General features: G+C 45.6%; 1 protein-coding gene across 1 annotated transcript; it reads right to left on the bottom strand.

Moving 5' to 3' along the window:
* Positions 1-54,500: 54,500 nt before the first annotated feature.
* On the bottom strand, positions 54,501-119,067 carry LOC147672003 (nmrA-like family domain-containing protein 1). Its single transcript, XM_086948061.1, has 5 exons — positions 118,907-119,067; positions 88,001-88,239; positions 87,512-87,761; positions 86,939-87,129; positions 54,501-55,300 (listed from the first exon to the last, which is right to left on the bottom strand). The coding sequence occupies exons 1-5, from the start codon at positions 118,941-118,943 to the stop codon at positions 55,121-55,123; spliced, it is 897 nt and encodes a 298-aa protein (XP_086804187.1). The 5' UTR covers positions 118,944-119,067; the 3' UTR covers positions 54,501-55,120.
* Positions 119,068-144,179: the final 25,112 nt, after the last annotated feature.

The following is a 144,179-nucleotide window of genomic DNA, read 5'->3' as shown; positions in this document are numbered from 1 at the left end:
AGAATTCACGGACCCTTGTCTGAATGGTCTGCCAGTGTCAGTTTTCAATGAGTTGCAAACTGAAGAGCAAGCAGGAAGGACGCTCCAGTAGGACCCTCTACAATACAAGTTCTGAAGATTTATCAAACATCTAAAGACAAGAGCCTCAAATGTTTTTAAAAAGAGACTCATGGTGAAGGTCCAATTTTAAGGCATAACAGAAAAAACCTTTTAAAGTACAGCGCCCTCCCAAATATAACTCTATAGATGAAGAGCTGAAAATTATGAACTGCCGACACAAGAAATAAGAAAAAGGGTACAAAGAAGAAACCCAAGACAGCAATGCCATATTACACACTGGGAAATACAGTGTAGCAGAAGTTTAAGTGATCGACCAGTGAGATCACCGAGTCCTAATGAATAGTGGACGTAGAAGAGAAGATTGATTAAATAGACTAGAAATTGGAGAAACCTGGTTAATATAAACCCTGAGAATGATGAGAGGAATCAGATAAATGTGTAATAATCAATGTCCTGAAGAAGGTGAAACTATTTTAGAACACCGAAACGCTGCGTCGACAATTCTGTTCAAATCTGATTATTGTTTTTTATAAATTTTTTATTAAATATTTTTATGTGAAATTAAATGTATACATGTTTTTATATAAATTGTGTGATTAGTGTGGTTTTAACAATGAAATAAGGATGTTTTTAATGTAATGGCAAATGAAGAAATAAAAAAAGAGAAATAACAAATCCCGCTGTTTGAGTTTAAAGGAGATCCCTCAATGTTTGAATCAGTAGTTTTGTAAATTTGGTAACTTGTGCAAGTGTTTCCCTCTTTTGTGTAAACAAAGATAGACGCTAATCTTCTTCCTTTTAATAGTAAATTGGAAAAGGTTTCTTTTGTGTTGTCGCAACTTATCTACCCCTTCCTTTTCCAAAAAAAAAGGGTACCTCCCATTAGATTTTAGTAGTTTTCAATGCCAACCACTAACTAATGGTGAGAAACCTTAAAAAAAAGACCTGCTACATCAACAGTGTGGACCTGGAGTCATGGCAAGGGTCACTCCTCTATGCAATCCACTAAAAAGTCTGCAAATTTGATCCCTCAAGGACGGATTTACATCTTGTTCTAGAGTTTGACAAACAGGTTACTCTATCACAAACGTGTTGTATCTCCTACCCGCCGTATTACAATTGCATTATATCCGATGGCACTTGTAATGCCGCAAATGGGATATCCGTCATGTTTGTGATGGAGTACTCATCTGCAAACCCTAAATCAGACCCTTAGCTCTTCTCGACATTGACTCCAAGTAATATGCAAGTTTGTTACACTGGGTAACAGAATACAAACTACTTACCTGGGCTCGGACTAACTTTATGGCAATCTGGCCATGTCTTTAATTGTAAAAAAAATAATTGCAATTGTGCCTCTATGTTTGCTTTATTGATTTTCAAAAAGCGTATAATAGTATGGCCTTAGATAAAAAGTTTAATTTGCTTGTGACATATGGAGTTTCATACACACACTGCAAAATATATATTTTTTATGACAGAGATTGAGAGTAATAAGAGGAGAAGAGAATAATAATAATTGTCTCTCTTTTTTATCACCCTTTGCCTTTTGGGTAAGTAGTAGTGTAATCAATACATTTCAGGGCAGCGCCGCTATATTTCTTACCTTTCTAGTCACTGAAGCAAGCAAGCATTGTGTGTTTGTGTTTTCTATTCATAATGAGCAAAGAAGGTTAAAAACCCAAGGGCATACTTATGGGATTTGTGACACAGTGCATTGAAGCAAGCCACCTTACTGCTCTGCACTGCGCGACAGGGAAAGGGCAGGAATGCACCGCCTTTAAAAGAATATAGTGCATTCCTGACTTTTTTCCATGTGCTGGCACTGTTTTGACTGGCTAGCTCCAGTGCAGTGCAAGGGTGCCTGTGCTGCATGCAAGATTGTTTTTGCACAAAAACAATCTTGAGAGGAATTTTCCTCTATCTTTCTGTGTGTGCTGCAGAATGCAGCACACCTAGAAAGAGGAAGTAAAAAGGAGAAATATAGCTATTTCTCATTGTTACGCCTGTCCTGGGAAAGCATATCTTTTTGGTGCATTCCTGGGTTTACCAGTTCTGGTAAATCTGAGAGTGCATCAAAAACAATGGGAGTTGCGTGGGCACACCCATGCAGGCCCATGGAATGCCTCCCTAGAGCAGAGTAATGCAATTCAGTGATTTGCGCTGCGTTGCTTTACTCAAGATTTAGGAAGCCCCTCAGCGTCACACAAAGTGGACATATATACCTTCACAAATAAAATTTTTCAGAAGAGGCCATGTTAATTTGGTGGTCCATTTCTTCTTGAAAGTTGTGTTTGGAGATGTTGGGGTTGTTGGATAGGGAGAGGATGAGTTGGATGTCGTCTGCGTAGGATACAATGTTGAGTCTGTGGGATCTGACGATGGTTGCGAGCGGGCCATGTAGAAGTGGAACAGGGTGGGACTGATGGAGGGTGGGAGGATGGGAGTCTGACCCGCTGCATTCTGCCGGGTAGGAATGAGCGGTCTAGTCTAAGGCCTTGTCCCGGTTTTCTGCATTGTGAAGTCTGCGGGCTAGGGTGTGGTGAAAGAGTGTATTGAGGGCTGCGGAGAACGAGGGTCACAGTCTCTCTTCTGTCAATATCACTTAACCACACAGACACACCACCATCAGTAACTTTGAATACCCTAACCTCATCTTCTTTCCACCAAGTAGGTTCCTTGACACGTAAAGAATCTTTTACAGACTAAATAAACAATCTGCTGTCCCATTTTAATCAGTACTACAGGACACAGAAAAATGATAATCCTGCACAGCATCAATCTTCATGAGCAAGAAGAAAATGATCAACCCTTTCTTGCCAAAAGCCTCTTGAAGAGGCTTGTGATCAGTCTGAATTAAAAACTTTATACACTATAAAAATAGTTTTAACTTCCTTACTGCCCAATGCCTTTCCAAAGCCTTATTCTCAATGGTGGAGTACTGAACCTCTGCTCCTTTCAAAGATCTCGAGGCGAACGCAATTGTAACTTCAATACCATCACGTATCTGCCTCAGGACAGCACCCAAACCTTTCTCGCTCATATCCGTCACAAGAATAGAAGGCACTCCAAGAACAAAGCTCTTCAAAGAATATGCAGAAGCGAAACTAGTTTTGACAGAAAACCCTTCTTGGCGTTTTTTGGCGCAATTGTACTGGGCACCTTTTCTGAGCACCTGCAGAATAGCACAAGTTGAACTAGCAAAATTAGGAATGATCTTGCTATGAAGACATATCCCCAAAAAACCTTGTATGTCACCTTTCTTGGTGGGCTGTGGCAAATCTGCAATGGTCCTGATAAAATCATTTCTAGGTTTAATACTTTCAGCCGTGATGATATGATCCAAGTAAAATGAGAGCAGAAAAGCAGTTCTCAAAGAAAAGGCTGAGGCGGTTTATTTTGAAGTATACAAAACATTAGTGGGTGGAATGTTTGAATTAATCTCAGCCACTGGAAATTACTCATCTAGACATTCCTTTACCACGCATGCCTTTACAACGATTTCTGTCGTAAAGGTGGTAAAGGCATATGCATGGTAAGGGCAGTCAATGCTCTAGATTGTAGGTAAATGGGCGGGTGGTGGCGGGTGTTGAAGACTTGAATGGATTTCCTGCCCGCAGAACAGAAGGAATGGGAAGGATTGTATTTATAGGGCTGTGGTAGGGGCACTTTTAAGAACTGTGGGCCAGGTTTTAGGGCTCAGTGGGGTGGGTAGTTTTTAGGGCTGGGGGACGGATTTCGGGTTCAGTGCGGGGGGGGGGGGGTTCTGGGTAGTTTTTAGGGCTCGGTGCCAGAATTAGGGTCTCAGGGCGGAGGGCTGTGATGTTTTTAGCGTGGGGGTCAAGGTAGTTTTTTAGGGCTAGGTGCCAGTTTCAGGGCTCAGGGTTGTAGCCTTTACTACACATATACCTTTACTAACCATGCCTTTACAATGAAATTTGTTGTAGAGGCATGTGTGGTAAAGGCATGCATGGTAAAGACAGAGTCGTCGTAAAGACCGGGCTGTTAAGGCATGCAATGTAATTGCATGCGTGGTTCCATCATACAACCTTAGAATCAATTTCCAAAAAAAGAAAACCATTTATGAAGCTACAAAAATGAAAAAAATAAATGTATTATTGAGCTGCCAAGATGTATATAAGCAAGCTTATTAGCTAATGTGACTAGGTCTGAAGACAGAGTCATAAAGGAAAATCTCATTAAACAACTTAAGATTAATCAGACACATTATTGTAGTCTGAAAAGCAATTAAAACAGAAGAGGGTATCTCAAAAAGGACTACAGATTTGTGCTTTTGGGGCACAATTACATTTAGGCTGTAACTGTGGTGTTAGCATCAGTTACTAAACTCTATATCCAACTCAAATGCTGTATTTATTTGGTCGCGATATTCTTATGCAGCTCAGGTGTCAGAATTTCGTGTTGTTTCCAAGCTGAGTGGCGTTTTCCATACTGTCAAAATGTATTATGATCCAATGTTTTCAAAAAGGACTCTCCAATAATAGGCCAGGTTGTCCCGCACTACTACTGCTGTTTTTCAATGGGCTGCTTCTAAACATTTTGGGCAGGTCCAGCGACAGCCCAGACCTTGACCATCAGGTCAAGCCTACAGTAGGAGCAACCCCAATGAGAAGGCATACCATTTTACAGAGCACTCAAGACTGAGCCCTGTTTAGCAGGTGTCTGCCTCCAGAAACAATCAAAAGTCCAGCAAGCAGCAGCCCCAGACCAAAGCATGCAGTGAATGTGAAAGGGAGGAGGGAGATTCATGGAAGAAGGTGATGGTTCAAGTGTAAATAATGGTCCCGGTGAATCTTTCAATATCAGGCACATTCCTAAGCAGTGTCGAACTAGCAATCTGAAGCAGACTAGCCAAAGAGACGTACCGAAGGTGTTGTGGCCTGTGGAGAACAAAGGTAAAAATGAGGATGATCTGCCCAAAGAATCAAGGTCTGCATCTTTCAATCGCAATATTGGAGGTCTGCGGGTTAATCTAGAGAAGTGGATCATAACTGTAAATTATAGTGATAGTCATTCAATTACTCAAAAGCTCCTTTGGAAAAGGACTGGATGGCTTCGTGAGAAGTCTGTACTGCAACTGAAAAATTAAAAGGAATCTACATGCTTGTGAGAATTAACTGAGCCCTTCCCCAGAAACAGGATATTAGGGATAGCAGCAGATCAGCAGAAACACCAAATACATTATTATTATTATTATTATTAAAGGGGTTTGTAAAGCGCCTGGTGACGCCTCCCGGCGTGTCCCCGCGCTGTGGAGAGAGAGTCATAGGAGGGCGGAGAAAAAAGGCTGCTAGAGAGTGAAAAGATAAGTTTTCAACAATTTTCTGAAAGAGGATTCATTCTTATCTAATCTGATGTTGGTGGGGAGGGTGTTCCATTTGTTGGCTGCAAGAGAGCGGAAGTCAGCTGCTGCTAATGAATAGCGAAGAAATGGCCATCTGTACAAGCTAACAATATTCTTTAATTAGCCTAATAGCAGATCTTACCCACAAAAGAGATGAGGTGTGTGTGTTAGAACCCAAATTGAGGTCATAAACCTCTTCATTTCTAAACAGAGGAGGCACATTGTGTTTGAAGCTGCAAACAAAGGCCAAGTGACATTACAGGTCTCATTAGTTTGTAGTAGTCAATACAATGGATGTTATTGGACAGAACATTATCAGCAGAGGTAGACTTTGTATGGATCTTCAACCTTCTTATATGGGGAAATGTCAACTAAGTTTGGATCGCAACTATCTTTTGTCAGACACTGAATGCACATGCAAAGCCCTGTGTTGGGTTCATGTGCTTATCAAAGCATTGCCTGAAAAAAATAACTGTTCCATCAAAAATATGCCTTGTATGTAGATGAGAAACAATCAGTGCTCATAAGTGTTTGACAGCAAAACACACAAGATGATGGACGGAATGTTGCACATTGGCAAAACATTCACCCCCAGTCACAGATCTGGGTTTAATCCATTGTTATTTTGCTCACCACGCCACCCCAGTTCAGACATGGCCATATGCAAATCAGCCTTGACCCTGTGCCTCATGGGAACAGTCCAGCCCGAAACGCCAAGCCATGTCTTCCCTGGACCGGAATCAAGCATCCTAGGAACTGTTTTTGGCTATCAGCAGTTATCAGCCAGGATAGCTTGACTACAATGGCGTAGTGAGCCCGGGACCCACGTCTGGGCATACCCTTCCCACATAGGGCGAACAGCAAAACACACAAGATGATGGACAGAATGTTCCACATTGGCAAAACATTCACCCCCAGTCACAGATCTGGGTTTAATCCATCGTTATTTTGCTCACCACGCCACCCCAGTTCAGACATGGCCATATGCAAAACAGTCTTGACCCTGTGCCTCATGGGAACAGTCCAGCCCGAACTGCCAAGCCATGTCTTCCCTGGACGTAATCAAGCATCCTAGGACCGATTTCTGGCAATACAGCCGTCATTAGCCAGGTTAGCTTGACTCCATAAGTCTTTAACAACACACAATTTTTTCACAGACTCAATATGGGCCTACACTGATCTCTCGATGGATATAAGTCAGATGGCTGCGGGACAACAGCCAAAAAGAGGAGCTATTCTATTCAGAACATTCAATCAATTAACCAAGAGTTGAGCGGCTCGGTGTAATCTCATCTTTACTAAACCTACATCTCCATCCGATCAAGTTATGCTTTGATTCATTCTATAGAAGATCCAGTCACTACATTGCTAGACCTATCAGATAGAAAAATATGTTGTCTCCTCTTGTAGTCCAAAAAATTATCTACCATATTCCCAGGGCCTTGAACTCCTCTATAGTAAGAAATATATGGTCATCTTAAGTGCGCAAGAAGGGCAGCACCAGAGACGAAGAAGAGAAATATATCCGTAGCTCCCTTTCCTATGAGATGTGTCTTCTCCAGGCAAGGTGGGCTGTAGGAATCTCATGATATCTCATGATATCTTTCCATGACGGATTAGGCAGCATCTGATTTGATGGCAGAGAAATATTTTGGCTTTTATTTAGCAACCCATTGATAGTCTTAATTTGACCCAATTGAGTCCACAGGACTAATGCACCTGCAGCAGCGATTCCCACGTTAAAAGTCAAGAATGGGAAACAGCATCCCACCTACTGAGATCTCCTAGGTAGTAATTGATTTATCTAAAATACTTCAGTAGCACAGACCTAGACGCCAGGCAATGAGGCACTTTACAGATACCAAGTGAACTACAGGCATTTACAGAAAACAAGTTAACTATTGACAGGTACAAAGAAAACGGTAAGGAATGTGCGTGCCAATCAGTTGTCAAAGTTGAGCCTGAAGAGTTATGTCTTTCTTGAAACCAAGGAGATCCGAATTTAGTCTTGTGTAGTACGGTACAGATTTCCACAATCTAGTGGCTAGGTATGCAAATACTTGCTTTGTTATTTAGGTTACCTTGGTTTTAGGAATTTCTAGAATTAAATGATTTTCCCTCTTGTTTTTTTTGTCCAGATCAGGAAACAGAATGATGTGGACCCCTTTATGAGTGATGCCTGCAATCTTGAAGTCATCTCTTGCTCCAAACAGTTGCAAGGGAAGAAACTTTAGGATCGGCATGGGATCAGATTTCTTTGGTCCAGTAACAAGTTGGGCAGATGTGTGCAGTACAGCTGGAAGGAGTGTGGTGGTAGATTCGGGAAGGCCTGCTAAGATAGTGTTTCCTCCATCACCATGGGAGAGTGGAAGGGCTTGTGCTGTGGATCTGAAGTCTGGAGAAGGGAGGGTGGTTTGAATTACCTGAGCAGGTAGAGTTGATAAGATACCACTTTTGTTAGATTAGTGATGTAGTCATATAGGCAGAGTCACTGTTTAATATTTAGCCAAGCGTCTTTGCAGGAGAAACAAAAGATGATGATACCCAATTGATAAACAGCAGCCAGCCAATTTTCAACTGCTGTTGGTTTTCAGTTTAGAACAGTGGAAGGCATTTCTGGCCAAATGGACTACATCTGCAGTAGCAAACCATCTGATTCAGAAAAAATCAAGCAACTGCAAAATCTCTTTTGCTGGAGTACGAATCCCATTTTGAGATTCAAAACTGTTTTTCCGAATCCAGTGGTGGCTGGCAGGGAACATGGGTGGCGGGCGGTGGGGGGGAGCATTGAGGAGGGAAGGGGTGGGTAAAAAATAAAAGACTATTAAAAATGAAACCACTTACCTTCTGACGCCCACTTTTACTCCTCTTCTTGGCGAGTCCTAGAAGGAGGAAGCACCCAGCCTCCCCGAATCCCCTAAGCCAATCACACCGCTGCAATGCAGCATTGTGATTGGTCTGAGCGCTCTGGTTTGGTGCTCATACAGGGGCGGGAGGCTGTGCATATTCCCCACCAGGCTGCACATTATAGCCTGATGGGGAACATGCAAAGTACGCTGTAGGAGAGTAGGGTCTGCTTCCTATGGTTACCCACGCTTTTTGATGTGATTCTCTGGTTTTTCGACTTTAGTGTGGCTGTGGGCCTGCCAATCAGACCCACAGCCCAGATGTTCTCTCTCTAAATTGAAACCATGTACTTTAGGTACATACCAGATTGGTTACTGGGTCACCCTTGTATAGTGTACCATAGGTACCCAGGGCATAGGTGCACCTTAAGCCTACCAGGGGCTGAAGCATGTATTGTGCCACCCCTAGTTTTCCTTCCAAACTGACACCACAGGTCTGTTTACACAGCCTGGGTAAGGTGGTGTAATCACCCCTTACTTAGATATAGTATACCTATACCTATATCTATATATACATATAGACACTGCCTGGGGCACAGAAGGTGCTCCATGCATAGCCCAGTTCAAACCAGTTGCTGGGGTACTCAGCCCCAGCTCTGGTGCGAAACTGGGCAAAGGGAAGGGGGTGTAAGCACCCCCTGCCCAGGTCCACCCATAGGAGGGACCTTTCCAGGTAGCCCCGCCCACAACATTAGTATAAGTATGGGAGGTGTGTCCCTAGGCCTTTAGATTACCCTGAATGAAACTTTGATACAGAAATCCTGGACCTTAGACATTCCATTTCGACTGGAAGACGGACGACATCTCCCTTGTGATCAAGGAGTGACCACCCTGTTCAAACAGGCACCAACAGCAACTTTGCTGGTCTGCATTTTGGAGGCTCCCACCTGATCCCGAAGAATCTGCAACACAAGACACAGACTTCCAGACATCTCTGATACTGACCCAAACCCACAGCAAAGCTGAGACATGTGGCGGACACGAGAGACGTGGGACCGGAACTCCTGGACATCCTGCATTTTGCAAGCTGCACTCCTTCTACGAGATATCTCAAAGTTGTGCTTTGGGGTGCTTGAAGCCCCAGCCCGAGCACCATTTGCACTGAAGCCCAGGCCCCCACACTCCGCGAGTGTCCCATAGGCCCCGCTTTTGCATTTGAGCTTGATACGTTTTCCTGGTTCCTTGCCCGTTGGCTAGTGAGCCCCTTGAAGACTTTTCTTTGATCTTAACTTGCTTTCCTGGTTGCTCCAGGCTTACTCCAGCTTCCCTGCAAGGGAGAAGTGCCACAGACCTTGCTGGTCTGCAACAGAGCCAATCTTGACATCCTGCATGAGTTGCGGTTACCAAGGCTTGTTGGGTCCAATCCGGATACCGACACCGCAGTCAACTAGATCCGCTGTGGGATAGCTCAAATCCAGCTCCTGGTCATTGTCGATGCCTCCTTGATCTCGTGGCTGAAGAGACAAACTCGACTTCATCACCTGAAATCACCCAACATCGCCTGGTTCCTTCCTGGTTCCTTCTTGGTCACTGGCTAGTGACCCAGACTCTGTCCCTTCTGCTTTCAGGTTCTTCAGATCTTCAATCCACCCTTGGATCCACCTGTACACCTTTCCTCTGGTCGCCTGCAGCACTTCTTTGCAGCTCTCCATTGAAAACAACGACGAAACCCAACACGAAAAGACACATATGCACCGGCTTCCCTGGGTGAGGTAACACGAGAACTCCGGTGCCCCCGAGGGTCTTGACTCTCGAAGTGTCCTAGTTTGAAAGGATCCATCCTAGTCCATCCGGAAGTGTCCTTAAATTGTATATTTGTAACTTTTACGTTTCTTATAGAAAGTCAATGGTAACCCGCGCCTGTGTTTAGACTCTGCACGCGTCTCCCGTGGGCCTCCTACTTCCTAACCCTTGGTTGATTAGAGTAGCCCCAGCGATTCCACAGGCCCCAGGCCTGCTTTTTTGCCTCCAGGCCCATAGGAATGAATGGGAGATACCGAATCGGAGATTACCGAATCGGTAAAATCTGATCTCGAAAATTCGAATAGAAGACATGTGAGCCAGTCAACCAATCAGGGACACCCACCACACTCCACAACAAAGCAACTGAGAAATCAACTAATCAGATGCAAGTACCACATTCCAGTACCTGGAGGTGGCCACACCCATGCAGGTGCAGAGCCACAGAACTGTTTGGAGAGCTGGAGGGGAGACAGAGGAGCAGGCTGCACTGAGCCCAGCAGAGCATCACCATGGAGTCCCAGGAAAGTCAGAAGGATGGAGGTGACAGAAAAAAGAAGCTAACATTCAGCACAACTGAGCTCCAGGTGCTGGTGGAGGAGGTAGTGCAGCATTACAACCAGCTTTTTGGGAGACAGTCCCTGCAAGTAGCAGAGTCTGTCAAAAGAAACACCTGGCTGGTGATCCAGAGCAAAGTAAATGCCCTAGGGGTCACACATCGTGAAACTGAAGACATCAAAAAAAGGTGGTATGATCTGAGGATCACCACCAAAAAGAATATTGTAACCCAGAGGAAAGAATCCTCAGCCACAGGTGGAGGGAAGAGCTGTGCACCAAGCCTCACCGAACTGGAGCAGCTGGTGGAATCCACCATGGAGCCGGAATGCATACATGGGATTGGGGATGCTGACAGCTCAGCCAGAGCTGCAAGAAAGAAAGGTAAGATGCATGGACATGAATCCCCACCCATTCCCTGGCCCCTTCCCCAATGTGGGTGACTCAATCACAATCCAGAACACATGTCAGTACTCACCAGCAATGCATCATGGTAGTCGTAGTCATAGGAACATTCATCAAAGCAGCCAACACAGAATTCTGCATGCCATGCCATACTCCCCATACACAAGCAGTTGAGGCTTAGGAAATTGTGTGATAGGAATGTGTGTAATGAATGTAAATGTAAATGTAAATGTATAGGCATTTATATAGCGCACTACTTACCCGGAGGGTCCCAAGGCGCTTCGACCGCTGCGAAACCCTTCCTGGCTTCCCTGAGAGATGGTCCCTTAATGGGTATCTCCAGGGTGAGACCAGGCATCCCCGGCGGTCTGGTGGGGCCGTTAGTGAAGATGAGGCAAGCTGATGCCCAGAGTTGCCGAGTGTGATCGCTGATCAGAGTGGGCACCGAGGCGAGAGAATTATCGAGTCCGCTGACCCTGGTCCGGAAACCTGCCGCGCCGGGAATCGAACCCTGGTCCCGGGCCGTCCTCTGCTCTCGGGTCTGCCGCCTCTAACCAGTAAGCCACACTACTTCACTGAAGAATGAAGACACACAGGTGATCATTGTCCATGTCTGCCCACAGGAGAGTCATCGCGCAGTGCAGCGCAGGGAGGTGAGGCGAGTGCACCAGCAACGGCTGCGAGGGAGAAGCCTTCAGACACATCAGGACCCAGCACTGTCCCTGAGGAGACTTCCATAGCGCAGGCACCCACAGCATTGGAGGAAGGCACCACAGCACAGCCACTGTCACCCCTTCTGTTTGAGACACAGACTCCGGCAGCACCTGCAGGTGCCACAACACCAAGCTCAGGGTCCTCTGTGCATTTGAGGCCAAGGAGGCAGGACGTTCCACCACTCAGGATCCTAGAAAGCTCTGATGAAGAAGAGGTGGAGGTTCACACACCTAGCACTCCACCACTGGCTGGCAACGCAGGGCAATAGGGGTCACCAAGATCTGTGCGTGCAAGTGGCCGTGGTCGTAGGTCACGTGAGCGAGACGAGGGGCATGACATGCAGGGGGTCTTTGCTGGTTTGGAAAGCGCTATGGTGAGGATCCAGCGCATGCAGGCCAAAGGGATCATGGCAGTGCACAGACAGGTGCGCATCCTGAACAGCAGGATGTCAAACATTGATCGGGGGATATGCTCCATGGCCCTAGGAATGGAGTCCATGGCAAAAGGAATGGAGTCCATGGCAGAGGGGGTGAGGGAAATGGGTGTGCGCATGGGTTCCCTCTGTGACAGGCTGGAGAGTGACCAGACAGAAAGGCGCAGGAATAGGCACGAACTTAGGCAGCTGAATAAGTCCATCAACCGTCTGGCGACTGCAACCACCCTGCTATGCCGCCGGTCAGTAAACATGCAGACTGACATTGTGCACTGCTGCAGTGACTTGTCCAGGGGGATGGGGAGAGTGACCTCTGCTATGGAGGTACTGCTGACACAGCAGACAGCAACTGCTGGTAACACATGTGTCGGGGACACAGAGGAGTCCACAAGCAGGGGTGGATCCAGCACACCTGTACAGGATGTTCGTCGGAGCACCAGGCTCCATGCAGATGACCCTGGCACCACTGCGCAAGTTGACCCCCTGCCCCGTAGCTCCCACAACATAATGCGTAAGCGCAAACATTAAAAAATAATCCTGAACACAGGACAGGTCACAGTGATGTGAACTTTGGCCACCCAGTGTAAAAAGCAGATTTTATTTGGTTCAAGTGGTCTGGTATATGTGAAGTGCAGTAGTGCATTTTAAACTGAGTGCTTCAAAAACTAAACATGCCTGTGTCTCCTCATTCTATTAGAAATATCTGGTTGTGATTTCTGCGCGTCTCAGTCTCCCATCTGTTGCTGGCGCTGCACCTGCTGCATTGTGATCGGCTTGTTCTGTCCCATCATCTATGTCCTCATGATATGTGAGTTCTACCTCTGTGCCCTCCTTGGTGGCAAGATTGCGCAGCATGGCGCAGGTCGCAATAATTTTGCAACAGATCATTGGCATGTACTGCCGTGCACCTCCACTCTTATGGAGGCACCTAAATCTGCTTTTAAACAGTCCAAAAATGCGTTCCACCACGCAACGTGTTGTTCTGTGTGCCACGTTGTAACGTCTTTCATTCCTGGTGGATGGATTCAGGTAGGGGGTGAGGACAAATGAACGCAGGGCATATGCACTGTCACCTGGGTGGAAAATGAAATTATGATTAGTCACATACTCATGATTGATCCTTCTGCATTGACTATCAGGGTGTCTCACACTTATTTACCTAGCAGGTATCCATCCCAGAAATCAACAGCCACAAGGTGTCTGTATATCCCACTATTCTGGAAGATGTAGGAGTCGTGGCTACTCCCTGGAAATTTGGCGACAATGTCGGTAATTATGTTGGCAGCGTTGCAGATCACCTGCACATTGATTGAATGCGTAGACTTCCGGTTTCTATAAATGTGTTCTGTTGCTGCAGGTGGGCATAGTGGGATGTGCGTCCCATCGATACAGCCTATGATGTGCGGGAACTGTGCAAGTTGGTAGAAATCGGTTTTGGTCTTTGCTAGTTCAGCAGGTGTGTCAGGGAACTCAATGTAGTGTCCCATCCTCTGCATCATGGCGTCAAGGAATTTCCTGAAGAAACGTGACAGGCAGCTCTGGGACACCCCACTTACCGCAGCAATCACATGCTGGTAGCTCCCAGAAGCAAGAAGGTGTAGGCAGCACAGCACCTGCACGTGGGGTGGGATGGCGTGTGCTCTTGAGGTTGGGTGTTCGATATAGGGGTGGAGGTCCCTGATCAAGTCCAGGATGGTTCTGGGGTGGAGTCTGTACCTTTGCAGGATCTCAGCTTCAGTCAGTTGGAAGAGGGTGATCCTCTGCCTATACACCTGCTCCTCCCTTAGCCAGACCCTCTCTCCTGCTGCCTGTATCAGTAGCCGCCTTGTCATGATGTAGAAAGCCGCCATTGTGGTTGCACTGTTGCATTTTGGGGCCTTCTTTTATATCCTGTACCTGGTTACCACCTGCTTTCAATCCATGGTAAATACTGACTCTTAAATACCGATTTTCATGGTATTCGGTATTTTTTGGGTTTCCTACATCTCGATATGCCATTTTTACCATTTCTCATTTACTGAATCGTTAAATAGGAATTCAGTATGTTCCGATTCGGAAAATTACCATTTCTTATTTACCGACTCGGAAAATAAGAATTCGGTATATTCCGATTTGTGAAATACCGAATCGGTATTTTACCGACTGGTTTTTACCGATTCGGACACTTTTTTTACGCATACATCTCGATACTCTTATTCCGGTCGGTAAGGGCCGAAATTACCGATTTTCGGCCGTTACCGACCGGTATTTGGCTACCTACATAGGGCCCCAAGTGACTTATCTTAGAGGTTAATCATGAATAGTCTTAGTAAACAAGCATAATTCCTGTATGAAATATTTCACAGATTTTCGATGGTTTTGTAAAGATTTACTTCAAGCACCTTCAATATTTCTGTACCTTTGCCCCAGAGTTTGCTAGGCATAGACCTCATGCATACCCAGCTGGTTCTGGGCACAGCCCAGGCCCTTACCCTAGACATAGCCTTAAGGCATGCTTTTCTGGCACGGATTCCAGAGAAAATTAAAGTTCCCAACTTCCAGAAGCCAAGGACACCGACTCTAGCTAGTCCGAGGGTAGGTTTTGAGTCACAACCTTCATGCAGTCAACGGACCCTCAGCTGTGCCCAGTGTATTCCGTGTGAAACATTTTTTGCCTTCGGCGAAAGCCCAGCACCCCAAAGCATGCTTAGCACAGCTGAGCTTATTTCTATGCCTCTATCGACCAATCCTCTTGCGGCCATTATTCTTCTTTCGGCCCTTGCATCATATAAAAAGGAGCCTAAAGAAGCAACTAGTTTCCCTTTCCGCCAACACATGTCCCTAAATTTCTAGGCCTGCCACACATGTGTCATTGCGATACCACTAGTAAAAAAACTAAAATGAAATACGCCATCAAGGGGCACAAGAAAAATATTTACTTAGAAACCAGTCTGGTTTGTTTCAATGCAATAACGTGCTGCAAATCTTCAAACCTTTGAAATTCAGCTCAGATATAAGTTTCATGGCAACCCCACATTGAAAAGTAATTGTGTAGTTTTGTACAGACGATTTTGTTTAGCCTTTGTACATTTGAAATGACGAGAGGCTGAGATCATTAAATGTACTTCTCCCGACTGGTAAACATAAAACTACTACCAACTGTAGTGTCATGTGAGTTAGCGATGGGACCCTTTTGATTCCTGATGGACTCTGTAGAACTGTGACATAAGTGTTGAGGTGATTTAGAATGTTGAGTTCGTAGTTACATGTAGAACAATAAAAACGTGAAAGACCAAGCTCTGTGTGTGGCATGTTCATTTACGAGGACCCAGGCTAAGGAGGATGCTACAACTGGCGTTGAGTTTGGGGATTATGTAAACTCTGCTACCTGAAGAACCGAGAGTGCTCCACCACAGAGTTGGCATATGTGGACTCAAAGCACCACTCCAGCCAACATGAATCTTTTGAAGATAACAAAAGTGTCACTGAGAAGTTTACTCGTCACTGGCCAGAGACCTGCTAATAAGGCAGTAAAAGAGGTACTGCGCCACCATGCAAAACTGAGCTGTCATTCATACAGTACGACAATGCTAAAGGCATTGACAACCAGGTACAGAGAAGAGCCAAAGGCATTGATTGCTGAATGCAGGGAAGCATTAAAAGCAGAAACCATTTCTAATTTCTAATGCAAAGAAATGCTAAAGACGGGAGAAACAAATTACAATGTAAAGAGGCGAGAAGTGTGAAGAATCTGGGCTAGAAACAAAGCCACTACTCACCACACAAGAAGAAGACAGCACCTAATAGCAATGTCCTGCAGGTTCTAATCATCCATTAATCCTGGGGTCATTCATGATGTTCCTGTGTATGTATCTCTGTATGTCTTTGCTTTCTCATGTGAAAAACCAATAAACAGATTTAGAAGAATAAAAAAAGAAGACAGCACTTCACAGCCAGAGAGAAGTGCTCTGCTCTAGACAGCAGAAAGTTCCAAAGGTTATTATGCTGCTGCATTCCTAGAACCACTGCCTCCCTTCGATACCTTTGATACCGTAAAAAAGCACACAACTTGTGACAGATGGACCGGCTGGATAGAAACCTTTGATGATCTCATTGATGCACTAGAAGAAACAGATAAGAAAAAGATTGTCAAATACCTCAAAATTATTGCCAGTGAAGGAATGAAAGAGGTAATAAATAAGTGCCACGAAGTGACAAAGTCACATACTGTCAATCAAAGACGCATTAAATCTCAAGTTCAATCCAATGCTGAATGTCGAATACGAAAGATATATTTTGAGTCAGGAACAACAGAAATCTGGTGAAACAATCAACAAAGTTGTTTAGAGTTGATATGATTGCATATCATTGTAAGTTTAATTAATTAAATTATGAAGAAGCTACACGTCTTCGAGTTATCAACAGATGTCAGCTGGGAGAAACCCTTAGTCTGGAGCGACTTCCCATGGCTGCCAGAGATGAGGAATATGCTGATCGACAAGCTGCTGACATAGAGGCTGTAGGTGCCCAGAATAAGTCAGTCATGAGCATGAAAAGTATGCAGAAACACAAAGCTGAGGAACACAGTGATGTCTCGATGTGCATTTTCATTGACACACAAAGGTAAATGTCCTGCCGTTGGACAAGTATGCAAACGCCGTAGGAAGGAGAACCATTTTGTAATGGTTTGAGTGGCGAAGGAAAAGCTAAGTGCATCACAATGAGAAAACAAAATAGAAATTGGAACTTTCCAGAAGCATTGTTCTATGCACGCCCCAAGTCCAAGTGGCAACGTCACGTGACGCAAATCGACATTGAATGAATTTGATCATCACCTAAATCTTTGTCTTAGAGTTCTTCGGTTTAATTTTCAAATTACAGTGAGGAAGAAGGATGTGCAAAGTTTATGTTTACCTCAGAAAAAAATGCACCTCAGACTGTCCTCATGCAAAGAAAAATACGAGTCAAAGAAAAGATGAAAAGTACAATCACTAAAGTCATTCAAACATTGTCTGAAAATTACACTAAAAGTAAATGTTTGCTCCATACCTTTCATGATTGACAGTGGTGCGTTGATAAACAATATGCCTGAGGAGAAATACAGTGAACTGTCTGCATTGCCCGTTCCACACCGTCGACTACTAAAGTGTATACATGGGCTGCATCAATGCCATTAAAGAGTCAAGGTTCATTCGTAGCAACCAAGAGACACAAAAAGATAAAAGTACAAGTTCCCATTAATGCACTTCAAGGTACTGCGTAAAGTGGCTATGTAACCCAGTTTCAATACTGCTGTTGATATGGGACGGACATCTGTGAACTACAACATGAATGCCCACACAATAGGAAGTCAGTTCATCCTGTTGCTCAAAGACATAGACAAATTGCATTCCATCTACAAGAAGCTGTTAAGAAAGAGCTTGAGGCATTACTAAAGCATGATATCATTGAGTGATATACTGGTCCAACTCCGTGGTTTACGCCCATAGTGGTGGTTCTGAAAAACTACAGTGAAGGAGCTGTACGCATCTGTGTGGATATGTGTCAAGCTAACAAAGCAATTGAAATAGAATGACATCCCGGTCCGGACATTGATGACATGATCACATAGTTAATGGTGCCAAAGTCTTGTCTCGCCTTGATCTGAACAAAGGATATGATCAGTTTGAACTCAAAGAACATTGCAAGTACATTACTACCTTCTCTACACATATGAATTTGTTCAGATATAAACAATTTCATTTCGGTGTGTCATCAGCTACACAACTTTTTCAAGATGCCATTCAAAGTATCATACACCCTGTCATAAATGCTTTCAATTACAGTGATGACATTCATTTTTGGAGCTACACGAAAGGAACATTATAAAGCTCTTACACAAGTGTGTTGCTTAGCTGCTGATGCAAGTCACAAAACAAACCTCAAATTCTTTGTCCATCTGTTTTCTGATATATAACGCCGGATCCAGCTTAAGTACAAGCTTTGTCATCCACCAATCCTCAAGATGTTACCATGTTACATCCATTCCTTGGCATGGCCAGTTACTCTTTCAGATGCACACAAGACTTTGCCACAGTAAGTACTCCCTTAAGAGACTTACCATAAAGAAATGCTCAATTCTACTGGCCACACGAATTGGAACAAAGTTTTAAGAAAATCAAGCATGCAATCGAGAACGTCATTAAAATGGCCTACTTTGATCCAAAGTTTCATACAGTGGTCAGTGGTTGTTGTTGACGAAAGCCCGGTCAGGTTGGGCGCAATCCTTGCCCAACCCAGTGGACACCCAAATGCTCGAAGGCATATTGTGGCATATGGAAGCAGAAGTTTGTCACAAACTGAACGTGCTTTTCACAACATGCGAAGGAAAATGCTACTTACCAGTATGCATCTGTTCTTGGCATGTAGAGCTGCACAGTTACACACTGTGCATAGATCGCCATCTGGTGTTGGGCTCAGATGTTTGCACTTTGTTATTGTCCTGAAAAAGTCTTTGGAAGTCCTGTGGACCATATTGCTCGTGGGCATCGGCTCCATCTTCAGATTGTTTTTCGCCAGTAAGGGAAATGATGTAGTTTTGTGAGAAACAGAAAAAGATGCCCATGTATGCTGTATCTAAATAAAATAATACTGGAACAGATAGAGGTAGCCGGGGAGGCGGGTGGGCGTGTGTAACTCTGCAGCTCTATATGCCAAGAACAGATGCATACTGGTAAGTAGCATTTTCCGTTTGAGGCATATGAGCTGCAGATTACACACTGTGCATAGATTGTATAGCAGTACTCCCCCTTAGCGCCGACCACCAGTATCTGTTGCAGTTGTTTGAAATAATGTTTTGAATACAGCCTGGCCCACACTAGCTTGTTGCTTTGCTTGCACATCTACACAATAATGTTTTGTGAATGTGTGTGGTGTAGACCATGTAGCTGCTTTGCAGATGTCATCTAAAGGAATGTTCCCTAACAAAACCATTGAAGGCCCTATTTTTCTTGTAGAGTGGGCTTTAGGTGGAATAGTTAAGGTACGTTTTGCTTTTTTTTTTTTTTTTGGAAAACCTTTATTGGAAGTTCAAAGCACACAGCTATTCAGCCTTACAACCCTGGGGCTAGGCATCATTATAAGGAACGGATAAACGGTGCGCACAAATCAAATCAAGGAGCACATCAGGTTTAATTTTGTATTATAAACATGAAGAACCTAAAAAACAACAAGAAAGGAACAGTAAAAGAAAGAAGTGGCAAGGTACAACACACAGGCGGCAATGCACGGATCCAGGGGGCGGGCGGGACCAGGTAGCTCACTGTAATAACCATACTGGAAAAGCATACAAAGTGGGGGGGGGGGGAAGAAAAGCAGGATTTCAATGAAGGAAAAAGTTGGGTGGAAGGAAGGGCTAGGGAGAGAGACGAACCTCCAGCGGACCTGCATCGGGAGGCACACAAAGATCACCACTATATTCGTTCCAGGCCCCCCAGACAACTCCCCACCTCCTGGGCTTCCCCCGGGCCACATACACGGTCTTCTCACGGAGCATGCACCAATCCATATTGGTCTTCCACAGCTCCACAGTGGGGGGAGTCTGGGCGCCCCACCTCTGGGCAATATCTCGCTTGGCCACCATATTCCCCAGTGTGACCCACTGGGTTTGGGCATTATTGTAATCAGACGGACCCCACACATTCAGCAAGCAACGCCGAGCTTCCGCAGGCAGATCCACACCAGTAACCTCACGCATAACCGCATGCACCCGTTCCCAATAAGAAGCAATAGAGTGGCACTCCCAGATGGTATGCATGAAAGTGGCCAGTGCACCGCACCCACGCCTACAAAGACCGTCCACGGAAAGCCCCATGTGGATCAGTCTGGGGCCGGTTACATAGACTCTATGGAGTATCTTCAATTGAACTAAGCGAAGCCTAGCCGAAATTGCCACTTCTTTGGGGGAGGACACCGCACACTGCCAGTCCTCATCATCCAACTCAATCCCATCACGCACCCACTGGTCCCTCACATTCAACAACAGGTCCGTCCGAACATTTATCAGCTTTTTGTAGGTCAGGGAAATGGCACTGTCCGGCATGTGGCCGTCCAGCACCCTGTCTTCTAGCGGGGACGATTCGGGGACCTTCGCACCACCTGGCAGAGCCGCCTTAAGGGCATGTCGCAATTGGGCATATCTGAAATACTCTGTGGCACCCAGTTGAAACTCAGTTTTCAGAACATCAAAAGACTTGATCTCCCTCCTGGCCATCACATCAGCCACCTTAGAAATTCCAATGAGGTCCCACCGGTCAAACCCCTTCGTGTGCCACAACCTACCCAACAGGTCAGAATCATAAAGTGGAGTGGCCATAGTAAGTCTACCCTTCCATCCCAGTGCTTTCGTGATGGCCCTCCAAATGTGCACATCAGTCTTGGTGGGGCCAGTCATTTTCCCATCCAGAGATCTTAAGTATAGCTCTCTGTAATACATCCCGTCATTCAAGAGCCAACGATCCATGGTGTACCCCGGACTCTCCGCCGGTCCATAAAAGCCATGATTAAGAGCGGCCAGTTGAGAGGCCCAGTAGTACCGGCGGATGTCAGGCAGGGCAATGCCTCCATCGTACCAGGGGATAGTCAGTTTGACAACAGCGATACGCGGCCTACCCTCCCATAAGAGGGTCCGCTGCAGACCTTCAATTTCTTTGAAGTATTTGGAAGGGACGGGATCCTGTGTGTTTTGGAGCGCGTATAAGAATCTTGGCAGGGACATCATCTTGAACAATGCAGCGTGGCCCAACAGAGACAGCGGCAGCCTTTTCCAGCCCTCCACATCGCATCGGAGGCGCGCAAGAGGGGGAAGCAAGTTGTTAATGTATCGTGCCCGGGCATACGTTGATATATAGATACCCAGGTACTTAAACCCCTGTTGCGCGACCTGTATAGCACAACCCCTAGGAAGACGTGGGGTGTCTCCACTGAGCACGTAGAGGTAGGACTTCGACCAGTTAATAATTAGGCCCGAATATCCTCCAAAAGTACTCAACACGTCAAAAGCCACAATCAAAGACCGACAAGGGGAAGTTAGGTAGAGCAGGATATCGTCCACATATAATGAGACTCGGTCCTCAAAGCCCAGCGACCACTTAATCCCACAGATGTCAGGGTGAGTACGTATCCAGGCAGCGAGCGGCTCAAGCGCTAAAGCAAAAAGGAGCGGCGACAGTGGACAACCCTGTCTGGTGCCCCTGCGCAAGGCAAAGGAGGCCGACACCCGGCCGTTGACCGTTACATTGGCCATCGGGGAGGCGTAGAGAAGCCTGACCCAACCAATAAAGTCGGGGCCGAACCCAAACTTAGACAGCACCGCCCACAAATAATTCCATTCAAGGGAATCAAACGCCATTGTCGCGTCCAGTGAGGCCAGGACGGTCGGCTCGCAGAGTTTATTCACCCGCGCCATGACAGCGTGAAGCCTTCTAAGATTGAGTGTGGTATTGCGATGAGGTATAAAGCCCGACTGGTCCGGGTGGACCAAGTCGGCGATCACACCCACCAGCCGGTTGGCCAGTAACTTAGCCAGAATTTTGGGTTCAGCATTGAGCAGGGAGATCGGGCAGTACGACCTGCAGAGGTCCCTGGGCTTTCCCTCCTTATGAATAACCACAATAGTGGCCAATCGCTGGTCCAGCGGAAGCTCACCAGCTTCACGAGCCTCCAGAAACATACGCCGCAGGGGCGTAGCAATGGCGTCAGCCTTAATCTTATAAAGTTCCACCGGAAGGCCGTTGGGACCGGGAGCCTTGCCAGAACGCAAAGAGCGTATCGCGAGCGCCACCTCGTCAGCCGTAATGCCCCTGTCCATGTCGTCCCGCTCGGTGTCCGACAGGCAAGGGAGCTCAACTCCCTCCAGAAAAGAGGCCGAGTCCGACTCAATCAAAGTGGAGACCGGGGTATAGACCGTCTCAAAATAGTCAGCAAAAGCTGAAACGATTGCGCTGGGGTCAGAAACAACCACCCCGTCCTCACCCAGAACCTCGGGCACCACGCGGGAAGCCATCTCCCTCCTATCCAGCCAGGCAATAAGTTTGCCCGCCTTGTCCCCTGCATCGTAGATCCTCCCTTGCTGTTCTCTACCCATCGCCTTGGCGGCGTCAGTGGCAGTGGCCCGGTACTCCGACTGCTTTAAGGAGAGGGCGTGTAGCAGGTCAGGTGTCGGATCCGAATTCAGTTGAGAATCAAGGTCCTCAATTTCCGACTCCAACCGCACCATGTCCTCATCCCTGAGTCTGCACGCCTCGGCTATTAAGGAGAAAGCTTCTCCTCTCAGGACAGTTTTAAAGGCCTCCCACAGAGACAAGGCCGCCGATACCGAGCCCGTATTCTCGGAGAAGTACAGGTCGATAGCTTTATCTAGGAGGTTACGAGTTTTAGGGTTGCGAAAGTACCAAGGATTGACCGGTGCTACTCTGGAGGCAGCCACAATACCAAAGTCAAACGACACCCAGACCGGGGAATGGTCCGATATGCCTCTGGCCATCAATCGGGCCCCGGATACGGTCGAAGCCTGGACCGCCGGAGCCAAGACATAGTCAACCCTGGAGAGGCTTCCGTGCGCGCCCGAATGAAAGGAATACTGCCGCTGGGCGGGATGGAGAAGTCGCCACAGTCAATAAGACCCATGGTGCTCAAGAAGTTTGGGAGCCATGATTGCGCACTGCGAAAATCTCTGGATGGAAAACGGTCAAGGGTCCCCGACACCACCGCATTGAAGTCCCCACCAACTATGAGCAGTCCCTCCGGCAGGCCCAAAATGGCGCCGCCGAGATCCTGGAAGGTAGTCGTCTGCAAACCGGGGGGGACATAAACAGAAACCAAAACCAGGGTGCGCCCCTCCCATCTACCCACAACTGCAACATAGCGGCCTCTGTCGTCAATCACCCTAGTCTCCACCTCCAAAGGGAGAGACATGCGCACCATAATCCCTACCCCTCAGGACCCCGAAGAGAACCCCGAGTGAGCCACCATCTTAAACCCTTTCTTATTGAGTGCGTGGCACGTATTACCAATGAGATGCGTCTCCTGTAACAAAATAACATCTGGTACACACCGTTTAAACATCTGCAGAACCACCCCACGTTTAATGCGATCCCCCAACCCATTCACATTCCAACTCAATACATTTAGCGTCTTACCCCCATCATCAAAGCACCGCCCCACCCGCCACCCCATGAAAACAGCTACAGCAACATAGTAAACAGGAGAGTAGTCACCTTGCCATAAGAGAAGAGAAAAAGGAAAAACACAAGCGAAACACTCGAACCAACCACCCCCCACCCTGCACCCCTGCATTAGACTAAAAAGCCCCCCCAACCAGCAGTGTGCCTGTCGCCCCCAAGAAACTAATCTACAGAAAGCCCCCCCGAGGAGAAAGGAGACGTCCTATCACCCCCCGTTATCCCCCAGTCTTGAAAAAGCAACGCTAGAAAAAGAAAAACAATAGTCCGTGACTGATTGCATTCACAGGGCCCTCCACCGAAAGAAGTCCGAGGAAACATTGTTCATTCCTGAAGATCAGGGCCACCCGACACCCCTTCCGATTGATCCTCAGGGGAACTCCGGCATTGAGGCAAGGTGTCCAACCAGTCCCCAGCAGCCTCAGGCAAGTCAAAGAACACCACCCGGGCACCGTGCTCTATCCGAAGCGTAGCCGGGAATAGCATAGAGTACTTCATCCCCATCTCCCTCAGCCTACGCTTGACGCCCATGAAACTTTGTCGGCGTTTCTGAACCGCCTGAGTGAAGTCGGGGAAAAAGTTCACGTCGGCATTCTGGAACTTCAACGGACCACCTCTTCTCGATGCCTGCAGGATCGCATCCCGGTCCCTGAAGTTAAAAAGTCTAGCAATGATGGGGCGCGGAGATGCTCCCAGTTTCGGTTGGCCACCAGGTAGTCTGTGCGCTCGCTCCACCGAGAAGAACTTGCTGAGTCCACCGGGAGCCAGGTGCTTCAACACTAGGTTCTCAACAAAGAGATCGGCAGCGTCTTCTTCGGCGCCCTCCGGCACACCGATAATGCGGACGTTCTGGCGTCTTGCCCGTCCTTCAAAATCGTCGAGCCTGCGGGCAAGCAGCGTGTTCGTGGCCTTCAGGTCCCGAACCTCCGACTGCAGGTCGGACACATCAGTAGTCAAACTCGACGTCTTAATGTCGAGCGACTTGACTCTGTCGTTCGTCTTTCCGAGGTCGGCCCTGATGAGGTTGACTTCAATTGCCATCGTGTCGACCTTGTGCGACATCACTTCGTGCTGCTTATGCATTTCGGCCTTGATGCCCGCAATGGCTCCCATAACATCCCGGAGGGTGGGTTCAGAATCGTCTGGTGAAACATCGCGCTGCGGGTCTTTAGTACGACCTGAAGCACCAGGTGAACCCTTTGGAAGGGAGAAACGTTCAGAGGTGGTGGTCTGCGAGAGGGAAGGTTTCCTGCTAACTCTCGGGGGCTTCCCTTTGTCCGGGTCACCTCTGCCCGCCATTATGGGCGACGGGGGTCTCACAGTCCAAAGAAGGATCTACCCGGCACTGCCGCTTCCAGGCGGCATGAATCAGTAATCACCGCCACCGCCTCACCGGCACATCAAGCCGCTGGACAATCTGATCTGGCCACCAGCGCAGTACGGGGCAGCTCCGACACCCTCGGATTGCCACTGCGTAGAAGCACCGCCGTCACCCCGTAGTGCCAGGCTGTGATGGCGTCGTTGTCTCCAATCTTCAACACGGTGTAACTCCGCACCGGAAACCCGGATCTTCAAGCGGAGAACGGGCCCCGTCTCAGCAACAGCACCGCAACAGATTCCCACTAAGGTGGGACAGGATAGATAGCAGGATCAATGCGGAGGATCGGAGGGTCTTCGGAGCTCCGAGCTCACGCGGCCATCTTTGTTGCCCGCGAAGCTCCTCCGCCTACGTTTTGCTTTTTGATAGCAAATTTGAATGCATTTTACAATCCACCTTGCAAGTCCAGATTTTGATATAGGATTGCCTTTATGTGGTGGAGAGAAGGATACAAAAAGTTGTTTAGTTTTACGAAAAGGTTTTGTTCTGTCAATATAGTACAAGAGTGCTCTTTTAACATCTAGGGTATGAAGAGCCCTTTCTGCGACTGTTTGTTGTTGCGAGAAAAATATTGGCAACTCTACAGACTGGTTGAGATGAAAAGGAGAAATTACTTTTAGTAGGAATTTTGGGTTTGTCCTAAGAACCATTTTAGCATGATGTATTTGTAAAAATGGTTCTTGAATGGTAAGTGCTTGAAGCACACTGACTCTTTTAAGCGAAGTAATGGCTACTAGGACAGCGACTTTCCATGTAAGGAATTGTAATTCACATTTGTGCATAGGTTTGAACGGTGGACCCATGAGTCTTATGAGGACAATATTGAAGTTCCACACAGGTGAGGGTGGTACCCTTTGTGGAATGATTCTTTTGAGTCCTTCCATGAAGGCTTTGATGGCAGGTACTCTAAATAATGACAAATGTTGTCTATTTTGCAAGTAAGCTGCTATAGCAGCAAGGTGAAACCTAATAGATGTGTATGCTAGGTTAGACCTTTGGAGATGTAGCAGGTAACATATGATGTGTTGGATTGATACATCTAAGGGATTGATGTTGTTATTGTTACAGTGTATAACAAATCTTTTCCACTTGGTTGCATAGCAAGCTCTAGTGGTTGGGCGTCTAGCTTCTTTGATAATATTCATGCAATCAGGAGGAAGGTTAAGGTAACCAAACTCTAAGATTTCAGGAACCAGATCGCTAGGTAGAGTTGTGCTGGATCTGGATGTCTGATCTCTCCATGGCTCTGGGTTAAGAGGTGTGGAGAGAGGTGTAGTTTTTGGTGAGGGACTACTGAAAGTTCCAGTAATGTGGTGTACCACGGTTGTCTGGCCCATGTTGGAGCAACTAGGATGAGCGTCAGTAAGTGTTGCTGTAATTTGCGCACCACCAGTGGAATGAGTGGTAGAGGCGGAGAAGCGTACGCAAATCTACCTGACCAATTCATCCATATCGCATTGCCTTTGGACAATGGGTGTGGATATCTGGCGGCGAAGTTTGGGCATTTTGAGTTTTCGTGGGTTGCGAAGAGATCTATCTCTGGGAGCCCCCACAGCTGGAAGAATGGATGAAGAAGTTGCTGATGCAGTTCCCATTCGTGAGTCTGATGTGCTTGACAACTCAGCAGGTCTGCTTTGCAGTTTCGGACTCCTGAAACATGTTGGGCTAGGAGAAAAATGTTTTGGGGAAAAGCCCATGTCCATATGCTCTGTGCTAGATGGTAGAGTTGGTGAGAGTGTGTCCCGCCTTGTTTTCGTATGTAGTACATTGCTGTCATATTGTCTGTGCGGACCAGGACAGCTTTGGCCAAAATATGTTTCTGGAAGGATTTAAATGCTAGGAATATTGCTAGCAATTCTAGATGATTCATGTGGAGCAACCTTTGTGGGGGTGTCCACGTGCCCTGTATGGTGTGATGTAACAGATGAGCTCCCCAGCCGGAGAGCGATGCGTCTGCTGTTAGCACTATCTGTGGAACTGGCTCGATGAACGGTTGCCCTTTGGAAAGGTTTTTGGTGTTCCACCACTGCAGAGAGCGATGAGTGTGACCGTCCTCCAACACCAGATCTGTGAGCTGACCTTGAGCCTGGTTCCAGTGTTGTGCTAGACATTCTTGTAGAGGATGCATCTGGAGTCTTACATGAGGGACTATGAAAATGCAAGATGCCATCATCCCTATAAGCTGCATGAACACTCGTGCTGGGAGAGAGTGTTGTGGTTGAAAACTTGTGAGAAGGCTTTGTATGCTTGATATCCAGGCTTGATTGGGATATGGAAGTGCCTTTAAGGTATTTAATGTTGCCCCTAGGTATTTCTGTATGTGGGATGGTTGCAGGTGAGACTTTGGATGGTTTATGGTAAACCCCAGGTTGTGAAGCAGCTGGATTGTAGCATGAGTGTGTTGTACGCACTGGTTGTACGACTTGGCTTTTATGAGCCAGTTGTCTAGGTAGGGCTACACATGAATATGTTGCCTCCTTAGATGAGCTGCAACTACTGCTAGACACTTGGTGAAAACTCTGGGTACTGCGGTGACTCCGAATGAGAGTACCTTGAACTGGTAATGCTGACCGTCCACTACAAACCTGAGATACTTTCTGTGAGAGGTGTGAATGGGAATATGAAAGTAGGCGTCATTGAGTAGCAAAGAAATCTCCTTGTGCCAGTAGAGGGAGAACCTGTTGAAGCGTGACCATGTGAAAGTGGTCTGATTGTATGTATTAGTTTAGGGTTCCTAGGTCTAGGATGGGTCTTAGAGAGCTGTCCTTTTTTGGAATGAGGAAGTACAGGGAGTAAAGCCCTGTGTTTTGTTGGTGCAGTGGTACTGGTTGTATTGCATGTTTTTGTAGAAGGGAGATGACCTCTTGTTTGAGCAATGATAAATGATGTAGTGACATTTGATGCTGCCTGGGTGGTATGTTTGGGGGAGTAGAGGTGAGTTCTAGACAGTAGCCTGATTGAACTATTTGTCTTACCTACCTGTCTGTGGTGGTGTTGTTCCAGACAGGAAGGAACTGTTGTATTCTCCCCAGACAGGATTGGAATGTTCGGGGGGGAGTGGAGGGAAGTCATTGGGTAGGAGTGGAGGCAGACCTGGTGTTGTTGGTTTTGCCTATTCCCTTATTGTTATTGCCTCTATAACCACCTCTTTGGTAACCTCTAGTAAAGGTAGACTGGTTGGGAGCCTTGTAAGAAGTGGTAGGGTTGTCAGAGGAGTAGCCTCTGGAGGTGCCTTTGTAAAAGGAAAAGAACGTCTAGGAGCTTGAGATTGCAAGGCTCCCATAGATTTGGATGTGTCTGTGTCTTTTTCCATTTTTTCTAATGAGGAATCTACAATAGTGCCAAATAAATGCTCTTAGTCGAAAGGTTGATTTAAAACAGCAGTTTGTACCTCTGGTTTAAAACCTGAAATGCGTAGCCACGCATGCCTACGCCAAAGTACACTTGTGTTGACTGCTGTAGAGGCGGTATAAGCTACATCCAAAGCGCAACAAATGGAGGTGTTAGTAATTATTTTACCCTCTTGTATAAGATCATTGCTCCTGTTTTTTTATTTATCTGAGAGGTGTTGTAATAGGGTCTCTAGTTCGTTGTAATGTGCCCTATCATACATGGCCAACAGAGCCTGAGTGTTGGCAATATGCCAAATATTAGCTGCCTGTATTGCTGTTCTTTTGCCTGAGGCGTTTAAGAGCTTGGATTATTTATCAGGGGGTGGAGCATCTTGTGATGTTTGGGAGTTGGCCCTTTTTCTGGCATTAGAGACTACTAGTGAGTCTAATGGTACGGGCCTTTAATATAGGCTGGGTCTATACTTTTTGTCGATCCTGGGGTTAATAACTCTAGCACACCAGGATCTAAAATAGAGGTGGACCTTTGTGAGGTGTTAAAAGTGTGCATAAGAAAATCCTCTTCTACAGCTCTGTGAACTAGCTGGTTAAAAACAGTTATATCCTCTGGAGGGGAAGGCCTAGAGGGGTATATGTCCTCCTGTGGAACATTAGGAACATTGGATGTATTATAATCATCCCAGGGGTCAGGGGAAGAAGGTGGACTATAAACCCCTAGTGGTTCCTCATGTGCCCCGTCTCTTTCATCAGAAAGGTCATCATCATTCCATGGTGAAGAATGATGTGGTGGTGGAGGTGGAGGATAAGGTGGAGGAGGAGGTGGAGGAGGAGGTGAAGGAGGTGGTGGAGGAGGTGGTGAAGGGACCTTGAGGGGAGATGTAGCAATATCCCTCTTTTTTAGGTGGTGAGGTTGGTGCAGGCGTATCCAAAGGTCTATTCCTCGAGCTGAGGGTGAGTTGACCAGTCTTGGGGTCCTTGACAGGAGTCTTTTGTTTTGGATCAGGTATAAAAGCTTGTGTGGCGTAGGCTGCTCTTTCGGCACCAACTTTTTTGGTGCTGTAGACTTACGAGGCACCGGTTCCGCAATGGTTTTGTGGTGCGTTACCGGCTCTGTGGTTGGTTTTGGAGCTGGTTGCTTTTTCGGTACCAATGGTTTTTTCGGCTTCGGAGAACGTGGATCTGAAGTCTTAGGGGTTGGCTTTTTACTCAGCTCCGGGTGTTTCGGAGTAGATGGTACGGTGCCTGTGGGTTTTGGTACCGAATGCTTGGATGGTTCGGTGCCGGTGGATTTCAGTGCAGAGTGCTTGGATGTTGAAGCAGCGATCGACAAGGAGGATGAAGACGGTTTCTTTTTTTTGGTGCCAGTGTTTCGGTACCGACAGCAGGCTGGCCTGAGTCGCCTGAAGGCTTAATAGGCTTCTTTTCCGGGCCCGGGGGCGGGGCATGGGAAGCAGTGTGTCGTGTGCACCTGAGTCCGAAGGAGAAGGTGTGACCGAAGCCTTTTTCGATGTTGTATAGAGAGGGCCGGGGTCGACGATCTTACTTACGACCCGCTGTGCAGGAGTGATTTCTTCAATGTTGAATTCCCCTGCTTTGGATTCGCTGCTGAGGATTTGTTCAACGGTCTCCTATTCCGGTACATCAATGCCCTCCTGGAAGATATAGTCGGGATTGGAGTCAAGGAGCGAGCCATTTTCCTTCGTGCTAGACGATCTCAAATGGTCTTCTTGGAGCGGAAGGAGGCACAAGCTTCACAGTCTCTGGCCTCGTGCTCCGGTGAAAGGCAGAGGTTATACACCTCATGCAGATCGGTGCGGGAAAACTTCGAACCACATTGAGGACACTTCGTGAAAGGAGTCCTTTCCATGAGCCAGATATCGAGGCCCAAGTAGGCCCAAAGGCCCTGGTCGAAGATTGGAATCGAGAACTTCAAATTTGTTGAGATGCGTGTCGACTGAGATCGCGATCGAGACAATACCGTCGAAAGGGTGAAGATTTGCGCGTCGAAAATAGAATCGGTAACGGTTCCGAACAGGAACGCTACAAGTACATCAGAACCCGATGGCGGGAAAAAACAATCTGAAGATGGAGCCGATGCCCATGCGCACTATGGTCCACAGGAGGAGTCACCTATCTCGTGACTTCCAAAGACTTTTCCAGGACAATAACAAAGTGCAAACATCCGAGCCCAACACCAGATGGCGAACTATGCGCGGTGTGTAATCTGCAGCTCATATGCCTCGAATATAAAGTTTAGCAGTGGTTTGGACTTGTGAACATTTCCACAGATTCTTATATGGAAAACCTTTCACTCTTGTAACCGATCATCAAGCATTAATTAACCACGTTGGATTCCAAAAACCAAGATGCCTCCTAGAATTTGAGATAGGGGCATGCAACTACAGGAGTATGACTACACTATTGTGCACCATCCAAGAAAAGGTCAAAACCATGCGGACTACTTTTCACAAGTGCCAGTTCAGTGTCATGATACTCCTTCCAAATCAGTAGAAGCCTACAGTAACTTTGTCGTAAAGTCCAGTACCCTGCTGCTATTTCATTAGAACAAATCATTACTGCAACAAGCAAAGACCTGTTGATAGTAAAAGACATTATTGCACATCAAACCTAGATACAAACTACTCGACATGTCACACGAGTCAGCGAATATCAGTTCAAAAATTACAAAAGATGAACTGTCAGTTACTCAAGAAGGCTTTGTCTTACGAGGTTTGAGAATTGTCATAACTGAAAGCCTGTGACAACAAGTAGTTGTAGTGGCTCATGAAGGAGATTGTGGAATTATTGCCACTAAACAAGGTCTCTGAGACAGAGTTTGGTTTCTTCGTCTTGACAAGAGCGTTAAAGGTCTGTCATTTGTGCAATTGCTTATCTCCCAAAACCACTCAACATACCTTGAACACGTCTGATTTACCAAAACGTGTGTGGGAGAGAATCGCTGTTTATTTCTTTGGTCCTCTCAACAATGGACATCACCGAATGGTGGCAATTGATGAACACTCCTGTTTTCCATTAGTAGATCACTTAAGAAAGAGTCATTGAAAGGTTAGATGGCATTTTTGCAACATGGGGTGTTCCTTCAATTCTAAAGTCTGACAATGGCCCACCATTCAACAGTCGAAAATTCAAAGACTTTCTTGATCATCTCAATGGGAAGCATTAGTAAAAGCACACCTCCTCGGCCACAAGTAAACGGTGTTGTTGAACGCTTTATGAACACACTTAAGACTGCGTAGTGTGCTAATTTGGAGAAGCTTGATCTGACGTCAGCTCTACATGCTGCTCTTCGAGCTTACTTGTCGACTCCTTATTCAACAACAGGTGAAAGTCCTGCCACCCTGATGTGCAGTGTCTCATGAGTTAGCTATGACTGGGCCTTTTTGGTTCCTGATGGACTCCATAGAACTGTGACCTAAGTGTTGAGGTATTGTGAATAGAGTTTATGTTTAGAATGTTAAGTTTGCAGTTACACACACAGCAATAAAGATGTTTAAGACCAAGTTCTGTGTGTGGCATAATCATTTACGAGTACCCAGCCTGGGTAGGGCGCTACCCCTACAAGTCGACGCATGGATCAAGAATAAGCAATCACCATTATTAAACATCAAGAATCTGAGTGACATTTCTCGGATGATGAGGCAAGCGCTGCTAAGAGCGGAATCGAGAGGCAGCAAATCAGAAACTGTATTAGCTTGGTTCCGAAAACAGACTGTGGTATGGTGTTGGGCTATCGAGTGCATGTCCTTGGGGTGAGTGGGTGTAGGTGGAATGTAGAATGCATATTGTGGAATGTGAAAGAAAGTTGTAGGTTACAACTTGGGAAGCTGGAGGGTATGACTGGAAGGAGAAGGACATCAACATAATTTTGAACAAGATTTAAGTCATGGCGTCAGTTTCCAGTCTAGTGATTCTGAGCAAAACACAATCTCCACATGCTTAAAAACGGAAGATTACTGGTGCTCATGTAGAGCGCTCCAATACCTTCGGGTCAGGTCCACTACATAAACCTGCACAAGAAAAGTGTAAATTAACTACACTTGGAGCACCAAACTCATTATGACCATCTTTCTCACGCTATTGCAAGCAGAAGACTGTCTGAATAGAAAAGGCAGAGATTTGGATTTCTTAATAAATGCCAAATATACTTTATAGGAAGCCACTCAGCTGTTTGAGAGACACCACAGCAAAAACACAGAATAAAACCAATATTCATACTTAAACATGTAAAGTGTGGCCACGCATAACATCATCAACCTCCAGTCCGTGCTTTTATGGCAACAGAACTGGGCATGCTGGAACTTGGAAGCTCAAACGTATAACAGCAACAGAGAACGCAAATGTCCAGAATGCAAAATGCTGTTTTGTCACTTGGCGTGGGGCCGCGGGCAGCTAGACCGCGTCCGCTTCACTCGCTTGGAATCTTAATATGCTGAGGGGGCGGGAACTACGTCACCCTCCAACATCTTGCAGGCAGCTTGTTGATTGAATAGTGTGGCGTGTGAGAATTATCGATTGTATCCTTCAGCGTAGTTTAGCAGACGGACATTTGGAAGCACTTGAGTTCAATTATTAAAGCTTTTTATGATATAGCTTGAAAGGGAAACTTGGTGCAAATGGAAGGCCTACTGTTTTCCGGGTGGCTGCTATCGCACTGTGTATCCCATAGGGCACCTGCATGCGCTAAACCCCCCCGCCCTCTAACGTTCATCTTCGGGCTGGTTAGACGGGTTTGACAACTGAGGAGTTTGGGGATTCGGCGCCCTGTGCGCCCATGTGACTGCAGGGTGTCCCCACACTGAATTGAAAAACATTGAGATTTTTTCTGCGTAATCTTTGCCAAGTTTGGATGGCTCATGTGAAAAAGTGATACACCCTTTTTCAGCGCTAGCAGTATGAATAATATAAGTTGGTTTGATTGACCCTAGAAGGATAGAGTATACAAAAAGTGATGAATTCAATGTTTGAATGATTCTCAGCCACTAGTAACTACTGGGGCTGCATCACAGTCCATCGCTATTTTGCACACCATGCCACCTCAGTTTTGACCCAGAAATGTTGGAATCAGTCGAGACCTTGCTGTAACAGTCCAGCCCGCATTGCCTGCCCAAACCTCCCTGAAGTGAAACACAAGCAACCTAGAGCCAGTTTCACCCTGAGTAGGGCTCATAACCTGGGTACAGCTTGCTTCCAATGGAAGTGTGCACGGGATCCACTTCTGGGCATACCAATCCCACTTAGGGCGATACATTGAAGTATACAGAAAGTGATGGATGGAATGCTTGAATTAATCTCAGCCTCTGGTATTTACTTCAGGCTGGCCTGTTCCTGCTGAAGCAGGGTCAAGACTAATTTGTATATGGCTGTGTCCTGTGCTTAATTTGTGGGGGGGAAAAATTAAGTGCCAGGGCCCATATGGAGAGGCCACTGCAGTCTGCACCACCCATTACCCATGTCAGTGCTGCCAATGACAATACCAACTAGTAATAACCATTAGAACCCTGCAAATGGTACTATTCAGCCATTTTTTTGTACATTTAGAATTATTCAACACACATGTTGTGCTCATCTCAAACTTACAATGACAGCGCCACCATGTGGTGGACTGTCACTAGAGCAGGTGCTGACAATTAAGTGCCGGTGCGGAGCACCAGAAACACCAGCTCAAATTAAGCACTGGCTGGGTCGAAGATGAGGTAGCATGGTGGGCAAAAGGATGGGTGCTGCAGTGAGCAATTGGCAGTGGTTATACTTATTGCAAGCATGCGCCTTACATGTTGTGTGCGTTTGTAGCAGGATGAAAAAACAATCTAATGATAAAATAATAATGTATTGTAGAATGGCTAGCTCACTGGCCCATCTTGCCCACATTATTTTCTGGCTAATTGGGATTGCTAGTGTTATGTGGTCTGGTTTTACTTTGCACTGTGCTATGTTAGCATGATCGTGTTAGAAGTTTAAACGCCATTTTCCTTTTCTGCAGCCTCTGCACACAACACATTTTGTTGTTAAAGCCTTTCGCCTAGTTGACTATTATGCTTCACACAAGAATAATATGTTTGCTTATACTTTCAACCTTGCTTGGTAAGCTATGTCTGTACAGTGAGTGCCGAGGCCTTCAAGGTCATTTCAACACAGCGCTTGTTGTTTGGATTGATCAGCGCACTGAGTAGACATAATATATATGCAGCTGTGGCCAACTTTGGGTTTAGGCGCGATTGATAATACACTACAGAGAGCATGAGAAAGACACTTGATGAATATTTCGCATGCAGAGAGTTGGTGCAGAAGATGATGTGATCCATTTCTGCTGAACCCAAAGGTATGGGCCCGCCCTTCTAAATCCCAAAGAGACCTTCTGTAGATATAATATAATATACTAGCTAGTGAGGGTAAACTGAGGTTCTGTTCAGACCTTTTACTTTTAGCATTTGAACATGCTTTCACCCTTTGTATTTTATGGAATAGTAACCATGCTGTTAACCTTGTTCCTTATAATATGTTTGCTTGTAATAGCTAAGATACTGCGCTTGAGAACACTGCATTAGAAATAAACATTTCAACATTGCACGTGTCCTCATTGACTCCTCGTTCTGGACTTGTATGTTAGTATAACAAAAGAGTGTTCATGTGTTCCACGTTACCTGAGGTGTTCTAAGTCCATGTTCTGGGTTGCCTAATCATTGGGGGTGTGTAGGAACCAATGAGACACTGATTGCTAGTCTGGTAAGAGGATTTTGGATACAAAGGTGAGTTTTGGCACAGCCTAATTCACTTAGGTTCCAAGTCTCTATGCACAGTTCTGTGGTAGAGCAGGATCCCTGCGACACTAGGAAGGTAGTTGAATGAATAAGGCTCTTGTGCACTTTCAGTGTAATGCACAGATAAAAAAATGTTATCTTCATAAGTAGGGCTTCACGTGGGGGTGATTTGCGCTAGTGCGCACCTCTGCACTGGTAATTAACAAACATTGGTAAAGCCAATAGGTCTTGCCTATGTGAGATGTCGTGATTCTGCCACGTCAGTTTCCTGGTGAACCTTGTCTGGCACCTGTTTACTGTTTTCTATTGTTTTTACCAATGCTTGCTGTGACTGCCATTTGTCTGTGCCAATGCTTGTTGCAGACTATGATGTTATTCAATGGGGAATTACGCATGTGCATAGACTATCACGCTTTAAACAACATTACGATTAAAAACCGATATCTTTTGCCACTTATCCCCATTCTCTTGGACAAGGTAAGATCAGTAACTATTTCCACCAAGTTGGATCTGAGAGGGGCATACCATTTTGATTGTGTCCTAGCCGGAAACGAGTGGAAGACCGCTTTTCAAACTCGTTTTGGCTTGTTTGAATACTGCGCAATGCCCTTTGGCTTATACAATGCCCCTGCGGCATTTCAATTTTTCATAAATAATGCCTTGCGAGATTTTCTTGACAGGTTCATCATCGCTTACATCAAGGATTTTTTTATCTATTCACAGTATGTCTCGGAACATGAGAAACATGTAAAACTGGTATTAAACACCCTGCGCCAACATAGCCTGTTCTGTAAACTATCGAAGTGTGAACTCCACACCTACAAGGTGGAAATCTTAGGTTTCTTATTGTCATTTCAAGGAATCACAATGGCACCCAGAAAAGTTCAGGTGATATTAGACTGGCCAGAACCAACCTCAGTGAAAGATAGCCAGTGATTTCTAGGATTCGCAAATTTTTATTGTCACTTTATCAAGCAGTTTTCCAGCAAAACAAGTCCTTTAACGAAATTGCTAAGGAAACCTGTTCCGTTCCAATGGAGGCCACAAACTAAATCTGCCTTTCAAACCCTAAAAACTGCATTTACCACAGCCCCTGTTCTAAATCATCCATACATCGATCAGCCTTTCATAATTGAAGCAGATACTTCAGAGACTGCAAGTGGGGCAATTCTATCTCAAAAGGATGAACAAACTAACCAATTACATCCCATTGCATTCCTATCCAAAAAAGTTTTACCGGCTGAGATTAACTATACAGTGGCAGAAAAAGAACTGTTGGCTATTCATCTCACCTTTAAAGAATGGCGCCATTATCTTCTAGGTGCAAAACATACAGTGACTGTCTATACAGACCATCGTAACCTCCAAATTGTACGATGTGCTCGAGCTTTGACACCTCAACAGTTACGCTGGACCTTATTTGTTGCAGAATTTAATTTTGTAATAACATTCAGACCTGGCAAAATAAATAACAAAGCAGATGCTTTATCTCGATAAGAAACAGCAAGAGAAATAACAAAAAAGGCTATTACATCTCCATCCAGAATTCCAAAAGAACAAATTATCGGAGTTGCCATGTCGGAACAATTTTTTCAAGACATAAGAAAAAGCATGCCGTTAAAACAGATCTTAATTTGGCAAAAAAAAGACAAAGATAGAACTATTATTCAAGGATTACCGTTTCAAAAAACACTCCTATACATTCCATCAAAATCATTACAAAAACAAGTCTTACAGTGGTGTCACACAAAACCATTAGCTGGACAACCAGGTGGAGAAGTGTGGCTCAATGGTTAGAGTGGCAGACCCTGATGCAGAGGTCTAGCCCGGGACCATGGTTCAATTCCCCGCCTTGGCGGGTTTTGGGCTCAAAAAAAGATTCCACGGACCTGATAATTCTCGCCTCGGTGCCTATTCCAATCATGGTCCCACTCTGCAACTCTGGGCAATAGCTTGCTTAATCTCCACAACGGACCCCACAACGCTAAGGATGCCTGGCCTCCACCTTTGGGGTGCCAGGAGTGGACGCTTCACAGGGAAAGCCAGGAAGGGTTCCACAGCGGTATTCGTACAAGCGCCTTGAGACCCTTGCGGGTGAGTAGTGCGCTATACAAGTATCAATTAACATTTACATTTTACAACCAGGAATAGCAAAAACCCAAGAGCTGGTCCAAAGACATTTCTGATGGCCAACCTGGAGACAAGATGTTATCCAATATATAACTCAATGTGACGTTTGTGCTCAAGCTAAAGACGATCATATCATCAAAATGGATTATTGCAGCCCCTTTCTACTCCAACGTGAATCTGGGAAGATATATCCATGGACTTTATTATGGATTTACCCAAGGATCAAAGGAAACTCACCATTTTAGTGATGGTCGACAGACTGTCAAAGATGGCTCACTTTATTGCGAAGGAGAAAATGCCAATCTCAACTCAGTTAGTAACCTTACTGGTTCAAAAACATAGTAAGATAGCATGGCTTGCCTCGCACTATTATTTATGATCAAGGGGCACAATTTACATCAAAAATGTGGAAAGCTTGGTGCGACACTTTACAGATAAAAAGAAGCGTGTCCACAAGTTTCCATCCAGATTCGAAGTGAACCAGGTATTAAAATGATATCTATGATGCTATTTATTTAAACCACAAAGCTCATGGGTGAATCTCCTCTGGGAAGCTGAATTCGCCTACGATAATTTAAAGCATGCTCCCACGAACATGTCACCATTCTTCGCGAATCATGGCTGTCATTCACATTACGCTCCGTTGCTGTTAGCGCAACCTCAAACTAATATACCATCTTTGGACTCTGAATTAGGAGGAATGACTGCTATTAAAAAACAGTTGCAAAGAAACGTACAGAAAGCAAAAACAAACTATAAAAGATTTGCTGATAGAAAAAGAAAAATAGGACCAAAGTACAAGACTGGTAACTTCGTTCAAAAAGAAATATAAATTCCATCCACGATTTATTGGACCGTTTGAGATCGAAAAATCTGTAAATCCAGTATCATTTAAATTAAAATTTCCAAGCTCCATGAAAATCTATCCTGCATTTCACACTTAGTTGTTAAAACCAGCAAAGACCAAATGACAAGCTGGTCCAGCACCTCTCCTCATAGGAGATCATGAAGAATATGAAGTACACAGTATAAAGGGTAGTAAACGCATAAAAGGAAAATTGTGGTCTTTGGTTTCATGGAAAGGCTATGGTCCAGACGAAGACTCATGGGAACCATGTGATGCTATTCATGTACCAAGTTTGATACTTAAATTTCACAGACAGCATCCAGAGGCTCCCATATGACAGGCAGTGTGAGCACTTTTGAGGGGGTAGACTGTCATGATTCTGCCACGTCAGTTTCCTGGTGCACCTTGTCTGGCACATGTTTACTGTTTTCTATTGCTTTTACCAATGCTTGTTGTGACTTTGCCATTTGTCTGTGCCAGTGCTTGTTGCAGACTATGATGTTATCAAGGCCTATTGTCTCTTCTCAGCTCTAGTAGTTTACCTGTGAGCTGGAATCTGGAAGCTTCTTCCTGAGCCCTTTAAATAGGGGCCACACCCTGTTCTCATTGCTGGTTATTGAGAACCCTGAGCTTGGACAGCAGCTGTTCCTGTTCTCCGGCTGCTGAAAGAAGATTCCGGTTGCAGCAAGGAGACTTGTTTTCTTTTCCCAGGTTGTAGATCCTGTCTCAGCTACAACCAGGTAGGATCGCTCCTTTTTTAACCCACAGCATCGTGAAAGGTACTACGTGCTATTTTTGTTATTTTGCATTTGAAAGAAAGTTGCATCTCACGCTGAAGCGCTCCTTGAGCTTTTACATGTTTGGTGATTTTGGCACTTTGTACATCGCGCTGAAGCGTTCTTTGGTCATTTACATGTTTGGGGACTTTGGCACTGTTGTACATCGCGCTGAAGTGCTCTTTGGTCAGTTACAGGTTTGCTGATTTTGGCATTTTAGGCAAATCGCGCTGAAGTGCTTTTGGGATTTTGATGGCTGTGGCATTGTGTCACATTGCGCTGAAGCGCTCTTTGAACATTTGCATATTTGGACTCAGTGGATCGTGCTGATGGGCTTCCTGGACTTTTACATTTTTTAACTGATACATAGCGCTGAAGCGCTACCTTGGGCATTTGAATATTAACCTGCCTCATTAACATATGTAATGTGTTGTGTATTGCAAGAAGGTTGTTGGAAGTACCACTGTGATATTTAACAGTGGTTAAAGCACATCATTACGGAAACATTGTGTCTAAACTCAAGTGGCTCTTTAAATGAATTTGTGCTTTAGTTTGAAACATAGTTGTTTAGCCATAACATTGTATCCTTAAGAATTATAGGAACAGAAATCGCCAGTGAAGCTTGAGAAGACGTACACAACGACTGTTCTATGCATAACCTGCTTTTCTTTTACAGGTATGTTGCCACGTTTAACCCATGTTAAATATAGTCACAGAGTTTACCAAGCACAAAAGGAAAGCTAATCAAGGACAATGTCTCGTTTCAGGTCTCCCTCCCCGCAGTACCCTCCCTAATTCCTCCCCCCTGTCTAGCCACTTTGATTCTCAGTGCAGTTAAGCTTGAGTAAAGGCTGCTGGAAGGTGGGCTTCTTGAGGGTACTGCTCCTGAGGAACGCAACGGTTATTTTACCAGTTCTGACATGAGATTTATTGGGTTTGCTAATGTTTTTAGCCAAAATGCAAATGGCTGTAAGTAATGTAAAAACAAGAATTCGGTAGCCAGGCAGAGTTGTCTGTTATAGTGCTTTTTTTCTTTTCTGTTATGCTGCACTGAAGCTAGCGCTGCTGTATAAGATTGCTAAACAACATTGACAAAGCCAATAGATCTCGCTTAGGCGAGACCTATTGGTTATGCCAATGCGTGGTATGGAATGCCATATGGTAAATTATAAGTGTTTATATAATGTTTACAAACGGTGAAAGGCTAATGTTTACAGAATGGAGAATGCCCTTGCCAAGGTGTTAAGTGTCCCCAGATTCAGAAGCATTTTAGGACCATACAAAAACTGAAAATATACCGTATAAATGCGCTGAAAGTAACATACGTTGTAGGTAGACAGAAAAGTCCAATAGGTTACAGATTTTATTTCAGTGATGCTTTAGGCTGGGAATTACTCTGGGTGCAATGATTACAAAACAACCAAAAACAAAGTTTAGTAGTAAAATACAGCAATAATCAGTGTTCAGTGGGTTTCCTAGACCTTTGAGCACCTGTGCCAGTGCACCTGCTGCACAATTCACATCATGGCCCTGGTGCCTGCAAGGTAATTGCACTTGTGACTGCTTGCTCAGTAGTAAAATATAGCAATACTATGTGCTCAGTGGGTTTCCTAGAGCTTTTGGGCCCTATGCCACTGCACCTTTTAAATAATGACCAATCGCCTGCAAGGTAATTGCACTTGTGACTGCTTCTTTAGTAGTAAAATATAGCAAGCAATCGTTGTTCAGCGGCTTTCCTGACCTTTTGGCCACAGTGACATTGCACCTTCTACACCATTCAAATCATGGTCTAGTGCCTGCATGGTAACTGCACTTATTACTGCTTGTTCAATAGTAATATACAGCAATAATAATCTGTGTTCAGTTTGTTTCCCAGATCTTTTGGCATCTATACCTGCTGTACCATTCATATCATGACCCTAGTGCCTGCAAAGTAATTGCACCTGTGACTACTTGTTTAGTAGTAAAATATTGCAATAACCAGTGATCAGTGGGTTTCCCGGACATTTTGAGCCTGTGCCACTGCACCACTCAAATTATGACCCTAGTGTCTGCAAAAACAAATGAGGACATTTTCTTTAAATGTATGTAACTCTCCAAAATAAGTTGCCACAAACGTCATAAATAAAGCATATGCTTTACATATCAATGCAAAAACTAAGCATTGATAAATTGTTACAATTTGCCTAGCACGTTCTGTGAAAAGATCTTATCCTCTGCATGACAGTTAATGGGCCATAAATAGTGAAAATTGCCCAAGATCGCATTATGTAAGGCGGACACTGAGAATAATATGCAGTTTTGTAATTTGTTCCTATAAAAGGCAGTTTCCCAAATTAAATGGACTCAAAGAAGAGGAATTAGGCAAAAAACAGTTTTGTGCTGATGAACAACAAGATACCTTTTAACATGGCTATGTCTAAAATAACATTTTAAAAAAGAGCACAGGCTGGCTCCATGGCGAAAGCATGCTCCAATCCTCTTTCTTATAAATGCTCTCACTTAAAAGTCACCCAGAAGCAAAATAAATGCCAGGCTCCCACAAAAACAGCTCGACATTTCACCTCGGTCTTTGAATGCCCATCAAATTGGATGAGATTAGAACAAGATTTAAAGGCTGGCTTATTACAGAAAAACAAGTTTGTGGAAAGATACAATTAACACAAATTTAGCATGAGAGGTACAAACTCAAGCTGCACAGCTTAAAACAGGGGTCTCCAACCTTTTCTTTAGTCCGAGTTACTTCTGATCTGTGAAAATCATTGTGAGCTACTGAAGGCTAGCCAACTCTTGCATTGTTAGCAGACACCCCCACACCAAGCTTCATTGATCTTAAGCCTAATGGCCATAGAGTCATATACTATGGTTTGAACAAAATACTTTCACCTAAACGAGAGTGGTACAAAGAAGGTCAAATGAGGCCCCAACATGAGTCTCTCTGCTTGTGAACACACAGTAGGAAAGGGGCAATTTACGCGATTTACAGGTGGAAATTAATGTACACCAGCAAATTGCTGGATTTATGGGGACAAATTCACTTTGTAATTCACAAAAAGTGATATTGCACTTAATTCACACACTTGTAATATTCATCCCATTATTGAGTAACATTATACGGGTGTAGTTGGAGGGCGTTTAAACTTTTTCAGTCTATTCTTATGCTTGAGACTGTCAGATATGGGACAGATGTACTTGGTCTGTCCCATGCACAAACCGTATTTTGTAAGTTGCTGACCTATTAGCGAAGCACAAAATATGGTTTACGACTCAGTATTAGGAAACGGTGTGCCAAGGGAGTCCCTTCCTAATGCGAGTCGAACACCAATTTATGATTGTTTTGCGACCCCAAAACAATAAAAGTTTACCACCTACTACAAGTAGGTGGTAAACCACTCACAAACTAGAAGGAATGGGTGTGAAAATATTTTTTAAGGGCAGGCAGTGGTCCCAGTAACCACTGCCTGCCCTTAAAAAATAAAACTGAAAAGTTTCATTTTTCTTTTTTTAAATGTAGCCCGTTTTACTTTAAGGAAAATGGGCTCTATTTAAAAAAAAAACTGCTTTATTGAAAAAGCAGTCACAGACATGGTGGCCCCAGCAGGCCACCATCCCGGTGCGTTCTAGCCATTCCCAATGGGCTGCAAATTGTGCTTGCCTCATGAATAGTGATGAGGCATGCAATTTGGGACCCCATTGGCAGTGTCGTACCTAGGGGGGGGGGGGGGGGGGGGGGGGGGTGTCCGCCCCAGGTGGCACCATTTTTGAGATGGCTGCAGTCACGCCGCACTGGAGGCCCATTACGGCCGCGGAGGCCTTAATTTATTTGGGACACACTGTGTTCTTTCGAATCGTTCCCAAGAATCCCAAATAAATTATTAAGGCGGTAAAAATATGCAATGCAAAGCCGCGCTCCAGCCTGCACTCCTTCTGACGTGACCTGCTTCAGTGGGTAACTGCAGACTGCATGCACAGTACACACAAACACTGGACTTACTTTTGGCAATTTAATTTAAAGTCCCACGTTTGCCGTTGTTTGAAGGGGAATCGGTGTGCCCGGAGTACCTCGAGCTGCCACGCAGCGCTCGACACAATTTCCAGGAATGCCTCCTTAAACAGCTCCACCACAAATTGTCTCACATCGCCACCTTCACAACCTTCGGGAACCCCTAAGATTCTGAGATTTGTCCTTCTCATTCTATTCTCCAATTCAGTCAATTTCCATATTATGTCCTCCTTCTGAGCCCTGATCAAATCATTGGCACTCTTCTGTGCGAAGTGCGTCCTCAAGACTAGAAATCCTTTCCTCTGCTTCAGTAATTCTAGCTGCAATTTCAGAACATGTTTTTGCGACTCTGCAAACAGAATTCTGGACTCTGCGACACCCCCTGGGTGCCAGCACTGCCCTGCCATGCTTCTTCACAATGGACCATCATCGTTTGATAGATAAGAGACAGGGTGATCTCAGAGGGCAGTGGCTCAGATTCTTGGAGCTGCTTGGTGGTTATATCCGCTAAAATCACCCTCTGAAATCAGCACCGTTTGGTTGATAAGTAATGAAAACCCTCGTATCTCTGGTCCTCGCTTACCAAGCCCCTGCCTTCTTGAGCCAAACCCTTCCGAACTATCCTCTAATATCGGGGACTGCGACCTCTATTCAGAATACCATTCCGTCGCCAATCTCCATTTTCACTGTCATCATCTAGCCATTCAGGGTCATACTCCTCAGCGTCTGCCGATGATCCAATGTGCTAGGAGAAGGGAAAAAAATTTCGATTTCAAGATCCTTAGAAAGTTGGCTGATGTCATCAGTAGCCGGGATACCATTTAGATTGCCATCGGGTATGCAGGGACCCAAAGAGCATGGAGCCTCATTCTGTTATGCTTCTCTTTGAACTACATTCCCCGTAATGCAATTCGATAGCCCCTCCACAGCAGTGCTAGAAATTTATTTTTTATCTGTTGAGACCGTCTTATCTGCCAAGGAGCCCTGACCAGGCACTGACAGATTCGGGATTTTTCTTGAGGGGAGTGGTGGGGGGGGGGGGGGGGGAGGGGGAGGGGGGGGGGGGAGGGAGGGGGACGGGGGGACACTGCTATTTCTACCAGAGCAAACTGCCACCGATGTCTGAAGAGCAGGTGGTCCCTCTTTCTCTCTCATTACTTTTCCTTACACCATCTAAAACTGGTCTTGCTGCAGGCACACTGTTTTTAGATTTAATAATTGCCTGATTAAATAATGCAGGTGCAGTCCTTTAGGTAATTTTTCCTGCTCGAGCCATTACGAGCGGATCCACAGTTCTGCTCACCGTTCCGATCATCCTTTAAAGTGCTCCCCGCCTGCCTCTTTGCTGTTCAATGAAGTCGCCGCTGCGGCTGACCGCGCTCTCGCAGCTAGCGCTGCATTCAAAACGACTTTTGGTGCCATAACGGAGCCGGCGTGAATCCGATGCAGGACGGAAATCAGGGACCAGGTAAGCGGATGACGAAATTGCTGACCGCTGATAACCCGCAATATGAGTCTCTGTATAACAGTCCGTAATCACACAGATATCGTACCAGAGTCCTTGCAGAGTCTTTGTCACCGGGGATGCACAGGTGATTTCGCTGTGAGGAGGAACGCCAGCTCACTCGTCCTGACCAGTGGTCGCCATCTTGCCCGCAAGTACGCCCCGTGTGATTTTGATATGTCTGAATAACTTCTTAGCTAGGGAAAAGCTATATGATTTAGCGTGGCCAGATAGGAAAAGTCAGGACAAAGGCTGCGATTTTTTGTCAGTCCCGATTTTTGCCCAGCGATGGTTGAAAGGAGGTGGCAGCTCCGTCAGCTGATCACCCCTTTCCAGGCAAAAGGAGCACAGGCCTTTCTGCTTTTCCCCTCAAATTTAAAAGTTACACAGCATGGTCAAACTAAATTTTTCTCATCTGAGATCCTGGCAAAGGAATTTCTTTCCTCAATTTAAATGCAATATGTGTCTCTTCCTTTTTTTCTGTGGTTCATTGGGAATGTAGCCTTGGGTTGTTTAATGCTATATTTAGGATTAAGGAGAGTCTGTTAAGGGGGCAGGCGGTAATCGGATGGCTTATCACATTTAGGTTTCTTTCCTGTAATTTTGTTAAGCTTGGATATGTGATGCTATCTCTGCAGTGTTTTTCCTTTTCTTTTTCTTGTGTCTCTGCCCTTAGTCGTGTTTTACTTTTTTTTTGTTATGTTGAGAGGGTGAAGGAACCCGTGTGGGATGAGACTCCAGCTCTTTCCATCACAAGGACACTCGTCCTGTTGCCACTTAAGGGTGTTGTAAGGGATGGGGTAGTTCGGGGGGGGGGGGGGGCACTTTTGCGGTGGGTGGGGGGGTTGGGGTAGAGGGGCTCATGTCAGGACTAAGTAGGTCCAAGAATTATATTGCAGAAATTATATTAAAGCATTGTCAAATGAATATATGTTTTTGTTATTATAGACTAAAAAGGTCAGGGAAAGCACAGGGTTGGTGCACTTTGGGATGCTTAGATGGGACAGGATAAACTTGTTATAGGTAACGCTAGATATATTGACATCACGCTTTGAGCGGCACAGTTTGCAATAGCAAGCGTGGCTTTTTAAAGTAATTTCTCCTGTTGTGTCCAATTATTATTTTGTACTTCGTTATTATACCCCGTTTTTAAATTTAGAGCACACTTGCACTATAATTGTTATGTTCACCGCTGTTTTCGCGGGTCTTTAGGCAGCCTCACTCGCTTGCCGACATCTTGGGGGTAGGTAGGGACGTACTGCTGGCGCCATTTTGGTGAGCGTTCCAGTGCTCTTCCCTGCAGGCGAGTCCCCTACTTTAACCTGACATGGAGACGCGCAGCGGTGACGTGCAGCGGGAGCGCCGTCATCACGCCAGAGTCCTGCCCGTCTGAGCCCGTCAGCGCTAAGGAAGTGCCAGGAACTCTTCCTACCTATAGAGGTAGGTATTCGAGGGATGAGCTTTTACGTATTTGGTATTTGACTCCACATTGCTCCTCGGGATTAGTTGTTCCGTTATGTGGTCCTTTCCTTTGCGCTTGTGGTAATTTCTCCTTTAACCACTTGGACGCTAAGGGTATTCAGCAGCTATAATGAGATTTCCATTGAAATGAATGGGCAGTGCATGACGAGTTACCCTTGTCATTAGCATTGAAGAGGTTAAGGCTCCAGCCTCTATCTCTGCTTTAAATGGACTCTCGGTGGATGCATCCAGCTTTACAGAACCGGTGGCCCCTTGTGACCTTCGAGTTTGGAGTCTCAATATTCGATCCTTTGTGAAACATCATTCAGATATTTATGATCTTAACTCAGGGGGGCCCAGACATTTTCTTCCTAACCGAAACATGGTTACAGGACGAGGGGACATCTATAGTAAATCTTGCTATTCCCTCAGATTATTCAATCTATACCTATAATCACATTTCTAGGGGCGGGGCATAGCTGTGATAGTTCGGTCCTGCTTTCCCTGTACTTGGAAGCCTTTTAAGGTGGATGGGTGGGAGTGTGCTAATTTTACCATAATGGTTAACCATCACTTATCTCTGTCGGGCCTCCTGGTCTATCGACCTCCCGGACCTGACCCTGCCTTTAGGAAGGCGTTGCATGAAATGCTGAGTTCCCTTGTGTTAAGCCCTGCTAACTTTAGTGTTTTCGGAGATCTTAATCTTCATTTTGATCTTGGTTACACTCCAGCTATTAGCAGCCTTCTTGAAGACTTGGAGACTTTACAACTGAGCCAGCTGGTAACCCACCCTACGCATGAGGGTGGACATATCCTGGACCCTATATTCACACAGGAGTTAAGGTATTCCGGCCTAGCCCAGTAGTTTGGTCTGATCACTTACTCATGAAATGTCATCTTAAACTTGAGGACTATCCTCAAACCTCTAGAGAAAGTGGTGTGGAAATGCCCATGGAAAAAACTTAAGCCCAGAGATTCACAGATTACTTGTTGAAAACCCTCTGGGTCCCCTTAATGATGTGGTATCCGGCTAGGATTCCTTCTGTGATTGGATCACTCGGGCTCTTGATCTTTTGATTCCATCTACCTGGAGTAAATGTTGCTCCCAAGAGCCCAGCCCTTGGTACAACAGCACCTTGCTGCCTCTGAAAAAAGCCTGTAAACAGACGGAAAGGTGTTGGCGGAAAACCTATGAGGCTGGGAAGATGATACTGTATATGGCTACAGTTAAAATCTACCACAAAGCTATTTGTAGAGCCAGTGCGGCCTACTACGCGCTAGAGTTCAAAACCTCCCCAAATCCCTCGAAATTGATCTTTAAGGTTCTTAAAGATTTGACCGCTAAGAGAGCCAGAGTAGCCGAAATCCGCTCTGTGGCACATTGTGAAGATCTAGCGGCTTTCTTCCTTGAAAAAAATTCAGACCATCTATCGCTCTTTTCCTAGTCCCATTCCGCGGAGTGAGGCCCCGAGGCCTAGCGGTTCCACCGATGTGGTTCTTTCAGCTTTCCCTGAGATGACGGGGGAAGTATATGATAGCGTGGCAATCAGGGTAAAATCGGGATCCCCTGCAGACCCTCTTAGATCAGCTCAGTTGAGAGATTTTTCCATCCTATGCTTGCCACACCTTCGTCATCTTATAAATGTATCCTTCTCATCAGGCATAGTCCCATCTAAATGGAAACAGGCCTATGTCGCTCCAATTCTGAAGAAACCCACATTAGATCCTCTCAAATTAGAGAATTATCGACCTATCTCTTCTCCCATGGGCAGCGAAGGTTGCTGAGGCCCATGTAAACATCTTATCGGAGCATTTGCAGAGGATCAACATTCTGGATCCATCCCAGAATGGGTTTCATGCTGGTCACAGCACTGAGACGGCCCTACTCGATGACAGAATACCTGCGGACGGTGGTGGATTCTGGTCAAACGGCGGCACTGGTGTTACTCGACCTCAGTGCCGCGTTTGACACAGTCTCCCACCCGATACTGCTGCAGCGGTTGGGAGACGCAGGTGTTTCCGGATTGGCACTTGACTTGTTTCGATCCTTTCTGGATAATCGCTCTTTTAGGGTTGCCATCATGCCTTTTGAATCGAAGCCTTACCCTTTGGAATTAGGGGTGCCTCAGGGTTCCGCTCTGAGTCCCACCCTTTTTAATCTTTATGTGCAGCCGCTGGCTGCTGTCGCCAAGCTCTGGGGTATGACTTGTCTCATACGCCGATGACACGCAGCTGGCAGTTGCGCTTAGTGGGAACTCTGACCTTGATGCCCTGAGGTTCCGTAATGGTCTCTTGGCGGTGGCTGGCTGGATGACAGCTAATTGTCTTCAGCTTAATGCTAAGAAGACGGTGGCTGGCTGGATGACAGCTAATTGTCTTCAGCTTAATGCTAAGAAGACAGAGGTTTTGATTGTGGGCAAGCAGAGCAACCTTTGGGGCGATGACTGGTGGCCTCCAGAGCTAGGCGTCACTCCAATCCAGACGCTGGAGGTAAAAAAAACCTAGGTGTCTGGCTGGATCCGACCCTCTCTTTCTGTGGCCACACAGAGAGTAGCAGCGACCTGCTTTGGGATTTTACGTGGGCTTAGGCCCGTATTAAAATTCTTTGATGGCCCTACTAGGCAGTTGGTCATTCAGGCAACCATCCTGTCCCGACTTGATTATGCTAGTTCCCTTTTGTTAGGGGCTAATCAAGCGGAATTCTCCCGGCTTCAACGTGTACAGAATGCTGCTGCCAGGGCCTTGGTAGGTCTACCAAGGTTCTGTTCCGCAAAAGGTACAATCCGTGCACTTCATTGGTTACCGATTAGGCAAAGTATTGACTTTAAGACGCTATGTCTCTCCTTTAAAATTTTGAAAAGGTCTTCTTGGATTCTCAAGGACTTTCTCATCCCTTACATCCCGTCCCGCTCTGAGGTCCTTGGGGCAGAATTAGGTTGTTGTCCCCCACTTCAAGCTGTGTCGAGTAGGTGGACGATCTTTCCGTGTTTTGGCTGCAAAACTCTGGAATTCTCTCCCTTGCCACATTCGTGCTTGTAATGACCTATTTAAGTTTAGGAAGGTGATTAAAACTTTTCCGTTCCCCTCGGAGTGCTAGGATCCTTCCTGTCTGCCTTCTTTGTCGCTCTGCGTAGTGTTATGTTGTTTCTGCCAATCCTAAGCGCCGGGATGCCCCTTTGCTGGGGCAGCTGTGCGCTATAGAAGTTTGCGTAACATGGAATGTATGCGGCCTTAATGATGCAAAGAAGCGGTCTTTATTTTCTAAAATTTTACATCTTATGCAGGTAGACATACTATGCATACAGGAGACGCATATACAATGGGCAAGGCAGGATTGCCTCAGGTTTCCTGGCTTTGAGGTGCTAGTATGTTCCAAACAATCGTCATTAATTAGAGGTGTAGCTATACTTATGAAGCGGGGGTGGGGACTTGTAAAAGGGTTCTTGGAAATCGAATGGGTAGATGGGCCATAGCTTAATTGTCTATAGGTGGTAAACTATTAAGGGTTAGTACAGCTTATGGCTTGAACCTAGACGATCCTGAGGTGGTTAGGTATTTAAATGTTGAATTGGCCGCTTGGCCCAGCCCACTTTTGTTTTGTGGGGACTTGAATATTAATACGCTAAGCAATGTTAATCTTGTCAAGGACTTAAACTACTTCAGTAGGAAGCCAAAAGTATTTAAAGCACTTCAGGCTCTACTTCAAGAACATGGTGTTATAGACTTATGGTTTTTGCAAAACAAATCGGAAGATGGCTATACGTATTATTCGATCCCCCACAATAAGAATGTTCGGTTAGACTATGTTTTCTTGTCTGAGCAGCTAGCAGCGGCTTCTTCTATCTATAATCCTCTGATCGCTGAATGCCCTTGGCCGCGTAGCAGTGGACCTCCTAGGTATTGGACATTTAAAAGGAAATTATTATTAGAAGAGGTCTATTGTGTTCACATCAAAATATGGTTAGTTGAATTTTTTAATGTTAATAGGGGCTCGGCAAAAGACCAGATAGTCTGGGATCTCTGAAAGCAGGGTTGCGAAGAGACTAAAAATGTTTCCTCCTATAGGTGGGAGAGGAAGCAAGAGCTGATTAAGATCCGCTTAAAGGAGTTAAGGGATGCGGAAATTTTACTTGCCTCAAAAATTAAACAAGGTCATGAGACTGAATCTAGTCAACAGGATGTAGCAATTTTGAAGGCTAGGCTGTTGGGAGTCTTTTGGACAGGAGCTGGCCACAAAGTATTTACAAGACACAACAATTTATGTTAGAGTTTGTGGAGAATTCGGGCAGGGTGCTTGCAAAGCGGCTCCACCAGCGTAGCGTTCAGAGGCGGGTTATAAAAATTCAAGACCAAATGGCAACAATCCATGACACTCAGGGTGTTAATGATGTGCTCTTGAATTACTATACCACCTTATATACTGAGGATATTCTTAGATTGGGTATAGAAATAGGTGTCGATATCTGCTAAAAAATCCTCAGCTGCTAAGTTGCCTCAGGAGCAGTGTGAATTTTTGGCTGCCCCTATTCAGTGGGACGAGGTTGAATTTGCGGTAAAATCCTTAGCGAATTGTAAGGTTTGCGGCCCGGATGCAGTCCCACTTGAGTTTTATAAAGTATTTTTAGCTGAGATTCGGCGGGACTTACTGGAGGTACTTGGAGCTGCTCAGAGGAGTTTAGTCCCTGAATTATGGCAGGATACTACGATAGTGCGGTTTAAAAAAAAAGGTAAACCTGAGTTGCTTCCGTCCTCCTTCCGGCCAATTTCACTAATAGTGATTCTAAAATATAATAAAAAATTATGGCCGTTAGGCTTGCTCAAGTGATCACTCCTCTGGTTTAATTGCATCAGCTCAGATTTATTCCAGGACGAGATACTTCAGACCATGTCAGGCATGTCATCGCCCTAATAGATTGGGCACATGCTACGATCTCCCTCCTCAGGGTGATCCTGTTGGACGCAGAGAAGGCGTTAGACAGGGTCTCCTGGGGGTTCCTGTGGGCAGTACTTAAGTGGAAGGGATTTCCCACAGAATTTATACACGCGATTAGGGCAATGTATTTTTTACCAAGAGCTTCACTTCGCATTTCTGAACAGACCATTTCTTTTTCTATCAGTAGGGGCATGCGGCAAGGGTGTCTTTGTTCGCCCTTTATATAGATCCCTTTTTGAGCAGAATTGAGGGTAATCCGGCTATAGTACCTATAAGAGCTGGTAACACTTTCCATAATATTTTAGCGTATGCAGATGACATAGCTGTTATTACTTCGGATGTTTCATCTGCATTCAGTGCCCTTAAGGATTTAGCTGGCCAATTCGGCGCAGTCTCGGGATATAAGTTGAATGTACTGAAAACCCAGGTTGTTCAGACCCCCGACATGCAATTATCAGATGCCCCAGTGGTTACAGAGGCCGTGTATCTAGGGGTTCGGATAACTACTGCAGTCGATATTATTCCGGATCTAAACATCCATCCCGCAATTGAAGTGGTGAATACTAAATTAGAGCGACTCGATCATTTGCACCTATCTTTATTTGGACGCTCTAGTGTCCTCAAAATGTTAGTACTTCCTAAGTTTTTATATTTTTTTAGGACTATCCTTTTATTATTTTCTCAAAGAAGTTTGACTAAGGCTGATAGGGTCTGTGATAGGTTTTTGTGGGGCTATAGACGCTCGCATAGGGCAGCTAAGTGGATGTGCCTTCCACGTGATCATGGGGGCTGGTCTGTTCCGAATCTGGTTCTTTACTTTTGGGCAGCCATGGCTTAATCAATGGGAGTGCTCTTATTTGGTGATAAAGCGGTAGTACCAATATGTAATCGTCCTACTATCTTCGAGATAGGCCTGGGTACTGCGGCTAAGGGTATTCTCCTGGGTACTGCGGCTAAGGGTATTCTCTTGGAAGTGCTGGAGCCTAGTTACTACAAGCGAACCCGATTTAAGGTTATTATTGCTGCATATTCAATCTGGCAGAATATAAGGTGGAAATTAAATATTCCAAATCTTGATCTATACACACCTTTTAAAGCTGCTCGTCTCTTGCCTAGTATTTTTCAAGATCAAACTATGCATAGGTGGCAAATCCATGGGCTAAGGGTCTTAGGGGATCTGGTGGGGGATGGGCAATTGCCATCTTACAATGGTTTAAAAGATAAATTCCAGCTGCCATCACGGGATTTCTTTAAATATTTACAGATTCATAGTTTTCTTTATAAACATTGTGACGGTAATACCGTGTATGTCGGATCAAGTGCCTATGCTATATTTGATTAAAAAAGAAGTATAATCAGCTCGCTCTATCAATATATATTGTCAGTTCTTCCTGATGATTTAACAATTAAGTGCCAAATGGGAAGCCAAGATCGGGAAGACAGGCATTGAATTATCACCTGTGATAGAGCTCACCAATGAAGTCATTGTTTCAGGAACACTTAGATCTCAAAGCTATATGGCAATGCTGGACTTATATTATACACCTGCAAAAATCTCAAAATGGGGTAGTAGAAAGGGAGATTCTTGTGCACGGTGTGGACTTTTTGCGGCTGATGCCATTCATATGTTTTATTCCTGCCCCGCTCTTTAGTTTTTTAGAAGATATTGAGGGTTTTATTAATAGTACACTCAAGATGAGATGCACTCTGTCCCCAGCATTGGTGATTTTCGGGTTTGATGTATGTAAAAATGTTGACGGTAGGAATACGCGATACGAGTCTGCTCTCATGTTTATAGCTATGTCACAGGTCCGTTTGTGTACAACGTCACAATGGTTGTCCTCTGAAGCTCCCACTTTTTCGCATTGGCGAGTTAGATTACTAGCCATTCACAGGCTGGAATTCTCAGCTTTTTCATGTAAAGGGGGTAGGAGGAGATTAAAGGCTTCAAAGATTGTGGCTCCGGTAGTAGAATGGATTAATTGAAATGCTATGATTTAGTCGTTCGTGTCTTCTGATTTATTTATTTTATTCATATTTATTGTATGTGGCAACGTATGTCAATTGAATTGTTTTTTTTATTGTTTCTGCATTGTAATGCTGAAAAATTCCCTGTCATTAAAACTTAAAAAAAAAAAATTAAGTCCCGCGTTTCAACTGTGCCTGCCTGCTGCAGTTAAAACTTAAAAGCAGGTCAGGAGTGTGTGCAGCCTGCAGCGCGGCCTAAGTCCCACCACCGTGTTAGTGACATCATGGTCCGTTGCATGCATTATGCCTTAGGGGAGAGGCTACACCGGGGAGAGGCTACACTGGGGACGACAGTGTCTCATATGTGGAAGGGAGCATGGTCCGCAAGACCTCGGATGGACAGACGGTGCCTCCAAACAGCATCCCTCAGGTCCGACCAGCTCAACACCGTGAGAACTCAGGCCTGCCAAATTGTCAATGTTCCCCACTCCCCAGCCGCTGATGAGAGAGGGAGACCAGCACTCCCCACCCCTGTACTCGCACCCTGTTCTTTTTCACCACCAGGCAAGAGGTGGAGTAGAGTGCCAGTAGGTCCGATTCCACTCCGTGACTACGAAGGCTTCAGTGAATGCCGACCTCAGGCTGAGCTGCGCCCCACGGTCCTGACTGGGACTGTCAGGCTGCGGTGCGATTTCAGCTCCTCCCTAGGACAATCAAGGATTCTTTTGCCCCCTTATGACTGGTAGGGGGTCACACCCGGCTTAGACTCAGTAACTCACTAACATTCATTGGGTTTCTGCTAATAAGGGGTGCCCTAAAGGGAGAGGGCTGTGTTGCACCCATGTACATACATTTTCCCCCTCTATCACTTTCTCTCTCTTACACTCTTTGCATATCTTTTTTTTCATGGGCTTTAGTTTTCACTTTCCCGCAAGAGTTCTCCAACTTTTCTTTCTCTCGCACACCAGGCCTTTCTGCAGTCGTTTATCCACCTACCCTCCCTCTCTACCTCATTCACATCTCCTCGCGTTTAATGTCGGTCACCTCCATCTCTTCCGTTCGTTCTACTTTCCGCTGCCTCTGGCATCCTGCTTACTCCTCACTGCCTCCCACCTAGTGCATATTCTCTTTTACTCTCACTCGTTGTCCTTTCTTCATCTCCATCCTTCTCTGGTTTCTCCTGTGCTCCCTCTCACAAGCCATTTCTACCCACACAGATTGCTTTGACGCGCTGAGGGGTGCCGGGTGGAAGGATGACCAATGAGGAGAAAGAATGGTGTAAGCACGAAGGAAAAGTGGGAGCATGTCAAGCCATTTGGTTGTTGTTGTAGCGCTTAGGCCACCCAGCTCTGTCTTTGGGTGCTAAGAAGGAAGAGAAAGGGGACGGAAGGAACACTGAAGGTGACCCAGGATGTTTCCCCTCAATGACCAACTCCATGGGCGTTTAAAAAGGGATTATCTAGGGTTAGGGTGGATAGGATGAGAGCTGGGCTAAGAATGAGTTCCAGGACAGCCTGGGCTGGGGTACATTACTGCGCAGGTGCAGACACTACCTCACGCCACGCAATGCATTACAGCACTCCTCATCTTTCAAGTGCTCACCGTCCTTCACCCCAGCAACACCCCCCCCCCCCGCCCCAAGGGGCGGCAATCTGAGGGATAGCCCCGCGCGCCACAAGCGCTAGCTACACCCCAGCCCATTGGGAATCGCAAACAGTGTCCAAGACCCTGTAGTACATTCGTTTAGTGAGTCCGTAATTGCGAGTCGCAATTCGTCACAACTCGCTAAACTTAATGGTCGTACATTTGTCCCTTACTCCCTTCAAGAGTTGGTGTAAACCCCTTCCCATAGTGGAAAAAGGAAGGCAACACCTCCAAAATAACAGCAGGGTTGGAGGGCAAAGTATTTCCCCACAAGGAAATACATTTACCAGTGTGGAAAAGAGCAAGTGTGGAAAAGAGCAAGTGCAACTACATTGATGCAACTACACTTTTAAATGCACACTATGTATTTAAGCATAAAGAAATGTTTTTTTCAATAAAGTTGATATGAATTCACAAACAACTGCCTTGAATGCAGATTACACTGTGCTCTCCAGAAGTAATCCTGGAAACATTTATTAATCCAAGACATTTGGACAGCTTTTCAATCTATAATATTAGCCACATTCCAAAAGAACACAGATGGAGAAGCCTCTACTTAAACATAACTTTTGTCAGCAACAAGTGGTACATGCGAAGGCTTGATCGGTCCCATCATGATCTTTGAATGGATTTGTCCGAGAAGTAAATTCCTGGTCAATGGCAAAAGGTGGCACAAGTTCAGAAACAAAAACAGTTTGGTGAATTGTATTTGAGAAATAACTTCCAAGCACAGCTGAACAAACAAATTGTTTACAAATTGGGATTCAAAGAGGTGTTTCATACAAGATGCATTGCATTAACTTGGGCTAATCCAAAGCTTCCGATGGTACACAAGGAAGCATCCAGCACTTTAGATAAAGATCAACTTTGAAAGCTTTATGTGGTCCAGGAAGACATTTCAGAGAATGTGGTTCTTTGAAACAAAGCACAAGAAAAGAGTGCCAGCTCAATCAATGTGCATGATCCAGCCACTACAGGTCTTTGAAGGCATCTTTCTTCAGCTCCATCCACTCTGCAAACTTCTTGGCCTTGGGGTTAAGCTGTAACGTGAGCTGTATGTCACGGTTCGGTTTCATTTCGTAGAAACGAAACATGTTCGCCAATTCTACAGCACCAGGGAAGCCCAGTTTCTCATAAGCTTCGGGAGTCATCTGAATAAAGGAAACAGCAGCATTAAAAAGGGACAAACATTACACAAATGTAATACACAAACAATAAAAGAAGTGTCTGCACGAGGTTGAGGCTCTTTCCTCGAAGGGCTGGTTCGAGATAGGGCATTAACTCATGTGTATTAAATGCTGTAGTAGGCCCATAGGAATGAATGGGAAAGCCATTTCTTATTTGAGATTAGCAATTAGCGAATCGCAAATAAGGAAGCAGTAGAAATTGCATAAAATATTGCGATTTCTACATGCATCCCGTTTTCGAGTCTTTAATGGCAAATCCTTAAAATTCACTATTAAGGACTCGCAAAACATGACCATGATGAATCTGGGGGATAGTCTGGTGTGTTACTAACACACTGAGGGCTTTAAGACAACCTTGCAAGAAACTTTGAGCCACGGGGGCATGAACTGAAAAAGGTACTGTGGAAGCACAGCATTAAAAAAAAGAACAGAGGACATCTTTTCTCCAGAATTATGTATTGGCAAAGCCAAATCAGTCTGGTCTTTGAGCCCTGCTGACTTTGCCAATTGTTAGTAGCCACACTGTACAGCTTCGTCATCATTTTGTATGTTTTGAAGGTGCACACCAACAGGAAAGGTTTACTCATCTGACACCATTTCTGAAAGACTCATTTACATGGAGGGAGAACCACCAAGAGGTAAAAAGTAGTAATCCTGAAAATGAAAGGTGGACAAAACAGAAGTGGACAGTAAATAATTCCAGCATCAAAGTAATCTGTAAGCTTATTGCAAGAAAAGAAACTCCAACCATAGGAGGCAGCGGAGGGAGTCCGAATGCCTTCAAAACTCCCCGCTAAAGTACAAACATTACAACATTCCACAAGCACATACCATAACACAGGCCAAAGGGAAACATGCAGGAGATGCCAAATACACGTTCTAATAAATACACCTGCTAACTATACCACATTCCCCACGGCCAAAGAAAAACAAACATCACACAAACCAAAAACCCTAAGGATAGGAAAATGAAAACATTTCAGATGGGATTATGGACAATTTTGTTAAAATTCCAAATCATATCATTCAACTTTACAGCCCCATGAAATACTTTGGTCACTCGATAAAGTCTACAAAACAAGAAGAATTGATTCATTTCCCTTTGCTAGTTTCACCTTTACCATATCCACCCCACCTTAACACCAAGGGACTGGACTGCTTTACGGCGGTCAGTTTTTTTTCCTTTCACATTGCATGTACAGTTCTCTATCCTTTCCTCATCTCAACCCTCTCGCGTGTTATACCTGCTTACCAAGGGCAGACACATCATAGTGCATGCATTGTTTAAGCAATTAAAAAAAGAAATGCCCGTTGTACAGGGAGGAGTAAACCTATATTCCACTATCATATCCTTCACCACTCGGAACCAATCATGTCCTCCATGTTTTGCAATTAGAATTGTTTCTTTGAGCGTTCCATTGCATCATTTCACCATCCTATTTGTGTTTGGGTGGTACAAGGCACGCTTCTAGTGTAGAATACCTCTCATTCAGAAACTTCATCTCTTTTGAGGTAGAACACCTGGTTGAAAAAACTGATCAGCAAAGATTTAGAGATTTCTTGCCCTACACTGACCTCAGGCCACCTCAACACCTCGAATGCATGGCCATTAGTACCAATAAATACTTAAACATACCAAAGTTCAAAGGGCCCATGATATCCAACGATAATTCCTCGCTCACTTCCAGGAATCTCATGACAAATTAAAGGAGATAATTTGATTTTCTGTGTCTGATCACTCACCTGGCAGTCATAACAATATCTTACAATATTTTCCACCTGAATGTCCATACCAAGCCACCAATAATGATCTTGTAATCATTACTTAGTCTTGCGTAAGCCCTGATGACCTTCGTGTGCAAGCTGCACCAACTGACTTCACACCACACGGAGGAAATAACCTTCCACATTTGACTATTAGCTAACATGAAGCTCACCCAAACCTTCATGAAATCCATTCCGCTAACTGAAACCTCACTAACACCCTTGATAGCTTCCCTGACCTTTGAGGGCAATTCTTCCTGGTCATTTTCACTCAACCACTCACAAACACTTCCACCAGAAAGTGTACATACCCTGACCTCATCTTTCCACTATGCATCTTCCCCAGCACTTAAATACTCTGATCAAATTCAATAAACACTGTTGTCTTATTGTTAATACCAGGAATACAGGACACAGAAAAACGATAATTCTGCAAAGCAGCCAACAATCTATATATGCAAAAAGTAACATGATCAAACCTTTTCTTGCCAAAAGCCTCTTGAAGAGGTTTGTGATCAGTTTCAACAAACTTCACACCCCATAAAACTTGTTTGAACTTCCTTACTGCCCAGTTCACTGCCCTGCTAAAGCCTCCTTCTCTGCTCCTTTCAAAGAGTCGAGTACAATCGTAACGTCACGGCCATCATAGTACTGTCAATACAGCACCCAAATCTTTTTCACTCGCATCAGTCACAAGAAAAGAAGGCAAACCAGTAACAAAGCTCTCTTTAAAAAGACTGTGCGGAAGCTTAACTTGTTTTGATATTATAAAACTTCTTGCAATTTTTTGGCCCAATTCATCGCGACCATTTCTTGAGCAACTGCCAAATAGCGCAGTTTGACAAGCAAAATTAGGAATCAACTTGCTACAAAACTCAGCCATACCCATAAAAACTTGCATTTCTTCTTCCTTGGAGTGATGTGGCAAATCTGTAATGGTTACGACAATATCAGTTCTGGGTTTAACATCTTCAGCTATGATAGCATGACCCAATAAACCCGTTTAAGGTTGAAAAAACTTGAATTTGTTGACTTTCAAATGAATACCTGTAAGACTTAGAACACATAATGGAATGGAAGGACATTTATAGAGCACATGGCTACCCCGAAGCATCCTAGCGCTAGTAACTGACAGGTGACCAGAAAAGCGAAGGAAAGAGCATGGTCTTTAATTGCTTCCGGAAAGCCAGGTGGTCAGGGATTGAGCGAAGGTGGAGAGGCAAGGAAATCCAGAGTTTGGAAGCATTACAGGAAAAAAACACCGCTCCTAGACCTCTTCATCCTAGGGATCTCTGCCAAGTACAGATCTGATTGAAGATTACGATTGGCTTTATATGGACGAATCATGATGGAGATCATAGGTGGGCAGAGTCCCTGCCTTGCCTTATGTACTAAGCACAAGGCCTTGAACCTAATTCCTTCCTGAACTGGGAGCCAGTGGAGGGAGCAGAGGGCCGGTTTGGCCGATGGCCTATTGGTGGTTCCCATCAACAGTTTTGCAGCACTGTTTTGTACGGATTGAAGTTTTGACTGCGGCGATGGGAGCGCCCAGGTACAGGGTGCTCCTGTAATCCAGTCTGGAATGTATTCATGATTGGACCAGTACTTTCTTAGCCGCAAAGTGAAGGAGGGGCATGACATATTGGGCCATTCTAAGTAAGCTGTAGCAAAGAGCTGCTGTTTTCCTGGCTTGGGTCCTAAGACTGAGGTCCTGGTCCAGCCATACACCAAGACTCTTAATTTCTGCTTTCGGAATTGGGGCTGGCCCATGCAAGAGGGCCACACCAAGCTGGGATTAAAGCGGAGAAAGTTGCCTAAAATCATAATCTTTTTTTCCTCCATTATGCCTAAGCTAGGAGTCGTCCATCCAGTTTGAGATATCGTTTAGACAGGAGTAGAGGGTATGGATTTACTGTTCGGCTTGATTGAGCCAGACCACCAGTTGAGTGTCATCGGCGTAGGTGATTATCCAGATTCCATGTGGAGCTATTCTGGCTGCTAGAGAGGACATAAACATTAAAAATAGTCGGGCTGAGTGAGGAGCCCTGAGGCACCCCGCTCAAAAGGTGTGTGGGCTTAGAAATAATATTTTCCTCAAAAACCCGAAAGGTTCTTCCCTCCAGGAAAGAGGATAGCCACTGGAGGGCCGTACCATCCACTTCTATGTTACCGAGTCGCCAGATCAGAATAGAGTGGTTCACCATATCAAAAGCTGAGCTCAGGTCCAGGAGTAGAATGGCCGCTGAACCTCCAGAGTTCAAGATTTTTCCAGTTTCTTCTACCACAGTCAATAGAGCCGTTTTGGTGCTTTGGCGCGGTCGGAAACCGGTTTGGGAGGGGTGGAGCAGGCTATTGCTTTCAAGAAAGCTAGAGAGAGTTAGGTTAACGTGTTTCTCCGTTACCTTGCTTATGGCCGGAAGAAGGGATATGGGCCGATAATTGCCCAATTCAACCGGGTCCAGATTGGACTTTTAGTAGAGCTTTAACCTCCCCTCTTTCCTCTTGGAGGTGACTATTACAGTGGTAAGCGAGGCGTTGATCAGGATTTTCAAGTTAGGGGCTATTATTGGAATGACCGGTTTCAAAATGTTCAGTGGCGCTGGGTCAGTAGGGGAGCCGCTCTTTACCTTGGCCAACAGCAAGGTGATGGTTTCCTGAGTCACGGGTAGGAAGTCCTCAAGGATGTATTCAGGTGGCCCAGATTTAAAATCTGTCTGAGGGAGGGGAGGAGGGTCGTCCTCAATCTTAGGTGGGAGGGATTCAAGGATAAGCTGGACTTTGTTATTGAAGTACTCGGCAAGTTCATTGCAGAGTTTGCCCAAGGTTTTCGGGACTGATCGGGGGGGGCTTGAAGTTAATTTTTGATAATGTTAAAAAGTTTTTATGGGCGAGTTGGACGCTGCTAAGAATCTGTTCTCATAATAAGATGCTTGAGCTTTCCTTAATTCTGCATTGTAGGCAAGAATGGCTAGCCTATAGTCCTGTTCTTTAGAAGGAAGAAAATCTCTCCTCCAATGTCTTTCCTTCACTTTACATTGCTGCTTTAAGGTGCGTAATTCCGTTGTGAACCATTGGGCATTATGGGGCCCTGCAGACTTATTTATCTTTTTCTTTGGGAGGACCGCATTGAGTGACTCCTCGATCCAGCCAAGGAAATCCTAATTAGCTTGTACCGGACATTGGTTTAAGCTAGGTTTTGTCTTTTACAGCTCTTGGGACCATTTCCCTGGGGGAGCTTGTTCCAGGGGCGACCAAATGTCCAGGATGATTGTGTCATGGGCCTGGTTGTCTGGGGTGACCAAAGAAGATTTCAGGAAGTGAACCGTCCATGGTAATGGAATAGGGTCAGTTCCGTTATGGTCGGCTAGGCTAAAGAACACTTGGTCGCGAAGGTGTCCTCTAGCGTGAGTGGTCTTACTAATTTTTTGGGAGAATTTAAGAGATCATAGATCTCTGGATAGCTCACATGCATTGAGAACTTGCAGCTCATCAAAATGGAGGTTGAATCTCCCAGGATCGTGAAATTGCCTGTTGCGCTGCCAAATTGATCGTGGCCTCGAGCAGTGAGTTATTAAATTACCCCACTGGCCCCGGGGGATGATAAATCAAAATGCCTGTGAAGACGAGAAGTGTGGAGAATAATAGAAAACTGAACATTCTTGCAGTCTTTGAGCGGGGTGCCCAGGAGGAGACAGGTAAGCTGTTCCTTATGGGCAATGGCGATCCCACCACCTCGACCCGTCGGTCGGTCAATTCTTTGTAGCACGAAGCCAGGGGGAAGAGCTTGCGCAATATCTGGCTCTGAGCTAGAGGTGAGCCTTGTTTCCGTAAGGAAAAGTAGATCAGGGTCTTGGTCTCTGAGAAGCATCCAGATCTCTGCCCTATGTTTGGGCAGGGATCTACAATTGAGGAGGAGGATTCTAAATTCAGCTTTATTGTGGGTGTGGTCTAGCCTGTGTGGGGTAAGGTCATGCTTACATGTAGGGCATTTGATTGAGATCTTGTCAGGGGAAAAGACTTGCCCACAGTTAGTTCATGGGGGGTTATTTAGTTTCCTGAGGTGGGAACTGTTATAAATGTAGGGGGCTGGAGTGAACGATGCAGGGGTCCTAGCCACTCCAGGAGTTGACAGACGCTGCTGAACAGCATCCAAACACTATCCTGCTAAACAGAAAATCCCAACTGGTGTAAAAAGCAGTTCGATCCCAAGAATCTTCAACCAAGCAATCCTGGTGAAAAGCAGAGATTAGAGCCAAAGTGGTGAAGAACTTTGCATCCCCCAATAGGCGTACCATCTTAGAAATGTTAGGTAGGGGTAACCTGTCCTCAACTACTTCACTGTTGAACTTCCATAGATCCCTGCAAAGTCTGATCTCACCATAATTCTGGGTGGCAACTACTGCAGGTGCAACTATCCCCTCATCTAATCGATACAATTCCATCTTGGACTGCAAACTTCAGGATAAACCATATATCCCTAACCTTAGACACAACAAGGATATCACCCGTCTTGAATTTAATGTAATGCACAACCTTTAATGCCACCCACTTTTTCAAAAAACACTTCTGGAAAATCATGTAACATCTCTAGAACAGTATTTACCTTTCTGATTTGAACCTGGGGATTAGCATTGGGATCAAGATACATTCTCCGAAGCTTACCAAACACAAGCCAGGCACCAAGAGAAACAAAAACAAACTGCAAACTAACTGACACCAGTTGAGAAAGACTTGATCACGTGTAGGAAGAACAGCGAAAAGTTAAAAAGCAGTAATCTTGAAAGTGAAAGATAGACTAAAGCAGAAAGAAAAATATTGTTACCCGACAGGATATGAATATCGCATATTCAAATCCTGTCCGGCTCGGTTGATCGTTAGATCAACTAACATAATATTTACGGCCACTTCATAATTATGGGAGGTGCAGTGGGGTAATCTTAAAAGACATGAAATTTGAAAGTGAGAACTCTGAATCAAGGCGAAGGAAAGGAGATCTGGCTAGAAAAACAATATGTATTAAGAAAATTTAACTATTGGAAGTCATCTATCTACCCCCTCTACTAAAAAATGGTACTGAAAAGCTCTTTGGTGAGGGGGCCAGCAGGGAATGCCCGGGAGTGCACATGTTTATTTCACCTTTCTTGGGCAGACGAGAGCAGAAAAGCAGTCAGAAAATGCGGAATCCACTGGTGATTACTCAAGCTGCATCCCAGGCCATCATTTTGCACACCATGCCACACCAGTTTGGACCCAACCATAAGCATATCAGCCATGACCCTGCTCCAAAAGGACAGTCCAACACAATCTGCCAGCCCTAACCAGGTGCTACCAATATGGAAGACCAATAAAGTCTAACGAAGGGCACCACCCATGAGACAGATGGGGAGCCAAACGAGTCCATCTCAGGGAGGCGGATCGAGAATCTTGCCGTCGCACTTTCAGCATGCTAGGAACAGGGTTTTTTGGGGGTGGGGAGGGGGGGAGGAGAGGGTGGGAGCTGGGAGGGGTGGGGATGAGGGGGGAGAGTGAGTGGAAAGTTAATGACTGTTGGTTTTGTCGGCCTGCCTCGTCCAGGTGGTCTAGTTCGTCCTGTTGGTCTTATCCGAACTACCGGTGTCTCTGGACTACTATGTCAACTCCTACTACACACAATCCTTTCTACATCCTGCTCAACACTTGCTTAAAAGGAAACCAGATGCACGGGAATGGGATCTTATCGTAGCGAAGCTCCTAACCAAAGAGAGGGACCCTGGAGGGATGCAGACGGTGCACAAGGTGCACAAGGTTGACTAACAAAACCAAAAACAGGGAACGCTACCCACAATGGGGTGCTGGGAGGATGCGCGGCACGCATTCAATCTAAGACATGTCACACAACAACAGCTCCTCCCTGGCAAATAATCTGAAGATAATCTCCCTCAATGTCAATGGCCTTAACCACCCAGTCAAGAGGAAGGTACTAGACTGCTCAGCCAAGATTAAAGGGGACGTCATACTGCTACAAGAAACCAAATTATCCCTAGAAGACACGGCTAGAGTTAAGGCAAGATGGATAGGACAGACTGCATGCTCACCAGCGGTAGGGAAAAAATGAGTGATCACACTCATAAACAAGAACTCTAGAATCACCATAGAAGACCAACTGCACGATGACGCAGGTAGACTACTAGTAACAGTTGAAGAGGGAGCGAAACAATCCTAGTTGCGAACATCTACACCCCAAACACAGATGACACCGCATACTGGGAAGAGGTCTCCAAGAGACTAGAAGCAGGGGCCCAAAACGGCATGACCGTGTTGGTGGGCGACTTCAGCTTGTGACTACACCCTGGACAGATAATCACAAGCGCACACCCTTCCCCCGAGCCTCACATAACATTTAAAAAAAACATATGCAACAGAATAAATCTTAGGTATCCATGGCGACTACAACACCTGGACACCAGAGACTATAATTTGTACGCCAACCCACACAACTCCTACAGTAGAATAGACTACATCCTAATATCAGGCACTCACACACCTAATAGACCACTTGGAGATAGCGGCTAGGACCATCTCAGATCGCTCATACATCAGCTTGCAATTGTCGGGCCGACACAACGAACACATCACACAAGTAGAGGTTTAATAACTCTGTCCTGACAAACCAAGAAAACAAGGCTAAAATAAAGCAGGCCATTAACGAGTACATTAAACACAACGATATGGGAGATATGGAACCCAACATAGTGTGGGACGCTCTAAAAGCGACAGTCAGAGGGACACTAATCATCATGGCTAAACGGAACAGGGTAGCTAGATTATATCTAGACACGTTAGAAACAGATGATCAAAAGTCTAGAGGAAACCCATATCAAAGGTACAAGGAACACAACCTCACTAAAAGTTGACGAAAAAAATACGAATACAACAGGATTCTGAGTGAAAGGGCAGGACTGTGGATTAACAAACAAACAGATCAATCTATACAAGGCCAATAAAGAAGGGAAATCCTTAGCGACATATCTGAAATACAAACAGAGGCAACATACCTTATCATCCATCACTGACTCACTCAACACGCACACTCAGCACAAAGACATCTTACGTACGTTCTGTGAATTTTACCAGGAACTCTATAAAAGACGACTCACTAGACCATGACGGAGTTAATGATTACCTCAACAGACTGCTTCCTCGTTTGTTATCTTAGGAAGGTTAAATCACACTAGGTAGGGAGATAAGCACTTCCAAAATTACGTTGGAAATTAACTCGCTTAAAGACAAAAAGGACCCAGGCCCGGACGGCTACACAGCGTCCTTCTACAAAAGCTTCAGGCCACAACTACTCCCAACCATGAAAAAGGTCTTCAACCACTGCGCGGGGAAGGGTGACGAATACTATGGCGGAAGCAAACATTATAATTATCCCTAAGGAAAGCAACACCCCCAGAACTACAGACCCATATCGCTCAACAAAATCAATGCCAAAATCCTAGCCACAAGACTAAACCTAATCCTCCCACAGCTGATGGGCAACTCACAAGTAGGCTTCCTGAAGACATGCATGTCACATGACAACACGACTCCTGTGCCAAGTTCTCGAACAGTCAGCCATATCTAGTAAACAGGCGGTGGCAATCACCCTCGACGTAGAGAAAGACTTCGACAGTGTCCTGGCACTTCCTAGAACAATGCATGAGGTCATACAACTTGGGAGAAAAATACACGCAGACAGTGATGGCACTATACGCAAACCCCAGGTAGCCATCAACGGGGGGGCCTCAGAACAACTCACGCTACAGCGAGGGACAAGACAGGTCTGCCCCATGTCCCCCACGCTTTTCTTGCTGGCGCTCGAACCCCTGATAAGGGATATCCTAACCAGAGGTGTGGCAGGGGTCAACATAAACAGGGCCACAGCCAAACCAGCAGCCTATGCAGATGACATCCTCAGTCTCAGAAGACCCCAAATCCTCCATCCCTGCCCTCATGGAAACCATCAGTTAGTACTCAGTCCACTCAGGATATAAACTCAGACAAAACGGAATGCATGCCTCTCAATATCCATACCACCATAGGGTTACTCGACAACTCAGGTCTTGTATGACAACCAGGGTTTAAAGACCTAGGGATCCATTTCGGCGAAAACCTTAAATCCACACTTTAACACAACGAGAAGCTAACCCTTGAAAAAATAAAAAACTCTTGGAGTCCTGGTCTCCAAAATTTCTATCCTGGTGGGGCAGAGCAGACACAATTAATGTGATTATCACTCCGGTGATCAACTACCTGGCCGGAATGATCCCAATTACACTTGGATGACTTCCACCGCAAGACTGACAAATTGCTAAACAAATTCCTTTGGCAAGACAAAAACGAGAATAAGCCTGAAGAAACTACGATTAGAGAAGAAACTAGGGGGCCTGAACCTGGCAGACTTCAGAACTTTTCAGACTGCATTCATTGCGAGACAGGGGATCTATTGGATCCGTCCCAACCAGAGATACACGCCGGTCTGGCTCACGGTGGAGAGGGCCATACTCAACCTCGACCCACTAACGCTACAAACCACAAACCATCACAAAACATGAGCCCCATATTCAAAAACACCAGACTTGCCCCGATTAAGGTAGATCAAAAACTAAAATACAGCATTAAAGACTCAAAATGGGAATCGCTGTGGGGAAACTCAAAAATGAAATAGAAGGAAACGCCTTACAATAGAAGCATGGAAAAGCCTAGGGATCTCATTCCCAGCCCATCTGGAAGAGGGAGCACCCCTAACCTTCAACATGCTACAAAAACGTCATCAACTACTAGACATAGAACTCTACAACTTTCTTAAAATGAGAACTGCCCTAACCAAATCTAGCATAGCCAAACACTTTCCCTCAATTTTCCAGTATATGGAAAACTTTAACAAAATTGGCCATCAGGTCTACCACATCTACAAACTGCTCTCCCCCCAACACATCCACGCTTAACAAAACAACCAACCACTGGGAGGCAGAACTAGACTCGGCCCAGACGCCTCTGTTCGGCTCCCTAGTAAAACATGGTCTCTCCTGTGCTTGCCCAGACAAAATTCTGGCTGCTACACAAAGTCTACTGGACCCTGGCTCGCCTAGCGGCCATGGGTTTGAGGGAACACAACCGATGCTGGAACTGCGACATAGAACAGGGGGACCTGGCACACCTCATCTTCCACTGCACAAAAGTCAAAACATTTGGGAGCAAAATGTTCTCCTTCATAAACAAAGCCCTATCGTGCACCCTTAAAGCAGAGTTCTCCTCACTCACCACCGCATTCATAACATCTGACCTAGACTCGCAACATGACAGAAGCTTCCTTGACCTCTTACTAACTGCAGTAGGTAAAATAGTCCTTACCAATTAGAAGGACACATCCAAAGCCACATTCAAGGGATGGCTCAATTGGGTAGCATTCTTCAGAGGAGCAGCCCTACACAACACACCATGGAGAAACCCTAATAGGGGACTGTGGGCTTCCCTGGACAGGTTTAGACCCGTATGAACCACCGTGAAGGCACACAATACCAGGGGCAGGACCCAACTCCTTCCCCTACTCAGAGCAGGACACCCCCCCCCCTTAGAATCTTTTCTCCCCCTTTCTTACTTCCACCAGAGTAGTCTATGAGACAGGTGCCTGATTAAGTCCTTGGACTTCTGCATCCCAACCGACGCTGCGGACACCCCTAGCACAAAACGCCACTGGGTATATGTTTTATGTATGACAATGGTGGTGTTAACAGGATGACCACGCCTTTGCATCTCATGCTACCAGCTCCTAAGCCTAACGGGTCGTCACCCTCTATGGACTACGCGTAATGCTTAAATGTCAATTGTATGTGTTTGTGAAAAACCCAATAAAAATACTTTTTTTTTTAAATGTGATGGCTGGAATGTGTGAACAATCAGCTACTGGTAATCGCCAGAGGAGTTTTGTAAAGCAGTACTACAAAATAATGCAGTAAAAAAATTAAACAAAAAATACAACCACTGGTTCAAGTAAAAAAGACAGATAAAGAATAAAGGAGATTGACCAAGGAATTTAACACCTTTACTGTACAAGTCAGAACACACACAAAATAGCACATTCTGGGTAAAATGTTTATAAGGTGTTGGATTGAAATCTGTACTTTTTGACTGACTTGCAAAACTATTTCAATTAGGTCAGGCAGTGCAAGCCAGATAAACTGAGATGACACTCTTATCCAAAATGGCTTAGAATACTTTTTTGGTTAAGAAGCTCCAGGAACCCCTTCGACCCTCTAACCGAATTTAGCCAAATTTACATCAAAAGAATTTCAGCAACTTCTGCAGAAACCAACTCACCTAAGAAACTCACTGATTCATTTCTTGTGTATATTACAGTTAATGCGCCTTCTGGAAAAAAAGTGATAATGGACACAGGAGTTTTCCAAATCTGACCTGCATTACCCTAAGTGTTATTGGTAGTAATAAACTACAAAATTGCACCATTCTACTGGTGTTGCCACTTATTAATTGTACTGGAATTCAAAATATCTTTTCAAATCAAAACTAATGCTTGTAAAATAGCAAACACAAGAGATTAAAAAAAACTAATAGTTTAGAAATGCTTCCTTCCGAGAATGAGAATTTCCTTTCCACTTAAATTTAGAGTCAATTTCCAGAAAAGAGAAACCATATCTGAAGCTCTTGTTCAAAATATAGAATAAATGTAGTATTGAGCAGCCAAGATGGATTTAAGCACACTTATTAGCTAATCTAACTAGGTCTGATAACAGTCTTGAAGACAAATCTCAATAAGTCACTTAAGGTTAATCAGACACACAATACTGTAGTCTAAAATCAATTAAAATAAAGTAGGTAACTCAAATAGAACTGCAGACTTGTACTTTTAGGGCTTACTTACATTTAGGATGCAATTGTGGTGTCAGGATCAGTTACTAAACTATATCCAACTCAAATGATGCATTTAGTTTGATAAGGTATTGTTTTGCAGTGCAGGTGTCAGAATTCGGTGCTGTATCCAAGCTGAGTGGCATTTTCAAAACTATGAAAATGTATTATGATCCAAGGTTTTCAAATAAGGATTCTCCAGTAAAAAGACCTGGTTGTCCTGTACTAATACTGCTGTTTTTCAATGGGCTGCTTCTAAACTTTGGACATGTCCAGTGACAATCGTGAACCCTGACAATCAGGGCAAGCCTACGGGAGAAGCTGCCTCAATGAGAAGACAAAGGCGTACCATGTTACAGAGCACTCAAGACTGAGCCCTGTTTAGCAGGTTTCTGCCTACAGCAATAGTCAAAAGTCCAGCAAACAGCCACAGGCCAAAACATACAACGAATGTGTAAGAGAGGTGGGAGATTCATGCGAGAGGGTGAGGTTTCATGGGAAAATAGTTCTGTGGAATCTTGCAATAACAGGCCACAGACCTATAGCAGTATCGAACTGGCATCCAAAGCCCACTAGCTTAAGAGGTATCAAAGGTGACGTGGTGCCAGTGGGAAAGAAAAGGGTAACATTTTGGAAGATCTGCCCAAAGAATCGAGGTCTGCATCTTTCAATTGCGATAGGCGAGGGCTCCTGGTTAATCTCCTACAGAAGTGGATAATACCTATAAATGAATTACTCAAAACCTCTTGCCAAAAACTGGATGGCTTCGAGTGAAGCCATCCATCCAGAATGAACTTCAAATTGAAAGGTATATGCATGCTTGGGAGATTGAGCCATTCCCCAGAAGCAGGATATTAGGGAGAGCAGCAGATCAGAAACCCCAAATAAGTTAGGTAAGCTGGTGCTAAAGGAGAGCTAAGAAATGGCCACCTGTCCAAGCCAACAATACTTCTTGATGACCTGATTAGCGGATCTTAATTACAAAAGATATAGGGTGGCAGTGTTATAACCCAAATTGAGAACATAAACCCCCTCCACTTCTAAACAGAGGAGGCATATTGTCTTTGAAGCTGCAGAAAAAGGTCAAGTGACTTTACAGGTCTTATGAGTTTGTAGTGGTCAATACCATAAATATTATTAGACAGACCATGATCAGTAGATGTAGACTTTGTACAGATCTTAATCCTTCTTGAGTGGTGTAATGTCACCCAAGTTGTGGATCGCAACTTACTTATTTGTCAGACACTGAATGAACATGCAAAGCCCTGTGTTGGGTTCATGTGCTTAACAAAAGCATTGCCTGGAAAAAAAAAACTATTGTTCCATCTGAAATATCCATTGTATGCAGGTGATCAATAATTAGTGCTCAAAACTGTTCAGCAACAAAACATTTTCACAGACTAAATATTGGCCTAAACTGATCAATGGATACAAGCCAGCTGCCTGCAGAATAGCAGCCAAAAGGGGAGCTATTCTATTCAGAACATTCGATCAATTAACCAAGACTTGAGCGGCTGGGCGTAATCTCACCTTTACCAAGCCTACAACTCCATCCCATCAAGTTACGCTTGGATTCATTCTACAGACGAACCAATCACTACATTGCTAGGACCATCACAAAGAAAAATCTGTTGTCACCTCTTGCAGTATAAAACAATTATCTACTGTATTCATTGCCTCATAATGCCTTGAACTCCTCTAAACATCAATCTTCAGTACGAAAAAACAGAAGCCTGGACATGATATTAAAAAAAAAATGTTTAAATCTGCAAACTGCGGTGGGCAGGAATCAAGCCGGCGACCAAGATGGCCGCTTAGGGACTCTGCTCCGCCGACCTCCCTTTCCTGCCACAACATCCTGCCATTAATCCTGAGCCCCAACCCCACACCCATACAGGGGAACTGAAGACGCGCGCAGTGTTTTGGGCTGCCCCGAGATCCCGCGGCGAAGATACGCCGTCGGGAAGATTAGGGCCTGGTCAGTTCGAGAAACCGGGACCTCAGGTGGCAGCGCGTCCGCCTGGTAGTGCATCAACATCGGCCGCGGCGGGCCTGGTGGGGCTGGCCCGATCTGGAGGAAAGCTGCTATTGGCCCGGGGCATTTGGCGGGCCCCACAGCATGAATGCAGAGGCTGGACTGTAAAGGAGGGGCATTGGCACAGGACGACCTGCTCAGCCTGCCTGCGGTGGTGGAGTTACACAGGTACCAGAGGTGGTTTGGAAGCCCATTTAGAAGGGAATATTGGTGTGGCTGACGGGGGTGGGGGAAGACCCCTTTAAACGTCTTGTCGGTGGCCAAGGGCTGAAATTGGTCGCAGGGGGTGCCCCCAAAGTCCACCCTGCAGGGGAGATGCCTGAGACGGTAGATGCAGCCAGGAAGAGCTGTGAGGTGTTGCTGAGCATATCTCCCAGAGTGGTAAGGAGCCGCCCAGGAGAGTTTTGGGGACGATGGCTGAAACTATGGGGAGATCTCGGAGGAAGTGCTGGTCATAACATCTGCTTCGTGAAGCGGAGGACCCTGCCAGGGGGTTAAATCCACTGTGTTGTAGTCAGCAAGATATCTTGACCGGAGGGGAGATTTTAACAGCAGCGAGGAACCCCTAGGTCGTGAAATACCCCCCCCAGGAGTTGAGCAGTGTGCGAGGAGCGACTGTCTGGGCGACAGGGTGAAGCCTGGTAGAGGAGAGTGGGGCGAGATTAGCCCCTTCCATGCTCATGACGAGCTCAGCTAGTCATGAAGCACACTGGAGCTGTGCTTATGACAAGGTGATGAAATAATGCCTTTCAAGCTTTTCCAGCACAGGACGGGAAAAGCCATAGCATTGAAGGTGTTAGAGACAGCCCGTTGAGATGGTGACAAAAACCGACCTGGATAAATCCCAGTACCGGTCCTCTAAGGGGGCCCTGTGGGGGGGTGATGCCACTTCTGCCAGGGATGAACCAACGCTGACAGATCTCATGGCGGTCATCACAGGAGTTCAGACATCCTTGGGGCCAGAAGATGGAGGCCCTAGACAAACTTGATACAGTCACAATTGAGGTGGGGCTGATGAGTGGATCTCACAAAAGCAAGTGAGAAGGTCAAAACACTGGAACTCAAGACAGCCAGCCTAATAGACGATGTGAACCTGTTAAAGCAAGAGGTGCGTGATCTTAAGGCCTCAAGAGTTCTTACCGATCGCAAACTGGATGATTATGAAAGAAGGGCACGGCGCAACAACGTTCGTATACTGGGGTGCCAGAGTAGTCAAAAGGCCAAACCCCTCAAACCTTAAGGTCTTAGTAATTACTTAATGGTTGAACGTTCCCACAGAGTCCCGGGAGGTAGGCCTAGACCGGGGGCGCCCCCTGTCCTAGGATTACAAGGGTTCTGAACTTTCGGGACAAAGATGCGATCCTCCAGGTGGCCAGAGCTGGGGTTCCACTGAGATTTGAAAATGACTCTCCTTCCCGGATTTTACCCAAACGGTACAAAAGCAACGTCAAGGCTTCTTGTCGGTGAAAAGGAAATGGAGAGACAAGGGTATAAAATATGACGTCATGTTTCCAGACTGCCTCCAGGTGGAACTAAACGGGAAAGCCAGTTTTTTGACAATCCTGAGGTGGTAGCGGATTGGTTAGACAGTACCCACATGCCAGAGTCAAGACCGAGAAAAGGCGGATGGACAATGATTTAGTACACAATGGGGACTGAATGGGCTTAAATTGTAGTAAGTCGTTGAGGGTTGGGGCGGATATGTAACTGATCCCCCGACTTGCCGAGTTCTGAAAGATATCTTGGTGGGTTGATCAACACAAGGGTAGCGATGGGGGGGTCGGGAGGGGGGGGGGGTCTGTCCGAGGGCCCTCCTCTGTTTCCTACTTTTAGTTAATTGTAGAGTAGATTGGGGCGACAGGCACACTGCTAGTTGGGGATGAGCGTTCGCTATATGCATGGGTGCAGGGTGGGGGGGAGGAGGGTTTAGAGTTGTGGGGTGCTTGGTGTTTCACTATGTGTACAAATTTTTCGCATCAGGTGAGAGTTTTGCTATTCAATGCTAGCGGTGTGGGGTAAATGTCTCGTACTAATCAGGGATCGGGGATAAGAGTGTTGAGCTGGAATGTCAACGGTCTGGGTGACAAGATCAAGAGAGGGATGGTGAATCGCTAATTAAAAGACACTCCCCGGAAGTTGCACTATTACAGGAGATGCTTTTTGTTGGGAATTGGTGCATGGCCCTCCATAGTGGGGGATATAAACTAGTAGCACATGCTAGTTTTACATCCGGGTCTAGGGGGGTTGGCATCCTCAATAAAATTCCTTCTCAGTTCGATCTAAAGGCTACATGGTCGGGGCAGATCTGTGGGTGTCTCAGGGCAGGTGGGACGGTTACCTTCCTATCCATATATTTACCACCGGGCCTTCAATCCGATACTTTTAAAGATTGGAGTGTGGTCTTTCCAACCCTGCCCTGGGTCTCCTGGTGCTAGGGGGAGATTTCAGCGCTGTGCTTGGTGAGGGAGTGAGGGAGTGGATAGGTACCCGGCGCATATTCATACGCAATCACAGAAGTGGCTCCCTGACTTTCTTGAATCGCTGGGGTTAGTAGATCGCTGGAGTGCGCGTAACCCGACCCAGAGACACTTCACTCATATATCCGCCGCACATAATAGCATGTCTAGATTAGACTACAAACTGGTGCCGGCGGCTATGGCAGACACAATTAGAGAAGCAAGATACCTGGGGAGGGGTATTTCAGATCATTCCCCGATGTGGTTACAGGTCGAGATCGGGCTATCAGTGGTTGGCAGAGTGGCTCCGATTAATGCATGGCACTTGAAGGACCCAGCCACAAAGTAGGGGAGATATGCCAAATTTCTGAACACTATTTTCAGGAAAATGTGGGCACAGTCTACTCAGCACAGTCTCTATGGGAGGCACATAAAGTAGTACTGCGGAGTGAGGTCCTCCTTTATTGCAGGCAAAAAGAAGACACCAGGCAGAGGTAACCAGGTAGAGGCGGAAGTTGTGGAGTTTGAGAAATGGGTGGCTGAGACTGCTGCTCAGGGAGACCTGCATCTGTTGAAATTGAAACCAGATGAATACAAGGGCCTCTCCAGAGAAAAGGCAGTCTCATAACAATGACATACAAAGTCAAGTATACGAGCATGGGGATAAGGCTGGTAAGTTAATTGCTTGGTTAGAACGTGGAGAGCAGGCCTCATTTGGTGCCTGAGCTAGAAGGGTCGGGATCGGATAGCATCACGGATCCGCAGGCAGTAGAAGACGCCTTCTCAGAGTATTATAAAGAAGTATATACCTCGGCGAATGGTTTTTACAGAGACAGAATGGCAAAATGATCAGAGATATAGCTATGCCGAGCCTCTCCGAAGACAATAGAAAATATTTAGACTCATCCATCACGGATGATTAAATTGCGCAATTTATTAGAAGCATAAAGTCTGGGAAGGAAACAGGTCCTAATGGAGTGCCTATAGAGCTATATAAATTGAATGCCCATAAAATTGCTCCGCATATCCGTGCCATGTTTCTAGAAAGTAGAGAGTCGGGACAACTCCCATACGACCAGCGGGTGGCGTATATTGTAGTTATTCATAAGACGGGCAAAACAAGGACGTCCCCTTCCTCATATCGACCCATCTCACTCCTCAATGCTGAGCCCAAGATATTGGCGAAGTTACTCGCCACTAGGTTGGTCAAGCTCATTACAACCCTGATACACCCCGATCAATCTGGCTTCATGCCGCGTCGTAACACAGCCCTGAACCTGCGGAGACTCCACAGGATTTTGGGTGGCTCCCGGAAAATACTGGAACTGGCGGTCTTGGTGTCCTTGGATGCCACTATGGCATTTGATAGGGTTGAATGGGCTTATCTGTTTGCAGTTTTGACTAAGATGGGCTTTGGCTCGGAATTTATCGGATGGGTTAGATGGTTGTACGTCGCTCCTTTGGCCAGAGGGATTGTAAATCCGACGATTTTGCCCTTGGGAGGGGCACAAGACCGTGATGTCCATTGTCCCCTCTTACTTCCGCACTGGCGTTTGAGCCACTGGCGGCATGGATCCGATGGGACTGGTCGATACGTGGCTTGCGGTGGACACCGGAGTGGGAAGATAAAATCTCGCTCTACAGGGACGATATCCTGTTACATCTCACTAACCCCAGGGCATCCCCGAGTAATTTCTTGGATGTCCTGACTATATTTAGTAGGTACTCCAGGTTTGCAATAAACTGGATGAAGTCGGTAATGTTTGTTATATCGGGTGTGCCGCCCGTGGTCCAGCAGTCATGCCCTATAAAGATCGAACTGGTGGGATTTAAGTATCTTGGCATGTATATAACACTAGACCCAGAGGCGAGATAAGCTAATAACTTGGAACCCCCTTTGGGTCGGCTCAAAAAATGTGGAACGTTGGAGGGCTCTCCCCCCCGTCATAACTGTCGAAGGGATTCTGCTCCTACACAGAACTGTGCATAGAGACTTGGAACCTCAGTGTAGTAGGGTGTGCCAAAACTCACCTTCGTATCCAAAATCCCCTACCAAATTAGCAATCAGCATCTCAATGGTTCTTACACACCAATGATTAGACAACCCAGAACATGAACTTGGAACACCTCAGGTCACCTGGAACACATGAACACTCTTTAGTTATACTATCATACCAGTCCAGAACGAGGAGTAAATGAGGACACGTGCAAGTTTGAAATATTTATTTCTAATTCAGTGTTCTCAAGCGCAGTATCTTGGCTAATACAAGCAAACATATTATAAGCACCAAGGTTATCAGCATAGTTACTAGTTCATAAAATACAAAGGGTGAAAGCATGTTAAAATGCTAAAGGGAAAAGGTCTAAATAGAACCTCTGTCTTACCCTCCCTTGCTAGTATATTATATTACAGAAGGTCTCTTTGGGTTTTAGAAGGGCGGCCCCATACCTCTGGTCTTAGTAGAAAGGGATCACATCTTCTACACCAGTTCTCTGCATGCGAATGTTCATCAAGTGCGTGTGCATGCTCTGCGCAGTGCATTATTAAACGCGCCAAAAGCCAGAGTTGGCCACAGCTGCCTACGTGTTATGTCTAAGATCAGACCGAACAACCGCTGTGTTAAAATAACCTTGAAGGCCTCAGCACTCACTGTTCAGACATATTCAAATTCAAAACAAGCTTTATTAGATTTTAAATTAAAATCATAAAAGCATATATACATAAAAAAACACTTAAAAGTATCATAAAGTTAATCAGTACAGTACAAGAATAGCTTGTTTGATCGTTAAAAGACCTTTTACATAAAAATTCATTAATAGCTAAAAACCGGCATTTCATTAAAGAGCGTCATCAGTCCAGGGTAGAATAGTAGCTTAATACATGGATTTTCTCAAGTTTATGACAGATTTTAAAAAGCATGAGACAGCGTAAACTACATGGTTATCTTCTAGCTGTAGCATTTTCATGTATGCTCATCTGCATTTACGAATCCCCCAACGTTTAAGGAAAGGTATCAAAAATTGTTTCCTGGGGCTCGTATAAAACTTGCAGAATAACAATATATGAATGTTTGATTGAAGTGAGGTACTATCACAAGGGCATATTAGTTTGGTGATAGACCAATCATTGCAAGTAGGTAAGGTGACCATGCAAAAAAAAGTCCCCAAACGTAAACGAGTCAGCATAGCTTACCAAGCAAAGCTGATACTATACGAAAACTCGTGTGAAGCAAAATATTCCACTAGGCTCAAAGCATTAATAAAGATATGTGCTGTGTTCAAAAGGAGCAGAGAGGTAAAATGGTGTTTAAACTTCTAAAAAGCTCATGCTAACTTAACACAGTGTAAAGGCAAAGCCTATCTACATGACATTACTTGGCAGGGCGGTGTTGTTCAAGATGATGGCCTTGCGTTCCTATACATACTTCAAAACACTATGGATCCAGTGCCTGTTGCTAACTTCAGGGAGATTGAGACACTCCAACTGCAACTTCTTTGGGACGGCAGAGCCCGCATAGCATTTGTCAAGCTGACTCTCCCGTGATATGATGGGGCATCGGTCTCCCAGACTTGAAGAAATACTACTGGGACTCTCACCTTGCAGCGGTGAATCATGATTTATGGCCCCCCAGGGGACCCAGGCTATGCTATGGACCGTGGACAGGCACCAGGTGGGGATATTGTTAAAGCTTTATGCCAAACCGGGAAAATTCACATTGGCGGGCCAGACGGCGCATGTCTGGCACGCGGCTACCATAGGTTTGGGATGGGAGGGGAACTGACAATGGCCACCCCCCTGTTTAGCTCGGAGAGGCTATGGAGCTTGTGGAAGTCTAAGGGGTTCGATAAGTGGGACCTTACCGGAATTAGTCAGATTAAAGATGTATGGGGGAAGGGCTGTGTACGGACTTTCGAATCTCTACAAAAACAGCCTACATGAAAATGAACACTTGGTATCGGCAGATCAGGCATGCCCTTACCGCCCGCATACCTAGAGGCACGGAGCTTCCAGAGGCTTCCCCCCCTTGAAGACAGAGTGCCTGACTGTCACCTCTCAGAAAAAAAACATTTCCCTAATCTATAGGAAGCTTGTAATATAATATGGAGGACCCACTTGGGAGCATTAGAACAGAGTGGGGAGCGGACCGATTGGAGTTGGATGAAGATTGGGTGGAGGCCATCTCCTACCCCATAGTGGTTGCATTTCTTCTGAGGCTTAGGTTGGTACAACTTAAGATCTTACATAGATCATATATCACAGTGACTAGACTGATGCACATGGGGAGAGCGACAAGTGGAGACTGTAGGAGAGGTTGTGGAGAACTGGGCACTTTCATGCATATCCTATGACACTGATGAGATACAAAATTATTGGATGAAAATACATTGTGATTACAGAAGTGTTGGGGGCGGAAATACGACCGGAAGCCCGGAGATGTATATTGAATGTATGGGAACCCACGGATTTGAATGGATATCAGAAACAGTGGGTGACGGAGTGTATGGTGGCAAAGCGTAACATTGCTCAATTGGGGGGAGCCAGCCGGTCACCCCAACATACCAAGTGGGCCCAGGATCTAGACGGATGTATGTTTAGGGAGAGGGCTGTGTATGTGACTAGGGGGTTGTCCGAAGTGGGGAAGATCTGGGGGGCCTGGAATAGTCACTGTGGCGATGTGTACACCCCCGTCAAGACAAATAATGATCCCCAAAAATGTTGCATATTGTAATTTATGATTCTGTATGAATGACAATTCAAACCTTGCAATGATGTTATATGTTGCTCCTCTGATGCTATTGTTTTGTTTGTTCCATTTTCTTAATAAAAAAAAAATCTGAACTGCAAGACATTAAAAAAAATTCACTGTAGGGCTGAGATGAACAGACCATGTCCCTGGGGCACCGCCAGCACTTCGCTAGCTCCATGTCAAGGACAGTAAAAAATGTAAATGGTCATTGCAATGCCTTTTCCTCAAAGGCTTAAGGTAATCGGGTGTTACAGGCCAGGAGCTTGGGTCGGTACGGAGGTTTATAAATTAAATTCCATTGCACTCCGATAGGATAACCAAATTATTCTTGTTGGGGTTGCTGACTGGACTTCATGGCCCTGGATCTTAGAAATGTTCCATTGCAGTTCAGCTATTAAAGCTTTCGGTGAGAAGGTTGTCCCCCACTCATCAAAACACTGAACAAGTTACAGATTCTGAACTGAAAGAACTGGAAATGTGATTCAACTGTTTTGGTATCTAGGAACCTGGCCAACAAATTGAAGTGGCACTAATAGCAGTGTTTGAAAGAAAGGACTTTGTGTGCCTCTGGCACCAGAAATGATAGATATGGTCATGGGCAGCACCAGAGATGAAGGGAAGTATCTCTCTAGTTCCATACCCCAAGAGAGGAGTCTTCTCCAGGCAAGGTGGGCTGTAGGAATCTCACAGGACTACGTGATATCCTTCCATGATTGATAAGGCTTCAGCCAAGCATCTTTGCAGGAGGAACAAGGGACGAAAGATATCAATTTATAAGCAGAAGCCAGGCAATTTTGAACTGCTGGTGGTTTTCAGTTTAGAACAGGAGACGGCATTTCAGGTCAGACGTGCTACAATGTAGTTGGAAACGCGATTTGGAAAAATCATGCAACTGCAAAATCCTTTATGTGTGAATTCTATTTTGGGATTTTAAAATGTTTCCAAAATCACAAAACTGGGCTGGCAAACCATAACAAATCGCAATTTGAAATGGATTTTCCTTAGATTGCTTTCTGAATCTGGGACCACTGCCTGCTCCCCATTAAGTTTTCTGATCTAGACGGAGATCTAAAAATAAAAAGATAGTGTTGCAACACAATCACAAGGAAGGTGTCCTGTGGTCTCTTGCAGGCTACCATTCCGGTAATTGGAGCCAATCATAGGGGGGGGGGGGGTATCGTAAATAGAGATCTGCCTAATGAATATTAATTATGCAGTTGGTACTGCGACTTCCCCCCCCCCCCCACCCGCAAGTCCCCATTTTGTAAACCCACCCACGTTGCAGAGTTTAGAGGTCCACCGCTCTAGCCAGAAGGCTAAATCCTCTCCCCTTTAACTCACCTCCACCTTCTGTGGTTTCTAAAGCCCTGGTTCTCCTCCCACTTTCCCTTGTTTATAACCCACCTTCCGTTTCACCCACCACCCCCTTTTCCATTATACTTGAGGAATGGAGCATGCGACGTGTACTAACAGAAGACCCATCTCGCTAACACTGGCAAGGACATTTAGTGCATGCCCACTTACTTTACTTGGGGAATATGGGGATCGACACACGGACACCGAAATAGTGTGAAAAAGGCCGCTTTTATTGAAACAGGTGCACATCACAATTACAAGGCCCTTGGCCTAATGCCTAACAAAACTACAACCTCACTATACAAGCTGTTACCTATGTTACGCTACCCCCACCCCCAAGGTTCTCCCACACAACATTTAAAACCTGCCATTCAGTACCATCTACTGTGACCTTTTCAGTTTTGACCTTTGAACCTTTGGTGTGACCTTTTAACCTTTCCCTTTGAACTGAACTTTACCATTTTACCTTTGACCCTTCAACCTTAACGACTATTAAGGTGCCACTAACCTAATTTCCTAAAGCACCTTAAAGATCCTACCTCGTGAACTTGTCTGCCTGTACCCTTTCAGCCTGGATTGCCTCAGTCAATAACAAATAAACTTGGCAAAAACATTTACACATGAGTGCCAACCGCCATCCAGAAAAAGGGGGGTAAACTCCCCTTTTTTTCTGCCCCCCCAAAAACGGGGCACCAATCGAAACTGCAAAAGAAACCTGCACCAAACACTCCGATCCGACGAGAAAAGGGAACCAGTAAAAGCCTTAAAAACCATCCTACGATTTAGGAATAATGCAAGCCACATGAGCGTCGAAAAAAAGAAGTCCTGGCAGCACAAACCCTTTCCAAGTCTTCCAATTGCCAAGTGTACAGACCCAATCGATGTCCCAAATGGCCAGTCCACAACCCACCTGGCCGCCGCTCAACCGATGGAATGACTCACCTGAACGTAAAATCCTAACAATTTATCTTAAGAGGGTAGCAGCTACCTCGCCCCCAGGCCCCCCTCTCCTCACAAAGCCATGTGCCAAAAAATATGTAGAGGAAATGAAGTATCTAGAAACACTGCCCCCCGCCCCCCCAGAACACATTGCTAACAGTACATGCCCGACTCCCTAACATCTAATGCCTGCTATGCCCCGAACCCATGGGCAGCCTTCCAATACCCTGTACCCTGAGAGCCAGGAAACCCCACAGCAACGTGGTTAACCTAGGACCAATTCACCCCTTTGCAACCCCAATGAGCCAGAACAAACCCCTGCCCAGAGAAAACTTACACACAGGGAAGAGCCACACGTCCCAGAGCCCAAGCCAACAAAAAACTACATACCTGCGAACTGAAGCCCCACCTAACCCTCTCCAGACATGAACAAGTCTAAGAAAAACCCACTGCCAGGAGACACCTAGGTGAAAAATATAACCTAAGAGCTCGGATGCCCAAAAGGCCCCAGAAGAAAACAAGCCTGTTCATAAAACAAGTGTACATCAAACACCCTCCCTGCAAAATACAGGCAACGCCCTAAAACTGAAAAATATCCCCTGATCACCCCCATGACTCCTCCCGCTGACAAACACCTGCCATAAATTGTCTCAGGCCCGAGAAAGAACTGCGCAAGTAGGAGCTGACAAAAAACCTACCACCAGCTGAAAGACCCTGCGTTATCTACATACCAAAGCTGTTCCGGTATTGCGGTCGGAATCCTAACCACCTAAATGGCCAGATACAGAAAAACCCCTCCACTGCGAATGAAACCAAGCAGCAGCAAAATTCCCAGTTCACACCAGGGATAAAAAATGCCCAGAACACCAAATAAAGCCTAAAGCAGCCAAGAACAAACCTGCAACCAAATCACAAACTGCACTACCCTAGACGCCTGCTTATAGAGAATTTCCACTGCTGCCAAGATGTAAATCCTGAACCAAAGATTCTAATGTGCCGCTTCCACACCCCTCGGCGACAAAGCCACCTGCACAGGAAAAAAGGCTCAAAAACGTCAAAGCCCCTCCCACCAAAATACCCCCGCTCAGACACGACCCCTAAAACCAACTGCCATGTCAGAATATACCACACCCATCACCACCTGCCGGTCCTGAAAATATTTGAAAATCCCACTGAAAGTCATAGTTTTGAAACCATAGTAATCTGTCAAAGGAATGTAAAATTTACCTCATGCGCAGGTCCACCTACACCAGCCAACAAGCGGATATAGTGTAGAGGCAGCTAATGACCTGACAACGCCATACCCAATCTCCTGCACAAAAATCCTACCAGCCCCGACTACCCTACAGGCAGCATGGATATAGCCCCACAAAAACTGGATGTTCTTCGGTGTTAATTTATGCTTGCCCACTTTCCTTCCAACACCACCAACATTTTCGGGTTCTTAACAATCGACCCCCGTGCCTGCATTCCTACTAAGTAAATTTCCATGCCCAAGAATGACATGGTCGGCATGGCCCCATTGTTCCTCTGGTGCCAAGGGCCAACCCCAGCTCCCCCAAGAGCTCGTGGAAAGTGTCTGGTCCTACCTGGCCCTCCGTGGAGCCCGGGGAACCTACGAAAGACGACATCTAAATAGTGTGTTACCAGCCTCGGACCAGTGTGCTGTGTAAAATACCCCTGATAAAAGGTGCTGAAACACTTAAACAAAGCAGAAGACATTGAACAACCCATCGGAAATGCCCTATCCACATACCACCATCCCTCAAACTGGAATCCAAGAAGACCCCAATCAACCGGATGTACGGGAAGGATGTGAAATGAAGATTTTATGACCCTGTCGCCATATCTATAAGTGCGCCTGCAGTCACAACCAATGACATAGCAACTTAAACTGGGAAATATGACACTGGGGCTGCCTCCTCATCCATGCAAATATATACTGAAAACTCCTCAAGCCACGATAGGTGTCATCTTAGTCCATACTGACCCCATTCTTCTTTGAGAACACCCCTCCCAATCGAAGAAACCAATCAAATCATCCACTGTGCAGCCATCAAAAGGACCTGCCAACCCTCCTTCACGGATTTCTTTGTCCAACTTGTGTTGCACCCCTGCCATATGTTAAAATGCTGACTTCGAAAGTGTTTGGACACCGCCTCCGCTGAGGCCCCTTTTAAACCCAACGAAAACCCCTCTTCAAAACTCTCCAACAGGACCGGCTCTGCTTGCAAACCCTCATCTTCCCCAGACCCTGACGCCAAAGCTGTAGTCCGACTGGTGTAGAAGCTTTTGGGCCCGTGACCCTGAAATTCCTTACCGCCCCTACCACCTGGGGATTGTTGTGGAGGCCCAGATGTGCAAGCACCTGTCCGGGTCCCCTGCTGGTTTCCTTGCGCCCTGCCTCCCCAACACCTAACCGAGCGGTGTTTCCTTCCGCACTGAGAGAACTCTGGTATGAACTTACCATACTCCCTTGTGCCCAAGCCTTCATAAAAACTCCCCTCACGCTCCTGATCCAGACTGTAGCTATTGTCCTATCCTCCCCTGAAAGTCTGGCACCCACAGGTAACCACTTACGGTAACTATAGGCCTTCCAGTTTACATTTGTCAACGGCACCGTAAGCCGCTCGGCCAGCTCATACCTCTCTTCCTTAGACCCTCCTTGGACCGTATCCCCTTGTGAAGTAGCTTCAACCTTTCAACGTTCTCCCCCCCCCTTCAAACGTGCTCTTACGTGGCCAACATCAAATGCGCACCTGGGGGCCTTTTGCTACACCCATGTACAGGAGGTTTTATTAAACTAGCTCTTTACTCTGCAAGGCTCTTTACCTAGCCCCTCCGTCCAGTATTCAAGCCACTCTCCACTTAGTGCCTGATGCCACCACTTCACCAGTCCCCACACCTCGGACTCTAATGTAATTACCCATGTGGAGCTTACCACCCGGCTCCTCCCATACATCGTCACCCTGTGTCTCCACCTACACCATTTTTGGATTGGCCCATGGAAGAACCTTCTCACTCCGCTCGGTCTCTAATATATTTACCCATGTGGAGCTTACCACCCGTCTCCTCCCAAACATCGTCACCCTTTGCCTCCGACACCATATTTGGTTTAGCCCATGAACCACCTTCTCACTCCGCTCTTTGACCGATTCACCTACGGAGCTTACCACCCAGCGCCTCCCAAAAATACTTCACCCTTTGTCTCCACTGACACCATTGGTTCCATGCCATTTGCTCAACCGGGTCCACCGTCAGAGGAACCCTCACCAAGAGCCGCACTCTCATCCGGGCCCCAACGCCACTGCCCACATGGGCTGCACCGCCTCCGGTGCCTGAAAAATTCTAAAAGACATGTGAGAAGGCACCCCTTCCACATTGTCCCTCCACTCCCTCAGGGAAGTCATCATAATACAGTACAAACTATTCCTCAATCTGTATAGAATCCATCATAAAACCCACACTGTGGGCCTCAGCCGACCCAACATTTCCTACACCAGCCCTAGCGGCCTGTCAAAATACTCCTGGCGAGGGAGCCGCTGTACACGCCGGTACTCCCCCCTGCAGTGACTGCAGAGTCTGTTTTACGTTGGGGTCAGCGAGGTCGTGCCGGACCTTAGTTTGCTGACCACGCCTCCGCCAGTACGGAATGCGCCGCGCAAGGCTCCACCCCCCCCCTTTCTCCTCATTGCATTGGGGCCGCACTTCGCCCTGCTGACGGAGTCCTGTTTTTCGTTGACGCCAGCGAGGCCGCGCCTGACCTTAGTGTGCTGGCCGCACCGGGCTCCCCCGCCAGAATGGAATGTGCCGCGCAAGGCTCCACCCTGCCTTCTCAGTGCATTGGGGCCGCACTTCACCCTACCGAGTCTGCCGACGCTCCTCAACTTATGAAAAACAAATTAGGAATGGAGTGCTGGGAGCGCCCAAAAACTAACAAGCCTGCAATCTCCCCTGGCCCAAGGACCACCCTCGAAAAAAACGATCAGCACCCTGCCCCCCTGAGCCTTAAGTCACCGTACTTATCCAGGAGGGCGGCGGAGGGGGAGGGGTCCCCCTCCGCCACATCCCCACTCCACACAAAACATCCTGAAAAAAACCAGACGCGGGTGAGGCCCTGCGTGACGAACTCCCCACTCACCATAACCAACCCCAAAAGACCCCAACCTCACTTCCTCAGCACAATGACTGAAATGCTGAACTGCACTCCTTAAGGGGGGCTCGCTCTGGTGGAGGGGTACTAAGGTACCTGTAGCCCCCCAAACCCGTAGCCCCTAAACCCTTTCACCCAAGAAAAAAGGAACTATGCTCTCCCAAGCGTACACCCCTGCCACCGGAACCAATTCCCCCTCTGAAAATCCAAAAGACCTCACCTCACCCTCGCCCCCATTCAGGACCTGCTAAGGAGACACTCCTGTGGCTGAAACTCCCCACCCCCAAACTGGGCCCATTCTCCCTCCCCTACAAATACTGCCACCCATTGACACCACCCCACCCCCCGCTTACCTCGCCCCCACTGCCTTCGCCACCGGACATGACATGCCAAACCAGGGCCGCTTTTCTAGACCGCAGGCGGTCCTGCTCCAAAACCGGGTTCATGGTTAGGCGTTTACGACGTGCAAGCAGCCAACGCCGCTGTTATGTCTCCAATTAATAAATTCCTGTGACCTGCTCCGTCCAAAAACCGAAGCCATAACAAGCCAAAAATAACTAAACTTCAGCACAAAAATTTCCCTGACTAAATGCTCCCAGCCAACAGGTCACCAAAGAAAATATTCTAGAAATATGGGGACCAGCTACCGGGAAAGCTCAAAATTGTGACCGGAACACAAAATGGAGGAATAAATATCCCTTGGGCTAGAAAATAGCCCAGCCAGCCCAAAAAGCCCAACCAGCCCAAAAAGCCCAACCAGCCCAAAAAGCCCAAAAGGAAGGGGGAGCAGAGTCCTGTGTCGGTCCCAATCCCCAAACATCCCGGGGGGCAGACCTCTCTACGCTCGGCTGCCCCCCAAGACCCCCTTCAGAGAGACTATTCCCAGGTTCACAGATCTAATCCCCTTGAGCGCCTCCTGGGCTGCAGTGACATTCCAGGACTCAGCATTTCAACGGTGAGAGTTCCAAGAATAGTACAGTGGCTTCTCTGCCTGGTCAGCCATTGAGTGACCAGTTTTGTGCCACATACATTCATTTATATAACAGAGGTTGATAGGTTGACCGTGAGGCTCAGTAATCGGCTCTACAACAAACTGATTCTACATGTTGTCTTGCCGCTAGCTCTTGGTTACAAGGGTGATTCTAACCGGCAGGTGACCTCAGGGGGGATAATGAAGAATCGCGGGCGCCGTGGCGTATAAAATAAGGCGCTGGAGAAGGCAAGGGGCAGTGACCCCTGAGCTACAGAGGGCAGATGCTAGACACGGAGTGGGCTGCAACGGGCAGGACTTTGTTTGGCCGAGGTCGCGGAGGGTACGATTAGGATGATAGGACGGGTCCCTGGGGCAGCCGTTGCAGAATGGACATAAGTCCCGCAGCGCAAGAGTTAGTCATGGTTCGGACCGAGGGTCTGGGAAAGGGGGGGTCCCCTTTTAAGGAGTCTCAGTTTTGGAAGTGCAGCGTTCCTCGATAGACGGGTTTAGGGATCGGATGATTATACGATCGCCTTTTATATGGGCCGCACACACACTGGCACAAGTAGCTTGTTTACCTTCCGGTCGCCATGAATTTCCAGGTGATTGTCATGGAGCCATGAAGAGAGACAATGAAAACGAAGAGCGCAAACACAATCCAACACTGCAGGCGGCAGGCTAACACGACACTGAGGCCGGTCACTGATCCAGGCCTACACAGAGTATAATATAGAGATTACGCATACATGTCAACATTTGAAACAAGCATTGGCTGCGCGCGAGGTCAGGAGAAGCGGGAGTTGTGTGCGCGCTCAGCCAATGCTTACAAAAACAAGTCGGCCTGGAGCGCGCCGCGGGAGGACATGCGGCTCGCACGCGCGCTCACAGAACGGTGTCTGCTCGTGCACCGGTCTGTACCACTCGTGCACCGGTCTGTACCACTTGGGGAGCCGCATAGTACAGAATTAACCACAGATGTTAACAGGCTTGAGTGCACTGCTGAACTTCCAAGGAAAATTAAAAGAACTTTCTACATAAAGAGTGATTTAGACTTTGAAGTACTGCGCATTTTACAGGTGGATTAGACAATCATAAATCTACCTTGTGTGAAGAAAAATAACACCCTTGGGAATCGCTCATTAAAACATGAACAATGAAAAGTAAAACTATAAAAGGTTGTAACAAAAACTAGGCTGTAGCCTCTTCCACAATAGTTTGCTCAACTGTTAAGTAGCAACTAACACTTGTACTACAAGCAATTTAATGTAAAAAACAGTGACGTGGTAAACAAGAGTTGCACATGAGCCACCAAACCTAGTATTCCAAGAATGCAAATCAGAGAGCTCAAAACCAAGAAAGAGAATGGTAATCATACATGGTCAAAAATGTGTGCAAATTCAATGACCGATGCAGATCTAGACGGACTCAAAACCTAGTTGAGGTGTGGAAGCGGGGTAGACCGGGGCAAGCAGCAGCAGATCCAGAAAGCACCACACTTAAACATTGGCAAATGCAACAGGTCTTGCCAACAAGAGCTGTTGGCTTTTGGCAAGGATTTGTAGCCATGCTGTGCAGCAGCATGGAGGCTTTGCAGTGTGGCTAAAACCAATTTTTAAAAGCGCTATGACCGACAGTAATAATGAGTTTTTTTAAGTGCATTAGTGCTGGATGCATCAAAGGGCAATGGCAGGGCCAATATCTCAATGGGGATATCCATTGACTATACCAATGCTTGCTAGGTCTGGCAGAACACCGCTATGATCCTGAGCAAATCGGCTATTCTCCCCATGCATTAAAAAAATAGGACGACATTTGGCAAAAAATCCTACCAAAAGAAAGCAATTGCACCCATGTTGATGCCTTAGTAATACTTTTGGAAGCAGATAACATCTTTTGCCACGATAAACATCCAGTTCAAAGGAGAAAAGGGCTTCTTTGAAGTGTGTAGCATAGTAAAACATAGCTACAAATTGTGACGGTTCTACCAGGATGACAAGTGGAATACAAATAAAGAAGTGCCTCAATCAAAGCGTGATCAGCGGAAGGACAGCAATCAAGCTGAAGCAATCAGTACTTGGTCTATGCTCCAACCGAAAAAGAAAAAAAAAAAAGGAATGGAGGCCAGCATGTGATGGCCAATCAGAAGCAAGCAAATGAAAGTGACAATGAAGCAAACATATGTTATGCAATGGGTGGGCTGCAAGCCCCTTGCTGTATACATACCTGAAAAAGTACAAACAAGTGTTGCTAGGGAAGCTATGAACAATGGAAACAGGTGCAAGTCTCACCTTAGCATCCTTGATTGTCTTCCCAGTGAATTTAGTCATGATGGCTGCATACTGTTCAGTAGTCAGTTTCTCCGAGCTGAGTCCGATGTCCCGCCCAATGAACTGTTCCGGGGCCTTCAGGACACTGACTACTACAGGACCAAGATCATCTACAGCTAGCCCATCCATTGGAATGTCTCCCATTGGTACAGCTAAAAAAAACAGGATGGGACACAAAATAAACTAAGCCTGACAGCTATGGTAGCAATAAAATCTGGAGGTCACGGGCTTATATATTAGGAATTTAGCATTTGAAAGTTGATATACCCAAAGTAATCTGGCTCACTGTGAATAAAGCAGATTAGCACTGATATGCTTTCATTTTTTATACAATGTTTTGTTTAAATATGTATTTTTATTGTTTTTCTTGACAGGATACAAATAAACATAACAATTAGAGCGATTCGCTGTTTCATTTGGAATACATAAATTACATAAAAGCATTTTGTATATGGCTTTCCAGAAGCAAGGCCAACACCTACGACACAACCAGCTACACAGCTTGAATTAACATAACCACACTCCTCCTCTTACCAAGCAAGTAGCCATCGCCATCTGGGGCCTTCTGAGGTCGGAAGAAGGTAAGAAAGTTGTCGAAATAACAAGGCAACCGGATGCTGGTCATAGGGACGTTGATGTCTCTGAAATACTCTTCCACCTCACCCTTGCCGTCAAAGTGTTGTACCTCCAGCTTGCCTTCCGTCAGCTTCTTCACATTCTCCAGACCACTGAACACCACGTGTTTTAAGCCTGTGTCCTTGGACAGGTCAGCCAGAGCCTTACCCTATAAGAGACACCAAAACCAGGATCGATTTAGCAAATACAGGTGTTTAAACTCAAGATCCTACCATGTAGGATTCATGGTTTGTCACAAAATCTGACATCAATCCAATATTAGATGCTCTCTGCTATGTACAGTGCTTCTATGCCCAGCCCATAACAAGGTGGGGTTGAGGGAGAGGGCTACTCCCGATGGCTGGGCAGCTCCTTGCACTCACCCCTGTTAAGAGTGGTAGGTCTCACCTGTACAACCTCCTTCTCTTTACTGCAATGCTCCCAGTAGTTGGTAACAAGGAAGGCTCCATAGGCACCAGTCAGGGCATGCTTTAAAGTCTCAATGTGATCCAGGTCTCCTTTGAATAGCTCAGCACCAAGTTTCTTCAGTTCCTGGGAAGCACTCTTATTGGGGTCTCGAGTCACAGTCCTCACAGCAAAGGTGCCATCACTGATTAGAGCTCGGGCTACTGAGCCACCCTGGGCCCCTTGGGAAAAATCCAAAGAGAAGAAGATTTAGAACACAGGATTCAAGTCTCAATTTACAACCACACAGTTGTGTAGGTCTGAGTGCAGGGCCCGGCCGAACCCAACAGCGTTTTCTCTTACCCAGAAAATGGTCTTTGGGGGAATAGATCTATTCTGAAGGGGGTGGAGCACTGTATACTACCCCATTATAAACACCAAATCAAACAAGCATTTGCAATGCAATAGGTCTGGCATTAGGAAAGTTTGAGGTATTGTAAATGACAAATATTTTATTTATGTGTTGGTTTTGAAAATAGCGAAATTAATAGCTTTGTCATTTACAATGCCAATAGTGTAAACTTTTGCAAACGTGACACCTATAGCATTTCTAATGCAATATGTGTTGTACTCACATGACTTAGATGTATTAATATTACAAATAACAATGGCTTTTATTTTAATAATGAATACTTAAAAGTTATTGTAATTTATAATGGCAATAGTGTAAACTTTAGTAAATAACTTTTGGGAAGATTATGTTCAGTGTATTTTATTGTGATGAAAATCACAGAACAGAAGTGAAATATTAACATCTTTGTGACATTTGTAATAAATCTTGAAACATTGAGAGAACATATTTGAACCAGTGTTGTTGAATGGTGTGATAGAGTGATGAGTGTGAGAAAGAAAAAAATAAGAAGCCAGGCATCCCGGGAGGCGTCTCAACATCCTGTCAGAGTACAAGCAGAACGGGGACACCAGCCTTCACTTTCGTAAATCCAAAGCAGTCTACTTTTTGATAAGAACTCAAGGGAGGCAGGAAGAGGTGAAATACCTTCCAGTTTGAAGCATCAAAGGGCTGTTAAAATCGGATGCCAAGTATACCCTTATTTGTGAATTTTAAATGCTCAGGCATGGTCAATAAAGCATTCTCAAATTGAATTGCATGGGAGAAAAAAATGAAGCGAGCGACAAATCATAGCCAAGTGAAAGAGTTCCTGTCTAATCTGTAGTAGATTCTGCTCTCTTGCATAAAAGCGTAGGATGTTTTACGCAGAGCCGCAGATTTTAAACTGCTGTTATCAAGGGGGGGTTCTGTCCAAAGGGTGTGGCCGGGTAGGACAATTGTAATTATAAGAAGGAAGAAGACCCGGTCACTCGTTTGATGGTTCTGCTCAATTTTTATTTAGGGCAGAATCTTGCACTCAGGTATTTAATCCTTCTGTGCAATCTATATGTTTTTTTTGAATATTGAAGAAAAGTAAGTACAGTGATTTTTACAAATGCTGTGACTGTCCGAAGAGTTACTTACTGTCCTGCACATGGACACATGTATTTACATGTATTTACAAACACAATTTACACATTGCTTAGAAAAACACAAAAAACAGAATTTGTACATTTAAATAATATATACAAAACAAACATTTGAGAGAATTTGAGATTGACAGTACCCTGTCCATATACTTTTTGTCAGGCCACTAAAACCGAATATTTTTACTTTTTCTTGTGGCCTGATAGCGCAAGAGGCTGTTAGTGTGATCAATGTTTTATATATTTATCAAGACATGAAAAGAGCCTTATGCGCCAAAAAACATTCGGACTTAAGACGAATGAAGGTCAAGAGCCTGTAAGCCGACGCGTTTCTGAGCCTGTCTGTGTACTTGGCAGGCTCGTCTTCAGGGCTTTGGGGCTGGGTACCTGTGTAAGTACAAATATAGGGCATAATGAGTTTTTTTGACCCTCTTTGATGCGTCACCAAAAACTGTTCAACTGGCGTTGTTATTACCTTTTTGTTGTGCAGTCTCTATTATCAGATCTTCCGATCGATTTCTTTTAGTGGGGACTCTTTAACTTCTAAAATGGAAACAATAACATGGTATGTTCCCAGGCTCTTATTTTTCTACTAGTGATTTCTACTCAATCTTTTTTAGCACTCACGTGTTTAACAGCCAGGATGTTTTCCAGCAGGTTGTTTGTGTCCGATATGAGCGGTAGTTACTGCTGGCGCTACAAAGTCAACAGGGACGTTTTTAGTAATCAAACACTATCCAGTTTATCGCTACGAGCATTTATGCGCTGTGATACTAACAGCCGATCATTAGGCACTTACTTTTTAGCGGGCGCGAAGCGCCGTATTTCTTTTTTGTGGAGACGCCACCTCTCGGTGCTCTTTAACACTCGGCGCTGTAAGTTTAAGCGAATGTAATGTTATAGTACTGGATTTTCAATGTTGTAGGCATTCATTTTCACAACACAAAGGGTAAAACACCTACTTGTACGATGTAAGCGTTGGGTCTATGTCCGAGGGGGCGTTGCTCAACTTCTAGATTGTTTGGGTCGATGCAGTTAACGCTGTAATCAATTGATAAGGCGAAGATTTAGAATTGCGTTTTAGCAAGTGTTAAACTATTAGGTGTTTGGCGCGTATGCTCGTTTTACCTGTCGATGAGTCGCTAGACACTGCTGTTTGCTCCAGAGTTCCTCAGATAGGGGAAAGGCTGAAAAAAACGCGAGGGTTGGGAGTTTTTTATATCACCCAGTGCTTCTGGGACATGTAGTCCTGAAGTTTCAAGATTGATTTTTTTAGGGGTGGTCTGTACCACCTGCGGCCCAGTTATTGATTTTGGCTTTCTGTGTGTTCATTCAGTCCATCATTCACGCAGTCATATTTCAGAATCAGATATGCCTCCCTTTTTGCTAACATTGCTTCTACACTACCCCCTCTTGCAGGGACTTGGATCTTTGATAATACTGACCACTTTAATTCTTTCTCAGTGTGGCCTAAGTCAATACAATGTTGGACCATTGGGGCATTTAGAACTTTTTGTTTAATCCTAGATCTGTGTTGGGTTAGTCTTTGTGACACTGTTTGTGTCGTTTTCCCTATGTAGAGTTTGTCACAAGGACAGATGATTACATAAACCACATTTTTGCTCTTGCAGTTTGTGAATTCCACGTGGGTCCATTTCACACTGTGGTGTTCAAATGTGGTGCCTTCAATGGTATTTGTGCACGAGATGCAGTTACCACACTTGTGGTGTCCTTTGACCGGATCTAATTTCCATAAAGTGGGTAAATCGCTTTTTGGTCTCTGAGTGCCCAAATCGGCCCGAATTATTTGTTCCCCTATACTTTTACTCTTTAAGGGCAAATAAGGGTTTTGGAAATGGTATATTCAGGTTTGATAACAAGTGCCAATTTTTCAATACTATGGCCTTGAATTTGTTGGTTAATGGTCCATACGTGGTTACACAAACTAGCTGTTCTAACGGTTTCTTGTCCTTCGGGCACTCAGAGACCAAAAAGCGATTTACCCACTTTATGGAAATTAGATCCGGTCAAAGGACACCACAAGTGTGGTAACTGCATCTCGTGCACAAATACCATTGAAGGCACCACATTTGAACACCACAGTGTGAAATGGACCCACGTGGAATTCACAAACTGCAAGAGCAAAAATGTGGTTTATGTAATCATCTGTCCTTGTGACAAACTCTACATAGGGAAAACGACACAAACAGTGTCACAAAGACTAACCCAACACAGATCTAGGATTAAACAAAAAGTTCTAAATGCCCCAATGGTCCAACATTGTATTGACTTAGGCCACACTGAGAAAGAATTAAAGTGGTCAGTATTATCAAAGATCCAAGTCCCTGCAAGAGGGGGTAGTGTAGAAGCAATGTTAGCAAAAAGGGAGGCATATCTGATTCTGAAATATGACTGCGTGAATGATGGACTGAATGAACACACAGAAAGCCAAAATCAATAACTGGGCCGCAGGTGGTACAGACCACCCCTAAAAAAATCAATCTTGAAACTTCAGGACTACATGTCCCAGAAGCACTGGGTGATATAAAAAAACTCCCAACCCTCGCTTTTTTTCAGCCTTTCCCCTATCTGAGGAACTCTGGAGCAAACAGCAGTGTCTAGCGACTCATCGACAGGTAAAACGAGCATACGCGCCAAACACCTAATAGTTTAACACTTGCTAAAACGCAATTCTAAATCTTCGCCTTATCAGTTGATTACAGCGTTAACTGCATCGACCCAAACAATCTAGAAGTTGAGCAACGCCCCCTCGGACATAGACCCAACGCTTACATCGTACAAGTAGGTGTTTTACCCTTTGTGTTGTGAAAATGAATGCCTACAACATTGAAAATCCAGTACTATAACATTACATTCGCTTAAACTTACAGCGCCGAGTGTTAAAGAGCACCGAGAGGTGGCGTCTCCACAAAAAAGAAATACGGCGCTTCGCGCCCGCTAAAAAGTAAGTGCCTAATGATCGGCTGTTAGTATCACAGCGCATAAATGCTCGTAGCGATAAACTGGATAGTGTTTGATTACTAAAAACGTCCCTGTTGACTTTGTAGCGCCAGCAGTAACTACCGCTCATATCGGACACCAACAACCTGCTGGAAAACATCCTGGCTGTTAAACACGTGAGTGCTAAAAAAGATAGAGTAGAAATCACTAGTAGAAAAATAAGAGCCTGGGAACATACCATGTTATTGTTTCCATTTTAGAAGTTAAAGAGTCCCCACTAAAAGAAATCGATCGGAAGATCTGATAATAGAGACTGCACAACAAAAAGGTAATAACGCCAGTTGAACAGTTTTTGGTGACGCATCAAAGAGGGTCAAAAAAACTCATTATGCCCTATATTTGTACTTACACAGGTACCCAGCCCCAAAGCCCTGAAGACGAGCCTGCCAAGTACACAGACAGGCTCAGAAACGCGTCGGCTTACAGGCTCTTGACCTTCATTCGTCTTAAGTCCGAATGTTTTTTGGCGCATAAGGCTCTTTTCATGTCTTGATAAATATATAAAACATTGATCACACTAACAGCCTCTTGCGCTATCAGGCCACAAGAAAAAGTAAAAATATTCGGTTTTAGTGGCCTGACAAAAAGTATATGGACAGGGTACTGTCAATCTCAAATTCTCTCAAATGTTTGTTTTGTATATATTATTTAAATGTACAAATTCTGTTTTTTTGTGTTTTTCTAAGCAATGTGTAAATTGTGTTTGTAAATACATGTAAATACATGTGTCCATGTGCAGGACAGTAAGTAACTCTTCGGACAGTCACAGCATTTGTAAAAATCACTGTACTTACTTTTCTTCAATATTCAAAAAAAACATATAGATTGCACAGAAGGATTAAATACCTGAGTGCAAGATTCTGCCCTAAATAAAAATTGAGCAGAACCATCAAACGAGTGACCGGGTCTTCTTCCTTCTTATAATTGCAGATTTTAAACTGAGCAGCGCCCTGTGATTCTGGGCAAATCACTTCATTTTTCCGTGTCAAAAAAACAAAAAACACAAACAAGACCGAAAGAAACCGGAGGAAATTACACAATCGGAAGGGGAAGGATAGAGATGAGGGAAGATATCGAGACCGAGAATGAAAGATGAGATGAAGGAAAAAAGAAAAGTGGTGAAGGGAGTCTGGACTAGCGAGGGAGAGAAAACATAGAAGGGGAGACAAAAATGAGAGAAGAGAAGAGAAAAGGAGGGTAAAAAGAAAACAGCAGCATGTCTTATCAACAAGACTGAGAGACAGCGTAAGATTAATGAGAGAGGGCTGTGAAGAGGGAGAGAGCGAAAGGGCAAGTGAGAAAAATCAGAGATAAAAAAGCGCACTCTATTAAGAAGCAGCAGGCCAAGGGAAGATAAGTGGGCATTAATGAGAGGCCACGGGCTTGAAGGGAGAGGATATTTGGGGGGGGGGGGGGGGGGGGGGGGGGAGAGTAAACATGAGCGAGTGTGTGAGGGAGAGTAAATGAGGAGGGAAGAAGAGAGCGTGAGAGGGGGAGAGACAGGAGGCAAGAGCATATGGGAATTGCTGTGGGGGGTGGGTGGGCGGGGAGCAGCAGCCTTTGATGTCTGGTGGTGTTGGAGACATGTTGGTGTGCGAGGCTTCCTTTCAAGTCGGGTGGGGGGAGCAGGGGAGCAAGCGAGTGGGAGGGAACAAGCATAGCGCGCGACTGCAGAAGCTTCACAATTCAGTAGACATCATGCATTGGGAGAAATCCGCTTGTTCAAGAGGGTTGTTTCAACTACAATAGTTCAGAGCTATAATAGCTAGACCTAAAAAAGGTACCCAACAGCCCTTTTCATTCAGTCCTAACTCAGGCTGACCAAAATCCTTTTAAGATAGATCCAAACTAGGTTTTTCCTTCACACACCCTTTTGGGAGCTATGTCATCTTAACTTTCATATTGCACTGTCCAAACGTCACCAAGAGATCTTCGAGGACCACTGATTACATTACCATTTCAATTGTTAAGAGAAAGCAGCAAATTCAAAAATACTGCTAATAAACTAGCTAGCAGTACATTCTTTATAATTAGAAGCATATAGCCTCACCTTCAACATACTGAATTAACCACAATGAGCACATACAGAACAATCATGCACTGCCAAGGCTATCAAACAGGTGCAAAAACACAACAACAACAAAGGGACAGCTTGCAACTTCTGTGATACCAATAAAATGCGATGAGGTCAACAGTGATGCCGGTTTGAGATCCTGGGCACTGAATCAAGGGTTAAGGTGGGGAGAAATCAGTTATACGTTTCACCAAGACTTACACATTTTCTTCAATGCTATTTTTTAATTAGAGCAGCATAATTTGGCTCCTTCATTGCACGTCACCAACAGTGTATTATTCTCATGTACTCGACAATATATATACTGTGTGCCTTAACACATTAAATGTAATATGTAACATGTAGTCCCTATTCGAAACCATCCTCGCACTAGAAACATTCCCTGTAGAAGCTAGAGATTCATTCATATAGGTAAATAGTGTGCAACATTTATTTCTCATTCACTCTTCTAGTAACAAACTCTGAATTTTGAGTATAAGAGGAGTGTGATCTAGAACTATTAATAAGGTTTCCATTTATTTGTAGTTGTATGTGGACTCATTGTCACATATTAAACTTGACATTCAGTGTTCATGTTATAGTTAGCCTGACTAGGCCTGCATTCTTTTAACATGAAGTGGTCTTTTTCTGCTTGATATAACTTTTCCCTTGCATGTGCCTTCTCGTGACTTAATTAGAAAGAGTTAGGAGGACAATGTATTAGCAAGCCTGGGAAAGAAATCGACAAGAACATAATGGTCTGACATATGGCAAGAAAGCCTACTATTCAGCAAGCACCAGTAGGGACAAGTTGTTCAAGGCTGAAAATGGCTGGTAGTGATATTGGGAGCTATACTGCAAAGCACCTGAACACTGTTTTTTCATTGGATGATGGTGTTGTGATTGAGATAGCACTATCTAAATCTCATGTTTTCCCCATATCCTGGTGTTCACACAGTTCACGGAAGAGCAGATTCCTTTTGGACTTTGAGCCGTACATACCTCTATGCTTTCCCTAATCTTTTCCAAGTGTGGCTTTATGCCAACCAAGGCTTAATTTGTGCTGGTGCTTTGCACAGAATTTATGTCTCAGGTCTGGTCTACACTGCAATACGTGTGACAAAAAATAACGAGTACAACTGTTCACAAGCTCCGTACTCTCATTCGGTTTGCCCGGCAAAGAGCCAAGCCTGAGCGCAGTGCCAATAATAAAATCAAGCCTTCAGTCAGTGTGGCCGGTGGACAGGCCACTGATTGGCCTAAATTTCGTCCCGTGTGGATGCGGCAGCAGCATGTGAAACCTTTTGAAAATTCCTTGATACCCTCATTAAGAGGCACACATGGATGACGCACCGGCGGCAGTATTGTTTGAAGCAGCAACGTGTTGTGTGCCGCAGCATGCATCAGGTAGTAGGCATATCTGCCATACCCAAATGGATGCAGATTTATAATTTTCTGGATTCATAAAACTTCCAAGAAGTAGGTCTGTGAAGCGTCAAGAGCCACAGGACTCCAGTCGCCCTCCTGGACATTTTGTAGCTATTAGTTTTGTTTGAGCTGATCCTAGACACACTACTTGGCACCCCCTAAGTGACTGGCATGCAGCCGCATCAGTTTGGTTAAGGCTGGATTCATGGATGAGCAGGGTTCATCTAGCCTCAGCGGCGAGAACCATATTTAGAGTCAATCATTTGTATTATGCGGGAAGGCATCTTGATACACAGCCCAGCTGCCTACATCAACTCGTCGGCAGGGCGTATTCGCATAGCAATGACAGCGTCTGGGCCTACACCCCGGAGTCGACCCCGCGCACATGAAGAGCTCCGCCGCCCCGCTTGAGCTATAACCACCGCTTTTATAAGGAAACAACCATGGAAAGCAAAACATGAAAATCAAAACCACCCTCCCGTATCAACCCTCCACCCAATCCAACCCCGCATCAGCTTCTACCTCAAACAGCAGGCGTAGCCCCCGCAGGTTCCAGAGGGATAAGTTGTAAGATTTGCAAGTATTTCAGGCATGTCAACTCTCAGAGTGCTGAGACGGGAGCTGTAGGAACGGCCCCCAGAGCTTAGTATACTCCGAGCCTTTCCTTTCCATGCCTAACGAGAGCCATTCCATGGCTAGGATGTGCCAAAGCAGCTGGATCCAATCTCGGGGGTCAGGCACCGCCAGGGAGCCCCAGTGTGCCAAGAGGACCTGCCTTGCAGCTAACAAAGTCAATGCAATCTGTCTGCCCCTTAGCAAGCGCAAAGGAAAGAACTTCGGATGGGGAAGCCCCAACAGCATATGCTCAGGCATCCATGGAAGTGTAATCTGAAATGCAGCATCTAGCTCACCTAAGATCATATTCCAGTAGCGCTCCAGTTTCAGGCCACAGCAAGTGCAACAGTGTCCCTGAAAGCCCACACCACCGACAGCAGAGGCCTGATTTCGTGTAATGCCAAGCCTGGACACGCGCCGGGGTATAGTACCAATACGCTGCTACTTCGGTCCCCGCAGTGTTAGAGGCCGTATGTTGGGCACAACAGAAAACTCCCACTTTTCTCGTCAGGGAGCGTCCCAGCTCTGTTTCCCAGCGAATGTGCGCTTTCGTACGCTGCTTTCATGGATGGCGTATTACAAAATTCCTGTACATTTGTCCATCGCATACAGCTCCGAAATGAGCCTCCGGTCGTCCTTTTTACAGACAAACCATCTTTTAAAAACCGTCAGCGGCCGAGACATAAGGGCCACGTTGGCTGGTTGGGTCACCCAATGCGCCACCAGTGCATAATGAAAGGCATCAGCCCTAGGCAGCTAGAAGTATTCTGCACACAACCTAGGGAACAGAATCAGACCCTCCAGATCAAAGAGAGCCCACCATCTTACAGCCTTCCTCTCGCCAGCGATGGAAGACAGCGGACGCGCATCCCGGCGGGAAGTCCTGGTTATCCACGATAGGAGTCCTTGGATAGGGGGAAGGTGTTCCACCCCTTACGCTGCGCCAGTTGGTCCCATGCCTTAAGTGTCGGGGAAGTCACTGGGGAGGAATACAAACCCCATGCCCTGCGCTTGTGCATTAACCACAACTCCCGCCATATGTTACACCCCGCCACCGTCTGGTCCATAAAGTTTCAATGTTTACTAGACAGTGGTTTATTCCACTCTACGATGTATCGAAGGCTAGACGCTTGACAGTATGCTGTCAGTAAGGGGAAGCCTAACCCGCCTGCCGCTTTCGGGGTAGTATTGACTGCTAACGCGAGTCGCGGCCTTTTATTATTCCATAAGAACCTATTGAGAAGCCCCTGTAGCTTCCTCAGCGTACCCGGTGGGGAAACTCAAGGGCAGCATTTGAAAGAGATGCAAAATACGGGGGAGTACAGTCATTTTTATTGCAGCCAGCCTCCCATACGAGGCCACGGTGAGACGGGACCAATCCAAAAGGGCTTTGGTAACATGATCAACAAGCAAGGTGTAATTTAATGACAAAGTTTTAGTAAGGGATAGGGCAGTCGGATACCCAGGTACGTAATGTCCGACTGGACCCCCTGGAAGGTGAAGTCCTGCCGCAAGTCCAAGGCGTCAGCCTCAGGGATGGAGATATTAAGGATTTGTGATTTTGAAAAGTTAACTTTAAACCCGCCACCTTTTGGAATGAGAGGAGTTCTGCCGATAGGCATCGCGTTAGTCAACGCTAAAAATGTGTTGTCTGCATATAGACTGATCAGTCAGTCAAATTAACTTTATTCGATTTGATTAAAATCATACAAAGTACATAAAAAAACTGATCTTCTGAACATCTGCCCCGAATATGATCCCGGAGATACAGACATGGGACCGAACGGGCAGGGCGAAAGGCTCCATATAGAGAGCAAAAAGCAACGGGGAGAGGGGGCAACCCGGTCCAGTTCCCCTGGTGATGGGAAAAAGAGCAGACCTACAGCCATTCACCCGCACCGCTGCTTTAGGAGCCGCATAGAAGCACTGAACCAATCGTAGGAAATTGTCCCCCACCCCGAAAGCTCTCAGCACCGCAAACAGATAACCCCAATCTACGCGGACAAAGGCTTTCTCCGAGTCAATAGAAAGCAAGAAGGCCTGCGTCCTCGAGCGGTGCACCAGATCCATAAGATGGAGCAGCCACTTAGTATTGTCCTCCCCACCCTGATGCGTTGAAATAAATCCCACTTGATCGGCTCAATCACTCCATCGAATAGTTTGGCATCAATGTGGAGGAGCGAGAAGGTCTATACGAGCCACACTCTGCAGGGTCCTTCCCGGGCTTGAGAATGACCTTGATTGCCGCCTCGGTCATGGACTGAGTCACCGCTCCTGTATCAAGAAACGAATTTAAAAAAGGCACGTTAAAAGAGGAGCCAGCTCCACACAGTAAGTTTTATCAAATATGGCTGAGAAGCTGTCTGGCCCAGGAGATTTAGCTAATTTCAGCCGCACAATAGCGGATTTAACCTCGATGCGTATCGCTGAATCCAAAGCTTCTGCCAACTCCCGATAGAGGGGCAGGGCTCGACAAATCCGAAAAATTGTACTAGTCCTGCTGGTCTAGTACCATGGAAAATCCCCTCGACCTGACTGCAACCCACTTGACCTCCGTCTCTGAAAACGGAGCAAAAGTGACAAGATAAGATTTAAAGGCATCTTTATTGCTCATTCCCTTCAGGAGCAATAAAAATGCCTTTAAATCATGTTATCTTGTCACTTTTGCTCTGTTTTCAAAGACCGAGGACAAAAGTTAGTTTGACTTCCTACTCGCCAGAAAGGGCGAGTAGGACCTAAAAATAGCTCGTCCTCATCCATTCTCCCTCGCAAATGCGAGCGGGCGAGCGGATTTGTCGAGCCCCGAGGGGCGTAATACCACACGACTCAAGATACTCCGCTATTCCCCCGAAGCCGCTTCCTCCCTCTTATGTAGAGTTTAATAGAATTGGCGAAAATCGCCTACAATGGCAGCAACAGTGGTTTGCTCCGTTGCCTCAGGGTCCCTGATGGCTTGGATAGTGGTTAACTGAGTGCGCACCCGCAATCAGTGTGCAAGCATCCTACCCCCTTTATCCCCGCAGAGGTAAAACTTGTGCCGTAGGAGCAATAAGGCATGCGTCGCCCTGTCGAGGTCAAGGTGTTGGAGCATGCGCCTTTTCGTGTCCAGCTCCCTCCATACCCTCGGAGCCCCAGTCCGCTTATGGATCGCCTCCAGGCCACTAACCTCCCTCTCCAGCTCAGCGCGCTTCTCTTTGCGCAGGTGAGAATATGTTGCCGCAAGCGCTATAAATTCTCCTCGCACCACCAGATTCAAGGCCTCCCAGATCGACGCCAGGGGAGTCTCCCCCACCTCATTTTATCACTAGGTAGTGGGTAATAGCGTCACGTGTCTTCGCAACCACTGATTCAGAGTGGAGCATGCAATAGCGAAGGCACCAACAGGCCGGTGGCGGCTGAGCACCGCTGGAGGTAATTAGCACAGAGATAAGAGCATGATCTGATAGGGAGCGCGGCACAATATCTGCCGCAGACAAAAGAGGCAAGAAGGAGGACATGGCCAGGAAGTGGTCTAAACGCGCATATGTATAGTGGGCTGCTGAGTAGTAGGTGTAGTCGCACTCCTGGGGGTGCTGAACACGCCATACATCATGCAACCCACCCTCTAGAAGCCACTGTTTCCCCCCTTGTGACATTGCCCCCGCCTGATGTGATCTGTTCCGACCTGTCCACCCCACCCTCCATCACTATATTCAGGTCTCGCCCCACCAGAATCAGGGCGAGAGGGCTGCGCGTAAGAAGGGCTCCTGCTTGACATTGGGGGCATAAATGGACCCTATTGTGAAGGGCATCTCCCCATTGTACGCGCAAAGCCAAGAATCTGCCCTTAATGTCCACCACCTGCGAGATAACCTTGCAGTGCACACGCTAAACAGAATAGCCACCCCATGCTTCTTGTTCGGGCCCAAGGACCAGAGCTGAAGCGGAAAGCGCTTGTCTGCCATGCGCTTGACATCTTTAGAGAAGAGGTGCGTCTCCTAAGAGGCACACACCACCCTCCGCATTCTCCCGAAGGGAGAGAATAGCAGCACACTTCACTGGGCTATTTAGCCCCAACATTGAGGCTCACCACCTTCAGGTCTCTACCCACCATACCAAGGGAGGAGATAGCTAGCTAATGCGTGACCCAGCACCAAGGCCCCTAAAGGATTGCATGGTCCAACGGATCCCTGGATCCTCGCCTGATGCCCCCGAAAGCTGATGCGGAGCCCCCAGAACAACCCCAGACCCCCCCTCCCAGACACTTGAGACCCCAAACAAGTAAAAGGCGCAAAGTTCACAGTAGAGAAGAACAAGCATTTACAATGCAATAGGTCTTGCAGCATTAAAGTTTGAGTTATTGGCATTGTGTATGACAATGCATTGCATCAAGTTTTTAGCAAACTTTGAATTGGTGAGCAGTGAGTGTGTGCAAGAGTATGCTGTTGCTCACAGCTGTTATTATTCACACAACTGATGATGCACCTCACGCACGGGGCTGACCCAGTTATTATTCACACAGCTCTGATGATGCACCTCCGCACAGGGCTGCAGGCAGTTATTCACAGCTCCCTTTCGCAGCGAGCCCGGGAGGCACGGCAGACAAAGCGATCGCTTTCACTTATGCGATCGCTTGAAAAACAAGACGTGCGCGTGCAATGACAACCAGCATGGGGGGGCGTGTCTTAGCCCGGCTCACGTAGCCCCATAAAATCCTACACAATCCTGCTGTAAATCCTAAATCCGCGATATCCTACCCGTCCCGCACAGATGAGCCGCTTGCGGCCTGTGAGCCGCGCTAGACATCGAGCGGCCGGCGATGACATTTTGACCTCCCTCTGCTGCAGAGAGTAGAAAACAATTTGGAGAACTGGTGTGGAGCGGTGGGGGCCCAGAGCGAGAGAGCCATCAGGGCACAAGACGGCAAGAGCATGGGAGACCTTTTTAGTTGGTGCTCACATTTCTAGGCGGCGGAGGGGGGGGGGGGGTCTCGGTACGTATGTGTGTGCGCACGTGTGTATGTGTGCGGGGGGATTGGGGGAGTCTCTGTATGTGTGCGCGCATGGGCGCTCGTGTGTGTGTCTGCGCATGCGTGTGTTTGCGCTTCCCAGGAGACAGGAGATGGCCACAGTGAGCGCATTCGTGCGCATGGCCCGCTCTGATCGCCTTCAAGATGCGCGCGGCCAGCTCCTGTCCCCTGGAAAGCTGAGTCGCTGACTATAGGTCTCTGGCGAGACCGCGGTTAACACCACGAGACCTAAACAAACAGTCTGTTAAACAGGCCCCAATAGCAGGGAAACATGACCCCAACATCTCACTTTGCCAATTCCTGATACAGGACAAACCACCGTCCAAGGACATAAGGGATTTACCACACTGCAACAGAGAACTGTCCGCCTCCGGCGCCAGCTACAGGCCCAGCCAGTGCCATGCCGCTGAGTCTCAAGCGTCCCCAGACGTGTCCGTTACCAAGGCCACCGCAGCCCCCCCCCCCCTCCAGCAGGCTCATTGAGAGATCAGGTTTTGCCGTGGAAGAAGGTTCCCCGACCCGCTGCCACTCTGCAGATAGTCTGCGCTGCCTGCTGGGCGACCCACCCAGTCTAGGTGTGGAAGCAGGCCGCTCTAGCCCCAAAATGTCAAAAGGCTGATTCCAAGGAGCGAACCTGGACTAGCTTTCCCTTGTTTAAAGATGAGCCAAAACAGGTGCCCCCAGGAATAGGGAATACCCTGCTCCCTCAAGTGGTTAGTGACGGGCTTGAATTCCCTACGCTTGACAAGGGTAGAGGCCGCCAAGTCCTGGAAGAGTGCCGGGTGGTGGTGGTCACGGAATTGGAGGGGATTGAGATCACGTCCCTTCCAGAGGATCCTCTCCTTAAGCTGAAAATCATACACACTAATATGTCAGTGGGAGGGGCCCTGCCCCCCCACCCACCATCCGAGGCAGCCCCACACAATGGACCTGGTCCAATTGGATACCTTGTAGGTCTTCCTCATCTAGGATCTGGCGGAAAAGGGGTCCTACATATTCGCGCAGATCATCCCCCTCTCCTTTCCACGGGACTGCCCTAATCCGAATATTATTCCGCCGAGACCTGTTCTCTAAGTACTCGGTGTGCACCTGAAGGTTCAGGTTCTGGTCCGTGAGGCGAAGCACATCTTGCTGGCGTTGATGGATATCCTCCACGGTGCCTAGGTCATGTTCCTCAAGAGTCGCCACTCGCACCCCCACAGCGTCCACATTGCGCCTCATCTCCCTCCTGCAAGTTGTGAGTGAAGCTCTAAAATGTCCTCTTTAATGGCTGAGAACAATTCTAGCATGAAGGCCTTGGTCGCCGGTGCTTCGCTATCGTCAGAGCGTGGTGACTTGTCAGCCACCGGTGAGGTAGGCTGCCCCGCCACCTTCTGGGGCATATCCTTCAGGGGTTTATCTTTTCGGTTTCTGGCCGCAGCCATCTTGCCCCTTGAGGGGGTCCGTGCCCCAACACATAGAGCTATGAAGGAGGCGCAGCCAACTGACAAGGGCCCAACCAAGAGCCCACGCTTTCGCCCCAGACACAAGCTCAGTGTCACTAGAGATCTCCAAAGAGGAGGGGCAGGAGAAAGCCAGACCACCCAGTGTCCGGAAGATCAGTCAGTGTCCCAAAGGCCATGGGCTCCGCCCAGGCCACTGTCCTGTCAACAGGGATGAGGGGTAGCACATACTAGGCCAGCTCACTAGCGATCCTCCAGCACAAGGGCACAAGCCACGGGTGGGCCCCTGCACTCCGCCGCCTAAAGCTGCAGTCCCCGGTCCGAAAGCAAGGGCGAGAGGTACACTGCTGCTGGGATCCGACGAAAACCAGGCCCCAACCTCACTGCCCGACAGCCGGTCACTCCAAAGGGATAAAGCCTGTCCTCCGCCCTCACCAGCTCTCTCCTGCTGCCCCACAGCTCTGCGGGCCAAGCTTTTACGCGACTCCCAAGGTGCTCCCAGGCCCACGCAACTGAGCAGCTGCTCCAAACGCCACCAAGAGACAAGGCCCCATCGCCAAAACACGGGTCGATAAGTGGGTGATCAGCCAAACACCCCCTGGCAAGGCCTCTCCCGGATGCCCACAGCTGCACCGTGCACAGGCGCCCAGGGGGGAGGAAGGAATAGCCGTCCGCTGCTGGCCGGGCCCGCCGCTGACCTCCAAGGCAGCCGATCCCCTCCAGACAGCAAAGCACCAAGTTCAAGGGCCACCGGGATCACAGATGACAGGCCGCAATACCGGGGTAGAAATTATCAAGAGTGGATAGGACACTTGTAACCACTTATACCGAGAGAAGTATTGAAAAACCCTCATAAACGTTGTGTATAACGAGAAGCGGTATATCTTATTCTCCGCCCCACACCAACGTTATGGCAGCAATCATTGGGTTTGACAAATTGTATCTTGCCAGCCTCACCCGAGGCGTTCTCTGGTTTTTTCGTGGCAGTCTCCAGAGAATTTCGAGTCACCCCACAGAAAAAGCACAAAAAGGAATAAAATAGTTTCCAGCCGATATGGGTACTCTTTATTAATATCGCTGGACTACTAGGTTAAAAAGATCGGTATGCTCACTGGAAATTTAGGGATCCATAGCATATATTAATAGCACTGAAAGAACGTCGACATGTTTCTGCTCTATTGGCCCGTGGGTCTAAGAGCATTCGTCAGGATAAAGACAACACTAAACATAGAAAAATAGAAAAAACTACATTTCACCATTTGTGATGTAGAAGGGTAGAATTTTAAATTTCACAGTCTTACCCTTATGAGGTTCTATGGAGTCACCTCTAAGTTGGGTGAGCTTTGAATTAATGAACCTTAAATATGTTAAAAAAGGGTTCCTCAGGAGGTATGGACAAATTGTCCCAGGCCGCAACAGAAGCGTGTTCCGCGTCTTGTGCTGACTCTGCCTCCTGGACTCCATAGAACCTCATAAGGGTAAGACTGAAATTTAAAATTCTACCCTTCTACATCACAAATGGTGAAATGTAGTTTTTTCTATGTTTAGTGTTGTCTTTGTCCTGACGAATGCTCTTAGACCCACGGGCCAATAGAGCAGAAACATGTCGACGTTCTTTCAGTGCTATTAATATATGCTATGGATCCCTAAATTTCCAGTGAGCATACCGATCTTTTTAACCTAGTAGTTCAGCGATATTAATAAAGAGTACCCATATCGGCTGGAAACTATTTTATTCCTTTTTGTGCTTTTTCTGTGGGGTGACTCGAAATTCTCTGGAGACTGCCACGAAAAAACCAGAGAACGCCTCGGGCGAGGCTGGCAAGATACAATTTGTCAAACACAATGATTGCTGCCATAACATTTGTGTGGGGCGGAGAATAAGATATACCGCTTCTCGTTATACACAACGTTTATGAGGGTTTTTCAATACTTTTCTCGGTATAAGTGGTTACAAGTGTCCTATCCACTCTTGATAATTTCTACCTAGTTCTGGGGAACAGATAGGACAACCATTCCTCTTCCCTCATATTGATGAACTCGCAATACCGGGGTCTCAATGCCTAGCTCCCTGGTGCAGGCCCCACACAGTCTGCCAGCCTGCGGACCAAGCCTTAATTCTCCCGGGGGCCGCCCCCTTGCTCCTCACCTCTCTCCATTTGGGCCGGGATGGAAGGCGCCGTCAGCCTCTGCTCGGGGCCTCGCAGCGCGGGAGCACTCGCCCGCCCTGCGGGGGTCTCAACCACTGCAGTCGCACTGGACGCCCTTACTCCTCCCGGTCAGGCCGCAGCTCCACACTCCTGCGGGTGCCGCTCCGGGTTCAGCTGCAGCGGCCAGTCTCCTCTGCTGCTATAGCCTCAGCGCCACTCTCCGCACCTAGTGCACGGGGCCAGCAGCGCTCAGCCACTGCACGCCGCTCCGGGAGACCCAGGCCGCCACTCTCCTCCCACCACGAGGTTTGCTCGGCCCGGAGCCAGTCAAGGCCGTACCGAGCAGTGCAAAGCTCGCAACGCTCGCCAAAATAGGGCCCCCAGGACAGCATGGGTTCACAGGCGCGCACAGTCGCCAGCGCAGAAGGGCACTAGCCAGGGTGATATATAAAGCGCAATGTCAGGTGGCGCCGGAGGAACAGAAGCATGTCCTACTTCACCGCCATCTTGGCCACGCCCCCCGAGAATCATATTTAGAGGGACACATGCACCGCCAGCACTGGTAGTCTGGCACCATCATTTGAAGCAGCAGTGTGCTGTATAGTGTGCAGCAGCAGACCTCAGTTGGGCATTTCTGCCGATTTTAAAGACAAGGGATGGTGTAAATTAATTAGGAGGTAATTTTGTATGTCATGGGACCTCCGTAGCAAAAATATAAACAAGCATTTGCAATGCAACCGGTCTGACATTTGTGAAAGCTATTGGAAGTGTAAATTACAATGTTTTTTACTTTGTTTGCAATGGAGTGATTATATTTGCAGAACCAGAAAATGGGAAATCAGTTACAAGAGGTAGAAAATGACACCAATGGAAAAAGATTTAAAAAATAGGGAAGGAGTTGCTGTAGGGTTGGGGCTGATGCATGACTGGAGAGAGCGTGATACTGGAGCAGGATATGTGGGTCAGACACACAGAGCAAAAGAAGATTTAGAGAGGAGTGTGCATGAGTGACAGGGAGAGAGGGATGGTTTAGTGAAGAATTGTTTAGAGGAGAAGGAATACGAGAGGGATTGGGAAACACAAGGCAGTTGCAAGTTTGATGAGAGGATGTGTCTTAACAGGCTAGGGTGGTCGATCTCCAATCTGGGGGAACCAGGTTCAAGTATAGGCATTGGATCAGCATCCTGTGACTCTGGGCAAATCACTTAATCTCCCTGTGCCTAACAAAACTGAATGTGTCCTCGTGTACCGTAGCTGGTGTTCATATAAAGCGCTCTGATGTCTTCGGGTCTAGTCAACACTATATAAAACTCAGAGAAAAAAAGAAGTTTGGGCAGAGGAGACTAGTGAAAAATGGATATGAGAGAAAGCTGGGGAATTTGATTTGGGAGCTTGAATACCCAGATATGGGGGGTGGGGTTAATAATTGGAAATATAGTAGGGTTTAAGCACAGAAGAGTATGGACACCTCCCGACAAGGAAACATCTGAATATAACCCTGCTTGAAAAATAGACTCCCACAGTGATTCAGTTGTGTCCCCATAATAGGGAAATAAACAGGTAATCCATTGACGTTTATTTTGCAAGCATTCAAGGAAGCAGTATATGTGCATAAAGTAAACTGTGGGAACTGACGCTATGCCACATCCTCTCCCTATGTTCTTGGCATGGTTTTCAAGGTCTGACGTCATTAATACTAGCATGTTACATACGAGGATGCTTAATGCAATAAATGTATAATGTACAATACTTTTATTTAGGGTTGTTTCATGTTATACATGGGTGCTTCCAGAGTCTCTTGGGCACAGAGTAGCCCCAATTTTGGAAAAAATATTTAGACCACAACATGGAGGGGCAGAATGGACAGAGTCCATTCTCAATTGTGTGGCAAAACCAACATGGGTAAAATTTGAAACTCTTTACAAGGATGCATAGACTCCCTGAACATGATGACGATTACTTGGGGACATACTGGTGGGAAATATTTGCTGTATTTTAGTATGTTCTGCGTTTGAGAAAGGGATCGTATTCCCAAACACGTTAGGCATTTGAACTGCTGTGTCATGTGACTCACCGTGGCTGCTCCCATGAAAATGTTGCTGTTAAAGAGTGCACTTTGCTTGGGGCAAATCTGTTGGATATATAGATATATATATAAATAAATAAAAATATACATTTTCAAACGAGCTTCGACACTGCCAGTTCATTTGTAAAGTGAAATACATTTTTACAAAGCTTCACCATCAAAGAACAAAATAGCGAGTTTGGCAGTAGTAGTGCATGTATTAACATAATGAATACAGCTGGTAGGGTACAGCAACTGCAAATCGAGGTTCCCTCAGACACAGAAACACCAAATACAGAGAACAGGTACAGTCATGAATGAACATAGCACTTTCCCCACATAAAGCACACATTCCCCAGGGGTATCAGCAGGACAAGATTCACTCACAGTCTTAAGGTGTGTAATGTTTGTTTGTGTGATAGTAGTGAAGGTGTGATGTTATGTTTTAAGCATGGCTACAAAAGTGTGTTGGTGATGTGATAAGTTATGCATACACACAAACCTCCATACCTAGAGCTCTCCCAAATCACCATCCTATAGTGTAGCACTCCCACATCTACTTCAGTACATTGGCTCGCACCCAGCACTACCAACGCACCTCACATCTGACATGCAGCACCTTTTACTATTCCAGTAATAGAACTTTCACTAAGTTCAGATGGTAGGAACAAATCAAAGGAATTGATCCAAAACCCGTTCCAAAGACCCCTTGCACCCTGCCTGTATCTCTTAAACCGGTATTGTGCAATATGCTAAAGCGCAGTCATAGGCTTAACAGTAGACCTACACAAGTTAAGAAAAATCACACAATATTATGTGTACCAGAGATATGGTACATATGTTTTTCACCCAAAATGCACAACAAGAACCATCCCAAAGCAGCACGGAGGAAGTCCAGGAGCAGGCACATGTGGTCAGGTAAGGAGAAGATAGCACAATACTTGACCATCCTCGTACACATGCAATTACTCCATAGCCGTGGTCTCCTGTAAATAATGCCCTAGTCATGTAAATAATCCTGACACTGTTCTTCACTCACAAGCCTCGCTGTACTTTTGTTCACTGTACTTCTTTGTTAACTGGCTCCCTCTCGGTGACGTGCTGTCTGATTTGCCAAAAATTGATTTCACCTTGTTAAATAGTTCAAATGCGCCCATTCGTCTGACTAATCTGCGTATCTCATGAGCAAGCTAATGCTACGACTGTATAAAAATTTCAGTAACATTTTTTGTCTATAAAATATTTGCTTTAACGTCTTGCACAAATCATCCTGTCTCAACATAACCCTACCACAATGGTACATGCAGTTGGAAGAGAATATGAAGATTGGTTTATCCAATCTCAAATTGTGGTGATCTGCAGAGTGAGGAGCCAAATTCTGAATATACGTAGACCCTCATTCCAAATATATTTATTTTTTATCAAAGAGCATGTGTATAGGTGGGTTATTCTCAAGGGTTAAGAGAAGGGGGTGCAAGGTAAGTTGTGCCTCTGTTGTTGACACAGTATCTACCTTAAATGAGTATCTGCAATTTTTGTAGCCAAAACAATCAAGGTTAGTATCAAATTTAAAACAATTAAAGGGACTGTTCCTGCCTTGGTTGCTGAGCTCCAAGAGCTTTTCCCTTGAATACAACTGGGGTTAAAGTAAATCTGCCAGGGGTTGTAGCGCTGGGCGCAGTCCAGCCGCAGACGTGTGCAGATGGGCTTGCCATTTGCGTGCCATTAAGGGCATGACAGAGGGCATGGCAAAGACTCAAATTGCACTTCTGCAATCAAACAGAGGCAGGCAACTAAAATGCACTAACTGGGGTCCAGCAACAACTGAGGTACTGGGTTTTTCAGAACCGGTACTGATCCGGTAACCCAGCGGTGTCAGGGCAACACCCAAAGACCTCAAATACTTTCCTGATTCAGACCACAGAAACACGAGTCTTCTAGGTGAAGTCAAAGATCGGATTTATTGGCTGCAACCAAGTAACAAGCGTCCTAGAAGTACAACAGCATGTATGTTCTCAGGAGACTGCTCAAATTTACAAAGCCTGGCTTCTCCTTTTATACAGATTTTTAAGCTTCAGGCAAGCATTCTTAGATTTACAGTGCAAACATTCTTGGATTTACAGTGAGCTATTCACATATTTTCATTACAAAAGAATAAGCAGAGTCATGACGACAAGTACACATTTAGTATGTCCAGTTCGTGATCATTTACCCGGCAAGGCCTAACATTCTCATCAGATATCGGTGTACCTCCAATAAAACCGGGCTCCTCCTCATCATAAAGCAAAAGAAGAGAAAAGAGCAGGGACAGGTGTGAGCAAGATTTGGGCGGGGGTGTGTGCGATGGGAACAGTTTATGGCCTGTTGTGTTTTGATGCCATCTCGTTCGGCCACTGGGAGAGGAACTGACCAAACAGGTTTGGCTTGGGGCAATGGTTTCAGCTTGCCCAGGTCACAGAAAAGTCAATTAAGGTGTATGTGTCGTTTGATATCGAATTCAGCTGTAGTTACAAGCCTATGTGAAGGGCAACTAACAAAATGGCTGCCAAGTGTAAAATGGATGCCAAGGGTTCAGGACGAGAATGACGATTTAGAGGTGAAATAGTCATTCGAATATGACGCAAATGCTTGTACATGGTGTACTAGCCATTATCGGTCTTTTGATATAATAATCGTCATGCTACGACAAAGCTTGTTGCACGAGTCCAGAATTTTAAGAACTACACAACACCTCACTACACAAACTCCCCTGTGTGGTAAGAATACTGGCAAGAAATAAGATTGAAAGAAAACCTGCAAACATTTAAATACACATAAAACAAGTATAAAGAGGCGACTAGCCTTGCAAGTATAGAAGTACAAAAAAGAGCCAGGCACTTTAAGTTGACATGGAAGAGTCTACAACGAAACAAAACTCCACTGTTTCAGCCGACTAATGTGGACGTCCGCAAGAGGGGCATGACTGGGGGTGAGGCCAAGCTCCGAAGGGAGACTATAAACTTCAGTAATCAATGGGGGGGGCGTCTAAAATGCACTAACTGGGGTCCAGCAACTCTTCCTCACTCCAAAGGCTGCCCTGTGTGGTGAGAATACTGGAAACAAATAGCAGTAATTAAGGTGTAAACAGACATAAAACAAGCATAAAGAGGCAAATAGCCTTTCAAGTATGGTGGGTCACCAGGAGCCAGGCTCCTTCTAAGATGGCATGGAAGTACCTACAAGCAAACAAAACACTGCAGTTTCAGCTGACTAATGCAGACATTTACATTACGGTCTAGTCTATGATAGTTTATGTCTAGCTGAAAGTGAGATTTCCCTGACTGCCCACCGAAACAATGAGATTGTTGGGGTTACTGCACATTGAAAGAATTAGATGTAAAGAGGTGTCATAACTACAAATTAAAGCATTTCCAATGACATCACAAAAAACTCATTGCACCATGAAAACACGAGGCGTAAAGATGAGCCATATCTACAGATATATGCATCTACAAAGGTTTCCATAGCTTGAGGGAAACTAATTCTTGTATTTAGTAAGAATTTGCTTTCCAGATATCCGTGAACAACTGCACTAAACGGCTGTAAATGCAACCGAGATATATAAATCATAAGCTAAGCAAGTAAAAGTCAAATTTCTTACTGAAGCAACTACACCTTAAACCACCGACCACTGTTCTGATTGCTTAACCATAGCACTTCAGCAAAAGACACAATTTGTTTGGTACAACCCCACATTTCAATAATGTCTAAGGTCACCCCTTCAACCTATTTAAGTTAATAGTCAATCTCATCAAATCATGATGCTTCCAACACAACAGTTAACTGTGCAATGCATGTAATAAACAACATCTTACCTGGCTATCTGACACATGCATAGCACATCAGAATCCCAAGGACTACTCTATTTAGATGAACAGCTGCAATAAATTTAGACTTCTTCATTTCACTGCTTGAGGGGGACTGCAGCACAATATGAATAGTGATCATTAGCTCTGCGGAAATGTCGATTTCTATCTGCACACCTGCAAAAAGATATTACTAATGAATGTCAGATGAATTTTATATTATTCAGGCACCGCTGACGACTAATCACAGGAGTTCCCACCCACTTCAAACTTTCCAAGAATAGTTTCTATAACTAAGTACTCGGAGATTTAAAGCAAGTGTTGCTGTAGGTTCTTTGTTGCCATGACCGTAGCGGACCTCGGGTGCTGTCCTGTGTCAGGATGGACCTTTCCAGCGTACTTCCTTACAGCACCATCAAAAACCTATGCGGAAGGCTTTACTTCATGAAATCGTAGCGCTGGACATTAGTGTGCTCGTGATATCCGAGCACTGGAGGGCTAGTCTTGATGAACTGCCTGGCTCCTGACAATATTACTATAATGGAGCCCTATTACCTACAAACATTATGGCCTGTGACACTCAGATTTAGTGTGGGATTTCGGCGTGCCTGTGAAGTTTAATTACGCCTAAAACAAAAACTGACATTGCCGTCTAACTGCCATGTAATCCAATGGTTACGCATTATATCTAATCGGCTCTCCGCTTTGTTATCTAATCGGCTCTCCCCTTTGTTGTCTATATGCCAATAAGCAGCGTTTCACATTCGATGGGGTAATCTAATGAATTTGCTAATTTTAAAGTAAAGGAACACTCGCTTGGCTGTTCCCATCAAAACCATTTTGAAGTAACTGCACCTTATAGTTATAAGAAAAACATATCACTATATAAAGAGTTGCTTCTATTAAATGGTATGTAACACTTTGGTATATTTGATAATGAACTAAGCAATGATAAACGCTTAATTGCATTTATATACTTGCAAGTATAGATATTGTTGCTCACAATGAATGAAATATTAGGACTGTCACTTCTGTTTTTAAATTTGGTTTAGAGCGGTGCTCCATAAACCTGAGCTGCTGCCAGGTGGGGTGAGGCACAACAACCACAACTAATGGGTGAGTGGTGTAAACAAAGTGCAAAATGCATACTGCCCACAAAAGAATGTGATTTATGGATAAAGACATTCTCTGTAGTATGTGACATAGTGTGTCATTTACAACATTTTTTTGTTTGTTTTACTTTTATGCTCCTGCCATTGCTGGGCTCACACTGCGACAACAGTGTGTGGTTGAACGTATGACCTGGAAACACAGGTGATATCTTGATTTTACCATTTCTTCACTTTTACAAAGCAGTAGTTGAACATACATCTGGTCCTGACGAATGCATTGGAAGTATTCCAGTTTTGCTGAATCATGTTGACCGCTACTACTCACAGATATTATTTTAAATCTGTTTTCACTTTGTTTTTAATCTTGGACAACTAGGGGAACACAATAAAACTTAACATCCACCTAGCTTTATCCAATTTTATCTTTATCACTCAACCTTTTCACACTGCTTTTTTCAGTAGTCACACCTAATTTCAAAACCTTCAAACCACCCTTTATTGATACACTCTTATCTTACATCTCAGAACAGTCACTACTACATCTAACAGACTGTTCTCACCTACCTCCTGGGCAAGGAGTACGCAAATGATGTAACAATGGGCGGTACAGAGTGGCTTCTGATGGGAATTCTCAGCCCATATTTTTGAACCCTCACTTTTATTTCACTTTGGTTGCATGGTCTGTCTTTCCACCCTGTTGCCCGTGTGTTTTTAAGATCTATCTTTGCAGTTGAGCTACAGTGTTTTACTGACCCCTAGGTATTTCTTGTGTAATGAGTATGTATATTGGGGTATGTACCTAGTTTGGGTCATAAAACTTGCCCTGGGACCCTCTGATTAATCGGTTTGTTTTACGTTTACTTAATGAAAAACAAACAGACTTAATGAGGCAATGCAAATTTTAGAGGCGACCTTGAAAACACACTTGGCAATATAGAAAGGCGCATTGCAAACAAACCAGCTGCCAGGCAGCAACAAACCAGATGAATGACTTAGCGCTGCCCATTTCTCTCGATTGGTTGATCCAACAGCCCGGCGAAGACAATTCGGACACTAAGTGCGCTTTAGAAAATCAACAAATGAAACAAACAACTGCAGGTCGTGGTTTCAGCACAATGCCCATTACTTTAAATTGCCAATTTGGAACCAACTATCGATCCAGGATCAACGGCGGTGGCCTTGCGTGGTGCACATTGCAATTACTTCACAAGTATAATTGAAGCACTCTTCAAAAGTAATTTGAAGCAAAGCACCCGGGTATCCCTACCTTCTTCTGATCTTCTAGTTTTTGAATAACTGGATTTCGCCCATGCTTGCTCAACTCAAGACGATAAATCCATCACATTCGCCCGCTGTCCTTCAAAAGGGGGGGGGGTCTCTTCAGAGAGGCAGCCGGCTAATCAAAAGAGCAGAGGAGCCCACCACGCCAGTCCTTCCATCACAGGCCTCCTCTGAACTTCGACTCCAAGCAATGATTAAAAACCAAGAGACTGTACTGATGAGTAGTCCTGCAGTTCCCCCGGGGCACAAGCAGGCATCCACTTCTGTCAGGACAGCTGATTTTAGCAAAAAGACAGAAGTGGATGCCTGCTTGTGCCCCGGGGGAAACTGACAGCAAAAAAAAAAAAAATGTAAACTTTAAAAAAGCTTGCTGCCCAGCCCGAGCACGCCCCAGCAGCACAGGAGGGGACATGTGCGATGTCCTTGCGGGTGCATGCGACCATATGGTGCCACCAGATGGCGCTGTGCGATCCCGCAAGGAAATCTCCAGACGTGCACGCATTGCACTACGTGCACTTCTTTGCTGGAAAAGCCTTGCCGATGGCATTAGGTCTCTCCTATGCAGCGAATGCACGCTGCATAGGCAAGACCTAATAAAAAGGAGCGCTGAAGGCCAGGTAAATATTTGAAAATAAAGGAGCAAGATGAATACTGGATGGTGTTTCACTTTTACCATGGATTTGATGGTAGTCACCATCGGATACACACCAAGGCTAATTGTTAAATTGCACTTATGGAAATGACTAGTTTTATGAATGGAACCAGCATTTGGTATGGGATTTAGCGAGGAAAGCTGTTTTTCATATTGAGAAAAAAAAACTAAAACATTTAATGTGAAATTGCACAATATTGTGGTACTGACACATGCATAAATATACACAATGTGCAATTAAAACTGCGAAATTGCCTCCATCTCTTGGACTTCACAATAAAATTCCAGTACTGCATAGAGGTATTATTTTTGTGGTGAATTAGCAAAAATAGGAATAGTGTAAAAAAACTGTAAACATAACCTTTCCAGTAAAAGTAAACACAAAGGCAGAGAGTTAGTTGGTCCTCCCAGAAACGTTAACCTATAAAGTAATCACATGCGGGCTGAGTGCAGTAATGAAAGTGTGCACCAAGAGTTCATGTCATCGCTGATCTCTGTGAGGAAGGTCACTGCTGTACTCCCCTCACGAGAAGATGTTGTACAAATACAGAGCAATTATATATTCTTAACTTAATGCTAGAGTTAGAACTTTCATAAGATGCACGTTTAAGAGGAACTGGACTGGGATTTGCAATATTTGCAAGTCTGGTGACGGACATTTCTCACATCCTCCCACGATGACACTCCACAATATGCAGAGTTTGTACTTGCTTTGCCCAGTATCCCGGGTACTGTATGTTTTAGTGACGCTTCTCTGGGGTCAGCCACCCGCATGCGGGCTGGGTTCTACCATGCTTTTGTAGTGGTTTCTTGGAGTTTCTGAAAAAACGTAAGCTTTCCAGATACAGGTGGTAATGCTGCTAGGGCAGAGGATCTCCACTGCGCCTCCCTCCTTTGGAGAGCAACCTGATCTGTTCATTAATCTGGACTAGGGACAGTAAAGTGGGGACCCATGTAATTAATATAGATATCGCTCACGAACATAATCTGCACATCCGAAGGGCGCTATCTTACAGCGGTTAAGTTAATGCCCAGCTACAAACAAGTTGGCAGCAAACATAACGGTCCTATAGTGCCTTGTTACCAGGGTAACTAGGGCTTGTTTGGCAACATGTAATAGTCGATGTGGCTCTGAAAATCCTTACGCTGGACCTGCATTCACATTATGCAAGAGAAGACATTGTAAATACTGTTAGTGAGTATGGAAGTGCTTAGAGTATTAGCAGACCAGGAAACTGAAGCACAGAGATATTAACTAAATCCCACTTTAGCCCTATTCACACAGACTAGTCAGTCTGTGCAAGAAGAGAACGTCATTGTCCACTTTCCTGATTACGGTCTTAAGTCCTTACGTCACGAGTCATGTCCCTTTTCAAAGCATCCGTCATTTTAGCTAATTTATTCAAAAAGTGTGCTTTAAATGCACTTATGATTTCATCCTTTTCAAAGTTCACGGGGCAGGGGTACTAACTCCGATCAAAACCTTAGTTGAGGAAGGTTCCCTTGCTGAAATTCAGATTGGGTATTACCTCTGGTTTTCAGCAGTGCCAGTGGAGGATGTGGGTGGAGCCAATAGAGTAAGTGGGTGGAGCTGGTAAACATGGGTGTGGCCTTCGACAAACATTTGTGCACCTGGACTTCATATTTTACAAATTAAGCATTGATGCTAACTCAAATTCACTTTTATAATACATATACAGAGGTTTCTGCAATGTGGACACATTCCTTCATTTTCCCGAGCCTTCTAGAGACCAATGCTTAGTTCCATCCCTATCCTAATTCAGAGTAGATGATTTCTACTGTCCTAAATTCTTTTTGGACTTTAAAGTTTATTTCTGCTTAATGAGGCAAATCTGGGTTTCCTTAAAGAATACTGAATTGTATTTGTAACCATCTGTATCTTTGTGATAGGTTTAAAAAATGTTCAATTGAGTGTTAACTTCCTCTGTGCTTCATCCAGTTAACTAGGGCTTCAGCATAAGCATTTTTTTGTTATTACATTAACTGATCACCAATCTTGGAGGATAATCATAGATAATTAAGAAACAAGCCTAATTCCGTTATGAAATATTTTTGGTGTATTTTTGATAGTTTTGTAATGATTTACTTCAAATACCTTCAATATTCCTGCCACCTTTATCCCAGAGCTTGCAAAGCATGGACCGCGGCCATGTCCAGCCCACGTTCCTGCACCCTAAACATGGCCTTAAGGTATCCCTTTCTGGCACGGAGTGCAGGGCAAATCCAAATACCTACATCCAGGAGCCAAAAGCAGACTCTAGGTAGGTCTTGAGGGTAGGTTTTGGTTCACAATCTTCATGCAGACTTTAAGGCAACTGGTCATCAGCTGTGTCCAGTGTATTCCGGGTGAAGCATTTATGGCCTTCAGCGAAGCCTTGCACCCCACAGCATGCTTATTGATCTCTTCGCCCCCTCACAGCATGCTTATTGATCTCTTCGCCCCCTCACAACACTAAACAGGACCTTAGTGGAACAAACAAAATACATCACCAGTCGTCATGGGAGCTTATTCCTGGTGCGCTGCAGGTTCCCTGCTATTCATTACCCTAAGGTCAGTGGTAGATGTGGGTGGGATCGGAAGTGCACAGCGTGCCCCTACTTCTAAAAATTCTTTCAGACCGTTCCCCTACTTTCAAAAAAACATCCCGGGACACCGGGGGACAGCAAGAATAGTCCAACTTAAAAACGAGAACTTTTTCTTTCAGGGGCAGCTCTCACTTCTCTGTTGAACTCCAGAGGCTGCAGCAGCCCCTCCCGAGCTCTCACAGACTGAGGGCAGGCCCATTGTCATTCTGATTGTGGCTTATTATCCCCTTTCGAATGACAATGCGCCTGCCTCTGTCTTTAGCATACCATGCTGAGTTAGTGATTACGGAGGAGCTTTCCCAGAGTTCGGTGGGGAACTTGCCACCATGTGAAATTTGTCAATGTTATACACAGAGTGAACTGGGCAGGAGCAATGAAGTGGCAGAAGAGGAGACCGGAAAGGAGAAGTAATGGGCAAAAAGCAGCGAAGGGGGCAGGAAAAGTAACGGGCAGGAAAAGGGACTTAAATAAAAATGGTTATCCATTGTTTGAATTAAACAACGTTATAATCTGTAACTGGCCAGTGAAATGCTAAACGTACAAAAAATTGTTATGTTTTGTGATTTCTAGCCACACCCCTGACTCCGCCCACTGATCCAATCTTCAGTTATTCCCGCCCCCTGGTTCTCCACCCACAGTTCCCCTACTTTTTATTCCTCACTTCGACCACTGCCTGAGGTCAGGGCTAACTTCACACCCATTACCAAATGCAGCGATTAGTGTTGGAGGGGCACACAAAGGGAAGCAGCTACAGTGCTGAACAAAAACATGAAGAAAAAACCCGACTTTGCCGAAGGTGGAGGACTATCATGAGCTGCCACTCACTTCACTACAGCCAGTACGTGCCACAGCGTAAATGGGGCTGGATTAGTGACTGGAGGCCCAACTCATTTCACACCTGAGGGAGGGTGTAGGGGCGCTAAAGCACTTTCATCGCAGCACACCAGATTGACAGTGCAGGGTCTGCATAGAGGCCCTGATAGTCACAGCGTGACAAGAGCCCACTCAAACCCCTGCAGTTTGAGAAGACTGAAATGGGCGCTGCTAATCTTCAGCAGCAACTCTGCAAAAGAGTGGCTACTTCACGGCTCATTTAGTTGCAAAATGCTCAGAAGCCCTGCCCTGCCCCGAGCGGGAGGAGATGACTAACCTGAGCCTGCCGTCGATCAGGGTACCGGTACTTTCCTGGTCTACAGAGAAGTGCCCGTACTGACGGCCCAAAAATTCGGAAGTGCCGGTACTCAGTACCGGCCCATTTAAAGGACCGGTTTTATTTAAATGTACTAATCCCTGGCCAAAACAAAACTACCTACAAGCGAACGAATGTATCGAGAACAAGCAGTCAGGTTTATCTAACCGAGTCTGTGTGACACCTCACGCTAAGAGCGGATCTAGAGGCAGCGAAACAAACAGTATTAGCTCGTTTCCGAGAACCGACTATGTGGTATGGAGTGTATGTACGCGCGTGGATGGAGGTCGAATGGATACGGCGAGCCACGGAGTTTTGCGTGGGAAGCTGGAGTGGGGACTGCATGGAGGAGAAGGTGGTGATCATTTCAAGGTTAGAGTCACGGCGTCAATCTCCACGCGCTTAAAAAAGGAAGATTATTAGTGCTCATGTGAAGCGCTCCGATACCTTCGGGTCAGGTTCGCATTGCATAAAACTGCAATAAAAGTGTCAATAAACTTGGCGCATCAAACTCGATACGACCATCTTTCTCACATTATAGCAAGCAAAAGACTGTCAGAATAGAAAATGCAGAGATTTGGATTTTTTAATAAATGCCAAATATGGTTTTGTGGGCAGCCACGCAGCTAAGTGACACTAATTCAACCGAACATGTAAAGTTTCGTCCGCTGGGTTTAAACCACGCATAACTTCATCAGCATCCTCCAGTCCTTGCTTTTTTGGCAACAGCAGCGTGCATGCTGGAACCTGGTAGCTTAAAACGTAGAACAGCAAAAGAGAACGCACATGTCCAGAATGCAAAAACCTGTTTGGTCTCATTTAACATGGGACCGCGGGCAATTAGACAGCGTCACTCGCTTGGAAATGAAACGGAGTCTCCTTCTCTTCCCTAACTTTTGTCTCACCTGTGGCTCCAAACACGACAATGATGCGCTTCGACATGGTGGAAGAACAGGTAGATACTCGCCGGCAGGACTGTCGTACTGACTATACAGCGGTGGGGTTGATGGATCTGTGCCTTATAGTCTCCACGTTGCGCGTTCACCCACTCACGCTCTTGCGTCTCAAGCGCGTGCGCGCTTCAGCTGCTATATTGTGCCGAAGGGGCGGGACCTATGTCACCCCTGACGTCTTGAAGGCCTCTTGCTGATTGGATGGTGGAGTGTATGTCAGAATGATCGATGTTTTCTTCGCCGTAGGCGTGGGCACATGTTTGGAAGTATATACATTTGATCACTTTATTTATTTAATTTGTTTGTGCAATTGTATAAAGCGCGGACATTACCTGAAGGTATCAGAGCGCATTACAATGGGGCAGTTACAATACAAAAGAACCGTGGAACACAATAATAGATTGCAAAGAAAACCAAGCATTAACAATGCAACGGTCTCGCCTTTGCCAAAGTTAGAGCTATTGGCATTGTAAAAGACAACATTTTTATTTATGTGTTGGTTTTGAAAACATATAAATAAATGGCAATGTCATTTACAATGTCAATAGCTTAATCTCTCGCAAATGCGAGACCTATTGCATTTGCACCCTTACCCACACACACAGAGCCACACACAGAGAGCCACACACACAAATCCCCCCACACACACAGAGCCCCCCCACACACAGAGCCCCCCCACACACACAGCCCCCCCACACACAGTGCCCCCCCACGCACAGAGCCCCCCACAGAGCCCCCACCAACACACACAGAGCCCCCCCCCACACACAGAGTCCACCCACACACAGCCCCCACACACACAGAGTCCCCCCACACACAGAGCCCCTTCACACACACACAGAGCCCACCCACACAAACACAGAGCCCATCCACACACACAGAGCCCCCATACACACAGAGCCCCCCCACACACACACAGAGCCCCCCCACACACACAGAGCCCCCACGCACACAGAGCCCCCCACACACAGAGCCCCCCACACACAGAGCCCCCCCACACACAGAGCCCCCATACACACAGAGCCCCCCCACACACACACAGAGCCCCCACACACACCGAGCCCCCCACACACAGCCCCCCACACACACAGCCCCCCACACACACAGAGCCCCCCTTCCATACACACAGCCCCCCCCCACACACACAGCCCCCCCACACACACACAGACCCCCACACACACACAGAGACCCCCCCACACACAGAGCCCCCCCCACACACACACTGTTTATCTGTGATTCAGTTTGTACCATCCTAAAATTCGCAAATAGTGACACCACTGTCAAGGGAGGAGGTCTGAAGAGGCAGGTAGGTACACCACTAGTGGTGACTGATGAGAAAGAAACACAAGATGGTTCTCAAAAGGAAAAATACATGAAGGTTGGCTGACGAGAAACATGTTTAACCCTTCCCATGCTCGTGATGGAACCGTTCCGTCACGAGCCTCGGGTGGACTGTGCTGGTGACGGAACGCTTCCGTCACGGCCCTCTCGCCGCGCCTGTGCGGCGCGAATTCCGCGCCTGCGCTAACGTTCTCTAGCGCGGGTGGGGCCGTGACGGAACCGTTCCGTCACAAGCCCAGCTCACCCGGGTGTGCCGTGACGGAGCGGTTCCGTCACGACCACGGGACCGCCGCGCAGCCCCCCCACCCCCTTAGCACTGCAGTGGAATAGCCGTTGCAGTGAAGGGGTTAAAGAGGTTTCGCATTTAAAATATAGTGTAAATGGAGGTTAACAAACGAGGATGTAAGCAGCGAAGTAAAACCAAACAGAATGGTGGGTGGAATGGACAATAGCATCCATAACCTACGTCAACATATTAGATTTACATTATGATACAGGACTGGTCAAAGCCCAGGATTTGAAGGGGGACTACCAACCATAAGGTTCGTCAGGACTGAGGTACAGAAAGAGGCAGAGAGCACAAGGGGGAGGGGACAGGTCGGAAGGTGCACCCTTTCCTGCCTGGAAGTCAATATCGCTCCCAGCTCACCTGCTCGGGGGTATCCTTCTCGCTCACGGTGGCCAGCGGAGTCCTAGGAGACGTCATGTTTGCAGTGGACCCTGAGCGGGTCTCCGGTGCTGGGGTTGCAATACGGGCCCTGATTCAATCCCTCATGGCGGTGCCGCCTCCCTCTCACCGCGGCCATCACTGCCGGCCTCTGCGTGCCGCTTCCACAGGTGTCCGCGCGCTCGCCCTACACCGCCGGCGCGCGACCAGGCTCGTGCACTGCCCCGCAGCTCGAGCACACGTTCCTGTTGGTACCACGGCCACCTCCCAGCCTCCCCAACATGGCTGCCCGCCCCTCCCCCCCATACACACACACACTTCAGCAACTTTCGAGACCTCGGCCCACTTCGTCTATTTCGGCCCATGTCGGTTACTGAGTCTTTTCGATTCTTTCCGGTTAAGTTCGGGTCGCTCTTAAAAAGTGAAAAAGATTTCGGCAATTTACGGCACAACTTGAGAACAGAAAAAAAACAACAAGCTTGGGTGACATCACCCCTCAACGCTCCTCACAGACTCCGAGTTATGGTAAGGACTGTTGACATTCATCATTACAGATACAAGGGCGCAAATATGAAGTCATCTTCAGACAGAGCGGCGCTTCTGCCCGCAATGACGGGAGCCTCTGCTCCCCGTAGCGGTGCGCCCCACGTGGACCTCCACCCCTCAGCTCGCCCTGCCCCGGTATTACCCTGCACACTATGATCAGGTTCTTCCACTCCACGTCGCATTCCTGCTAATGCTCTTGGTACGGCAGAAGTTGAGGCTCAGGGAAGCCATCTCGGACCGCAGGGCGTGCTCAGCCCCGCAGCCCCTCCATGCACCGGTACTCGCCTGCTGTGCCTACGATGTGTGCGTGTGTTACCTCAGTGCTGAGAGGCAATGGCTAGCATGAGGCAGGGGTGGAGTGGGTCCCTGGCATTTCCGAGAGGAGGCACGGACAGTGGGCGGGCGGGAGAGAGAAGGCACGGACAACAGCTTGGAGTGCAGGGTACAAACAAGGCACAACAACGGGAAGGGGAGGATAGACATCATGGGCAACAGGGAGGAGGCGGGAACAAATGGATCCCTGACAACGGGAGGAGGGCGGGAGGATGGAAAACGCAGACAATGAGGGGTGTAACTCCTCGGCGAGAGGGAGGGTGTGGGGGGCGGGATTTAAAAAAAGAGACAGAAACGCCCACGGATCGCATCAAGCCGGGGAAAAGAGTAATTTACACACATCTCTTCCAATGGCTAGCCTCTATTTATGGAGCTAGCCAATGGAAGAGAGACGCGGGTTAAAGCGCCATACTGGAGATCAAAAGATTTCACCTGCGCGACACTGCGACTAAAAATTAAGGTTACATAGACACAAATTCCGAAAAAGTACGCAGGAGAGAGGAATATACAGGCGAATATACAACATTTTACAATGAGGAGCGAACTTCCAAGAGGGGCCGTGCAGAACATCATTTCAATAGTCCAAATATAGTTGAATTAAGTAGTTGTATTCACTAGGTGATTCACCAACAGGAGGAGTACCTCTTCAGTCCGGAGTCCAACAGGCAACTGCAGAAACCCATCGAACACCAGACAGAAGAAGACTCCAAACATTCAAAGGACAACATTCTGCAACAGGAATACATTCCAAGTTGCACAACACAGGAATCATTAACATTACATATTCAATACAAATAGAAATACATCACCTTACTCTTTTCATAAAGGACCCCAAAAAAGTAAATATCTAATAAATTCATTATATCTCGCAGGAGTTCTCAGAGCTCTCCCACTCCGGCTGTAAGAAGCAATAGATGAATTAGACATACATGAATTTTCACTATTGTGATTGTTTTCAGTTTGTAACCAGTGTGTCCAACCACAATTTTCCTGACTAGACCTGTTTTTCACTTTATTAACCAAACTGGCTTGATCATCTGACATTTTTACCACTTGTCTGAAATTCCACCAACCCTTCTCCCCCCAAAACACAGCTCCTTTACATTACTTTGACCACGTGAACTGGGTTTATAAAAATAGAGTTGCCCTTCGAAAACTTAAAAGGTTTTTTATTCATCACCCAGTCTCCAATTGAAATTTGCACATCTTTCAAACTGCTTTTTCTATCGAAATTTCTTTTCATCATTTCTTGTTTATGCTTAACTGTATTTGACAATTCAAGGCATCATACCTTTTATCCCCAGGATTCCTCCTGTCCAACCAGGAAGATAATACGTTTGAATGTACTTTCCTCCCTCTTAACAATTCAAAAGGTGTAACCGAGGTTGTACAATGTGGGGAAGTATTGTCATTCCAAATTACCTCTTCCAAAAACTTTCTCACATCCAACCCAGAAGCAATAGCCTTTTGAATACCTTCTTTCATAATTTTATTACCGCGTTCCACCAATCCATTAGAAGATGGGGAGTAGAGCGCAACTAAGTTGTTTAATGTCCTGTAAATCCAGAAACCTACGCATTTTATCCGAGACGAAATGTGTACCATTGGTTGTTACTAGCGTTTGTGGAGCCCCTTCCAATAAAAACACCCTTTTAAAAAATGAAATAGTACTATCAGAGTTTGGAGCATCCACAAATTTGTAATACATCCATTTAGAAAAATAATCAATTGCCAAAAATTAAGTATCTCATGTTTTCTGGTAATACGTTATAGGGGCCAGAAAAATCAAGCCCTACTTTTTCCCAAGCTGAACCAGGGAATTGGGTAGGCTGCAAAGGAGAATAATGAGTTTTCCAATGTTTGTCTGATACCAAACATTCTTCGCAATTGTTTACCATTGACCTGACCTGAACGTCTAAACCTGGCCACCAGTAATGAAATTTGATTCTCATCACTGTTTTGCTTACTCCCAAATGACCCTTGTGAGTCATTTTCACAATGGTATACCTTAGATCATTTGCGGGTACACATTTATCACCCTTCAACAGAATATTATCCTTAACTGAAAGTTTGTCACCAACTTGTGCAAAATTTCTCAATTCCCCAGATAAATCTCTAACATCAGGCCAAACCTTCGATGAAAATTCCACCGCTTTAGTTAAAATGGGATCTCTCAAACATGCTTCTCTCCACTCCATTTCTGAGATCACTGAACTCCGTTCCTCAATAGCGTCAATTATAGTCACACATTCCACATCCTCTTCCACCAAATCATCTTCATCATCCTTGTTCATTAACATTCTGGATAAACAGTCTGCACGGAAATTTTTCCCTCCCGCAATATGTTTCAATTCAAAATTGTACTCCTGAAGTTTAGACACAAGTCTAGTTAACCTTGGAGAGAGACTGTTATTCCCAGCAACTTTGCTAAAAATAAAGGAGAGAGGCTTATGATCTGAAAAAATCACAAATTTCCTTCCCCAAATATACATTTAACATTTTTGAGCCGCCCAAACACAGGCCAACACCTCCCGCTCAATAGTACTATAATGTTTTTCAAATTGCTTAAGTGACCTAGACGCAAAAGCCACTGTCTGTTCTTTGCCATCCACTTCTTGACTTAGCACTGCCCCTAAACCATTCATGCTTGCATCCACATAAATAGTAGAAATGCAATTATCTCTAAAAGCATGGAGTGCCTGAGCGGACATAATCAGCTCTTTCACCTTGTGAAACGATTCTTCCATCTCCTTAGACCAAACACATTTTTGACCCTTTTTGAGTAACATGCGAAGTGGTTCCACCACTTACGCATAGTTCACAACAAACCTGGGATAGTACTCAGCTAGGCCAAAGAACGAACGTAAAGTGTCTTTGTCACCAGGAGGTTTAGCTTCTTTCAGTGCCCCTGCTACAGAAATTGTGTGTCCCAAGTACTCTAATTCAGAAAACACCAAATTTGCACTTATCCTCTCCTACAGTCATACCTCTTTCCCCTAAAATAGACAGAACTTTTCTCAAAACAATATTATGTTCATCTAGGTTTTTCACAAAAATCAAAATATCATCCAAGTAAGCCTGAACTCCAATAAGGTCTTTGAACAAGGTCTTTGAAAGACACTGGCTGCCGATGCTAACCCGAAAGGGAGTCTCAGAAATTTAAAAGCACCAAACTGGGTAATAAAGGTAGTCAGTTCTTGGGATTCTTTAGACAAGGGAATTTGATGGTAAGCAGACTTCAAGTCTATTAAAGAAAACCATTTAGCCACACCTAAATTCGCCAACATCTCATGGATCCTGGGGCAGGGATGGCAGTCCACTTTAATGTTCTTATTAAGACCTCTAAGGTCCGCACACAACCTAATCTCGTTATTTTTTTTTCGAGCAACGACAATGGGGGCGACCCATTGAGAAGGTTCAGTAGCTTGAATAATTTTTTGGTCACATAAATCATCTAAAAAATGTTTTAACTCTGTTCTCACACTCAAAGGTACCGGGCAAACTTTGTGTGCCACAGGCATTGCACCAGGAATCAATCTAATCCTGTGTTCTAAGCCTTTCACCAGTCTAATCTCTTTATCAAAAACATTTTTAAGCCACTGGAACATCTACCGGGGTGAACTTTGTGAATCCCCCACGGTGGAACTGACCATGAACCGGACTAGAGAACTGGATAGAATTGTGCAATGATTTTTCTATGTTGTAAATGTATCTTGACTTTGCTTGACCATGTCGAATGTACTTGGATTTTGACTCTGCAATGATCTCAATAAAAATGTATGTTAAAAAAAAATTAAAATTCATTTAAGAGATCTGAAAGATCAATTTTTGCATCTTCCACATAACAAATAGGAAATTCTCTTACTTTAATAGGATTGTCATCCCCAGGTACTAGATACAAACCCATTTTCGCTAAGTCCTTCCAACCTACAATATTTTTCCCTTTTATTGCTACGTTAATCTTAGTATAAATTGATCTCTTTAGTACTTGTTAATTTCCCATGAAGAATCCTACCATGCCAATATCTTTCTCTCCCAAAGCCTTAGGGTTCACATCCATTTGAAACAATTCAACTTCTTTGCCCCATTTTTCATAAAATGCTATGTCTTGGAGAATGGTGATGGGAGATCCTGAGTCTGCCATCACTTGAATTTCTGTGCCATTAATAGTAGCGTCACATAAAGGATCCTTAACCTCTTCGCCGCTAATGACAAGGGTAACTCGTCATGGACTTTCCATTGATTTCAATGGAAAGTAAATGAGAAACAAGAGTAATGCCTTAGCAGTAAAGGGGTTAATAAAAATTGGATCCTTTTCAGAATCTAGAGTCAATAAGAGATTGTCAAAAGATTCTGAACACTCATCCATATCAACGCAATTAACCTTTACTGGCTTCTTTTGAAACCTACAAACTTTCTGGAAATGACCAATTCTTTTACACATGGTGCAACGTTTACTCAAAGCTGGCACCCCTTAAAATTCCCAATGTGAAATTTAGAGCCACACCTATAACAGTAATTTTGACTTTGACTTTTGGATTGAGTTGTCTTCAAGGATTTATCATGCTTATCCTTTCAACCCAACGCATATAATCCTTCGTCTTCATTTTCCTCAGAAACCATGTTGACTTTGGGAGCAGAATCTGCCATCATTACCTTAGTAGAAATGATAGATCTTTCTATACTTGAACACAAATCTATACCTTCGGATAAAGAAGGATTTTTATAACTGAGAATCCTTTTCTTAATTTTTGGTGAAGCACAATTGAAAACAAATTGATCTCTGATATAATTGTTTAACAGAGGACCAAAATCACATGAAATTGCCAAGACACTTAACGCAGAAATATACTACTCTACTTTCTCATCCTCTTTCTGTTTCCTTTCATAAAATATATGTCTTTCTAACATACTGTTGGGAGATTCTTCAAATTGTTTCTTCAATCTGGCGATAACTTCCAGATAAACATTCCACTGTCTGTCCCCAGATTGACCAGAAGGAGGAGGAATAGGTGTAAGACTATTAAAAATGCGTTGAGCGGCCAAACCTAAGCTACCAAATAATAATGGGAATTTACGAGGAGGAGAATATTCCACAGCATCTATAGCTACAATGTGATTTTCAAATAAACCAAACCAGTATGCGGTCGGGTGAGGAAGCATCAGGTAGTACCGAGCGGGTTTGCCGATAGGAACAATGTTTCCACGAGGCGTTCCTGCCCTTGCCTAAGACCATGGGGTGTAATCAAACACTCTTTTATAATTCCAAGTAAAACACAAACCGTATGTACAACTACACGCATGTTTTATTAACAACTGCGTTTAATATAAATAATTAGTTTTTATGAACACTTTTTTCATTTGAAAACAGGAGTGGCAATACAGGGCTGGACCCTGTATGGTCCTGAAGAAAAGCTTGGGGGAGCTTGAAACATGTTGACCATAACACTGATCTAGCTCAGTAAAAGTTAGAATACAGTGTTACCCCTTTTTAATCTTTATACCACACTAGGAGCAAAATAAATTGTTGAGGCCCACTAGCACGGTATTTTTAATTCCACACCCACTCCACCATCACCACACTTGCACCACACATAGTCATCTCACAAAAACCAGTGCTCCAGCGTAGTCGCCTTGTCGCAGCACGCCCCTTTTCGTAGAGAACTGGGATGGCCCCAATGATGAAGCATGTCACCGTGGGGCAACCCCGGTGAGTGAGGGGACTCTAGAAAGAAATTTTTCTTTCTTACATATTTTTGGTACACACTGACTTAGTAAGCAGTAGCCACACAATACCTACCAGGTCTCTGGACCCTTCACATAGGGTTCCTGTATTGCATATACTGACTGGAGGCCGACCTGGTCTGGTTTAACCTCCTTCTCCCTCTATTTTTGTTTATGTCCCCAGATTGACCAGAAGGAGGAGGAATAGGTGTAAGACTATTAAAAATGCGTTGAGCGGCCAAACCTAAGCTACCAAATAATAATGGGAATTTACGAGGAGGAGAATATTCCGCAGCATCTATAGCTACAATGTGATTTTCAAATAAACCAAACTATTTTGCCCATAGCATCACAGGTTCACCTGGTTTTTCCAAAAATGGGGGTGGTTGGGTAACTTCTCGTACAGAGCACATTATGATATAAAAGAGAAGAAAAAAATCCCTATTACTGTTAATTTTAAAACAAGTACCTTCAATTGTAATGCCCTTAAAGAGATCTGTGAAACACATCCTGAAAAGATGAATGCATCATAAATTGTTTTCTTTAAATAAACCTAGAAGTACTTGAGTTCATCGAGTTCAATATGATTTCACTCACATACAGATGGGCGTTAAATAGTTTCCCTTAAATGTGTCCAATAGAACTCGAGTTCAGCTTTGTAATGTGTATTCAACTGTTTAAATTTAAAATAGGAATTAAACCCAAGAAGTCTTACTTGAAATTTTAAAGACTAAATAATATAAATCTCAAATCGATCATCCGATAAAGCAAGGGATGTAACACACGAAGGTTGAACCAAGCAGACTGACCAGAGAGAAAGAAAATCGGAAATCAAAAAAACAAAATGGAGTCACGCATTTACGCTTATCCGGATGGCATTCGGCGTGAAAAAGCATGTTTCTGAATTCGACCAGAGATAGTCTGTAGTCCGTCGTCCGATGACGAATGAGATCAAGCGTGTTGCCGTTGACAACAATTATGTAGAAGATGTTCCGTCGTCCGATGACGAATGAGTCCAATCTTGCGTGATGACGCTGACAACAATCACGTAGAAGATGTGATGAGCATTCCAAGAACCCCAGCGTCCACAGTTTCCTCGAATTCAAGCGTCTTCCATTTAATGGAACGTTCACCAAAGATCCAGAGGGTCGTGAGTCAGGTAAGGTGCCTGTTTTAAATCAAAACAAGATGGGTTCGATAGTAATCATAGCACATCAGTCACCAAACGACAACCGCTACGATCCTCAGTGACAATCCATTTTCCAATCTTCCAAACTGAGGAAATAGAAATTATACGTGGCCAGTGTGTCCCCCACTCGCACCCTATCCATGTACCTATGCCCCATGTATGTCCAAGCCATCATGTAATTCCCTTCTCATGCCTGTAATAATAATGCCTCTGCATTTCCGTCCAATGTTAGCATGTCAGTTATTAGGCCCTCCATGAATGAAACGTTAATTCTGCACTGAAGCCTATGTTGCCAATGCATTTACATGGTACACGTTTAAAAGTCGAGATGCACACGTTTTTGTGGCACAGTCGAGCCAGGTCCCGAATTCAGGCTCCGAGCCTCTTCTGACTCTGAAAGCTGCAGTTTAGTTATGCATCCCTGACCTCTCCCTTACTTCCTGCTCAGCCGAGAGGTGCCCAGCCTGGCCTGCCAAGACGGTATTTTGCCTACAGTTATCTGCTCAGCTCCGCAAAAAACACATTCCAGTCTAGTGAAAGAGGTAAACATATTCCGCCTGCAGAAGATAGGGCCTAGCCTTTCTGTCTCCATTCAAGTGATTTACAGAACCCGTTTCCATAGGAGGCCCATGGCCCCACGCAATGCACGAAGAAATATATGCACACACTAGCATTTAGTGATGAACAGCCTTTGCTCGAGAGACCTTTACTTCAGACAATACATCCTCCAAACACAAGATATCAGATGTGCCAAAGGTGCAGGTCGTTCTGACATCCCAGGCTCCTCTACTAGTGCTAAAGTCAGCTCCCCCCAGCTTCCCCCAGTTACACGTCAATTTCACGTCATGACTAGTTTTGCACGCACAAGTAGGGTAAAGGTTCCTGCTGACCCTGCAGACCTCCTCTATGCATCCACCCACCTATGACACACCTATGACTCATCAAGTGAACACACCCACGTATACGCCTCCTTACATGCCTTCTTTTACGCCCATGTGTTCTTATCTCTCTCTTTCACTTGCTCCGCCTGGAGCGCTCCGCCTTCTCTATTCAATGCAATTGTATGGTTTAACTATATATAATGTGTTATGTGAATAAAGATTTAGATGACGACCCTTCCTGAACCTTAGTGGTGATGGAACTCGATTCTCCATTAGCTCGAGCTATTGTATTAAAGCCCTTTTGAACCGGACACCACGGACTCTGCCTCTCATTTTATGAGCAATCCTTATTAATGTATAGAAATTATGACAGGGTAATAAATTATTTACCACATTAATCTGGCGCCCGAATAGGGCCTAGTCCCCTTCCCCACGCGCCGGCGATGTAGGTCCAGCCCCTTGACCCCTTCTATAGCCGTGACGGACTTCAAGTGTACACGACAGCGGGACTTCCTGCCTACTCCCTCAGGCCCACGGAGGAGACTGCGACCAGGCATCCACACGAGGCGGTGAGGATTGCGGACCATCCCGACCAGAGCCCAAGCTTAGAGAGCAAGGTTCGAGGTATCCCGAGGCCCACCTGTTCCGAGGCGCATGCGCAGCAGCAGTACCAGAAGCCATAGCAGTCCAGTCCAGTATCGAGTTTCCGAGGCCTTCAGTTTTTGCTTCCCGGTGAGTACCGTTATTGGGAACGCATAGAGACGGGTTCATTTATTTGAGCCCGGTCAAGACGGGTCTGGGTACACTGATCCGGTAAAGAGGTGTCCATTTAGGTGGATGCGGTAAAGACGTGTCTCTTTATGAGACCGGTATGGCTCTATTGTTCTAGCAGTGCATAAAGTAAAACGAGTTTTCAGGATTGTGTTTTTTCTATGTACTAGTTAGGATGTATCTGGTTTTAATGTTTTAATGTTGTGGTATGAGTGATTGTTTTCAGTCTATTCTTGTGCTTATTGTGTTTTCGTTCAAGTTAGTTCAACCATGTCCCTGTTTCCGAAATTACGTCAGATAGGGACCAGGAAAGGGATACTCGAAGAAGCAGTTCCCGTCCCGCCTAGGGACACTCCTGGCCATTTTATGTACCAAAAGCACGGGCTGGATGCCATACTGTTCTTAGACTTATGGGTAGATTACACGAAGGATCTGGAAGAGAAATATAGATGGCCTGCCTCAGGGACATGGGATGCTGATTGCATCATGAGAGTAGAGGAAGCACTGTGGAAAAAGAAAGCTAGACAATCCCAGAAAGATGCCATTGAGTTATGGCGTAAAGAAGCGCATAGGAGAACAGAGAAAGAAATAAACAAAGCAGAGAGAAGTAAAGACGCAGCAGAAAAAGCCAGAGAAAAAGAGCTAAAGGAAGAAGGTGAACGGGTTAAGGCAGAACAAGTAGATAGACAAAGAAATGCCCTTATTAAAGGCATGTATCCTGTCCTCACCGTGGGACTACCTAAAGTGACCCCGGAAGTACCCAGTAATTTGCTGCCACCATTGATCCCGACTAAAGTCCATAGTCATAAACAGACAGCAGCGGACATTTTTCTTTCCTCCTATTTGGAAGACGCCGCTCCGGATTATGTTAACGCAGATTTTCCACCTCCTCCTCCTGTCAACAACCCTAACAATCCTTTTCGCCAACCACCCGTAGCACAAGATCAACCCGCACCAGTAGTGACAATGACAGTGAAAGACGACTCAAGTCAAGGGGCAACGGGAGGGGGGCCCACTAGAGACATACTGCACACACCACCACCATCACGAACACTACGAGAATTAGCACTACAACGAACGCCAAAAACGACAACAACACCTCTTAGACAAACTGTGACGCTTTCCAATTGTATATATGATCCAGTACCAGGTGGAAGCTCAATGCTCCTGTACTCAGTACGATTAAGACGCGTTGCAGACTATTTGATCACATTACCAGACATGAAGGAACATTTAGACAGAATATACCACTTCATTAGAACGGGGGAGGGATCTGAGAGTATACATGAGGCCATGGCACATAGAAAGGTGGAGATCCAATGCATGCTTTTACGATTTTTGATTAATTGCCTGATCAGGGAACAAGACCAGCCAAATAAAGAAGTAACTAAAGGTATGATTAATTGGAGTGACAACATAGCCGCCGGTAAACATGATACATTGTCAAAGATAGAATGTATGTACAGGAAAATTTGTGAAGAAATTCTGAACATACACAAGAAAGAGCAAGCCGAGAAAGAGGACGAAGTAGCCACAGATGAGGATGAGCCAGAAACAGAGGAAATGGATAAAATGAATTACGTAGGCAGGGCGAGACAGTTTGACAGGCCTAAAGGCCTAGATTACAGTAAACATTCCCTCCCTCCCATACCAGAAAGATATGCCCTTGAACACCTATTCCAAGCTACTGAAAATGCACTGAAAAAACGAGTAGGGGGCGGTGAACTTTGTACTATGCATGAACAGGAACTAGCCCGGTCAGCAGTACAATGGGCTTGTAATCCTAACATATATAATGATGACGTAGTGGCGCAAACATTTTTAAGCCTTCCTCTGGAAGAACAGCGTTTAGCTGGTATTTATATGGTTCAACATCTAATCACATTGTACGAGAGCCAGCATTCTGATCCAGGTCCCTTGTATAAATTACTGGACGATTTACTCCTAGCGAGATGGAGAGGCCTAGGTACCGAATTAATTAATGTCATTCTAGATCAACGACATAAGTACTTGACCTTTCTGACCACACACTTGATTCCTGCCCCACACCGCGACAGAAAGACCTTCCACATAGACAGACATAACCCCTTACGAGAGGTACATTGCGTTAGAAATGCAACCAATGAGCTTCAACGAGTATACGTTTACACACCCTTGACGAAAATAGAGATATTGGAGATGAAAAAATTGCTGCCCTGTCATGATAAAGACCCGGGGGGTTCCACCGTGAATTAAAAGACATTCTCCGCATAGGGGATTACACATACGCTGACATCATTAAATTATTGAAAGTACTATTGCCTGCAGGCATTTATGAAAAGCTTAAAGAAAAAGACTGGGAGGTGGGAGAGAAAAAGATAAGTTGGACGGAATTGGAAGATGAAGATAAAAGACGAGGCCCTGGTGTTGGTCTTGGGGACAAAGCTAAAGAACTACCCGAACTATTGATACAGGTCTTGCCGAGATTATTAGGTACTAAAATGGAAGATTGGGATGCTATTTCAGCCTGTAAACAGAAACCAGATGAAGACACTAGTGATTTTTATTCTAGATTCGAAAAATGTTTTATTATTAATAGTGGCCTGAAGACAAATAGTGAATCGTACCCACATCTTTTTGTGAGCAAATTAGTAGAGAATTCCTTACCCCCGATCAAAAATAGAGTACAGAAGGTTGAGAGTACCTGGCAAGCAAACAGTCCTTCCCAAATGTTACAAATGTTACAGTACCACCAGAACAGAATTAGAGAGGAGCAGGAACACGAAAAGAGACGCATGAAAGATACGAAAATGAAAGTACTAGTTGCACAATCAGTACCAGCCGATGGCCATAAAAAGGGCACGGCACCTGTCAAAGGGAACTGTAATTATTGCAAGCAACCAGGTCACTATGTAAATGAATGTGCTGTCCTGAAACACAATATAGCTACAGGCAAAACGAAAGAAAGACCGCGTCCTCCTAGACAGGATAACATCCCGCAGAACACTCAAATGCCACAGAACACGCAACAGACAGTAGCTGTACCCCAACCAATAGCTGCCACACAACATGTCACGCAACAAATGTAACAGTACGCACAGTCAGACTATCCAGACTATCAACAGTACTCATGAAACAGCCTAGAGAGGGAGGTTGGCTTGCCCCTTATTGAGGTTCCTGTAGATCAAGAGGGTCCCTATGTACATAGTCGTGTATTGGGAAAAGACAGAAAATTTCTGATTGACACAGGGGCGAGCAGAACTACCATCAGTCATGACGAGGTTCCAGGGGCACCCCTCTCAGGCTCACAGAATATTTCCCTGGGATTTTCAGGAAAGCCTATTGTTAACGAAGTGTCAAAGCCAATTTCCCTAGGAGTCGGTCCATTGTCCCGCACTACAGACCTGTTACTTACTAAGTCATGTCCAGAAAACTTGCTTGGTATAAAGACTTTGAAAGAACTAGCGGCAGTGATTTGTTGTTCTCCGGAAGGAGTGAGATTGTTTTTACGTGATTTCAAAGGACATTATGTGTTGAGAGATTTTGATCCCAGGCTCCAGAATGTACCACAGCATTTATGGGCACAAGGTCCGACTGATGTAGGTTACATGCACATTACGCCACACCGTGTCACTCTCAAGCAAGGAGTTGTACTGCCACGAATCCAACAATACAAGTTACCACCTGATGCTGTAGTAGCATTACTGAAAATTGTTGACAAACTCATTGCACAGGGAGGGGTTGTAGAAACTGACTCCAATGTATGTAATTCTCCTATCATTCCGATTCTTAAACAAACTGACCCAAATGCACCACCAGTCTACAGACTAGTGATTGACCTCCGAGAACTGAACAAATGCATCATACCGCAGTACCCAGTGGTCCCAGACATTTCTTCATTACTGACTGCAATTGATTCCGAAGCGACGTTCTTTACTGTAATCGATCTCAAGAACGCCTTCTTTAGTGTTCCAATCCATCCAGAAAGCCAGTCCCTCTTCGGATTCTGTTTAAATGGACGCAGATTCAAATTTACGAGGGCTCCTCAAGGATTCACAGAAAGTCCTAGTATTTATAGTCAAACATTGAAAAAACAACTAGACAGCATTCACATGCCTACTGACACTGCACTGCTCCAATATGTTGATGATCTTTTGATCACAGCACGAACAGAACGAGACTGTGAACGTGCATCACTGACAGTCTTATACTTCCTGGCAGAAAAGGGGCACGAAGTGTCCCCTTCAAAGTTACAATTCTGTGCCCAGCAAGTGGTGTACCTTGGATACTTGCAGTCCAAGTGGGGTAGACAGCTGACACCAGACCGCATTCAGTTAATCGCACACCTTCCACAGCCCAAGACACAAAAGGAAGTACGGGCCTTTATTGGCCTCACTTCTTACTGCAGACAATGGATTCCCCAGTATGCATATCTAGCCAAACCACTCATACAGTTGACAACACAGGAGGCAGCGACTTCGACTGTCCTCCCTTGGACTCAAGAACATACACTTGCATTTGATGAATTGAAAAAAGCTCTATGTCAAGCACCTGTTTTAGCGACACCATGTTACAACAAACCTTTTACACTTTTTGTCACTGAACGCGAAGGCACAGCATTATCTGTCCTTACACAAGATCAAGCAGGAAAACACAAGCCGTGTGCTTACTTTTCTAGTACATTGGATCCAGTGGCCCAGGCTCTGCCTGCGTGCCTAAAATCAGTTGCAGCAACAGCCCTAGCAATCAGACAAAGCGATTCCATCGTGTTAGGACATCCCCTGACAGTGCAGGTTCCACACTCAGTGGAAGTTCTCTTAAACAGGACTCAGACACAACACCTGACTATAGAACGACTGACAGGATATGAACTGACATTGTTCCAGCCACACATAGAGATCAGACGATGCAATACCCTGAACCCTGCTACACTTTTACCCCCGAGCACAGCAGACCCTGCACCACATGACTGTGTGGAAGTAATTAACACAGTGACGAAGCCAAGACAAGACTTGACAGACATTGCACTGCCAGACCCAGACCTGACACTTTATGTAGATGGTTCATGTATGAGAACAAGCACAGGAGAGTTAGTGGCCGCATATGCAGTGACCACTGATACAGAAGTTATAGAGACACATCAAATTGACACCCTGTCTGCCCAAGCAGCAGAGCTCATCGCTCTGACCCAAGCCTGTATACGAGCCAAGAACTTGAAAGTAAACATATACACAGATTCACAGTATGCCTTCGGAGTCGTTCACGACTTTGGAGTCCTCTGGCAGGAGAGAGGTTTTCTGACCTCTCATGGAGCCAAAATTCAGCATGGTCCCCTCATTCAGGCTCTGTTAGATGCAATACATTTGCCTACAGCCATAGCTATCATGAAGTGCAAAGCACATACTAAAGTCACTGACACCATTTCCCAGGGTAACGACCTGGCAGATCGAACAGCTAAACTTACAGCCCAGACTCAAACGGACATTCCAACTGACACGACAAAGACAGAAGCACCATCACTGACAAATTGCATGACAGTCAGGGATCCCTCACAAGATGTACTCGACATACAGACACATGCCACTACAGACGAAATCAAGAAATGGACTGAACAAGGAGGGGTCCAGACAGACCATGGTTGGATGACAAAAGGCAAAGCCACATGGTTTCTCCATGACTCCATGGTTCAAGCTATCATAAATACAGCACATAGTCCAGCACACTTTGGAGAAAAGGCCATGTTAGACAGTGTACAGAATATCTGGTTCAACAAGCATTTACGTGCAGCAGCAAAACAGAAAGTGCGTACCTGCATGATCTGTTGTCAGTTCAGTCCAGGCAAAGGCATTCCCGTGGAACAAGGTGGATTTCATCCTCCTGACCACCCTTTTGAAGCCCTCCAATTGGATTATATTCAGATGGACAGATGTCGAGGATACAAGTACGTCCTCGTAGTTGTATGTGCACTATCTAGATGGACAGAAGCGTACCCAGTCCCAGATTACACTGCTGTGACCACTGCCAAGCAGTTGGTCCGAGAATTCTTTCCGCGATACGGCTTGCCCCGTGTCGTGTACTCAGATAACGGTCAGTCATTCTCTTCTGAACTGATGAAACAAGTATCTCTTCTGTTAGGGTACCCGTGGAGATTCCATTGCGTACGACACCCAGAGGCAGCAGGTCTCGTAGAGAGACACAATCAGACACTTAAAACCAAGCTAGCGAAGGTCTGTGCAAAAAAAGGCGTGGATTGGATGGTAGCCTTGCCGGTTGCCCTCTTTTACATGCGTATGGTAGCTCATTCCAGAACCGGACTATCCCCGTACGAGGTGGTATTTGGTAGACCGCCGAATATGTGGGGTACGCCTATGCCAAAAAAGATCACTGATGTCGACAGTAATATGCTGACAGATTACCTGGCTTCCTTGATGTCTGCACTCCTTTCTTGTCGTTCACAGGTTGCAGCTGCCTTCCCCGACAACACCCAGGTGAAAGACCACTCGATTGTCCCGGGGGACCTTGTGTTTGTCTGGAATTTTGATCGTTCAAGTCCTCTTGAGCCCCGCTGGCGCGCACCAAAGCTGGTATTACTAACGACGAGGACCGCCGTCAAGGTCGAGGGGAGGAAGGGCTGGCTCCATGCCCACCACGTGAAATGCTTCCATGGACTTGGATCGGTAAAAGACTCTAAGGACTGCCCTGATATCAGTGACTCAAAACCCCCTTTGCTAGAAAAGACTCCGCAACAGGAGTACAAGCTGAAACTACGGTCTAGTAAGTCAGACAGCGTTTAATTGTTTAAGTCCCCCTCGGGTGAAGCGGTTAGACAGGTTCCTGACATGTATAAGATCGTAGACCCAAATAGACAGAGAGATAGGCAGAGAGAGATTAAAGAAAAATACTGCAAAAACGTACGCAGCAGATGCATAGTATCTCTGATCATTATGTTTTTTCTAAGTATATCGATTATATGTATAAGCTTGACGCTACATGTCTTCTTTCCTCCTCTTGGTTCACACATACCTTCTTCTTTCAATGACACTGTAGAGCACACCTTCAGTGATCTGCCACCCCATGAATTGTCATATCGACTAGCACTGCGCAACAATACTTTTATTCGCATGTTACACCATTCTCACCAAACCAGCAATGTAACAAATTGCTGGATATGTGGCCGACTCCCACCTTATCAGAAAATGCAGGGAGTTCTGCCCCTCTTTCCTTATCCGTTTTCGCACAATGGTTCGTGCGGAGCATGGTTTGCTTTAATGTCATCATTACAAGACAGAAAGTTCACAGACTCCCAGAGTGAACGGATTTGGGGGGACCTGAATATAGTAATGAATAAGGCATGTTTTCCCGACAAAGATGGTTTTCCCCAAAGGAAAGGAACAGATCTAGAAAATGAAGTATACAAACTAGGGAATGTTTCCCTTAACCTTATGATTCTAAACGTCCAGTCCGAGACAAATACAGGTTCACCGTTTATAACAGTTTTACCAGTAAAAGGTGAATTATGCGTTAGAAAGAATGGTTCAGTGCACTTGGGACACAGTGATTGTAATACTGTGGTCGAATTCAATGATAAAGGAAAGTCTACTTTCAAAGCCTCCCGTCATTCCTATTTCATTTGCGGTCAGACAATATATGTACGTCTGCCTTTAGACTGGGGTGGGACGTGTTATATAGCGTTCCTATTGCCACCTGTCTTCCTAGCACCATCCCATTATCATCGAGATTCACGACTAGTACATGTTAGACACAAGAGGGAGACCGATTCCCCAGTTGTCGATCAGACTGAGACAGCGTGGGAGCAATATTCAGATTTCAATAAAGGATTCTTTTTCTTCATAGGTCCTGTCCAAAATAGTAAATTAATATGCAGATTGACAAGAACTTTGGAAGCAGTAGTGAATGAGACTACTTCTGCCTTAGGAAACTTGACCGAGGAGCAGTCTGCTATGAGACTTGTTGTTCTTCAGAACCGCCTTGTTCTTGACGTCATCCTGGCAGATAGGGGCGGGGCTTGTAGAGTGATCGGCTCCAGTTGTTGTGTGTTTATTCCTAATAACGCTCCATCAGTGTATGCAGCAATAACGAGGCTCCATAAGATAGCTCACGAGATACACCAGAATCCAGGCACCTGGACTTGGTCCGGTTGGCTCTGGAGTGTGATATCAGCCTGGGGATGGAAAGTACTGTCATTTCTAGGAATAATACTGCTCGTAGTGTTCAGTTGCTGTCTCTGTCTGCAGTGTGGCCCAGCGATTTGGGGCTTGTGTGCCACGGCCTGTATTCCCCGTCCACGTTCACGTTCCCGTGCACAAATGAAAAAAGACGAGCAAATGATGTTGTATGAACAAATAGATGGTCTCATGAATATAGATCTGTCCTGAAGGGCACAGTAGGGGACAAGGAGGGAATGAGGAAATAGAAATTATACGTGGCCAGTGTGTCCCCCACTCGCACCCTATCCATGAACCTATGCCCCATGTATGTCCAAGCCATCATGTAATTCCCTTCTCATGCCTGTAATAATAATGCCTCTGCATTTCCGTCCAATGTTAGCATGTCAATTATTAGGCCCTCCATGAATGAAACGTTAATTCTGCACTGAAGCCTATGTTGCCAATGCATTTACATGGTACACGTTTAAAAGTCGAGATGCACACGTTTTTGTGGCACAGACGAGCCAGGTCCCGAATTCAGGCTCCGAGCCTCTTCTGACTCTGAAAGCTGCAGTTTAGTTATGCATCCCTGACCTCTCCCTTACTTCCTGCTCAGCCGAGAGGTGCCCAGCCTGGCCTGCCAAGACGGTATTTTGCCTACAGTTATCTGCTCAGCTCCGCAAAAAACACATTCCAGTCTAGTGAAAGAGGTAAACATATTCCGCCTGCAGAAGATAGGCCTAGCCTTTCTGTCTCCATTCAAGTGATTTACAGAACCCGTTTCCATAGGAGGCCCATGGCCCCACGCAATGCACGAAGAAATATATGCACACACTAGCATTTAGTGATGAACAGCCTTTGCTCGAGAGACCTTTACTTCAGACAATACATCCTCCAAACACAAGATATCAGATGTGCCAAAGGTGCAGGTCGTTCTGACATCCCAGACTCCTCTACTAGTGCTAAAGTCAGCTCCCCCCAGCTTCCCCCAGTTACACGTCAATTTCACGTCATGACTAGTTTTGCGCGCACAAGTAGGGTAAAGGTTCCTGCTGACCCTGCAGACCTCCTCTATGCATCCACCCACCTATGACACACCTATGACTCATCAAGTGAACACACCCACGTATACGCCTCCTTACACGCCTTCTTTTACGCCCATGTGTTCTTATGTCTCTCTTTCACTTGCTCCGCCTGGAGCGCTCCGCCTTCTCTATTCAATGCAATTGTATGGTTTAACTATATATAATGTGTTATGTGAATAAAGATTTAGATGACGACCCTTCCTGAACCTTAGTGGTGATGGAACCAGATTCTCCATTAGCTCGAGCTATTGTATTAAAGCCCTTTTGAACCGGACACCACGGACTCTGCCTTTCATTTTATGAGCAATCCTTATTAATGTATAGAAATGACAGGGTAATAAATTATTTACCACAAAACAATAAAAAAAATACTGCAGATGGCAAAGTCCCTTCCGAATGCAGGTAGATCAACACTAGACTTCGTGCCTCAATCACAACCACCTCGGAACATTCCCACTGAGAGATGGTTGAAGTGACACTGTTGTCGTAGTGAGTCTGAATGTGTACAATACAGACAAAGATCCTCCAAAATGTTCCTACAACGCCATAATGAAGTAGCCAGATGGAGGCAAATCCATTGAAATCAGCCAAAAATCTATAGCTTTGCATGGGTCGGTGGGTGAAACACTGCCAAAATATTCCGATCGTCGCCAATATGTAGAAGATCACCTAAATAGTCCAAATATAGTTGAATTAAGTAGTTTTATTTAACAGGTGATTCACCCACAGGAGGAGTACCTCTTCAGTCCGGCGTCCAACAGGCAACTGCTGAAACCCATCGAACACCAGACAGAAGAAGACTCCAAACATTCAAAGGACAACATTCTGCAACGGAATACATTCCAAGTTGCGCAACACAGGAATCATTAACATTATATTAACATTACATATTCAATACAAATATAAATACATCACCATTACGGGCCTGAGAATGAAAAAATTAGTTCTGAAAGTGTCTTTGGAAGAGGAGAGATTTGAGATGAGCTTTAAGGATCCGGGTAGAGGAGGCGGCACGGAGCAATGGAGGAAGTGAGTTCCAGATTCTCACCGCATTGCCTGAGAAGGATTGTGCCATCGATCTTTCCCTTTTGAAGATGGGGGGGCTCAAGCAGAAGCTTTTCCGCATTGCGAGAGAGTCGAGAGCCTCTGGACAATTTCAATTTGTTTGCCAGGTAATGAGGGGAGGACGTGTGTAAAGCTTTATGCGTGATGCAGGCAGTTTTGTAAATGGATCTTGCTTCAATCGGAAGCCATCGAAGAGCGGAAAGGATAGGGGTGACGTGGTCGCTTCGTTTAGACCCTGAAATGAAGCGAGCTGCTGAATGGAGGATGGATTTGAGAGGGGAGAGGTGGGATTTAGGTAGGCCTGTCAGGAGAGAATTGCTATAATCCGGTCTTGAGAGAACCAGCGATTGTACCAAAGTTTTAAAGTCTTTCTCCTGGAAGTACTAACGGATCCCCCACAGGAGGCACAACTGGTATTGTGCGTTCTTGGCAATAGAGTTGATGTGGGAGATTAGGTTGAGTCTTTTGTCAAGAATGACACCTAGGGATTTAGAGCCAAAGCTTTGTACGATATATCTTGTTAGGGAAGCTTCTTGGTCCCTTCCCGAGTAGGCTGACTTAATACCTGGGTGGTCTCTTATATACAATCTTTGGACCCTCTGTGGCATGCCGTCCCTTATTGACGTGCGGGCTACAGCGGCCTTTCAGGCCGCCGAAAAATAAATCGATCCTGTTGAGTGGGCCCAGTGCTTTAAATGGGAAAAAAATAAGTGCAGGTACTCATTAACTCATTAAAATGAGCTAGAGGTGTAGTGAGGGGGCGGGGCTAAGGGCAAGACATGATGATACTTAACGACTCCTATATTAGATGCAGCACGTACTAAAACACATGATAAATATGCTTATATAAACAAATCAGGTTACCTCATTACACAATATTAAAGAGCAATGCATTAATATGTTAACATTTCCTTTTTTTGCAATAGTTGCACCTTCTTAATGCCATACTGTTAATTGCTGTTGTTTGGCACTATACTATATATATATATTTTTGTTGTTGTAAAAAATACTATATATTTTTGAGCACGTGAGTAGGAGGAAACAGAAAATACCCCCACTTTGAACCAAAGCTCTTATAGCACGAAGCAAATAAAGCAAATCATCATGACCCTCCCCAGAGGATATCTGTTGTCTCTTCCATCAATCTATCCATTCATTCATCATTTCATCCTAACATTTACCTGCTGATGTCCACCATTTAACCTTTACATTTTGACGTCTATTCAGTCTTTCATCCATCATTCAGTTTTCCACCATTCCGTCTGTCCTCCTTTCATATCCAAACCTATCCATCCATCCATCTCCAAACCTATCCATCCAGCCTTTCACTCATCCATCTCTTTTTCCACCATTTTGCTCATTCATTAATCTTTTAACTCATCTATCCATCAACCCTTTAACTCTTTTATTCTATCCACCCTTTCATTTAATCCCTCCTTCACGCATCCATCATCCACCCTTTCATCCATCCTCCCTTTCATTCATCCATCCAATCTTTTACTTATCCACCCTTAATCCGCCCTTTTATCCAATCATTCACCCTCTTTCACCCATCTATCCATCTACTCATCCATCCATCCATCCATTCACTCATCCATCCATTCATCCATCTATACATCCACCGTTGCTCACTCACTCATCCATCCATCCACTCACTCACTCAGTGAGTGCTTTTCCTGAAAAGTTAAAGACATGATTAAAGGGCCCAGAAGGGACCCGTTTTAATGTCCATTGCTTATATTCTTACAAAACGTAAGCAGCATGGTTTAAAAAGACCACATCCCTGAACACTGAGCTGCTGCACACAATTTGTTTTCCAATCCACCCGTCAAGCATGTATTGTACAATTTTTCCAGGAATGGTGCATTTCCCCGCCCAGGGAAAACAAATTTGTTTAACCCGTTTACAGCGGCGGTAATTTAGCCACAGTGCATGGCGTTCCATTATGTGGGCGGGCCGCATTGGCCCACAGACGTGCGCAGCACTACCAAGGTAGGGCTCGCGATGGCCATTGGCCGACGGCAGCAAGTAAAGAGTTAAAGACAGACAAGAAAAAAGTAGCACTTCACTAGCAAACTCTGTAAATTGGCGCTAATTTGTTTAGGTGTGAATAAAATCAATCTGGCCATTCTGCGACCACTCTATCTTGCTTTATTTAGTTCTTTTTTTACATTTTGAGCCTTTTATTTCTCTCCGTCCCAAGGCTGCACTTTGGAATAGAAAAATGGCAGAAAAAGACGACATGTCCACCAAAAGTTTTTTTTTTTTAGGGGATCCATTTCATGGAGGAACAGAAACGAAAGCAGAGGAAAGAGGGAGTAATAACCGTTTCTTGAAGTCATGGTTTTCAATAAGTGAGTAGGAGCGACATAGAAAGAGAGGGAGGAAGAGTAAGAAAGAAGGGGGGAGGCAGCTGCCAGCGGCATAGCAGGAGAAGTGCAGGCGGTCCTTGTCTTCTCTGGGCAAGAAGGAAAAGACAGAGTCCTTTTTCTTCTCTGCCCGTCTCACCCGTACCCAAACTGCCATTAACTCTGAGCCTTATATATAGGCCTTGGCTATTGCTGCTGTCCTGGGACGTTTGTTTAAAATACAAAAAATAGGGGAACCGAATCTATTAAATTAAACAAGTAGGGGCACTCCATGCCCTGACGATCCCACCCACTTCGACCACTGGTTTGCCTATGTGGACAATACACTTTTGTATGTCCAGAACCTGGAAAATAACCTCTACCTGGTTCTCAGAGAGGACTTCCTATTTGGTGGTCATTTTGGGTTGCAAATCACTTGGAATAAATCTCTTGTATTTCCCCTAACTGTGACCACGACGCCAAGTACAACTGGAGTATCCATTAGTGGACAACAGATCTGGTGAGATATTTGCGCATACACGTCCACATGGCCTCGGAGCTAGTGATGTAAGAAAACTATGGAACAGCAGTGCAGCACCTCACAGAGGCAATAGTTCATTGGATCTACCTGCCCCTCTCCCTCTGTGGTTGTATCACCATCATGAAGATGGTGATGCTGCCTCATTTCCTGTTTTTTTGCCAACATTCCTATACTACTGCCCAGCATGGTTTTCTGGACTCTGCATGCCCTGCTGGTGGCCCTGGCATGGGCTGGTAAGCAGGTGCAGGTGTAATGGGACATTCTCACTCTCCCTTATACATTGGGAGGTTTTAATCCACCAAACCTCGAAGGCATGGAAAATTAAATTTAAAAAAAGAAAACCACTTACCTTGCAGTCATGAGCACAAGGTAAGCGTGTTTCTATTTTTACATTTTATTTTACCCAGTCAGCGACTGATGACTTCCCTCTCCCCCCCAACACCCTGCCCCACAGCTCTTTTCTGCACGGGCTGCTACTGGTAATTAATGTATAGAGTGAGGTTGTGGAAGAAAGCATGGAGAAGAAGAATGGGACGCGCCTGGATACAACCAATAGGCCTGTCTTGTTGTGTGATGTATCTGGAGGC

This window comes from Lissotriton vulgaris, unplaced genomic scaffold, assembly GCF_964263255.1.
Source record: "Lissotriton vulgaris unplaced genomic scaffold, aLisVul1.2 SCAFFOLD_764, whole genome shotgun sequence".
NCBI lineage: Eukaryota > Metazoa > Chordata > Amphibia > Caudata > Salamandridae > Lissotriton > Lissotriton vulgaris.
The sequence above is the reverse complement of the archived record's forward strand: the minus strand, read 5'-3'. Positions and strand labels throughout refer to the sequence as shown.

Coding starts and splice junctions, on each gene's coding strand:
- LOC147672003 (XM_086948061.1), bottom strand. CDS start 118,943: ATGTCGAAGCGCATCATTGTCGTGTTTGGAGCCACAG. Junction 88,240..118,906: donor TGTCGTGTTTGGAGCCACAG/GTGAGACAAAAG, acceptor ATTTTTCCCAAG/GGGCCCAGGGTGGCTCAGTA. Junction 87,130..87,511: donor TGGCGATGGCTACTTGCTTG/GTAAGAGGAGGA, acceptor TGTTTTTTTTAG/CTGTACCAATGGGAGACATT.